General features: G+C 40.9%; 12 protein-coding genes across 23 annotated transcripts in view; 5 read left to right on the top strand and 7 right to left on the bottom strand.

Annotated features, from left to right (window-relative positions):
* Nucleotides 1-5,868: 5,868 nt before the first annotated feature.
* LOC122009714 (2-Cys peroxiredoxin BAS1, chloroplastic-like) lies at nt 5,869-9,127 on the bottom strand. The gene is made up of 7 exons (XM_042565982.1): nt 8,866-9,127; nt 8,634-8,708; nt 8,149-8,230; nt 7,968-8,047; nt 6,634-6,759; nt 6,422-6,535; nt 5,869-6,080 (listed from the first exon to the last, which is right to left on the bottom strand). The coding sequence occupies exons 1-7, from the start codon at nt 9,076-9,078 to the stop codon at nt 5,964-5,966; spliced, it is 807 nt and encodes a 268-aa protein (XP_042421916.1). The 5' UTR covers nt 9,079-9,127; the 3' UTR covers nt 5,869-5,963.
* Nucleotides 9,128-9,329: 202 nt separating this feature from the next.
* On the top strand, nt 9,330-14,117 carry LOC122009715 (transcription factor E2FB-like). The gene is made up of 14 exons (XM_042565983.1): nt 9,330-9,811; nt 11,081-11,270; nt 11,500-11,559; nt 11,654-11,739; nt 11,809-11,897; nt 12,012-12,066; nt 12,174-12,226; nt 12,299-12,349; nt 12,458-12,506; nt 12,609-12,674; nt 12,773-12,849; nt 12,969-13,197; nt 13,453-13,519; nt 13,617-14,117. Exons 1-14 carry the CDS (start codon nt 9,623-9,625, stop codon nt 13,754-13,756), a joined length of 1,401 nt encoding a protein of 466 aa, XP_042421917.1. The 5' UTR covers nt 9,330-9,622; the 3' UTR covers nt 13,757-14,117.
* Nucleotides 14,118-19,909: 5,792 nt separating this feature from the next.
* LOC122009716 (rho GTPase-activating protein 5-like) lies at nt 19,910-23,428 on the top strand. Its single transcript, XM_042565984.1, has 5 exons — nt 19,910-20,595; nt 21,408-21,528; nt 21,615-21,734; nt 22,290-22,520; nt 22,623-23,428. Exons 1-5 carry the CDS (start codon nt 20,204-20,206, stop codon nt 23,151-23,153), a joined length of 1,395 nt encoding a protein of 464 aa, XP_042421918.1. The 5' UTR covers nt 19,910-20,203; the 3' UTR covers nt 23,154-23,428.
* Nucleotides 23,429-23,507: 79 nt separating this feature from the next.
* LOC122009717 (40S ribosomal protein S25-like) lies at nt 23,508-25,126 on the top strand. Its single transcript, XM_042565985.1, has 4 exons — nt 23,508-23,645; nt 23,745-23,819; nt 23,907-24,041; nt 24,801-25,126. Exons 1-4 carry the CDS (start codon nt 23,643-23,645, stop codon nt 24,912-24,914), a joined length of 327 nt encoding a protein of 108 aa, XP_042421919.1. The 5' UTR covers nt 23,508-23,642; the 3' UTR covers nt 24,915-25,126.
* A 334-nt stretch (nt 25,127-25,460) lies between these two features.
* LOC122011009 (alpha carbonic anhydrase 1, chloroplastic-like) lies at nt 25,461-26,634 on the bottom strand. Its single transcript, XM_042567458.1, has 4 exons — nt 26,219-26,634; nt 26,025-26,127; nt 25,727-25,909; nt 25,461-25,646 (listed from the first exon to the last, which is right to left on the bottom strand). Exons 1-4 carry the CDS (start codon nt 26,632-26,634, stop codon nt 25,461-25,463), a joined length of 888 nt encoding a protein of 295 aa, XP_042423392.1.
* A 22,072-nt stretch (nt 26,635-48,706) lies between these two features.
* Nucleotides 48,707-58,164, bottom strand: LOC122009718. Of its 7 annotated transcripts, none has more exons than XM_042565992.1 (17): nt 57,912-58,164; nt 56,854-57,273; nt 56,227-56,464; nt 55,554-55,834; nt 54,980-55,162; nt 53,510-54,271; nt 53,328-53,416; nt 53,177-53,239; nt 52,997-53,085; nt 52,841-52,906; nt 51,964-52,602; nt 51,453-51,527; nt 51,037-51,107; nt 50,892-50,949; nt 49,949-50,186; nt 49,437-49,801; nt 48,707-49,367 (listed from the first exon to the last, which is right to left on the bottom strand). In XM_042565992.1, the coding sequence occupies exons 2-17, from the start codon at nt 57,261-57,263 to the stop codon at nt 48,927-48,929; spliced, it is 4,068 nt and encodes a 1,355-aa protein (XP_042421926.1). In that variant the 5' UTR covers nt 57,264-57,273; nt 57,912-58,164; the 3' UTR covers nt 48,707-48,926. The 7 variants fall into 7 exon arrangements, with proteins under 7 accessions (XP_042421926.1, XP_042421925.1, XP_042421922.1 ...); XM_042565991.1 differs by having other exon boundaries at nt 48,707-49,275; nt 49,345-49,801; XM_042565988.1 differs by adding an exon at nt 57,728-57,821 and having other exon boundaries at nt 48,707-49,801.
* Nucleotides 58,165-81,477: 23,313 nt separating this feature from the next.
* On the top strand, nt 81,478-88,993 carry LOC122009720 (probable aspartyl aminopeptidase). Of its 2 annotated transcripts, none has more exons than XR_006119641.1 (10): nt 81,478-81,705; nt 81,783-81,873; nt 81,967-82,102; nt 82,668-82,940; nt 83,166-83,313; nt 83,493-83,732; nt 84,047-84,179; nt 84,490-84,671; nt 87,405-87,769; nt 88,664-88,700. XR_006119641.1 is itself a non-coding variant. In XM_042565994.1 (10 exons), the coding sequence occupies exons 1-10, from the start codon at nt 81,523-81,525 to the stop codon at nt 88,770-88,772; spliced, it is 1,608 nt and encodes a 535-aa protein (XP_042421928.1). In that variant the 5' UTR covers nt 81,478-81,522; the 3' UTR covers nt 88,773-88,993. The 2 variants fall into 2 exon arrangements, 1 of the variants encoding a protein (XP_042421928.1); XM_042565994.1 differs by having other exon boundaries at nt 87,657-87,769; nt 88,664-88,993.
* Nucleotides 88,994-91,570: 2,577 nt separating this feature from the next.
* Nucleotides 91,571-93,772, top strand: LOC122011010 (zinc finger MYM-type protein 1-like). Its single transcript, XM_042567459.1, has 3 exons — nt 91,571-92,128; nt 92,246-92,584; nt 93,671-93,772. The coding sequence occupies exons 1-3, from the start codon at nt 91,571-91,573 to the stop codon at nt 93,770-93,772; spliced, it is 999 nt and encodes a 332-aa protein (XP_042423393.1).
* Nucleotides 93,773-94,881: 1,109 nt separating this feature from the next.
* On the bottom strand, nt 94,882-95,856 carry LOC122011011. The gene has a single exon (XM_042567460.1). It carries the CDS (start codon nt 95,854-95,856, stop codon nt 94,882-94,884), a length of 975 nt encoding a protein of 324 aa, XP_042423394.1.
* A 4,375-nt stretch (nt 95,857-100,231) lies between these two features.
* LOC122009721 (AT-hook motif nuclear-localized protein 1-like) lies at nt 100,232-102,014 on the bottom strand. Of its 3 annotated transcripts, XM_042565996.1 has the most exons (5): nt 101,479-102,008; nt 101,323-101,390; nt 101,118-101,249; nt 100,887-101,051; nt 100,232-100,789 (listed from the first exon to the last, which is right to left on the bottom strand). In XM_042565996.1, exons 1-5 carry the CDS (start codon nt 101,858-101,860, stop codon nt 100,496-100,498), a joined length of 1,041 nt encoding a protein of 346 aa, XP_042421930.1. In that variant the 5' UTR covers nt 101,861-102,008; the 3' UTR covers nt 100,232-100,495. The 3 variants fall into 3 exon arrangements, with proteins under 3 accessions (XP_042421930.1, XP_042421931.1, XP_042421929.1); XM_042565997.1 differs by lacking the exon at nt 100,887-101,051 and having other exon boundaries at nt 101,479-102,014; XM_042565995.1 differs by having other exon boundaries at nt 100,887-101,249; nt 101,479-102,011.
* A 25,002-nt stretch (nt 102,015-127,016) lies between these two features.
* LOC122009722 lies at nt 127,017-133,119 on the bottom strand. Of its 3 annotated transcripts, none has more exons than XM_042565999.1 (8): nt 132,128-133,119; nt 129,812-129,953; nt 129,680-129,733; nt 129,311-129,402; nt 127,933-128,165; nt 127,574-127,747; nt 127,374-127,492; nt 127,017-127,273 (listed from the first exon to the last, which is right to left on the bottom strand). In XM_042565999.1, the coding sequence occupies exons 1-7, from the start codon at nt 133,033-133,035 to the stop codon at nt 127,395-127,397; spliced, it is 1,701 nt and encodes a 566-aa protein (XP_042421933.1). In that variant the 5' UTR covers nt 133,036-133,119; the 3' UTR covers nt 127,017-127,273; nt 127,374-127,394. The 3 variants fall into 3 exon arrangements, with proteins under 3 accessions (XP_042421933.1, XP_042421934.1, XP_042421932.1); XM_042566000.1 differs by having other exon boundaries at nt 127,017-127,302; XM_042565998.1 differs by having other exon boundaries at nt 127,017-127,492.
* A 6,479-nt stretch (nt 133,120-139,598) lies between these two features.
* Nucleotides 139,599-141,403, bottom strand: part of LOC122009723 (WRKY transcription factor 6-like) — a 3,258-nt gene continuing 1,453 nt past the window's right edge. Inside the window, exons 2-6 of the mRNA XM_042566001.1 lie at nt 141,300-141,383; nt 141,077-141,211; nt 140,749-140,976; nt 140,547-140,660; nt 139,599-140,466 (exon numbers count right to left, since the gene is read on the bottom strand). Coding sequence (XP_042421935.1) covers nt 139,921-140,466; nt 140,547-140,660; nt 140,749-140,976; nt 141,077-141,211; nt 141,300-141,383 — 1,107 coding nt within the window. The 3' untranslated portion in view covers nt 139,599-139,920. The remainder of the gene's footprint in view (nt 140,467-140,546; nt 140,661-140,748; nt 140,977-141,076; nt 141,212-141,299; nt 141,384-141,403) is intronic.

Below are 141,403 nucleotides of genomic sequence, written 5' to 3' on the forward strand. Positions count from 1 at the left end.
TCTGAGATGTCAGGACTTCATGCTAAACGCCCGATCCCAACCCATCCAGTCTTCCACCTGGTATCTGTGACCCCCAAGATTTTCACCTAGTGTCCTCGACACTAGGATTTCGCCTAACATCCTCGACCCACCAAGAATTTGCCCAGTCCCCCGGACCAGGACTTTATTTCTTAACTGCAGCTAGGACTTTCCATAACCTAGGGTTATCTCTCCCTTGGGTTTTCCACCTGCATAGTATCCATTAGGATTTTTACCTAAGAACACTTAGGACTTTCCTACAAGCTCAATCACACTTGTTAAATAATAAGACATCTTAACTTTTGAATCCTTTGTCATAATCAAAACTCAAGTTCAATCGTCTGGTGCTCCTTGCACCAATAAAAGTTTTATCTACGTCCAAGTACCCGGAGCCCTTCCAAGCGTCCGGAGATTCCATGTTAGCAAAAAGTCAGATTTGACCAGCAGGCTATAAATAGAGTCCTGATCTCAGTAGTTTAGAACAACACTTGAAAATGATTTTCTTTCTGTTCTACTTTGTAATCTAGTGCTTAAACTGTTATAAGAGACTTCTCCGTCAGAAGGAAATTTGATAGCGAGTTTTCAACGTCTTGGACTAGCAATCCTCTGATTGTAAATCAAGTAAAAAGATCTGCCTCTTCTCTCTTTCTTGTCAATTATTTTATTGTTAAACAAGTGTTTTTTAATTTAGTTTGAAAAGCCAAGAAAACTTTAATTTTTATTCTTAGGGCAATTCACACCCCCCCCCCCTCTTGTGGCCCTCAAGGGAACCAACAATATGATAGTGCACACATAACATGGTAATTTTAACATAAATAAAATACCTAAATTCTCTATCTAAGTATCACTTAACTAATTTCTAAATTAAAAATAAGCCTAAGTTTACCCTTGCCTCCTTAAGAAATTGTCAAAATCTCAACTTAGTAATTCTTTGACTTTTGTACTAATTGTGCAAATTTAATTAAGTTCAAATCTTTAAATTTTTATTGGCACATTCTCACTCTTTCAAGAGTAAAAATCAACTTTCTATTTTCAAGGTGTAACAATGCCTTGAAAATGTCCCAACGTGCCAACTTCACCAGGGTTGGGTTACCTACCATTCCATTTAGAATTGATACACTCTAAAGCCACCTAGAGCGTAGAGAACGCACTCTTATGAACCCAAAATCTATTGATGTTTCTTGGGTGTTCTAGGTATTCACTAGAATAACTTCCCTTGATAGCTTCCTAATGATCTTTCTAGACTTCTTAGAAGTCTTGGTCACACTAGTCTCATCAAAGTCAACTCTAGATATAACTTCCCTTGTAACTTTGGCTTGACTCCTAGACCTAAGGTTAGTTTTATAACCATATGGAACTCTATAGTACAAGGGCACATTCTCTTTGGCTTTTAGTTTGTATCCCAAACCTCTCTTACTATTGAATAACTCTTATTTTTCTAAACCTAGGTTTTGCTTATTAGACCCTAAAACTCTATTTGTCATTTTCTTAAGGGTCTTCTCTAATCTATCAAGCTTTGACCTCAAGACTTGATTTTCTATCCTTAAAATCCTCAAATTTGGATTTTCTATTATTTCCTTGGGCATTTTTCTGTTTAGGTACATATTTAACTTATTGCAATTTCTTGCCTAAACTGTTATCTACCTTCCTAACCTTAAGTACGGTAGTCCTAATATGAAATGACTTGTAATTATTATTAGGTTTTTCATGCTTTCTATTTTCATAATAAATAACATTAAAATGATAAAAATTATTTCTAGCATATTTTTATTATTTTTTTAAATAAGTATCACTAACTAGTGGTATCTTAGTCTTGCCCTTTGAAGCCCCCCCCCCCCTTGACTTGAGTTTCCTCCTTTTTTCTTGATAGGATTTTTACCCTTTGGACATTGGTTATGATAATGTTCCTTTTGTTTGTACAAGAAGCACACATGTGCTCCTTGCCCTTTCGTACCACGGGGTCAACCTCCTTTGACTTCTCCTTGCCCTTGGGTGCCACTTGACCCTTCTTCTTAGCTAACTTTAGACACTTGCTCTTGAAGTGTCCATTCTCCCTGCACTCAAAGGAAATGATATACTTTTTATTTTTACAAATTAAAATTTCTATACCTTTGCTTGTAAAGGTGACACATTTTTCTTCATTTGATTCGGAGGTAGAAGATTCTTCTTATTCCTGTATTGATGAGCTTTGCTCTCCCTCAATCCTTGATGTGGATGACTCTTCAATTTCATCCTCGGATGTTGAGTATCTCTCAACCTCTAAAACGTCTTGTTCTTGATCCAAAGAGTTTTCTTTTTTGGATTTTGCTACACTTTACCCTGAGGTTAGATCTTCATGAAGTTTTGTCAACTTGCTCCATAGCTCCTTAGCATCTTGATATTCTCCAATTTTGCACAAGATGGTGCTTGACAATAAATTAACCAATAATTTGGTTACCTTTTCATTGGGCTTGTATCTCTTGATTTGTTCCTCATTCTATTTCTTCTTCTTGAGGAGCTTTCCCTTTAAATCTCTCGGAGCTACAAAACCCTCTATTAGAGCAAACGATCGCTCTATCTCCATCATAAAAAAAAAATTTTGACCTTTGATTTCCAAAGATTGAAGCTACGAATTCCGAATAATGGAGGTGCTCGGATATCATATCTGAATCCATCTTGACACTCCATATGAAGTTGAGCTCCTTGATGATGAGTCTTTTACCGTTGAAATTAGGGCTTTACTTCAAACTTCTTATGCTTCCTCTAGCTCGTTGCTCTCTCGGCGATTAGTCCAATGAAGAGCGACCTTGTTCTGATACCACTTGTTAAGACACTTCGGGAACTAGAGGGAGGTGATTAGCTCAAATCGCTTCATTGATGATGATTTAAAGAGGAAGACTTTAATCAATGCTAATTCCCTTGATTTTACTTGTTAGCCACCTCCTTGAGGTGACTAATCCAAGGATCCACTCTCTTCACTCATAGTACAATATGAAAACCTCATTCTAGGAGGCGGAGAAGCCTCATAGAAACAAATGCACAAGCAAATACGAGAAGTATAACAAGAAATACAATACTAACAAAGAAATGAATACAACAATAAACGACATTTGCTCTTGATCTCTTGTTGCTATGAATTGCCTCTTGATACTTGGAAAGTATAGAAACACTTGTTTCCAAGAAGCTTCAAGAACTAGCGGAGAGGGGTGGAGAAGAAGAGTTGTTGATTTGAATCTTTGAACGCCTTTATATCCCTTGGATTAGGGTTCTCAATCGATTGCCTTACCCCCAATCGATTTCCACGTTAGATCCAAGCAAATCCAGTCGTCCAAACCTCGCAACGACTTTTTTCTTCTTCTCTTAATCGATGAGTCAATCGATTACGAGGTTACTTAATCGATCACTCAAGCGATTCAGAAACTCTGTTCATTCGCAAACTTCTCCCAATCGATCATCTAATCGATTATGCTCTCGCAAGGAAGCTACTGTGCTTCGCGAAAAACTCCTCTTAATCAATCTGTTGATCAATCAAGAACTCACTATTTGTCGTGAACTTCTTCTCCAAATCAATTGCCTAATCGATTGGGATTGGCCTTGATTGATTGCCCAATCGATCCAAGCCCTTTCTGTTTCACAAAGAAGAACTCCCAATTCATCACATGATTGATTGGCGCAGCTCTTGATCGATTGCCCAATTGATCCAGATGTCTTCTGTTACACGAAGAAAGGCTCCAATCGATCACCTAATCGATTAGCTTTGGCCCAATTGATTGCCCAATCTTAACTTGCTTAACCCAAGTCTAGGGTTCATTTGCCCAACTTTCGATCAATCGTGACCTGTTGTGACTTCCCCACCTAATGTCTGGTCAACTTTTGAACCACTTGGACTTTGCCAACCTTTCGTTAGACTTTTGATCACTAAGTACGACCCTCCTTGACCCATTTGCATTTTCTTCTTGTTAACCGTAGTTAGGACTTCCCTTTTGCCAACGTGTGATCCTCCTTGACCAACTTGGACTTTCCTTTGCCTAACCACAGTTAGGACTTTCCTTTGTAAACATGTGGTACTCCTTAACCCACTTGGACTTTCCTTTACCTAATCGCAGTTAGGACTTCCCTTTGTCAATGTATGGTTCTCCTTAATCCACTTGGACTTCCTTTTGCCTAAACTAGAATTAAGACTTTTCTTTGCCAAAGTACGAACCTCCTTAACCCACTTGGATTTTATTTTGTCTAATCGCAGTTAGGACTTCCCTTTACGAATGTGTGATCCTCCTTGACTCACTTGGACTTCCTTTTATTTAACCGTAATGACTTTTCTTTGTCAAAATACGATCTTCTCCTTGACCCACCTAGACTTTACTTTACCTAATTGCTAGTTAGGACTTTACTAGCCTACTTGACTTTTTTCTTATATATTGTCAATTATCCGGTCAACCTTAACATACTTGACCTTTTTCAGATATTTTCTAAATATATTATCCAAAATTAAAACTCAAGCTCAAATCCACTCGAATTTAGTGAAACTGGTCAACTTTGATCCAGAGATAATTGCACAAATAATCTCCTAACACTTATTGTGATACTATTTTTTGTATATTTATTATAGGTATTGGAGATTTATAGTGAAATATATTTTTTGGAGTTTTTAAAAATGTTAACATTTCACCTTTGAAGACTTTAATACTTTTGATATAAATGAATATTAATTTTACATGTTTAATGTACATACAATTATCATGAACTAATAGATCATATTTTAATATATACTGTATTTTGATTTTTATTAGAATTCATTAATATATTTACAGAAAATATATATTGTCTCTTTAATTAATATTTTGACAAGTTGAAAAAGTGAATTATGTATAGGTACCCTCGTTGTTGCCATCAATGACAGTATGCAACATCACCGCTAAACAAAACGATATTAAATTACTATTGACGGTGCATATAACCCTCATTATTATTAACAATCGTACATATGACAACCACGATTATCATTAAAGATGATATATAAATCTGTCATTATTATCCTTTAATGACAGTAGTGTATAAGGTCGTTATGAGCTATTACTGACAACATTTTGTTTCTGTCGCTAATCTTTTCCCAACATGGCCTTTTAGTGACACCCTCCTACGGTATTTAGTATCATCGATAAAGCTCATCAATGACAAAAATTATCCCTTTAACATCGAGAAATCCCGTTATTAAAGGATTTTTTTTAAGTAATGCTAGTTACTACAATGTGTGGTAACTACTTGCTAACTTCTATAATACTATCATTATTTTATGTTGATGTTACTTATTGGCTTATAATAATATGATTAAAATAATATTTCAATAAGTAAAATAAATTAAGAGATTTTATTACACCTACTACCTTTTAAATGAAATTATCTAATGTCAATTGAGGGTATAGAAATTAACAAATATAACAAATAATATATTGATTTTGTTTATTAGAAAATGATAATCCAATTAAAATAAGATTTCAATGAATAAAACAAACTAAAAAAACTCTATGATACTCATCACATTTCAAAATAAATATTATATGATCACAATTGACTAGATAAAAGTTAACAAATAATTACTACGACATATAACAACTAATTATTAACTTCTATATGGTGTAACAGCGATTTGATGACTTTCACTCATTATAACAACTATCGGTAACTGTTACAATAAAACTGAATCAAAACTATTTCAGTAATATATATATATATATATATATATATATATAGTTTTTATGTTAAGAAAAAAAATATAGTTCAAGAAAGAAAATTATTAAAATATGATTTTTGGTAAAAAAAAAAAAAAAGCATACATAGTAAGTTACTATGGAAGTTATTGATCCAAGCATGGAACTCGACAAGTAAAAAATCACTAGTACTATAAGAAAAGGCTGGGCAACAAAACTCTGTCCACTCTTTAACACTTGATCGCAATCACATCGTTCCTAAATGGCTGCAAAATACTCTTTGCTGAGTTTAGGATCTGGCTTCATAGACTTCTCTCCGGGTTTCCATCCAGCAGGGCAAACTTCATCTGGGTTCTCCTGAACATACTTCAATGCCTGCAAAATATGGGGAATACGTATGATATTTCAGGTAAAACTGGTAGTAACTTGTATGTGGGATTGATAAAAGTAGTCTAGGTAGCCCTCTCCACACTTATTCTTCAATAGTCTCGATTTAAAATAAAATACATACCTGGTAGAATCATCTATTGAACATAATTAGGGTACAAATGAGGCCCTTCTTAATTGTTAATGGGGGGCATTATTTCACTTATGTTCCTTTTTTTTTTTTTTTGTCTTGAACAATACTGTGATAAACTTGTTATTAACGTAATCACAGCATGTTTACCAGACTACCGAGTACAAAGTAATTAAGGCTGTTTTCTTCTTATTATTACCTGAAGGGTCCTCAAGGTTTCATCTACACTCCTACCAATGGCAAGGTTGTTAATGGTTGAATGTTGAATGACTCCTTCCTTGTCAATGATGAAAAGTCCCCTCAATGCAATACCCTGTGAGAACATGAGCAATTAAGTGGGTTAAAAACAGTCCATAATGATTTAATGTGATTTATGTGGTTAATTTTAATTGGCTCATAATAAATGTTTACCTGATCCGGAATCAGAACCCCATAAGATTTTGAGATTGATTTAGTAACATCAGAAATCAATGGATACTTCAGGTCTCCCAGCCCCCCTGATTTTCTGTCTGTCTGGACCCATGCAAGATGGGAGAACTGCAGAGGAGAATCAACAGAGCTAAGAAACAACTCTAGTTTCCAGATTCCACATGGAGGACGACGTAGATACTGGTAAAATAAATGATGCAATAGTCGACTAGCAATTAAGATCCATGGATGGAAGTAAACATCTTTGTTCTACTGGCATCTCTACCAAAATCCACAATGAACTGCAGAGGAGAATCCAACTTTTATGTTTTAACCAATTTTTATTTTTTTTTAGAATCCCTAAAATTTGCCTGAAACAGTGAACAACAATAGAGGATGGCGAGTTCTTATTCCAGGTATGTTGTTAATAATATCAACATAAGAGTGTAATCAATTGCTTAGATAATCACACTAATACATATGAATAACATTGAAACTAATAAACCAATTGTACCCAGCAACTAGTAGATCACCACGTGATGTAGCTGATGCTTTGATACCATTTGATGTAGCATGAAATGCAATCTCACATGAGAAATTCATAAAGAGGAAATACCATAAAATCAAAGAATAAATTAGACGAGACCCGAACCTCTTTTACAAATCAAATATAAAGACTAGTTATTCTAAGATAAGGTCTAACTTACCCGAATAATATAACAAAAAAAAAAAAAGGAGGACAACACCATGCATGAAGCTCCCGCTAATGCGGCGTACGTAGTCTTGTCCTACTTTGCAAGATGTTGTTTCCGTGACTCAAATCCGTGATCTTAAGGTCACACGGCAGCAACCTTACTGTTACATAAAAGGTCCCTTTCTAAAAATGTAACAAACTTAAAAAAAACTTGGACCACTTTTAAAGAGTTAGCAAACTTGTAAAAATTTAAAATCCTAAAATTTTTAAAACTAATACTAAATTTAGCCCAAAATTTTGAATGACCAGAAGAGCTTTAAATAGTGATGATATAGGATACCAACTATAGCAATGATATTTGTTTCACAGGAACACACCCATGAATTTTCTAATCTTGCTTTTTGACATTTTTAAACTTGATTTACCAAACAATCTAAGTAAAATAAATAAGGATGTTCTGACACAGACAAGATACTGGAAGAAAACATAAATTAGTAGTACAAATGATTAAGATTACTCCACAAACCAAATTTTAAAAACTACTGTTAACTTCACAACAACAGACAAAACTGTATTGATATGAATAAAATAAGTAGCAAAAAGTAAACAAGATTTTCAAATATTAAAGAGAAAGCACTCTTACCACACTATCAATTGAAACACCTAAGATTTCTGTATTCAAGTTTTCAAATTCTGCGTAGCGATCACTGAAAGCAGTTATCTCTGTAAATGAAAACAACCATAACACAACATCATCAGTCTCAGGATCATTTCCTCTTAGAATGTGAAAATTATATGCAAATATTGAAGCAATTTTAACTTACCAGTTGGACACACGAATGTGAAGTCAAGTGGATAGAAAAACAGGATAACATATTTCTTCCCAAGGTAGTCAGAAAGTTTAACCTACCAGGACAATAAGTTGATCAAAGCTTCTCATAGTCAACTAGTACAAGTTTGGCAAACAACTTGACCAAATAACCATCTTCACAAGTTAGGCTAATGTATATGGTTAGTTTCTTCCGTCATCAATTTATATTAATCACAACCTTTTTTAGTGGTTTGGACAAGAGAAGGGATTATATACAAACTGAAGATATTCATTATTTATTTTAATTGAGATGTCAAAGCAGGAAACATCTGCCAACAGAAATAGCATCTTAATTGTATACTTTTATGAGGTTTTGAATTTTGAAAAGATAAAACTGTTGGATTTCTTAACCATGTTTAAAATAATTGGATCGAGCTCATGTAATTTTAAATAACAGAAAAGCACAGATAATGGATACACCGAACAACATTTGCTTACATTAATGAACTCCTGATCAAAAACAGCTTCCGCTTCAAAATCTGGAGACTTATTGCCAACCAATGGCAAATCACCCTGCGAGAAACATCAAACACGAATAAATCTTATACTGACGAAACATTAGGATTCCGATCCATGCCCATAATACAAATTAATATCAACCAAAAATTGTCTTGACTCAAAACTAATTGTGAGCGTGTCATCCAACAAACAACAGATCCCGAATCCACACCTCCAAATAAGCCTTGGCTGCGAATCTTCTTGATGAAGATCTCATAGAAGAGGCAAATCGGATGGAGCAAGGAGTGAAGCCCTTGGTCGGCGACCTCAGGAAGCTCTTCGGAAGGGATCGGGAATTCGAGGGACGAGAAGCAGCTGGGGAGAACGAAGCCATCGGGGTTGAAGACCTCGAGGAGACGATGGTTGAGAGGGAGCAATAAGCCATGGCGATATCGAGCCCTTCCGGTCGCTCGCGGATAGGAAGAGTGTGGACAAGGAAGGAGGGTTTTGAGTTGTTATCGGATGCATGACGGGTAGGCGGATAATAGAAGCTACAATCCGACCCGTAAACTTGGGGTTAGGAAAGTTAAACGGGCCGTAGCCCAATTGATTTTCTTTTAAAAAAATTAATGATAAAAATTGCAGGAAATAAATTTAGCAAATTCAACTAAATATTACTAGGGCTCACGCCTTCCCTCCACATATTTATCCGAAGTCTGAATGATTTCATTTCCCTCCCTCGCTGCCTCCTCTCGTCGTCTTCTTTTTTTCTGCTTTCTCTTTCCCCTTTCTCGTTGCCGCCTTCCCTCGACCCCACTCTCCGACTTCCATTTCCCCGTCAGAGCCCTCAGATCTCCGATTCCAACCTCTCGTCTTCGATCTGGTAACTCATCGGTTGGTTGCCATCTCGCCGCCGCCGCCTCTGAATACGAGGCAGAACTAGGGTTTTGAGCCCTCAGATCTCCTGCGGTCGGCGATTGTCTAGGTTGATGACCGGTGGGGAGGCGACTGGGAACCGATCGGGACTGGAGCTGGGGCTCATCTTCCAGCCGCCAACGCAGAAATTGGCGTTTGCCTCATCGAGGCCTCCGTTTTCCTCTCTGGAAGAGTACCACAGGTTCGATGGGCTGCGGGGGGCAGCGGATGAGATGGTCGATGCGCTGGTGATTAAGACTCCCGTGAGTTTCTGGTGGCGGTTTGTTAGTGTCCGTTTCATTCTTAAAATGAACTGGATGACGTCTCGGTTTGGTGATCTATTTGCGTCGTTAATTTTTTATTGAGGGTTTGGAGGGTTTATATTTTTCACTCGGGAAGCTTTATTCACCGTATTTTTTTCGCGTTTTCCAAACTATCTTTTTTTCTTTTTAAGATTCTATTTTCTTTTTTCGCGTTTCTTGGCATTATCATACTATAATCGAATTACAGTATAAAAGACTAACCTTTTATGACGGGTTACTAGACATAATTCTAACACTTGATAGATTTTTGTATTCTCCAAATTGTCTGTTTTTTTTCCCTCTCTTTTTAAGGTTTGCTGTTCAATTGAGCATCTGCATAGTTATCTAGGAACTATAGTTCCGCTAAAGAGACTAACAAGCATAGTTTGGGTATGATAAAAAAAAGTTATTTTTTCTTTTCTATGATAAAAGAATATTTTTGAGAATTTCTTCGCATTATTATACTGCAATCAAATTACAGTACAAAAGACAACTTTTATGATGGGTTACCTAACATAATTCTAACACTTAAATACTTCTCTCTCATTTGCAACCTTTAACTTGCCGCACTACTATTGTGTGAGTTGTGAATCCCCGTCAATGAAATGGAATTGTTTGGTTGCTCACTCTGTCCTTCCAAAGCATGTATCTATTTGCCTTTAGTAGTACTGAGATCGTAGATACTCTCTGTGATTCACCCTAAGTGATATAGGATAAAATTCATTTTGCACTCTTTAGTGATTTATCATTAACAATTATGAATTGTTGTCATATTTGACAATTGAGTTCTTTGTTTGTTTCTAGTTTCAAGCTAATTTTGTGCAGGGCTTCTAAGTCCATCAGATGAACTCCAGGACAAGGAGCTTTTATGGACATGTTTAGTTGTTACAAACTGCTACCATGTGTACATCTGTATTTGTTTCTGGATTCACGATAATCTCATCAGCTAAACTAAGTAAAATTGAGCTCATGCTCCCAGTGAAGTGACTACAAATAAAATCATAATCATCCTGTGTGCTTTTAAATGAACTAGATCAGTGACTGTTCACATGCTATAAAAATTCTATCTTCCCCCATGTGTTAGTTGGAACTCATTTTAAATCATGATAAATTTTTGAATCTTATACCCACAACATCTTCCCTTGTTGATTCTAAGGTATCTCTTTATCTTATAGATTTGTCCTAACTTTCATTCTTCAAATGTCAATTGTGTTCACTATCTATATGTAGTTGAAGCCAAAATTTGTACCCGAAGATAACGGAATGATAGAGGTAAGTGAATGGGCAACCAGCCCTAGATATGCTGGAGGTACTAGTTCTTTACTCACACCAGTATCTCAGAAAGCAAGGAAGGCATACAGTAAGTCTAAGGTTGTGAAGCACAACAAGACAGTCATGCTAACTCCTGCATCAAATGTTGGTGAGTATATATTTTCTTCAAATTATCTGCAAAATATGATTGTATGTAAATTTAATTGGTCAGAAGTACTAATCAATCATATAGTATGAATAGTTTGAGTACTACTTAATTGTATATTATGAATAGTTTGTTTCCTTTTTTATTTTCTTTGTCATATGACCAAGTTTTGTGATACTTGAGCAATGGCCTATATTTATTGGAATATTGACATTGTAATTTGGCATTTCAGGCTCACCGTCAAGTGATAGTCTTACTCCAATTAGTTCTTGTCGTTATGATAGCTCCCTAGGTGAATAAACTTATTGCTTTGAAGTTGGTCAAGGTTCATTTGGTATATAATGTAGATCTTAACTGCTTGTAACTTAATTCTTGGAGTTTTCTAGGTCTTTTGACGAAAAAGTTTATCAATTTGCTTAAACATGCACAAGATGGTGTCCTTGATTTGAACAAAGCTGCAGAAATATTGAAGGTGGCATAGTTATCTGTAATTTAAGCACTTATCTTTTAGCTTTGCTTGAACAAGACATCTGATATACAGGTACAAAAGAGGAGGATTTATGATATCACTAATGTTCTTGAAGGCATTGGGCTTATAGAAAAAAAAATTAAAAACAGAATTCGCTGGAAGTAATCTTCTTCCATCCTCTCCCTTGTATCTTTACTTATTCTTCTGTTTCTTCTACAAGATTGTTGATATGTGAATACTTCACCATGTACTAAATGAGTGACATCTCATGACAGAGGAGTGGATGACTTGGCTCCTGTTGTGGTTGATGGTGATGCTTCAATTTTACAGGTCTCCCACTTGCCACATGCTTTTTTTCTGTGTATTAACTATAGTCCTTTGAGCAATTTTCTCATTGTGTTGAAATAATGAGGAACCTTTTTCTAATATCATTTTAGGCTGAAATTGAGAAATTTACATTGGAGGAGTGCAAATTAGATGATCTTATCAGGTATCTTCTAGTGATGTTGGACAGTATAATAAAAAAAGTGTAGCAATATTATGGCACCTAAGTATTTTGCAGCCAAATGCGAGAAAGATTGAGGGAGCTTACTGAAGAAGAAAGTAATCAGAAGTATGTTTCCAGTTTCTCCATTCATTCATTTCCATTCAGACAATGGAAATTCTTTGCTCCAATAGTCACTCAGTGATTTTTTTTAAAATATTTTTTTTGTTCCTCTAGATGGCTTTTTGTCACAGAAGACGATATCAAAGGCCTTCCATGCTTTCAGGTTTCAATAATTTGCTTAGACATTTTAGTTGATCTGGAAGTAGATATGTGTTGCTATAATTAATTGGGGCCATTTTTGGACACTGTTGTGCCTTATATGCAGAATGAGACCTTAATAGCAATTAAAGCACCTCATGGCACTACCCTAGAAGTTCCAGACCCCGATGAGGCAAGTAGAAGCCAGAAAAATTATTCCAAATTCAATAATTTTCTAGTAGACCTTTTTGTTTGTACACATTCTGAGTGTTTTTCTGATTCCTAGTGCAGGCTGGAGAATATCTCCAGAGGAGATACAGAATTGTTCTAAGAAGCACAATGGGTCCCATAGATGTTTATCTTGTTAGGTATCTTGTTCTTTCCCTTTTCAGTCAGTAATCTATAACTTCAAATGGAAGAAACTCGAACGCACACTTTTCCTTATCAATACTTATTTCCTATTTCTTGCTTCCTTTTTTCCTGATAGTCAATTTGAAGAGAAGTTTGAGGAGATGGGTGGTGTGGAGACACCTCCAAAGCTTCCTCCATCAAATTCTTGTTCTGTTGACTGCTCTACTGCACCTTGTGTTCCACAAGAGAGCAGAGGAAATGGGATGGAATTTGATACTCAACAAAATGAGAGGATATGGTCTGACGTGAACTTTTCACATGATTTTAGTGGTGGTATGATGAAGATTGTTCCTTCAGAGATAGATGTAAGTGTTTTGTGGACGATGCAAAAATGTCACACTAGTCTTTTATTTGTTCCTCCCTTATGCCTAACCTCGAAACTTTCATCCACAGCTCAAGTTATATCTGATTTTTCCTGTTTACTTTTTTATTTGTGTTTTTGTCCATTGGTCTATTAATTATCTAGGTAAATAAATGTTATTAGATCATTTTCAATTGATGAGCAGGAAGATGGATTACCATAAGTATTTGCTAACTACTTTTAATTTATTTCTCTGCAGACTGAAGCTGATTATTGGCTCCTATCAGAGGCTGATGTTAGCATCACAGACATGTGGAAGACAGCACGTATCCTCCTCAAGATACCAATGCTATTTTATAAAAGAACTTTTATACTCGTCTAACACTCTTAAATGCCCATTTAGAACCTTGACTTGATTCACAGCAGAGGTTCAATGGGACAGCATGGGTAGATTTAACACAGACGACTTTATTACAGATGGTGACACCGCCCCTAGATCTCCAATTCCTTCCTCTGGAGTTGGAATCAAAATCCCTGCTGATGCAAATTCCTCACAGAGATGAGTGCAAGAACCAAGATTTTCATTTTGGTTTGAGCCTTTCAGATTCATTAAGCACATCCTACAGAATGCAGAATGCTTCTTGCGTGAGCAATCAAGTTCGTCAAGCACATAGTCCTCATAAATGCTAAAATGAAAATGGCCGTAGTTGCATTGGTTGGCATATCATACAGGTTGGTCTATGCATCCATCTGTTGGCTATCGAGCGACTTAGTAATGTAGTCTCCAACTGTCTAGCTGAATGAGTTGTGCCATGGAAATAGACTATGCTTCTAAGTTATGCATATTGTATCTGATACCTTTGTGTACTTGGGATTATGTATCTCTTCTCATGAACGATAAGGTTGGATAGAAAGCTTTTTGTATCTGACTGAATGATTGAAATCCTGATCCAAGTTGAGGCACTAGTGGTGGTGTCAAATGTGTGCAAAGGTTGTGGTGCTGACATCCATCTAGAGGAATTCAACATGAAGAAATAGAAAAAATCCTACTTCATCTTACTTTAAGCTCTGGTCTGGCCTCTACCTTGCAGTGGACTTGTCTGAACACGATATTATTTGATAAGAATTTCTTTATATTTATCTAACAATAAATAAAAATAAAAATAAATAAGTTTTTTTTACGCAATTTAATGACATGATGATTGCCCTTGATTCCACAGCCACTAAGACGGTGATTTATTAGTTTGGTCAAATTAATAGCAGTGTACTTGATTCTTTCAATCTGTTTAGTTCAGAATTAATTAATATTTTTTTAAGAGATTAGTTATTCGCAATTTATTGCCATTACTTTTTTTATCATCTACCGGAAATATTTATAAAAAATAGTTTTATTGATTTCTTTACAAATTTTTTCCTAGTATTAATATTTTTCACAGAATGATTATTTTCTATAAAAATGAATTTATAATATTCAATTTTTGTAAAATTGCTTTTCACTCGTTCTATCTTTGTTAGATTATTATATCGCAAACAATAACTTTTTAAAATACGTATCATTAATAAGCCAACAAAGTGGTTAACCTAACCACTAGCATAAATATGCTAAGTCAAGTTGGTTAAGTTAAATAAATTAAGCAAATTAAATGAGTTACGTAAGTATTTGAATTGATCAATTGAAGTAAAACCTTATATGTCTATCATAGTCTATTTTTAAATTATATGAAAAAAAGTAAATTATAAAATTAATTTATAGTCAACTAATAAATAGTTAGCGAGTGAGAGTAATTTTTTTTTAAAGATATATATCTATCAAAAATTAATCTATGCCCCATTGTAATAAATATGTCATCTTCTAATCCACCGAGGAGACAATTAAATTGATCAACCAAGATAGACAGACAAGTGAATAAACAACAAAAGAATTGAATGTGTTTAACAAATCGAGTAGAACATATAAAACAATTAAAAAACAAACTGAACTAACCCAACAGAAATAAGTGGAGTATCCCCACACAAAAAACTTATTGCAGTTGTTTTGAGTTCAAGCCGATTGAGATTGCTGAGCAAAAACAAAGATTCGATTAATCTCAAGTGCAAACAAAGATCTTTCAACTGTTTTTATTTTTAATTTGCCTCACATATCCTGTTTACGCCGATTAATCTTAGGGGTCAGCGATTTGGCTCAATAAAAATTTTTTAACGACCACTAGAATAAATCAGAGACGTTTAGTTGCCAAAATTAGGACTCAATTCTTATATGCTGGCTAATTCTAGGGTGACCGATCTAGTTTCATGGAAGTTTTCCATTGACCACCAAGGTAAATCGGAAAGCGTTGATAGACGGTCCATTAGTCTAGTATTTTTAGGTCAACTGACCATTAAGAATAATTCATCCATTAATTCAGTAAAATTGAGACTCGATCCTTAGATGCTTGAGAAATTGAGAAGGTGTCTTCTCTCTATACCATTGGCCAAGGCTCTTTCAACTATTTTTTTTTTTTTACTAGATATCCAACTTATACCTACTAATCCTAGGATGACCGACCCGATCCTATGAAAATTTTCCTTAAATGTCTGGGAAACTGAAAAGGCGTAATGCCGAGGGCTTGCTTTCAACTATTTTAGAGCAAAAAAGGTGATATCATTCCCCCTAAGTGGTATCTAATGACAAGATATATATAGATAAATCACAGGGTATTTTGTCCTAGCACAGCAATATATCCTTTACAAAAGGAAATTAGATATCTAATGAAATATATACTAGTTAAAAATTTATCCCAGAATATATTAGAACAAACATCTATCAACTATGATTACCCATAAGAACATTCATTAAATAATAATAATAATAATAATAATTATTATTATTATTATTTTAGTTGGAAAACTCAATTAAAAATATTTTTATTTAGTCTTTCGTTACTCTGCATAATTTAGATATCTAACCCTTCAAATCGATTAATCTAAGAGATGACTAATCTGATCTTATTAAAAAAATTTATTGATTATCAAAATAAATCAATAACACTCACGGAGGCCTATCCAAATAGTTAATGCTCTTAGAGATGTCATCTTATCAGAAAAAAATCTCTATAATGCACTATAGCTGACATTTTATTTTTGGATATCTACTTAACCGCTTCAAGAGCCTAACCATTACACCACTGTTATAGAAGTATAAACACAATAGAACAATGACTCAATTTATTTTATAATTTAGATATTCCACTTTTTCAAATCAATTAATTCCGAACATTATCGATTCATTCAATCTCATCCAAATTTCTTAGGGACTGTCAGACTAAATAAAATGGAAATCCATCAAAACAGTCCATATAAATTACGCACTGGTACCCCGCAGTGACTCAACTGTTTTGATTGGATGTATGCTGATCTAGCAAATATAATTACAGCAGCCGCAGGATTTTTCATCTTTGTTTTTGGGATGATTAATCATGACGCTCATCGACAGAACACAATAATATCTTGTAATGGCTAATTAATGTCTCTCTAAACATATCCATTAATATCATTAAATTGCAGTAATGTTCTAGCTTGCATTTGGACCAAAATGTGCAGCTCTGCGTGTCCAAGATCTTGAACTCGAAAAAACAAAAAAAAATATGAATCAGCTAACCGAACCTGTGAAGATCGGTTAGGCACTCTAAAAATTTTTCACCGGATGTCAGATAGATTGAAAAGGGTCCATGATTGTTCAAAAGTCCATCATTATATGATTGCACTTTCAATTTAATTAGGAAAATAAATACTATAAATACACCATAATCAAAAATCGAACTCTGAATACTAAGTGACAACTTTACATCTTTCTTAAATTGAATGAATAATTAACCAAGTCAGGTATTATTAAATTTGGGATGACTGATCTTATCCTACGAAAATTTTCAACCCCACTAGGTAAATCAGGAAGCGCTCGTGGGAGGCGGTCTAGAAGACCAACACCCTGAGTTTCGTGTCTTATTTGGAGAAAAAATTCTTACAAATACCTGTTACTAAGAATCGAACTCTAGATCAGGTGATGTCGAACCTGGGGCGATCGGTCTAGTCCTACGGAAGTTTCTTACTGACCAGGGCCGTCTCAACTATTCTTGAGGCCCTAGGCGGAAAAAAAAAATCGAGGTTTAAAATTTTGACCCGTGCAGAGATTTCGGTCCTGGACCGGAATGATACGGTTTCGGTACCGTATTGTACCGTACCGATATAGTTTCAATATTTTTTTAAATATAAAATATATTAATTAAAAATTAAAATATTTAACATAAATATTTAAAAAATAAACCAGATAAAAAATAATCTTTTAAAAAAGAAAAAAATATGAAAATAGATAAATAAATAAATAAATAAAAATTTTATTATAATTTTTAAATTAAAATAAATGAAATATAAAATTAATTAGATAATTTTATTAGGGTTGAATAAAATTTCTTTAGATTATCTCTATCATAATTAGGAGTTGATTAAAATAATTAACCTAAGTTTAATTTTAAAAAATCTGAAATATGACACCACTCGTGAGCCCGCACGACTTCGGCGCTGTCGCGGGGTTGCGCGACCAGCCATGGGCGCGGGGGATTGCGTGACTCCTTCAGCGCGACCACGTTGGCTATGCGACCCCTCTGTAGTGACCGCAGGGTCGCACGATGCCTCCGCGGCGCCAACGGAAGGGTTATGCGACCCCTCCGCTACTGTTGCAGGGTTGAGTGACCCCTCCGCTGTGACCACTAGGTCGCGCAACACGTCGCACCTGTCTTGGGTCTGGTGCCGGGGTCGTGCCAGTGCCGTTCGTCAAGCGGAACGAGACGTTTCGCCCGTTTCACCCGTTTCGACATGACACTTTAAACCATGAAAAAAAAAAAATATTTTTTTAAATAAATATTATTAGAAATATATAATTTTATTAGTTATAGTAAAAGGTGGAATTTGTCACCCTAACAACCCAACACGATCGACCCTACAAGCATTTGTAAGGAGATAAATCGGGAAGCTGCAGTTGGTCACTGCTGGGAGAGCATTTTTCTTGGTTTGCCGAGATTCGACACTTTGCCCATTGTAACAATATCTATTACGTATTAGTCAACTCAACTATATCCCTGGGACGACATTTATTTTTTTTAGTAAAATTTAAAAGGTCATTTCATATTTTGTCAATGATTATTTATACAATTGGAAGCAGTAGCCAACTAGGCCACGTAGCAATAATTTTATCTTATGTCAAACTTAAAAAATAAAAAATATTTTATATTAACTAATTTACAAACAAGTAATAAATTATTGAAATACTATTAATATATATTTTAATTACAATTTTTTTTTTAAAAATATCAATTATTTTTAACTCCGAGGAAGGAAAGTTTCGACATAGCGGTAAAATTATTGTGTAACTTAGAGGAAATAGGTTTGAGTACTAGATATAATCACTACTTATAATATACTCTCCCTCAAAATCCCTTATTGATGGAGCTTCTTGAACTAAACTGTCTTTTTTATCCATTTTAACTTTGATAAATTATTAATAAAATTTGTTTAATCAAAAATATTTAGCTAGAAAATATTGATGATGAATTATTAAAAAAAGTAAAAGAAAAATAAAATTTAAGGAAGAAATAACACTACAATATTAAATATGTGTGTTTTTATAAAAAAATATTAATTAAGTATAATCAATAAATATTTTTAATTTATTAACAAAATTTAATTTTAATTAATAAATTAAATTTTTAACAGGAAAAAATTTAAAATTACTAATTAAATGTTAATAAAAAAATAAAAATAAATTACCAACCAAATCTAATTTTAATAGTAAAAAAAAATTAAATTATTAATTAAATCTAACATGAATAAAAAAAATAAAAACGATCTAGATTTAATTTATAAAAAATTTAAAATTTTTGATCAAATATAGTTTAACTAGTAAAAAATTAAAATTATTGATGAAAATAAATCTCGACTAAAATTTATTTTAGCTATAATTTTAAATATTTAATATCTAAACTCATATGTTTTTAAATTAATATTCATATTTGATTTATATATATATATATATATATATATATATATAAAATTTGTGTGCCCCAATATAATAGGGGCCCTAGGCATAGCCTTAATGACCTATGCCTTGAGCCGGCCCTGTTACCGACCATTAGAATAAATTGAGAAGTGCTGAGCGGCCCAAAAATTCATCATCCCTTATTGAAGTATCGTTTAGAAGAAAAATTTCTATAAATATATCATAATTAAAAATCAAACTGTAAATATTTTAATAATAATTAAACACTCTTTCACTATACCATAATCTGAACTTCTTTAAATTCAATGAAAAAAAATGATAAATTCGATTATTCTTATTGATTAGTCCGCCACATAAAAATTTTCTATTGATCACTCTAATCAGAAAACGCGCGTGATGGAATAAGTCTAATATTCTTTAATTACATTACATGTTCTATTTATTTAAAAAAAAACTATAAATATATTATAAATATCGTATCGCCGAATGGACCTGAACTCTTAAAATCGAACGAAGAAACAGAAGGACAACGATAGTGCAAATAAATAATTTGTTAATCTATAAAATAGGATAAATACAATAGCTAGCAGATAAGGAATCTTCAACGTCCTTCGTTAAGTCAAACATCAATGCCTCCCCCCTCTCTCTCTCTCTCTCTCTCTCTCTCTCTCATATGAAGTTTCCTATATTCTGGACCGTTTTCTTTCTCTAGCTAAAGCGGTAGAGCCAGACGACGACGGCTACAAGGGGATTTATGGCCAAAAGCTTTGATTTTGACGTCCCAGAGCATCCAATCCTTCCTTTTTTTTGTCGAGGATGATGGAGGAGTAGAAGAGCTGCGACATAAAAATCGGATCTTTTACCAGCCGTCGTTGTGAATACCCGAGCTTTACCAGCGGCCATCAACGAACCTCGGTTTCTTGTTTTCTTAATTCCGGAATCCTTAGTTGGTTAGTCCTGCATAATCCGTTTCGCCCAAGACATGGCGGAGGTGCTCCGATTCCGCTCTCGCTTTTCTTCGTCGCCCCCAAGGCGGGAGCTTTATTGCGACCCGAGCGATGGCTCCTGCGGAGAGGATGAGGAGGAAGGGCGAGGGCGCAGCATCCGCGAAGCGGTAGAGAGGAAGGAGGAAAGGAAGAGTGGAGGAGGCGAGGAAGAGGAAGGGCAGCTGTCGGTGTTAGCGTTGCTGCTGACGGTGCTCCGGAAGTCGCTGTTAGGGTGCAAGGCGGTGGCTGTCGTCGACGAGGCCATGGAGATTAGCTGGCCAACGGACGTGCAGCACGTCGCCCACGTCACATTCGACCGGTTCCGCGGCTTCCTCGGCTTGCCCGTCGAGTTCGAGCCGGAGGTTCCCCGCCGAGCCCCCTGCGCAAGGTCTGATAAAACTCTCTTCCTTTCCCTGTAGAAACTGAGCTTTTTTTAGTAACTTTGATTGCTCTGAACTCGCACTGTGCTTGTCTTATCCTCTTCCTACTTTCGATCCTCTTCGAGCAGAGGCTCTTTGGATAATTCTGAGCTTGGTAATTAGGGAGATTGGACTTTTGTTAAGCTATCTTTGACAATGGTGATTTGTTGATCCCCATGAAGCAAGTAAATGATACATCTTCACAGTGATCTCTTTGTTTTTTGTTATATTTTGATGGCAAATGGGAACCCAACACTAAATCCCTCTTCGGTAGACATTGTTGGTAACTTGCTATTCTTGAATTTGTTTCTAGTTTGCTATTTTGTATTCCTACTTTTGTCGATGAATGACTATACAAGGACAGCCTTCATAAGCTATTCTTCTACATTTTTACCTTGGTGTAGCTTGTTACATGAATGGCGAGTGAGAAGGTTTTGTATATGGTGTAAGGAGGCAAGTTTTTTCGGAGTTTACTGCTTTTTCTTCTTCTTGGGTTTAAAAAGTGGATGTTGTTCGATAATCATAGACTAGAATAGATTATCAGCAAGTTAGCAAAGTATTTGGACATGTAGCCATGGAAAATTAACAATTCTAAAGGTGCTTCTTGTTGACTTCACCACACTCTTTGTAGTTCCATTTGATCAATGTTTGGACTTAAAAAGGATAATCATGCCAATACTGAGGTCGATGAACTTGCGAACATAGCTAGCGAAGTTATGTTATAGGTTACCATATACATCTATTTTGGGGGTTCATACTAACTCTTGGAATTCTGCTGCAGTGCAACCATCTTTGGCATTTCCGCCGAGTCTATGCAGTGTTCATATGATTCCAGAGGCAATAGTTTTCCGACGATTCTGTTGCTAATGCAATGTCGTCTTTATGAGCAAGGCGGCCTTTGGGTACATTCACTGATCTCAAATAAGTAAATAAGCTTTGTGATTACACATTCTGGTTCCTAGAATTCAACTTTGTTGATGCTGAACAGGCAGAAGGAATTTTTCGAATCAACGGTGAAAATGACCAAGAAGAGTATGTGAGGCACCAGCTGAATAACGGCATAGTGCCGGAGGGCATTGATGTTCACTGTTTAGCAGGCTTACTGAAGGTAAAGAGTATTTAGATACAATCTTTAACTAATGTTGTCATAGTGGTGGAACACATGCTCAATTTTCATCATCAGCTCACTATTTTGATCAAAGTTTCATCCAATTAGTTGTTATCCTAATTAGATGACATTACTTGGGGTTTTTTTGTTAGTTTTAAATCGAGTGATATTAACAAATAGGACGATCGTCTAATGGAAATGGTCAGGGTTTTTGATCTCCATGTTTGCTTGTCTCTGCTTTGATTCAACAATGAGTGATACCACCGAAATCGATCCTACTCTAGGTGTGTTTTTCACACCTTATGGCTTATTGCTCTTGGCTCCATATTTTCATCTGATTACTTCAGCCGCGAACTGGTTCAAAATCTAATAAAACAATGGACATGTATACCGAATTGCGAAAGCGAACTTCAAGAATTTGAGTTGAATCTGTAGGTTTGTTAGGCTTTAAACTTCTTGTTCGGTTTGGTTCGATGCAACAATTACGAACAAGCTGAAAAGATAATTCATCTCCTGATTGATTACTTATCGTCCTTTTCTTCAACGATTCTTCAGGCTTGGTTTAGAGAACTTCCATCGGGATTGTTGGATTCACTTTCATCCGATCAGATAATGCAATGCCGAACCGAGGAAGATTGTGCTCGACTAGCCACATTGCTGCCCCTGACTGAGGCTGCGTTGCTCGATTGGTCTATCAACTTGATGGCTGATGTTGCCCAACAAGAACATCTGAACAAGATGAATGCACACAACATTGCAACTGTGTTTGCCCCAAACATGACTCAGGTAATCAATCGAGGCAGAATATCGGTGCCTAGACATTGTATGGTTGTTTACTTCCCTATCAAAGTCTCAGTAACTGCATTTCTGTTTTCCATTCAATTTCAGATGGCAGATCCTTTGACAGCGTTGATGCATGCAGTGCAAGTGATGAACTTTTTGAAGGTGTTGATCTTGAAGACCCTCAAAGAGAGGCAAGGTTCTTCGTTCGACGATGTGTTCGTCTTCAGTGCTGATCCATCCGACGATAATGGTTGCGGCAGCCCTCCGTATAATCTCAAGATTTGCAATCATCAGGGAAGTCACCATGTCCATGTCATAAAGCATCAACAACCTCTTTTGCTAAATCCTTTTCGAGTTGCCGGAGAAAAGTCCAGCTCTTATGAGAATTCTGCATCCAAGGAGAATGCATTGCCCTTAACTGGATCATCGAATGCCCAGGAATTATCGGCAAATTGTTGTAATTTTCCAGTTCATTCAAACTCTCCGAGAAAGAAGGGGCGCAGGTTGAGCAGTCCAAATCACAGGAAAGGAAGAAGAACAAAAGGAGCTAAAGCTTCCATGAAAGATGAGAAATCACAAGAAACAAGTAACTTGAGTCGTATAAATTCGAAGGCCGAACGCGTAGAGGCTATTTGATTGTCGCCATTAATCAGTTCTTCTTCTTCTTTGTTTGTTCCTCTGTTAGAAGCATGTTGTTCGAGTGTTCATACATTCTCAGCTTCAAGATTGAATCTTGAATGGTCAAGGTTCCATCTCTGTTCTACTACTATACGGTTCAATCGTAACAAAAGATGATTACACTCCTCCTAGATACGGGTGGGATACTACTATATATTTAATGATTTGCTACACGTTTGTGATCAATGTAGATCATTTGTTTGTAAACTTAATGATAAAATATTTGTTTCTTATTTTCGGGTATCGAAATGTTCATCGAATTATTAATGGGCCATGATGCGTGTGTTAATTGGGCTTGGTAGGCTACGGCGCATGCAATCCATCAGTGACCTACTGACTTGGCTCGCAAAAACCCTAATAAAGCTGCCGCGATATCCCTTTCATCAGGCATCAGCGCCGCTGCGTTCCTCTTCTGTTCTTCTCAACGTTTTGATCTAGAATCAGCTGATGGTATGCTGATTGACGATCTCCGTTCGCTTTCTTCTTCCTTCGGTTCGGGATATCTTCGACGTTGGAATTTGCTAATGGGTTTTCTGATCCGTGTGGCAGGCGCCGAAGAAGGAAAAAGCCCCGCCTCCGTCCTCGAAGCCGGCCAAATCTGGCGGAGGAAAGCAGAAGAAGAAGGTAGGTGCATGGTTCCTAGGCCTTTTTCTGTTTTCTTCTTAATTTGTGTCGTGATGGTGGTCAAGTGAATTGGTGTTGGACTTGCAGAAGTGGAGCAAGGGAAAGCAGAAGGAGAAGGTGAACAACGCTGTTCTCTTTGATCAGGCAAACTATGACAAGATGCTCTCTGAGGTTCCCAAGTACAAGCAAATCACCCCTTCTGTGCTCTCTGAGAGATTGCGGGTAAAAGATCTCGACTTTATGGATCGACCGTTTAGTTCCTGAAATTATGCAGTGATTTGCATTGTTAGATGTTTGTTGAAATTGATTTAATATTATCACATTAGTAACCTCCAAAATTTAGTACTTAACATTGTCTTCATCAATCGCTACTTGGTGTTTAGCAATCGGTAGCATACCTCACATCTACCAAAATGAATCTTCTGGAGCACATCATGTAATTCAATTCCTATTAGCTGACTGATTGGAAACATTGATTGTTAGTCAGGTTTTATAAGTCAGCTAGTATAACTCATCGATTTAACCTTTTCATATGGCTAAATGCTTCACACTAGGAATTACATGTATATGAGTTAACATCTTTTTGTTGTATATAGATTTTTTTTTACTCCTGAAAGATTCATTGTTTTATTGTTATTTGTCTATGTAAAAGTGAAAAATTATATTTTTTTGCATTATTTTTAAATGTTTTGTGTTTGTTGGTGTACTTAGAAGGCAAAAACACGCTTCTTTTGACTGATCAGAATCCCTGACAATTATCATTGAAATTGACTTGTGATAATTATTGATAATTTCTGTTCTTTTGAGATGCTTCATGTTAATGGTTATCACATATCATCATTGCAATAATCTTTTATTTTGCTAATGGAAGCTGTAATTTGTCCTCCTAAAGCATAAACATTCTCAAGCTTTCTATTTTTTTTTTTTTGAATGTCCTATAATGACGACAAGCTCACACAGTTATCCCCTGTGCCTTTTCAGATCAATGGATCCCTAGCTAGGAGAGCAATAAAGGATCTGATGGCAAGGGGTGCTATAAGGATGGTCTCCGCCCATGCCAGCCAACAGATTTATACTAGAGCCACAAACACCTAGGAGGTTGTATTTCTTGGAAATTAGTATGTCATGCTTGGATGTTTTCTCTATGATATTTGAGTAATTTGTCAGGTTAACCTTTTATTGCTTCTTTTAGCAAAGTTCTTTGAGCTCATGCTTCACGCATCAACTAAGTTGTTTTTGATCATGTGTCAACTTACCAAGTTGGTTAACTTTTTTCATTCAATTAAATATTCTACTTGTTAAGATTATTTTTTAGACCTTTTCAACTCTTGTGCTGTTGATCCATTAGTTCCATGCAGTATTGCATGGATCCAAGCAGTCAAATTGTAGTTTTATTTAATGATAGACAAATTTTCCAAAATTCAGTTTTATTCTTGGTATATAAGCATTACCGGTATTGCTTTGCCAAAAAGGTTTCTGGAATTGCCTTCATTGTACCAATGTGGGTAACAATCTTGATCAAGGGGCATAATATGAACTTCTAGTGATACTGTCAAGTACAATATAAGCCTATGCATATTCAACTCATCCAGATGATTCTGGTGGAAATGCAAGGCACAGGTCAATCAAACTAGTCTAGGATCAACTGGACTTGGACTCACTATTCTTGTCGGACTTGTTGGAGTCAATATTCTTGACTTGATGCATTTCATCATAGAGTCGCACAGTTCGGCCATTTATTGGCTGGGTCGGTCTTGAATTGTTCTTATACTCTGCACTCAAGGGTGCTCTCAGCAAGTTAGCTTGTTCCTCTGTCATCTTTCTCACCTGGAACAGTGATAAAGAAATGTTAGCTTCCGATGCGGAAGCACAATAGAATTTAACTGTGCAATAGAATTGAAAGGTACCTTGCCAAGGATAATCCATATAACATCCTCAGTGCAAGGAGGGGTGGTGAGGGAGCCAACATATCTGAAGTATTTACGAGTATGGCGCACCAAGGTTCTCGTTTGAACAAGCCCAACTGGGATCCTTGCCTCTTCGTCTCCTGTGCACGTATCCTGTTGCAGTTGCTGCAGCTCGTCTTGTAACTGTGAATTTTAAGGTAGTATCCGTATCAATTCTTTAAAGAATTTTATGGACCTCTTCCCTGTTTAGTAGTATTAAAACTGCTTGGTAATAACTGAAGTCATGTTTTCAGTCTACCTGTAGAAGGAAAGCATCATTACTGCCATATTGATACAAGATCGCAACAACTGTGATATTGTTGTCGGCGCTCTTGTGGATTAGCTGAAGCTCCATAGGAAAACTGATGAACCAATGGTTAGCGAGTAAATAAAATAAAACGAAACACATACACAGGTTTCATGTGATTTTCTTAGATTGGTAGATGTTAATACCTTTCTCCATCTAATGTGTGCTCAGCTGGTAAATGCCAAACCATTTTTTCCAAGGTGTAGTTCTTCCCATCTACAGCCATAATCCCAGGACCTTTCTCATATACTAGCTGCCAGATTAAACCATTAGCAGTGAACAAGTTCTTTTTGTGAATGTCGTATCGGGTGAAGGATCGAACCTCAATGTTTAAGCCATTGTTGATGATTGTCGCTCGTGTCTTATTATAATTCCTGTCGGCTGGTTTCAAATCTGGGTCGTTGCTTGTAATGTTCTTAGCAATGTTTATTGGAGATTGCTTTTTCCCCTGAGAACACAGACTGAAATCTGAGCTTAAGCTTCCCCATTTGTCGGGTCCATTTACGCCACTGTATCCATATCTGACGAAGCCTTTTGGATCATCATCAGATAAAACTAGCATTAGCTTGAGTTCAGAGAATTATAGAGGGAAAAAGAGGGGGGACTATACCGGTTGCTCTCGGGCAAGCTAAAATAAGGGATGCAATCCCTAACAAAAAGATGGCCTTCAAGTGACTCATTGATCGAATTCACAAATGGATTTAGGTTTCTCTTCTACAGATTGTTCATCCATTTAAAGTGTTTAACAAGGCGGGGAATGAATGGAGGGTGTGACTTTTCGATTTCGAAGCTAAATTTAGATGTTGAGAATGTATGGTTATTATGTGTCGGGCAACCTTAACCACTGTCATGAATCCTAAACAAGTAGAAGTATAGTGACAGAAACTTGAATATCTATTTTGAGTTTAATAATGTGGAGGTTTGTATAATCGATTATTTAGTGCGATAAAGACTTATTATTGTTATAATACATGAGAAGAATACACGCTATTGTTTCTTTTTTTTTTTCACTTGACCTAAAAAATTGTCATTTCACAGAAAAAAAAAAGCAAGTGCATATATCACATATATGCTTTGTGTTGCTTTCCATGTAGCAATCTCATGCAATGCATTGTGTCAAAAAAAGGATGAGCAAGACTCCACACTTGAAATAAATAAGTGAATGTACACCTCGTTTACATCTAACATGTTAGCCCTCAGGGTAGTTAGGAAATAAATTCTCAATCTCTGCATTATATCCTATCCGTCATATATTTACTCGGATGTTGTGATTTATTTTTTTCGTGATGGCCTTAAGTCGGGTATGACGGGAGCGCTGGAGGTGAGCGTTTCGTCTTTTGTCACTGATACGGTTGGCAATGGAGGGGCCCCAGAGGAAAGGGTGAGAAGAGTCAAGGCCATATAGCGGTCAAAAGTCAAGAGGATGTGACGGTCAATAGTCAAGGTGACTCGGCAGTCAATAGTCAAGCTGACTAGGCAAGCAGAGGTAAGCATATGGGGTAGTCAAAGGTCAGACAGACTTATCGATCAAGGGGGCAAAGTAGTTGAAAGACAAAGGGAGACGGCCGGCGGAACACCGGGCACGGGTCGGGATCAGCAGAGCTGGGTAGAGGCAGCTCGATCTACAGGTCTGTGATTCGAAGACCCGGAAGTGCAAGTCACAAATCGCAGGTCGGAAGCGGCAGAGCTGTGTAAAGACAGCTCGATCTACAGGCTTACGGTCGAGGGCCAGCAAATACTTACGGGTCGGCATCGGCAGAGCTGGGTAGAGGCAGCTCGATCTACAGGTCTGCGATTCGAAGGCCCGGAAGTGCAAGTCACAAATCACAGGTCAGAAGCAGCAGAGCTGTGTAAAGACAGCCCGATCTACAGGCTTATGGCCGAGCGCCAGGAAATACAGGGTACAGGGTACAGACTGTGATCGACAGGGTTGTTCAGGGTGAGCCCGACTGACAAGTAACGCTTAGAGGTGAAATCTGGTCAAGGGGTGTGAGGTAGATGCAGGCCGCGATAAATAAGATGAGCTAAGCTGTGCAGGAGTCGGAGGATCACAATTGTCCGTCAAGGGTAATCATTACGTACCAGTGAGATGTGCGAATGCGGAGGTTCCTAAATGAAAAGATGTCCTCATAACCAATAATAGCTTGATAGATGTCCTTCACTACAAGACAAAACCCATGTGTAAAGGCGGAGGTTCCCAAACAAGAAGATGCCTTCCCGACCAATAGCAGCTCGACAGGTGTCCGGGATATACGACAAAGTCTAGCGTCTAACGTTTTCTGACAGGGTTGCAGGTTCTGGAAGCAAGGCGGGTGCATAAAAAGGAGGGGATTCCTCGTACGCGAGTACGCGCTCTCTCGTCACTTTTTTCCACAACTTCTCATTTTCAGTCTCTCTGCTTTTTCTGGGGAAAAAGGACCTGATTTGAGCGTCGGAGGGCCTGATTCGGGGACTTTTTCCCTGGGTTTTGGTCTCTAACGTGAGGGAGGGGAGATCGTCTGAGTGTGTGCAGGGTCCTGCAGCATCGTCAGCCGCCCGTGGGAGCCGAATCGCCCACGACTTTCCGTCAACAACTAAGCCGTCGCGATCAGCCTTCGTCCGACTCAGCTTTCGGACAGGATCAAATTTAGCGCCGTCTGTGGGAAACACAACAGCCTGATCCGAAGCGTGAAGATGGAGGACTCTGGTCGAAGCTCCAGTAGGAGGATTAATGTTACCATGACCGCGGGAGAGTACGAGCTCTTCAAGGAGGTCAGAAAGCGAGCCGCCTCTGAAAAACAAGGCACGGTTTCACGACCTCGCCTAGCACCTGAAGCATCCAAAGAACCAGCTCCTGTTTCTGACAGGAGCTCAAAGAGAAAGCAACCGGAAGAACTCCCTCGTACTTCATTCCGAGAGCCTCGCCGCAACTATCATCGAGCTGGACCTCGAGAGCATAGCTCGAAGAAAGAAGAGCCGTCGGCGTCGGTGGCGGAGAGCTCTTTACATCCACCCCGGGATTCAGGAAAGGGGAAGGCTATAATCTCTGCCAGAGATCTGCTTGAAGATCCGGATGATAAGGTACCATTCTCGGCTCAGATCTTGAGAGAAAGCCTGCCAAGGGGTTATCGAGCCCCAAACATCGGAGAATATGATGGGAGCAAGGACCCGGAGGAGCATCTGCGGAAGTTCAAGAATGCGGCTATGTTGTATCAATATAGCGATGTCGTCAAATGCCGAGTCTTCCTACATACCCTATCTGGGTCGGCGCAGAAGTGGTTCGATGGATTGCCCCCAGAGTCCATCAACCGCTTCATGGATTTCAAAATGGCCTTCTTGCGTCGTTTCGCCATTAGTCGTAAGTATCAAAAAATCGACCATTGCCTTTTTGCTCTTAAACAGGAGCCGACTGAGCCTCTGCGAAGCTACATCAACCGGTTCAGTCATGTGGCCAATGACGTCCCCTCCGCCACTTCAAAAATATTGATGAGCGTCTTCTCCCACGGATTGCGAGAAGGGGAATTCTTCAGGGACCTCATCAAAAACCCCGCCCGGAGTTTTGACGATATGGTGGAGAAAGCTTCTTGCTACATCAAGGTGGAGGAAGCTCAGACCGTTAGGAGGAAGGCTGAAAAGACGGTGGCTCCTGGCAACCGACCTGAAAGGAGAGCACCCCAACTAGCTCAGCCCTTTCAGCGCATTCAACCCAGGCCTGCCCCTCAGCCCGCTCAGGGAGTCAGACCAGCCCCACGAGTTGCTGCCATACACGCGCCCAGACTGGACCAAGGGGAGCACCATATTGCACATATCATCGGTCCAGGACGCATGATCTCAGCAACTGCTTCCAATTCGCTCGTGATTCTAGGCGAGCCGCCGAGCAGGGTCTGCCCCCCCCCCCCAGAGTTAGCGCTCCAAATACAGAGAATGGAGGAAGAACGGGCCGCGGCTGGGCGTGCTCGTCAGACCCGACCCGACCTAGCCGGTCCTTCTAACCAAGCCGGTCCCGGGGAAGATCGAAGAGATGTCGGAGAGCTGGAAAACCGGGGCAACGTTGTTGTGCGAGAAATCGGCATGATTTCAGGAGGGCCCACTGACGGGGACTCAGGTCGAGCCCGTAAGTTACATGGTCGGCGGTTATATGTGGGAGTCGTGGGATGCAGCCACGAGCAGGCGTCCGACCCTTTTATTAGCTTTGAGCCCCAAGACTTGGAGGGTCTGGAACTGCCCCACGACGACACTCTCATAATCAAGGCTGTTATTGCTAATAGCCGAGTGACTCGGGTCTTTGTGGATACCGGGAGCTCGGTCAATATTTTGTTTAGAGCTACGTTCAAGGAGATGCAGATTGATGCCGCTGAGCTCCAACCCGTAACCACTTCTTTGTACGGGTTCACAGGCAACGAAGTCAAGCCCATGGGTCAGATCAAGCTGGCCATCTCCATGGGCACTGAGCCACTGGTGCGCACTCGGAGGAGCACCTTTATAGTGGTGGATTTGCCTTCCTCCTACAATGTCATCCTGGGAATGCCAGCTCTGCATGAGTTCCGGGTTGCTGTCTCTACTTTTCACCAGAAGATCAAGTTCCCGGTCGACGAGCGGGTCGGGGAAGTCAAGGGAGAGCAGAAGGTGTCTCGCAGCTGCTACATTGATATGGTCCGGGTGGAGGCGCGCAAAAGCCAGAGGACGCAGGATGGTGGTGTACACGCTATCCAAGAGGAGCCTTTGCCTATTGCCGAGGAGCCTATCCCTTGGGAAGAGATCCAGTTGCACCCTGACAGAGCGGAGAGCATCACTCGTATTGCCAGCGACTTACTGCCGGAGCTTAGGTCGGAGTTGATACGGTGTCTGAGCCGTAATAAGGACGTTTTTGCTTGGTCACCGGAAGAGCTGCCCGGAGTCAAACCAGAGGTAGCCGAGCACAAGCTGCATTTAATGCCCGAAGCCAAGCCCGTCAAGCAGAGGAAGAGAAACTTCTCGGCCGACCAGAATAAAATTATCCGAGCTGAAGTGGATCAGCTCAGGAAGGCAGGACATGTTCGAGAGGTGCAATTCCCGTCCTGGCTCTCCAACGTTGTATTGGTAAAAAAAGCCTAACAACAAGTGGAGGGTGTGCATAGACTTTCGCGACCTCAACAAAGCCACCCCCAAAGACTGTTATCCTCTCCCGCGGATCGATCAGGTGGTGGATTCAACTGCTGGCTGTAAGAGGATATGCATGATGGACGCTTATCAAGGATATCATCAGATACCCTTGGTTAGGGAGGATCAGGAGAAGGTTAGCTTCATAACGGCTGACGGTACTTTCTGTTATACGGTCATGCCATTTGGACTCAAGAATGCTGGGGCTACCTACCAAAGGATGATGGACAAAGTCTTTCGAAGTCAGATTGGGCGGAACGTCGAAGTCTATGTTGATGACATCCTAATCAAGTCCCCCCTGGCGTCTAATCTCATAAGAGATTTAGAGGAAACCTGCGGGACTCTAAGGCAATATGGTATAAAGCTGAATCCTCTGAAATGCTTGTTCGGGGCCAAAGGTAGGAAGTTTTTGGGGTATCTGGTGACTGAACGAGGGATAGAAGCCAATCCTAAGAAGGTTCAAGCACTTCGGAACATGCAGATCCCTCAGAATCTGAAGGAAACGTAGAAGCTAGTCGGCAGGATAACAGCGTTGTCCCGATTCATCTCTAGATCTGCAGATCGAGCTGCGCCCTTCTTCAAAGTGCTCAGGAAAGCAGCCAAGTTTCAGTGGACGGAAGAATGCACACAGGCCTTTGAGGAGCTAAAGCAATACCTGGAGTCTTTGCCATCGCTGTTTAAGCTTGTTGTGGGAGAGCCCTTTTGGGTCTACTTGTCAGCCACCCCCGAGGTCGTGGGGGCCGTGCTGGTTAAAGAGCAGGACAATGTACAACGGCCAGTGTATTTTTTCAGCCATCTATTGAAGGGGGTTGAGTCTCGGTACACGACCCTGGAAAAGTTGGTTTACGGACTTGTTCTCATGGCTCGACGCCTCCGACCGTATTTCTTGGCGCATCCCATCACCGTCCTGACAAACAGTACAATGGGTCGAGCTCTCACCAAGGTGGAGGTAGCAGGTCGGCTTATCAAATGGGCAACCGAGCTAGGGGAGTATGATATACAGTATCAGCCCCGAACCGCGATCAAAGCACAGGCTCTGGCGGATTTCATGACAGAGGCTTATCAAGCAGACTCGGAGGAGGTCTGGAAATTTTATGTAGACGGGTCGGCTACCCATCATGGAAGTGGTGTAGGTGCGCTTCTAATATCTCCGAAGGGAGACATTATGCAGCTGGCTGTATGGCTAAATTTCAGAGCTACCAACAATGAGGCGGAATATGAAGCCTTATTAACAGGTCTGCAAGCGGCTCGGCATGTAGGGGTCAGCCGAGTCATAATATATTCAGATTCCCAGCTAGTAACTCAGCAGGTGATCGGGCAGTTTGAGGTAAACAACGAAAAGATGTAAGTTTATAAGGAAGCCTATGAAAAGATGAAGGAAGAGTTTAAAGAAGTCACAGTCACTAAGATTCCCAGGACTGAAAATGAAAGAACGGATGAACTAGCTAAAATGGCCAGCTCCCTGACCACTTGGACGTTTGACAGATCTATGGCACAGACCTTCCTTATAGCTCAGCTAGATCTACAAAATAACCTGGGAGAAGTAATTGATTGGAGGGCGCTCATAACAAGCTTCCTCCAACAAGGAATTGTACCCACCAACTTAGAAGAGGCGCGTATGCTCAGGAGACAGATCCATTCTTATGTTATGATCGGAGATCAATTATACAAAAAGTCTTGCTCCAGACCTCTGCTCAAGTACTTGAATATGGAAGAAGCGGATCAGGCCTTGCGGGAGATACATTTGGGATTCTGTGGCAACCACGCAGGTGGAAGAATGCTGGCCCGGAAAGTACTATTGGCCGGGTATTTCTGGCCTACCCTGCAGAAGGACGCACAGAAGCTGGTGAATACTTGTTTGTCATGCCAGAGGTATCAGAACCTGATGCATCGACCCACAGAGCTGCTGAGAACTTCTATAGTGTCTTGCCCATTTGACCAATGGGGTATGGATATCGTAGGACCTTTCCCGATGGCTACGGGGCAAAGACGTTTCTTGCTGGTAGCAGTAGATTACTTCTCCAAGTGGGTGGAAGCGGAAGCCCTGGCCAAAATCATTGAAGATGCGGTGATCCAGTTCTTGTGGAAGAATATCTTTTGCAGATTTGGCTTATCTCATAAGTTAGTGTCGGACAACGGCAGACAATTTCAATGACGCAAGATACAGAATTGGTGCAAGGGGTTCGGCATAACTCATGCTTTTACTTCGGTGGCGCATCCTCAGAGCAATGGTCAGACAGAGGTGGTCAATCGAGAAATAGTGCGAGGGCTCAAGGTCAAGCTGGATCACACGGGAGGCAGTTGGGTGGACGAGTTGCCGAGCATTTTATGGGCCTATCGTACGACACCCCGAGAAAGTACAGGTCTGACGCCCTTCCATTTAATGTATGGTAATGAAGCAGTAGTACCTCTGGAGGTCGGGATACCGTCCGTGAGAAGAATGATGTACGACCAAGAGAACACAGAGCGACGGCTGACCGAACTGGATTTCATCAGCGAAATTCGCGAGCAAACAGCTGCTAGGCTGGAAGCCTATAGACAGAGGATGAGATAGAACTATAACAGAAGGGTGATCCCTCGTTTCTTCGGAGAATGAGACCTTGTCTGGAAGCAGGTGAAACCCTTAGGGGAGGTGACAAAGCTGGCGCCACAATGGGACGGACCATACAAAGTCATCAAAAAACTGGCATCAGGGGCCTATTATTTGCAGGATGCTCAAGGAAGGAAGCTAGACCGACCTTGGAGTGCTAACTACCTACGACCCTATCGAGTTTGAAGGGGGCCAACTCTATGGGTATAAGCCAGGTCGGCCGAGGGTTCCGGAGACGGTAGGATAGTCAAGTAAAAATTCGAAGATACTCATGTACATGTAAAAATCTCATCAGTATTAAGCAGTTGGAACAAATCATTTGAAAGGAGCAAAGATCTCATCCGGAAAATCTTGGATGATCTTGTCCTAATCCAAGAAGTCTGCGGGAGGGATGGAGTTCAAGAAATTCTGCGCGTGAATCTGTCGGATAACTCCAGCCGCCGTGTAGGGTACGGTTGCAGAAAAATGTGCCCCGGCTTGTGATAAAAACTCAGGAGAGCTCGGATATGACATTCGACTTTGAAGGCAACGATCACTCTCTCCTTCCCGATAGACCGCTAAGGCAGTGGACACTCCCGTCAGAGCCGCTCGAGACTGGGATAGTTCTTCTTTCAGAGCCCTCAGTTTAGCTGCTTGAGTTTCCAGTTGAGCTGCCTGAACCTCCAATTTCTTGTTCCTCTCCTGCAGAAGGGTATCCTTGGACTGTATTTCCTGAGCCTGATGGGCCAGTTATTGCTGATACCCCGCCTCAGAGACAGCTCTCTCCTCCTTCAAAGCTTGGAGCTCATTTTTGACCTGCACCAGGGACCTTTTTTGCCGATCGGTCTGGTTGGTAAAGGCTTGGACTTCTGCTCGCAATGTGTAACTAGCTTGGGCGGGGTCATTCAGTTGCAGCTCTAATTCGGAGACTCTCTCGGAGTTCTTTGCTTTCGTGATGGAGGGCGTGGAAGGATTGGTTCAGCACCAAAGATTCTGCATGAGTCTGGATGGAAGATATAACCCCCAGTTAAGGCAAACTAATACCAAGTGCAAGGTGAAGCGTACTTACTTTAGCCCAGGACTTCGAGAACCTATCCATCTGAGCTAATGGCGACGCGTTGTCCATCTGACTCATGCTTTCCGCCCACAAACTGTCGAGGCAGCCTCTCATCATCAGAATGCTCGTGGGGGCGCTGTGTCGATAAGCTAGAGCAGCTTCCGAGGGGATGGTGGTCGTGTAATGATGGCGGGAGGAGGAGGAAGGTTGAGAAGGGCCGGCGTCAGAACCAGGAGGAGCAGGAGGTGGCTCGGGAACGGGCTCAGTTGGCACGGGGTCTTGACAATCGCCTGGGCTGTCTTCCTCTGCAGGAGCGGGGGCAGAGCGGAATGCAGCTGGTCTTCCCCTGTAAGGGTTGGGAGAGGCTACCAGATAAACGAAACAAAAATTCAGAAGGGAGTGGGGTCAGAGTCAGCCACGATGGCCGCAGGGGGCAATATGGCAGTAAAAGGAACATGATTAAGCGTTTTATAAAGTCGGACCTGGTCTTCGGTGCCGCCTGTGAAGCAGGGGCTGGTTATCAGAGTCAAAGTCATCAGAGCGAGGCCGACCCTGTGAAGAGGCTGCAGCACCCCTGTCTGTGGCGCCCCGACCGGATGAGCTTCGACCTGCGTGATGAAGGGTTGCGCGACCACGTCTGGAGGCCCGGGGGGCTCCTCGGAAGACGCGTCTGGCCAAACAGCCGGATGGATCACAACCCCGACCTCGGCTCGGGTCGGCAGGTGAAGGAGAAGCGTTGTGTGAGGCGGGGTTGGAAGTAAGCTGAGGCGCTGCTCCAAATGAGGTGGATCCAGAATGAGGGAGTAGCCTCCTCTCCAAGATCACCCGACCGCGCCGCAGTATTTCCAGATCACTGAGGAGCAAAGGCAGAACCTCTGATGCACGATGCAAAACCTCAGCTGTAGGCACCAACGCGAAGGGTCAGTCTAACGGAAAATGAGCGAAAGGGGGAGCTCAGCACAAACTTACCTAAGGAGTACGGTGTTTCAGGAGAGAGAGGGCTCAGCCTGAAATAAGAAAGTAGGTCGCCAGATAGCAGTCTTGTTAGATTCAGGCGCCAATCCTCCATTTGGGTTGCAGCCATGTTAAAGTGGAGGTCCATATGGAACTCTTCCAGCGTCGGAGTTAGAGGGAGCTCAGACTGCCAGTGCATAGGCCAGCCTGTTTCTTCGGGAAATCGGAGAAAAAAGAATTTTTTTTTTTTCCTCCAGTTAGCACTGGGAGGAGGGAGAGGAGAGAAGAAAGCAGTATGACTGGGAGCTTGGAAGTAAAAAAGACCATCGGCGTGCCGAGCAAGAGCAAAGAAGCAGTGAAAGAGGGGAGCGGACCAGGAAATCTCGCAAACTTCGCAGAGTATTACAAAGTCACATAAAATCTTTATGGAGTTGGGAGTTAGCTGACCTAAGGGGATCTTAAAGTAGCGGCACACTCCAGACAGAAAAGGATGCGGGGGTAGACGAAGGCCAGATACAAATTGCTCAGTGAAGAAAGTACAAGAACCAGGCGGAGGATCGAAGTACAAGTTCACACCAGTAGGGATGATGGGGCGAAAGCTAGTAGGGATTTCGTAAGTGTACCGTAGGTCATCCCAATCCAACTCCGCGAAAGTCGAAGCGCCTGGGAAGTGCTCCGCCAACAAGGAGATCCAAGAAGGAGAAGCCATTGCAGAAGAGATTATCTCATAAGATAGGAAGAGCAAACGAAAAGAAGAGGTTTGGAGAAAAGGGAGGGTCGCGGCAAAGTCCCCGAGAAAGTCGGTCGGTGGCGGCGACGTTTGAGTATTCCGCGGTGATGGCGAATCACAGCAAAAGGGAAAGATTGCGAAGATACTTATAGGTATGGCGGATGAAGGACACTTTCATAAATTGGCAACGGATGGTTGATGCAGGGGCAGAGATAGACAAGGAACGCCCTGTGATGGTCCTCGAGAGTATAACCAGGGGGCATTATAGGAAAGTCAGGGGCTCAAGATACGAAGCGTCTCCTAAGGTGATTGCTCCAAGCAGGACAAGAGTGTACGGAGGGGCCACCAGGATGGTGGATAGATCAAATCAGCGGGCTTCAGGGACGTGCGAGGTAAAGTCTAGCCTTGGCTGGGCTAGGTATAAAGCAACTATCGGAGGAACAGCGACGTAGCCGAGCAAAATAAGCAAGGGCGAGCGAATTAGCAGAGATCAACTAAAGCCACGGATGACCTACTAAGAAAAGAAGCAAGCTAAGGACACATGAAGGGGAAGCCATACGATTATCCAGACATAAAGGCAGATAAGTATAAGCATCCAAAGTTCAATAGAACCACGCGAATAAGTACAATCACGGAAGATTCAGCGTTAGCACATGAAAGTTAACATTATAACATGTCGCCAATCACACAACATCCGAGGAAGAAGGAGTAGGGTCACTGGAAGCCAACGGAAGGGGCCCGAGGTTGGCTGGCACTATAGCGGAAGACGCAGGATCAGCGAACGCTTCAGGAGCAGCAACAGGAAGGGTCTGGGCAGAAATATCCACGGGAGCCGGATCGGCCGCAGGGTGAAGAGCCTCCAGGAAGAAGAGTCCATCATCTGCTTCGAAGGAAGGGAAAGTCTCCTGCGGCAATTCCCTGGATAGGCGAGCTGTGTCCAGAAAGGTAGCAGGAGGTGCCGAGCATAGAAAGCCTTGCTCGAAGGCCTGTTTGACCCCGCCCGCGTCCCCATGGCACAGCAACAAGACCATCCAGCACCCCAGCTTTTGGAGGAAAAAGGAAGAGCGGATATAGGCCAGTCTGTAGGCTTTCAGCCGCCCTGGTTCACCGGCCTGGTACACTTCCAGGCTGTTCTTGTTCTTGGCAGCCTCAGCGCGAGCCACAGATAAATCGCTCTGGCTCTGGGACACTGCTTCCTGGGCCTGCGAGAGCTCCGCTCGCAAAGATAGAAGGGTGTTTTGGCAAGCTTCCCACTGAGTCCGCACGGTCGCCTCCCGGCTAGCGGCAGCACTAGCCAGGGCCTGGGCATCGGCCAACCCCATTTGCAGGAGCTCCCGACTTTGCTGTAGCAGTCTCAACTCCGTTGATTGGGAGAGCAGCTCTGCCTCTTTGTCTTTCAGCTCAGAAACTGCCGATTGATGACGCTCCACTTCAGAAGCCAAGGAAGACTCACTTGTCTTTAAAGCCGCCTCCAACTTTTGAAGTTTATCGAAGGCGGCATGGGAAATAGCTCGAGCAAAGGCCGCAGATTCCCCGGCGGCACGCAGATAAGCATCCAAGCTTCCAAGAGAAGGCTCAGGAGGAGCTGAGGAAGCCGCAGGGGGCTCTAGTTCCTGAAGACGTGCCTTGAGCACCGCGTTCTCTCGCTGAAGCTCGGTCGCTCGCTGAACGACACTCAAGACTCGCGGAACAGGTCTGCAGGTGGCCATAGGAAGGGAAAGAGGGTTATAGAAGCCTATGAATACCCAGTAGAGGAAGAAGAGGAGCTTACCGCTACCAAGGAACGAGCAATCTGATCAAACCCCTCCAAGGGGGAACTGCTCTCCCAGAATTGGCGGTTAGCTGATTGCCAGGCGGTGGCCAAGTCCCCATAGACATTGACCCTACCAAAGATAGAAGACATGTCGGCAGCAGGCGCGTAAGACGGGTCGATCTCTGAAGGAAGTCTCCGGGAAGTCTTGAAAGCTAGGTCTGCGGGAGGCAGGTTCAGAGTCGGCATGGCTGAGCTCATAGGCACAAGAAGAGGAGAGGCTGGGGGAGTCAGCAACCCCAGAGGACGAAGGCGGGGGAAGTGATATACCCTGGATTGGTACCAGAGCTGTCAGGTCCAATGACGGGTCTGCCATCTCCAGATCAGAGGCCTTCTCCCGGGCCAAACTTGTCTCCTGGGTCGAGCTCGTATCCGAGGACCTGGAGCGGGAAGAGATACTCACTACACGTTGACGGCGAGGAGGTGGAGGAGAAGTTGCGGTGACTGGGGTCGTTCTCTTGCCCTTGCGCGTAAGGCGCAGCTTCATAGTAGGAGGGAACGAAGGCACTTGCCCTGCTGGCGACGGCTCAAACGCAGGTTGATCAGAGATGCGGGGTAGGGCTGAGTCTGCAGGGCTGGGGGCAGGTGGCTCAATAAACGCCGAGGCGACTACCGTCTCTGAGGGTTGGGGTCCCGAAGGCTGCGGACCGGCGGAAGCAGCGGGGTCAGAAGATAGGCCTTGTGTTAGCTCCTCGTTCAGAGCTTGCAGAACGGCCACCGAGGGTGTCTCCTGACTGGCAAAAGAGCGGAGGATGGTAGCCACTACAAAAATAAGAGAAAAAAGCACCTCAGTTAGCGAAGAGCGGCATATAAAAAGTAACAACTTACTAAAAGGAGCATCGATTTCTGTGGAAACAGGACTAAGACCAAAAGCGTACAGAATGCCTTCTAGCATCAGTACAGACAAGTGAACAACAACACTGCTCAGCTTGTTCGCAGCTGCGGAGCAGGCAGGTTCATGAACATGCGAAGGGAAGTCTGAAGCAAGGATGGGACGCCATTGGGAAGGCCCGGCTAAGGGAACGGGGGGCTTGAGGAAGAAAAAGCGAGATCTCCAACCTTTATTGGAAGAAGGTAAATCATTAAAAAACTTATAGCCCGGCCTGGCCTGAACGTTGAATACCCCCGCCTCGGCCCGCCGGAAGGAATAGAAATGATGGAATAAGCGAGCGGTCAAGGGAATGTGGTAAATGCGGCACAAGATGATGGTTCCGCAGATGGCTCGGAATACGTTAGGGGCAAACTAAGAAATACTGAGGCCGCAGTACTGGCACAACTCGGAGAAGAAAGGGTGTAAAGGAAAGCGAAGGCCGTCTAAGACTTGATCCCTAAAGACGGTGATAAAACCTTCGGGAGGAGAAGAGGGGTGTTCAGTGGACGAAGGAAGACGAAGTTCATACGAGAAACCTAACTTCAAATGGGATTGCAGTAAAGACAAGTCGTAATGGTCCAGATCAGAGATGTAGCATGAATACCAGAAGATTTCCTTACCGTCCATGATTGTGAGGAGTAAGCAAAGGAGGAGGTCAAAGACAAGAGGGGTCACAGGTCGGGCGCGAGCAGGAAGACGAGAAGTTGCACTATCAGAAGCGGCCACGAACAAGAGAAAGAGGATAGCGAAGCGTCGAAGTGAAGATGGCGGACTGCCTTTAGGGTTTATAAAGCCCATTCATTCCTAGGAAACATCGATAGTCGAGCCAAGTATCTTTTTGGGTAATACGCCGCAGCGCCGTCAGATGGGAAGTAAGCGCCGGAGGGTGCGAAAAAGGGTCGAAAGTTGGCATCAGGAGGCGTGAGCAATAAAGGCGCCGGACAAGTGGCATCGCGAGAGGAAGTGCATTAAAGATTGACATGGCGAGGTAATCATGAAGGGGCATGGCCACAAAAAAAGGGCATTCTTCAGGAAAGGCCCGAGGCTAGGCGGGAAGTTTCATAAAGCTACAGAAGCCAGACAATTCAAAAGGGTCGCGAATGAGACAAGGCAGGTCAGCAAAAGTGAATGTCAGATCAGAGGAGTATCAAGCGGGCCTGTGGGGGTGTTTCTTGCTCGGACCATCCGGGCAAGTAGCTCTGCGTAGGCAGCCCCTGATCCGATCAGCTAACCAAGCGCATCGCAAGAACTGCGGGGTCATCATAAACTGCAAGGGCACTATGGCCCAAGGGTTGAGGAGAAACGCGACGCGAATGAGTAAGCCCAAAGCTAGCAATAACGACCAGATCAACCAAAGCAATGAAGTCGGCATAGGCGAGACGGATGAAGGCGGAGAAGAGCAATGCATCTATGCCTTCGCCGTTTGGGGCCCAGCTGGTCTCAGACCAGTACCATCGCCACCGGTCTCGGACCGGAGTATCATTACTGGTCTCGGACCAGCGCCATCGCCACCGGTCTCGGACCGGAGTATCATTACTGGTCTCGGACCAGCGCCATCGCCACCGGTCTCGGACCGGAGTATTATTACTGGTCTCGGACCAGCGTCATCGCCACCGGTCTCGAACCGGATTATCCCAGACTCTCGCCTCAGTACGAGTTATAAGTGAGCCTTGTGCTCACGCCCAACGACCTTTTAGGTCGGTATCTCCAGACTCTCGCCCCAGTACGAGTTATAAGTGAGCTCTGTTCTCACGCCCAACGACCTTTCAGGTCGGTTCCCATGTAAGAATTAAAAGTGAGCCTTGTGCTCACGCCCAACGACCTTTTAGGTCGGTAGTCCCAGACTCTCGCCCCAGCGCGAGTTATAAGTGAGCTCTGTTCTCACGCCCAATGACCTTTCAGGTCGGCTCCCATGCGAGAATTAAAAGTGAGTCTTGTGCTCACGTCCAATGACCTTTTAGGTCGGTAGTCCCAGACTCTCGCCCCAGCGCGAGTTATAAGTGAGCTTTGTTCTCACGCCCAACGACCTTTCAGGTCGGCTCCCATGCGAGAATTAAAAGTGAGCCTTGTGCTCACGCCCAACGACCTTTTAGGTCGGTAGTCCCAGATTCTCGCCCCAGCGCGAGTTATAAGTGAGCTTTGTTCTCACGCCCAACGACCTTTCAGGTCGGCTCCCATGCGAGAATTAAAAGTGAGCCTTGTGCTCACGCCCAACGACCTTTTAGGTCGGTAGTCCCAGATTCTCGCCCCAGCGCGAGTTATAAGTGAGCTATGTTCTCACGCCCAACGACCTTTCAGGTCGGTTCTCATGCGAGAATTAAAAGTGAGCCTTGTGCTCACGCCCAACGACCTTTTAGGTCGGTAGTCCCAGACTCTCTCCCCAGCGCGAGTTATAAGTGAGCTCTGTTCTCACGCCCAACGACCTTTCAGGTCGGCTCCCATGCGAGAATTAAAAGTGAGCCTTGTGCTCACGCCCAACGACCTTTTAGGTCGGTATCTCCAGACTCTCGCCCCAGGCGAGTTATAAGTGAGCTTTGTTCTCACGCCCAACGACCTTTCAGGTCGGCTCCCATGCGAGAATTAAAAGTGAGCCTTGTGCTCACACCCAAAGACCTTTTAGGTCGGTAGTCCCAGACTCTCGCCCCAGTGCGAGTTATAAGTGAGCTCTGTTCTCACGCCCAACAACCTTTCAGGTCGGCTCCCATGCGAGAATTAAAAATGAGCCTTGTGCTCACGCCCAACGACTTTTTAGGTCGGTAGTCCCAGACTCTCGCCCCAGTGCGAGTTATAAGTGAGCTCTGTTCTCACGCCCAATGACCTTTCAGGTCGGCTCCCATGCGAGAATTATAAGTGAGCTCTGTTCTCACGCTCAACGACCTTTCAGGTCAGCCCCATGCGGGAATCAAAAATCATCTCCCCTGCGAAAAATCATAAGCGAGCTCGTCGCTCACGCCTAACTACCTTTCAGATGGATATGCCTCACGATGAGCGGAACGTCTCCCAATAATCAAGGTTAACTGCATCTGTTCTTGTTGTAGTTCCTTTATGCAAATTGTAAATATGCAGCAAACAAGCAAGGTACGGAGTACGGGAGGCTATCCACCCTACCCCTAAAGCATCGATATTAACTGCGGAATCAGGTTTTGCACGTTCATTGCAGTTTTAATTTTCAAGTACTATGTTGGTTTTATTATCCAAAATTTATACATAAAAAGGAGTCATGATGTAACTCTTAGCTCTTACATACGGGTCAGTTTCTAAAAATTCTTGCTAGATGAAAATTGAGCAGGAAATACTATGCCGGAAAAGGACATATATACAAGTACAGCAGCACAGTTCAATAAGCAGGCGATACAGCTAAGGCTACAAGAGGGAACGCTTTGCGGCAAAGGAGCCACTGAGACAACTATGACCTGAACTAGTTTTAACTCGGGGAAAGGATTGGTCATGGAGAATGAGCACTGTCGTGTGAAGAAATGTCTGGGGACTCAGGAGCCTCTGGGGGCGTTCAAGGCTCGAGCCAGCTGCGCGTGTAGGGAGTTGATGACTGTTTGTTGCCGGGCGATCGTGTCTTGCTTGTCGTCGAGATACGCACGGAGGAGAGATAGCTCCGTTTCATGCTCTTGTTTCAAGCGTTCCTGAAGGCTGAGTTGGTGCTGCAGGCTAGCCTGGCATTCCTCTTTCCTCGCCTTCTCAGCATGCATGCAAGACTTCGCGACACGATACTGGGCTTCCATGGAGCGCAGGGCAGCTAGCTGACGAGCTCGATCCTGGGATACGCGCTCCAGTTCACGTTCTTTCTCGGCAAGTTGTAAGGTGAGCTGATCTATCCGCATCTGGGAAGGTGGTTGATCAACCTCCTCAGAAAAAGGAGAATGCATCACGTGGGGAAGAGGCTGGTGTAATGTGGGTTAGCAAAAGAAAGTGGTAAGGCGTGACAGGAGAAGGATAGAATAAAGAAATGACCGTAAGGCTCTTTATAAAGAGGATGGGTAGCCAAGTCAAAGCAACTACGTGGACACGGTACCCCAAGCAACTGCCGAAGCAATTAAGGAGGCATGATATCCCAGGCGACGCGACACAAAGGTTGATGCGTGAGGCAGGAAGCAGAACGCGCAGAGATATGCTAAGGTAGAGACACAGAGATAGGCTGAGGTCACAGAGATATGCTGAGGTAGAGACATAGAGATAGGCTGAGGTCACAGAGATATGCTGAGATCTTAGAGATGTGCTGAGGTCTAGTCAGTCAAACTTTCGTCCTCCTTCGACTAGACTTGTGAGGGAGGCTTGTGATACGGTTGGCAATGGAGGGGCCCCAGAGGAAAGGGTGAGAAGAGTCAAGGCCATATAACGGTCAAAAGTCAAGAGGACGTGGCGGTCAATAGTCAAGGTGACCTGGCAGTCAATAGTCAAGGTGACTCGGCAGTCAATAGTCAAGCTGACTAGGCAGGCAGAGGCAAGCATATGGGGTAGTCAGAGGCCAGGCAGACTTGTCGATCAAGGGGGCAAAGTAGTTGAAAGACAAAGGGAGACGGCCGGCGGAACACCGGGCACGGGTCGGGATCGGCAGAGCTGGGTAGAGGCAGCTCGATCTACAGGTCTGTGATTCGAAGGCCCGGAAGTGCAAGTCACAAATCGTAGGTCGGAAGCGCCAGAGCTGTGTAAAGACAACCCGATCTACAGGCTTACGGTCGAGGGCTAGCAAATACTCACGGGTCGGCATCGGCAGAGCTAGGTAGAGGCAACTCGATCTACAGGTCTGTGATTCGAAGGCCCGGAAGTGCAAGTCACAAATCGCAGGTCGGAAGCGGCAGAGCTGTGTAAAGACAGCCCGATCTACAGGCTTACGGTCGAGGGCTAGTAAATACTCACGGGTCGACATCGGCAGAGCTAGGTAGAGGCAGCTCGATCTACAGGTCTGTGATTCGAAGGCCCGGAAGTGCAAGTCACAAATCACAGGTCGGAAGCGGCAGAGCTGTGTAAAGACAGCCCGATCCACAGGCTTATGGCCGAGCGCCAGGAAATACAGGGTACAGGGTACAGACTGTGATCGACAGGGCTGTTCAGGGTGAGCCCGACTGACAAGTAACGCTTAGAGGCGGAATCTGGTCAAGGGGTGTGAGGTAGATGCAGGCCGCGATAAATAAGATGAGCTAAGCTGTGCAGGAGTCGGAGGATCACAATTGTCCGTCAAGGGTAATCATTACGTACCAGTGAGATGTGCGAATGCGGAGGTTCCTAAATGAAAAGATGCCCTCATAACCAATAGAAGCCTGACAGATGTCCTTCACTACAAGACAAAACCCATGTGTAAAGGCGGAGGTTCCCAAACAAGAAAATGCCTTCCCGACCAATAGCAGCATGACAGGTGTCTGGGATATACGACAAAGCTCAGCGTCTAACGTTTTCTGACAGGGTTGCAGGTTCTGGAAGCAAGGCGGGTGCATAAAAAGGAGGGGATTCCTCGTACGCGGGTACGCGCTCTCTCGTCACTTTTTTCCACAACTTCTCATTTTCAGTCTCTCTCCTTTTTCTGGGGAAAAAGGACCTGACTTGAGCGTCGGAGGGCCTGATCCGGGGACTTTTTCCCTGGGTTCTGGTCTCTAACGTGAAGGAGGGGAGATCGTCTGAGTGTGTGCAGGGTCCTGTAGCATCGTCAGCCGCCCGTGGGAGTCGAATCGCCTACGACTTTCCGTCAACAACCATGCTGTCGTGACCAGCTTTCGTCCGACTCAACTTTCAGACAGGATCAGTCACAATGTTAGCTCTTGAGCTTCCAATAATAATTGAATTCTTATAATGCATTTAGGGACGAATCTAGGAGTTAGAATTGGGAAAAGTTTGAGCTATATTCTTCAAGATAGAATAAATAGTGATCAAGTGGTTCTTGTTTTCTAAACTACAGAGTTTATATCTACAAAGTTGTATTTAACACTTAATTCTAATGGCATTATGAAATGCTTCTCATTTATTACTTAGCTAAATTAAATCTTACCTTCAAATCGTGTTTTGCATGGCTATTACCTAAAGGAAAAAAAGTAAAAATAGGATGGAAGTGGTAGTCAACGTCACGTTGACCGGGGTTAAAAACTAGTGCTCGGTTTGGTCAAATCACTAGACCAGCACGAACTAGTGGGACTTTAGTGCTTAGTCAACGTCGCATTTAGCGTTGTAAGAGTGTTTAAATGCGCAAGAAACCAACCGTGGTTTGGTTCCATTGGCAGAGGCTTTTTTGTAGCTCAAATAACTTGTCGGGGGAGAAAATAAATAAATAAATTTGCGAGGTGATGAAAGTAAATGAATATGATTTAATCGTGCCGCGTGATCAGCTTTATCCAGTACATTGTATTTACTTTATAATATTCAATGAAGGTCACTGCCATTACTATGCATTGTTTCATAGTCCAATATAGTTTTTAAAAATATTTTAAAAAATATTTATTTTTAAATAAAACTTTCTTTTAAGCATGATTACTTATGAAATATATCTAAAAATTAAACCATCTAATATTGAAAATATTTAACAAAACTACGTGCGAATGCGTAAAGGAAACTTTAAAATATCACTACAAAAACTTTAAATCACAATTTCTTTGCCTAATAGAATTAATCATTATTTTATTAATACTATTATAACATATATCTAAATTAAATCATCTAATAGTGAAAATATTTGACAAAACTCCATGTAAATACATAAAGGTAATTTACTTTGAAGAAGACCACAATTTCTTTGCTCAAGTGCCCTCTCTCACCTTCCTTTAAAATATTTGACTGATTCATAACATTTGATGCCCTACCCACTTTCCCCACCAGACCGCATGAAACAAACAAGACTTCATCTAGTTAATAATAAGACTCGGAATTAATGGTGACAAAAGTAATATGAAAGGTTTTTTTTTTTTTGAATATTTTATTACTATTATTTTCACAATCATCACTAGATAGGATTCAAATGGATTTTGGATGATTTTTTTTTTTTTTAAAGAACCATTGACTGAGTTGATAGAAATATTTTTTAATTTATCCTAATGATAAAGAAAAAATTTTATGAGATCGTATTATTGGGGTTGTAAATATAATCTTATGTTGAAAATATATGGAAAAAATTATAGATTTATAAGAGAAAAGATATCTTTATTGTCACGAGACTTTTTGAGTAGAGTTCAAGAGTAAAAACATAAGAACTTAGATTAAAATGGACAATATCATACTATTATGAAGATATCTAAATTCTTTTCGATCCTACAATTGGTATTAGAATTCGGACTGTTAGAAGATTTAACCACCGACTGTGCATAAGAATTATGATCTGATTGAGTCATGTGAGTACAATATTGATCTCGAACAAAGAAAATGGGGCTCTTATGTTCGGATCAAGAGGACCAGACACTAGGCAGAAAATCCTAATTGTGACTAGGTAAAGAAGTCTTAATAGGTCGGATGGACCGAGAGACAGGAAAATCTGGTGGGTCGAAGATCGGACGTGAGAAGTCTGTGGTTCTTTGTTTGAGGGGGGATTGTTAGAGTTGTAAGTTTACAAACATAATCTCACATTGAAAATACATAGAAAAGATTATGAATTTATAAGAGAAAAGATATAGAGGACTTAAACTTAAAATGAATACTATGCTATATGAATTAATTCGGCGTAACTTTGATGCACGATCCAAACCTTAAAAAAAAAAGAAAAGGTCTCCTTCTCCCCCCATGGCATTCTGTAAAATATTTGCAATGCGAGGGCCATGGTGGAAACCTCCCTCTTTTAAATAGAGACCCACCACCTTCCTCCTCTCCACCCCCACACACAGTCCGCATCATAAATCCAACCTTTTGCTGGTTTTGAAGTGTCAAGTAGGATGGGGAACTGCTTAGCTCTCCAGCAGAGTCATTCTAAAGCAGAAGTAGAGCAAGTCGGCGGTCCGGGAAGCCGAGAGGAGCAGCAGGAAGAAGAAGATGTCATCAGAATCAAGTTGGTCTTGAGCAGGCAAGAGGTGGAGGAGATTCTGAAACAAGGAGGCATCTCCCATGGTGACATGATGTCTCTGCTACAGAGAGAAGTGAGCAAGAATTGCTCGACCGAGAAGAGGAGGAGCTCCGACTGGAAGCCAACTTTGGAGAGAATACCAGAAGTACAAAATTTGTGCTAGCTCTTAAAGTAAATAAATAAATAGCCCCAAGCTTGAGACATATGGTAAATGTATGATAATTTGTTTGGGCAAAGCTAGATTCTCAAGGGATGCATCGTCTTATTTCACTATGTACTTAATGGCCATGCTCAATGGCGTAATCAGGATTTTAAATTAGGAGGAGTTATTTCAAAAAATTTTAAATATTAGTACGGATTAATTTTCACAATCTAAAATCTAATTTTAAATTAAGAGTCAAAAATTGATCTTAAACTTAAATTTTTCGACCTTAACTCTAAGTCTTAATTGAAACAACGATCCGTCTATCTATAAAGTTTATCTATGTCTTAAAATCGATATCACTTTTTCATAATATTTAGCATTATAGTATATAACACGGCGGAGGTTGTAGTGTGTATAGAGAAAAAAATGTAAGATAAAATTTTCTCAAAGTTATCATAATTCATTTTAAATCGATTGAACTCGTTTAAATCTTAAATTTGTTTCGGTCATAACTTGATCAAATCAATCCCAATTTAAATCAACGTAATCATTATCTCTATGTCTATCTGTTGGATTTAGTTCAAATCTAATCTAATTTTAATTTAGCGTTCTCACTTTATGTTCTACATTTAATTTATCTATTTATTATTGTATATGTTATTTTTAAAATTTAATATTTAATATTCCTAGTCACGATATATATTTTTTTTAAGTAGCACCAATGAATAACTTAGGCCAAGAGTTTTTCAAATATGTGATCAATTTCAATCTTATGATGGCCAACAATGATGAATCGATCCATCAAAATAACGGTGAGGATTTTTCAAAAATATGGCTATGCCCCTACCATTTCACTTTTTTTTTTCTTTAAGCGAATAAATAGACAGAATCTTTTTTTTTACTTAGTTTTTCTTTTTTGGGAAAAAAAAAAAAGAAAAATATAAGAATAAAATAGACAGAAAGATATAGTCAATTACAAGTTTTCATGTATTATATTTGTACTGTTTATTTGGACAGGAAATTTGAAAGTTAAGAGGATAAAAAAAATTGAATAATATTTTAAGTTCTTGGAATCATGTTATGCTAATTTTCACCCTATAAATTAATTCATAAACAAGTTAAAAATTCTAAATTTGTACAAAATTAAGCCAAATTGAAAGACTTCTAAAAGTAAAAGTTTATTTTTTAAAAAATGAAAGATATTCTAGAATAAATTATGACTGACTTGTGATTTAATGAAAAATGCAGCAGCAGGATGTGATTCAGAGAAAAAAATATCAATTCTGTTTCTGTACAAGAAAATTCATCTAGTATTATATATTTACATAAAACAGATTTTCTAATACTGAGATATATTTAACCTACTCAAATTCCACAGAGTGACTCCAAAACATATTCTATTTAGCATCACGAAATGTTAATGGCTTGAACAATATGGATCTATATAAATGCTTTTGGTCCTCTTTTCACATTTTTCAGGTGACAAAACAATTGGAACTACCACAAACTTCACAAATTAACAACAAAGACTAGCCGAGCTGAGCTACAGATTCTACTCTCATTGACAATTAACAATAGTTAGTAATTAACTAGAAGCCGCCATTACTCTCAACTCAATTCCTTACTATTGAAGGAGGTCTGTGGGTTTCACTCAAGAAGTTCATATTAATTTCTGAGAGGTCGTCCATTGGAATTTGAAGACCCATTAAATCATTGTCTTGGAGTTCCTCATCTTCAACGTTCAACCAAGACGCGATGTCCTGAGGACCTTGTCTGCCTAAACCTACATCTAGTTCATCGATGGAGTCCATTCCGGGTAACTGTAAGTTTGTGAACACACCATCATCCATCGCTTTAGAAGGATCACACCCCCTATCGCTTAAGCTTTGTAATTCCACTTTGTGATCATTTCTAGGTGTGAAATTGTTTGCGGTGTCAAAGGACTCCTGCGATACAGGTGACCTGAACTCGGCTGCCTCAGCCACCCTGCCAAAGTCATTTGTTGGAGATAACTGTTGCGATACAGGTGACCTGAACTCGGCTGCCTCAGCCACCCTGCCAAAGTCATTTGTTGGAGATAACTGTTGCGATACAGGTGACCTGAACTCGGCTGCCTCAGCCACCCTGCCAAAGTCATTTGCTGAAGATATCTGTTGGCTTATTTTTTGCTTTGGTTTTGCCTTTGTCCTGCGTTCGCCCCTGCCTAGGGATGGACGACTAACTTTAGCCATAGAGCCTCTTCCCATTGCATCTTTGTTCGGGTCCTTCACACTTTCAGCTCTTTTCCATTTTACACTTGTGGCGGTATGGGTCGGATTTGATGTGGTTCTTGAGCCAGCACCTATAGTGACGTCATCCAGAAGCACCTCCTTCTGGTTGGTTCTAGTACTTGATTTCTCATCCCATTGAGGAATACTTTGGTGAGGATCTGATGGCGTTGGACCAATATTATTAGGACAATCATGCCTCTCTGAAACAGAAGTTACCTCTGAAATCCAATTAGCAGATGTTACGAAAATAATAGGCGAAAAGTGAAACTTGTCACTCAGAAATGCAGACACGGGTTTTACATATAGACATTGCAAGTAGACATGAATTCTGCTGAAATCGGGAAAATATGAGAGAAACCAAATACCTGACATTCCATAGCCAAGATGACTGTTCCTCAACTCTTTATGAATAACAGCAACAGAATGCTTAGTGTTAATTTGGCATAAAGGCGCTGACATGAGCACATTCTGCAGTGTCAGTTCACTGAAGCAACTTCGACCTGCTTCAAAGTCGTGGCATCTGGCTATTGCTCGCTTAGCAAAGGACAATGCAAGTTGTTTTGACACCTTAGTGATGCTACTCTTGTGACTACCTCGACCATCCTGTAAAGAGACGATAGGCCAACAGACAGACATATCTAAACACACCCATTAAGATCAAGAAATGCTTGCAAACTACTGTGTGTGTGTGTGTATATATATATATATATATATCATGAGCTGCAAAAAAGAATGGAGATTAAAGTTAAGCATGGACATCTAATAATAACAACATCATCACCAGTCATGTAATGAAGAACATAAAATATAAAATTCAAAATCTGCATACAAAAAAAATAGCTGGATTTTTACCCAGGTCACCACAGTCAAACCAGTCAGGTCAAACAGAGTTTTAGCCTTTTAACTCCAAAAAGGCAAGCCAAATTGGCTGAGGTTCCAATTCTTGCACTTTCCAGAAGAACTGGCTAATCCAGTCTGGGGTATATAATTATGCAAGACAGGTTCTTATTCATGGCGACACCTAACAAGAAGAAATTCAGAATGCAGAAAGAAACGTGGCATAGTCTCAATGTCCCTGGGAGCGGATCAGCCATTGGGATTGCCTCATATGAATAGCTAAGCCTTCTTTATATAAAATTAATTTGGATTTATAATAATACTAGGCTCTCGTATGAATAGCCAAGCCTTCTCTATGCAAAATCACTTTGGGTTTATGATAATACAAGGTTACAAATAAACTTGCAGCATAATTCTTAAGAAAGTTCTGTAACAAAAAGCACTACCAAACCACATAGAGTTTTGCATTACCATTAGCTTTAGGTGTGCCATTTCGACAAGCTTATTCATTGCTAACTGTTCAAGTTTCCTGTCATTCAAATGGTAAAATGAATGTTTAGTAGATCAGGATTACTGGTATGAAAATGAAACGAATGCAGAATACAGCAGCCCACACCTTTCGTCAATCTTCTTTGCATCTTGAACTGCTAGTTCCAATTTATCAAGTTGATTTATCTTTTTCCTTGCCTATCAAATAAAATTAGCATAGTGCAAATGTCAGTAAATAATACCTCATAATTTTTGTAATTAGACAGAAAAACCAGAAATTCCTCCATAGGTTTATTCTAAAATAGAAAAATGTAAATTGTGTCAGTTACTGACTTCATTATCTTTCCATAGAAGTTTTTCAAGAACGAATGAAGTTTCATATCATTTTGAAGTGACCATACTTCAATGGAAACTATCTGTAGTTTCGAAACTACAACGTTCAGACATATTATCTTCAAGCATTACAAGCTTGTGAGTGACCCACTGACCCTCTGTACCTAACTAACAAATAGAGTATCAGAAGAAACATTTAATAGAAATTACCTGCTGGTGGAGTCCAAACTTAAGTTCTGAAATAGCTTTGTCAATTTCACTCTCTTCACAGTCAGCAAAATCAGGCTGCAGAATGTTGCAAAAAAATGTAACAAGGAGATGAAAGACCAAACCTTTTGGTAAACTTTGACTGCTACAAATTTAAATAACAAAATTGCATATGAAATAAAAAGCTGGACACGTATTTCAGTTTGTTGTTTTATTTTTTCATCAAGGCAGGACTGAGAATTACTATATTGGGGAAAAATCAAGAGAGTTGATATCATTTACAAGATCAGTGAAATTTGTGACTAGAGGTGTTAATTATACACAATTTAGAAAACTCCAATAAAATTTCAATTTGATTCAATCTTGGTAAGTTGAAAAGACTGCCATCAAAACAGACAAGGGAGATTTTAGTTGAAAAGACTACTACACGAAATACACATTGAATATCATAAATCAGATAAACTTCATCAATGAGTTATAGCATAAGAATATCAACAAATTGAATAATACATACCATTGTATCCAGATATATGCCTATACTGTTCAACTCCATCAAAATCCTATCATCAAGAGACATGTTCCCATATTGGCATTCATATGGAGAGTTGCCCTTCATTGTCTGCAGAAGATTACAATCATTTTTCTGGTAGTCAGCAAGCGACCCATTGCATGAATTCCAAAAGGCATGATTTTCAACAACTGGATCATCACAAGGCATAAAATTCTGAAGATTTGAGTGCCTAAAGTTGTTGGTGGTCAAAAATCCATCATAAGCTATCCCATTTCTCTGATTGGTGCAATCAAGCTCTGAAGGACAATCCATTTTTGATAAATCTTTAGCATGAACATGACTGTTTGGACCATAGTGAGCATTATCATTTGAAAATTGTAAATTGAACTCCTCTTGAGTGTCATTTTCAAAATTGGCAATCTCATCTACTATAATAAAGGCTGAGAGAAGCCTATGTGAGAGCGGAGCTGGTTTCTCATACAATCTCTTGATCTCTAATCTCCCCATTGATGTTTTGACAAGCTGTCTCTGGTCAGCTGAATAAAGGTCCTCAAAAGATTTGTCCGTTGGTGCAACTGAGTTTATTTGCTCTCTAGCATAAGAAAAGTGAGGTGATGCTGCCAGATCATTCAAAACTTCACTCTGAAAGGGAAATAAATTCAGATGAGAACAAACAAAGGTGCCCCAAAAAAATGAAGCTTATTCAGTTCAGTCTATGAAACTGAATCACAGAGAAGAAGATACAACATCATTCTGGTAAATAGCAAGCTGTAAAGCTCCTCAAGTCAAAACATTGAAGCGCGATAAGTGGGAAATCATAGTTTTTGAGTGAAAAAAATGTAAATGATCATGGATGCAGAAAACTCGAAATGACTATTACCATCATATCATTGCAAGCTTCGTTACTAGAGGGAAAACTTGAATCTAGCTCTTTAGTAAAATGTATCTGAAAAAAGTTCAGATTGACAAAAAGCAAATTTATCAGTATCATTAATTTGATAATAACATATGTGATCATAGAAGAATAAACACTAGCCTGATTCTTCAAAAAAGCTAAATCATCCAATGTAGCAGAAGCAAAACAGGATTCCATGTTCTTCCAAAAGTCGCTAGAGCAGGCATGATCTGCTCGAATAAAAATGATAAATAAAACAAAATAACCAAAATATGAATCAATTTGATCTGTAGAAGCAGCTATGTTAAAGATGGAACTCACAGCTAGCATTGCGAGCAGCATTAGCAGCTGCTAGTAATTCTTCCTGATCATCCTCTGATTCTCCTGCAATAAGTGAAAATATTAGATTACCCACTATAAAGAATATGAAAGATCAAAAATCAAATCATTAAATGAATATGAAATCACAAGCCTGTTCGTTCCAGTGAACTGACATCTGTATTTTGTGTCTGGGCAAAAACCTTCCGATCTGACATATTTTTTGGAGGCCGACCAATCCTACTATACCAAGTAATAGATCATTTTAGTACATGTAAACAAATTCAGAATCATGAAATAAGAGCAATTTTCATAATTGTAAACAAGTTCTGTAACCTTTCACTCCTTTCAGAACTATGCTTTCCATTTTTGAGTGGCTTGGTAGAATCTATATTTTCCAGTTTTTCCTTTGGTAAAGGTAAACATGATTTTGAATGAACTGATCCTCTTCTGCTCCTACCTTGCCTGCGAATTTCAATTCCAATTTCTTCTTTTGAAGGTTTGTTCTTTATTGGCAAAACAAGAGTTGTAGCCTTCAGTGGTGCTTGAACACCATCCTCTAGCGCAAATTTATTACTTGTTTTCCCCTTAAACTTGGTTTTGATTGCAGTAGACTCCTCACTTTCTGATAACAGAGGAGGGAGGACATTATCATGTTTCAGTTTTGATTGATGAGAGCTACTGGTTATTCCCCTTGAAACTAGATGACCACTGGTATCTGTGGTCATCATACGAGTTCCAACATCAGAAGCAGAAAAAACTTCATGCAAAAACTGAGTTCCATCCGAGTTTGAAACTGGAGAAACTACATTGACTCTTCGTGTTCTCGATATTTTGTGAGGCCTTTGACCCACCCATTGAGTTACAGGGGGTGACACAGAATCATTATTTATAACCCTTCTACGGTTGCTCACCAGATTTGAAGTCTGAATTTTGCTCATAGGAATTTGCTCTGGACAATCATTGCTTCCAAACGAGTGAAGGAAATTAGAGGGTGCATTTGTAACAAGGTTTGAACTAGTTCGTGGTATCCTAGTTGTTTTTCCTTTTACCAAAGGAATTTGATTTCCCACCTGAGTATCTTCCTGAATATTTAACCTGGATATAAAGACAAATCAATGTTCTAACTGCTGAATGTTCAAAGAAAAGTACATGAAGAGAAAGTTCGACATGATTTCTTCAGGAGATTGAAAAGACAAAATTGATAAGCAAAGACAAAAGACCAAATATATAGTTAAATTTAGAGAACAAACAAATAGTTATAGAATTACATGATAATATGTGCACCTTTTAAGTAATAAGAGTTTGATCTGTGTAAATAAATGAGAACAATGTCATTGTACTAGAGAATAGGCCGAAGGATTATAGGATCCTACATCTCGAAACACAAGAAAAGTGATAAGAAATGGCCCAGTTCAATGTGGAATTGCAGCTCAAATAGTGGGGTAACTAACTTGTTATAACATGAATAAACCATGATAGGGAGAATGAGGATGGCATGGCCTGCCTGTCTCATTTTTTTAGCTATCAATAATGCTTGAACTAATATTTGAGTTTGGGTATGAATCTGTGAGGTAATTTTTACAATAAATGTTTGACTATGGTAATTTTAATTATATTTGTAAAGAATTATTAAAGTTTAATACATCATAACTCTTATGATTGCACAACCAGATTTTACAATTGAAGTTTAGACCAATCCCCTGTAGGACGGAGTGCATTGCTTTAGAGCATATTACTTTAATACATATTACTATAATATATTTAGACCCTCTAAGTCAAATATATTTATATATATATACATACCTGTTGCTTCCTCTAGATACACTCTGTTCATTATCTAGTCCAACAGAGTGGTCTTGCCTTTCATTTGGAACGGAGCTGCTATCAAGTTCGTTCTTAGGTGTACCGCAGGAGGAGTTAGCACCACTGAGTTCGGGATTGCTATCCGTTGTGTTGCTTAATATGGTTCCACAAGATAATCCTGGTCTGCAAATTGAGAACCTCAAGAAAAAATTAGTAGAATGTTTTTACAACAGAGAATTAGAGAAAGAATGGAAAAAAGAGAATGCAAATGAGGGACTAGAAAGAAACAATAGAGAATGCAAATGAGGAACTAGAAAGCAACAACAGCTAATCAGCACGAAGATATTGTTTTTATTTTAAAGAAAGAAGGTATTTTATTTACATAATTTAGCAATTAATATACAGAATACAGGCAGAAAGAGATTTTGATAATTTCCCTTAAATCAACCAATGTTAATAACACAAAAACTACTAACTTAAGGCAGTTTGACAGTTTTAAAGGAAATCCAAACAAGTATCTGTTCTATAGCATCTAGGATGAGAAGTATAAGTTATAATCTAATAGAATAACTACCTGAATACAATGCCATTTGAGGAACGTAAACGGGGTTCATTCTTAGGCCTTTGCTGAATTGACTGTTTAAGCTCTCGATCTCCATCACTTATTCTGCTAAGGCCAACAGAACGTTTTCTTTTATTTTTCTCCCAGCCATCACCCCCCGGAGGGAGTCTGCACATTTTGTCATCTGAAATTACTAGTCCTACATTACAACCTTTAAGCACACCTCTATCTTTGTCAAACATTACAGTTTTATCTTTTTCTACACCTGCAGCTTGCCTAGGCAGAACCGTACCCTGAGGAAGAGGGGAAAAAAATCAGTTCAACTAACATCAATTAAGACTTTCTCATTCACATTGTGACAAACACTAAAGATAAAATCATAATCATAATCACTATGATTATTCCTATCAAGTAAAGCAGTTAGCCATATTATTCAAGTGATATCAAATTCCTAAAGTGAACTGAAAAAGAAAATTGAATTTGAAATTTATAAGCATGGACAGAATTTTAAGGAAAAAGAGCATGAAAATTGCTAGTGAAAGGTTGAAGGTAAATGATTACTAGTTACTGCATCGTCAATGTACTCAGATTCAGAATCATCTAGAAAATGTGCAAGGACCACCACAGTGAATCAGGGAGTCAAAAGCCCTATTTATAAATATAGCATATAGAGAACAATACAAACCCGTACTTCCGCCATAGAGGATCGCATACGCTTTTTAGGAATTAGATTCTTTGTTCTATCTTCTAGTCTCGGGCTTGCATTTTCTGCAGAATCTGCATGACTTTGACCTCCCATCTTTAATGAATTCAAATTACCTGACTTCTCGTTTGATCGATCAGTTGTTTGCCGTTTCTTTGAGATCAAGTTGCGATATCTATCTAATCTGAAAATTGAGTTCTGTAACAACTTCGTTAAGTTCCTGGTAAAAATAAAACAATATCCTCAGCCGACAATAAATAACATTATATTGAATTCCTAACCTAAATACAATTGTAAAAACTATATTTTCATGAAGAACTCCACAAACATATACCCCATGCAAAGCAATGAAAGTGAAAATCCTATAGACAGTTTTAGGAGATGAGATGTTGATTCATTCTGAGTGTTACCTGAAACAGTATAAAATATACAAAATATAGTAAAAGACCTTCCTTTTTTTTTTTTTTGATAAAGGTAAATAGCATTGATGTCATCTATCAAGTTACATTAAGTGGAATACATGCGTTTGGACCTTTTTAAACACTAGAAGACCTTCCTTAAAAATAGAGAAAAGGAAAGGACCAAAAAGTAGAAACACAAAGATCATACCTTGCTTTGGTCGACGTCTTGGATATGTTGGTTTTGGAACGCTTAAGGTCCTCTAATGCATTAGGTGGGAGTGACTTAGATTGTACAGATCCAAAAGTGTTCTCCTCGACTGCTACACTTAGAATTCTTTGAAATTCTGAACTGCGAGAATACTTTCTCTCGCTCATTGAGAAAGACTCTATAGATGGATAGTGGAATAAAAATGGAATTTCCCCAGGAGGTGTGTTTCGTAATGTGCTGGAACCAGTAGCCAGAATACGGTTCTCCAAGCTATCATGGATATTTCTAGACCTATCCAAGGCAGAACCGGAGTAGGTTACACGTTGCCCATTGTTATAGGAAGCTACAAAATTTGATCCATCCAAACCACTTGAAGCCAAAGCTGGTCTCATATTTTCTGACAATTTCATGCTCGAACCCCTGAACAAGTTCAATCCAAGACCCAATTTCAGTAAATGAGCATGCTGTAAAAGCAAATTAGGGTATCGACAAAATGGAGGGAAGATTTTGGAGGAGCTTCTTGGTCAAACAGAAGAACAAAAGGAGACAGCAGAGAGACTCTACAGTGAATGCGGAGATAGCTACAATCGCCAGAAACACGCAAAAAGGAAATAGCTCTGAAAGCCCATCTATACACGACACACTACTCAACTAAACCAATGAAACCGTCCAGTAACCAGGATCAACCCTAGAAGGAAACAAATAATGGGCAAAAGAAGACACTCCAACAACAGGAGACAGCAAAGAGACTCTACAGTGAACGCGGAGTTAGCTACAACAACCGAACCCAAAGAATTGAAAGCTTCACTCGTCGGAAACATCGCAAGATGGAAATAACTTCGAAAGCTAACATATACACAGCAAACTACTCAACCGAACCAATGAGACCGTCCAGCAACCAGGATCAACCCTAACAGGAAGTAATCCAGCGGCTCGAGCAGAACCTCAACATTCTAAACGAAGCAAATCTACAAATCAACCAAGTCATCCGAAGATCAACCTCCAACGCGTAAACAACGATAAAAACAGTAAATAAGCGATTCCAAGAGAACCAGAACCTCCGAGCAGCCAAATCCCAAGCCTGGAGGTGAAACCCTAATTCGGCGCAGGGGACCAAGTAAAGTCCCTAGTTCGTGCAACGAATGCCGCTTGCTTCGAACCGCCAGCGCGGCGGAGCCAGCGATCGGAGGAGATCGAGAAGGGGCGCCGGTGACGAGTACGTCACGCCATCGATCGAGGGCGGACGCTTCCAAATTTTTTTTTTAAAAAACAGTTCCTTTTTCGCAACGGCTGATGATCTCAGCACGTTGTCGAAATAAATAAAAGACAGGAGGGGGTCGGAGCATATATAGCGACCCGAGGCTCCCGAGGTTGCTTTTGTTCTATCACGACGCGGGTGTTTCATAGTGAAGTCTGCGCCCGTTTCACCGACCGTATGGAGTTTAGGTAACAACATAAAATATAGATAAAAATTGCTAATATAACTAGAACGGTCTGAACGGACGTCCAGATATAAATCAGAAAATTGAAGATGATATTTCTCTCAGCCCCATCAGGAATCGACCATCTTGATTCTATAATTCTATTATATGAAATCAAATTAAATTAAATATTTAATATTTTAAATATAAAAAATATGATGAATGTTGGAATGCTGTTTTAATAATATTAAAAATAAAAAATCTTTTTCAAACTTTTATTTAAAAAAATAAAATCATTGTCTTATTATCTTTCTATTTTACAGTATCTTGTTACTAAAATTCTCAAATATCATCATTACATTGTATTATTATATGGGTCAAATATATCCTTATCAAATTTGATTTATGGGTATGAAATACTAATTTACACATATTTATATATTATATTACACATATAACACGTATAATGACTAATAATAGAAGAAAAATAGATGGTCACATTCTTCCTTTAAATCTAGAAGAGAATTCAGTTATTTTTCCATCTGAGCTTTTTCAAATCTAAAGGTGAAGATGAGGATAAATGTTGTAGTCGAGAACGGAGCCATCTTTTTCATATATCCGAACTATAGTTGGGGTCCCATGATTTTTTAAAAGATGAGAAATGGGAAATAGAGTTGTAAATGAATTAAATGTTCATGAACAAGTCGAGTGTTTAGTTTGGTAAGAGCTTGTTTATATTCGTTCAATATATAAAAAATTAATTAAATAAACAAACTTGAATAGTTCGTTAGACTAAACAAACAAATTTAAATACATATATGTTCAGCTAATTAATATTCTTGAACAATGTTCATGAATCATCTTAATAAAATCTCTTAATAATAAGCTACATAAATAAAATAAAATCAATAAATAAGTTTGAACTATCAAGCTCAAGTAAAAGTTTCAAATAATTAAATAAGCTTGAATTGAGAGCTTGATAACCTAAACAAACTAAGCTCGAACTAAGCTCAAGCCAAACTTGAATTGAGAGCCCAATAACATCTAAACAAACCAAGCTCAAATTAAGTTTCAAACAAGTTCAAGCTCATAAAAAATAAAACAAACCAAGTTTGAAAAATTATTTCAAAAGTTTAATTCATTTTAAAGTCGACTCGACTTCGTTGGTGCAACCTTAGGTCAAGGTTGACCTGGGTGACCCGACTCGAGTTGACCTGACTCGAGGTATATTTTGATGTTTGACAAGAATGGAGAAGTTATATTTTGATGTTTGACAAGAATAGGAACTTGGGGGGATTGTGGGTGCAACCTTTGGTCAAGGTTGACCTGGTTGACCCGACTTGAGTTGACCTGATTCGGGAAAAGTCCAAGTATGGAGACTTGGCACGGAAAGGTCCAAGCAGGGAGCTTGCCACGGGAAAAATACAAGTATGGAGACTTGGCATAGGAAAAGTCCAAGCAGGGAGCTTGGCACGGGAAAAGTCCAAGTATGAAGACTTGGCACGGAAAAGTCCAAGTATGGAGACTTGGTACGGAAAAGTCCAAGCAGGAAGCGTGGCACGGGAAAAGTCCAAGCAGGGAACTGGGCACGGGGAAAAGTCCAAGTATGGAAGCTTGGCATGGGAGGTCGGAGAGGGCTCGGTAGCTCGTTCTCTGGACTGGATGGAGTCGGAGAGGGCTCGGTAGCTCGTTCTCCGGACTAGGTCAGAGAGGGCTCGGTAGCTCGTTCTCTGGACCGGACGTGGAAGTCGGAGAGGGCTCGGTAGCTCGTTCTCTGGACTGGATGGAGTCGGAGAGGGCTCGGTAGCTCGTTCTCCGGACTAGGTCAGAGAGGGCTCGGTAGCTCGTTCTCCGGACTAGGTCAGAGAGGGCTCGGTAGCTCGTTCTCCGGACTAGGTCAGAGAGGGCTCGGTAGCTCGTTCTCTGGACCGGACGAAGTTGGAGAGGGCTCGGTAGCTCGTTCTCTGGACTAGGTCAGAGAGGGCTCGGTAGCTCGTTCTCTGGACTAGACGTGGAAGTCGGAGAGGGCTCGGTAGCTCGTTCTCCGGACTAGGTCAGAGAGGGCTCGGTAGCTCGTTCTCTGGATCAGGAAGGCTTTAGGGTTTAAGGCTGGGAAATTGGATCGGTCTGTTGACCGATCCAGTGATACTATGGGTATCTGGATCGGTCTGCTGACCGATCCAGTGATACACTGATTCTCACTGTGGGTCATCTGATCGGTCTGGTGACCGATCAGTAACCAAACAGATTGGGAGAAGGAATAGGAGGGATCGGTCTGTGGACCGATCCACCTATGGCCTGATCGGTCCACAGACCGATCAGGGCTTGGCAACAACTCTCTGTGAGAGTTGGGATCGGTCTAGGGACCGATCAGCCTAGGGCCTGATCGGTCCCCTGACCGATCAGATCCATCTTGGACCGATCAGGGTGGAGCCTGATCGGTCCAGGCCTAGCCGTTGAGACACAACGGCTAGATTTCTGTCTTCTTCGCAGGTTCAAGTTATATAATGAGGTGGAGGGCCTCTACAGGAATTCTTCTAACTTCTTATTCCTTGCGATCTGAGCTTTGCTGAGCTCTCCATTACTGAAGCTTCGTGTGAGCTTCCCTCGACTGGGTTTCCGACTGATCAGTTGCTGCTGTGGTTGGCGTCCGTGAAGTTACTACTTCATCAATAGTCGACGAGAAGGCAAGCAAACCATTGTTTTTACATTCATATTGTTCTTGGCTTCTTGCTGTATTTCTTGTACTCTGATCTTGCTGTTGCAAGAGAGATTGTGGTAAGGTTTCTCCACCCAGAAGGAGTTTTTATTAGCCGATTTTTCGGGGTCTCATCCACCGACGGATTGATAGGATTCGTCCACCTTACGGACACGCCGAGGAGTAGGAGTATCATCTCCGAACCTTGTTATATTGTCGCGTTTGAGGTTTGATCTTCTCCAATTTCGTTTCTACTTTTTATTTCCGCTGCGCTAACTCAAATTGTAGGAAGAAACGAGAATTTGAGGTCGGCTATTCACACCCCCCTCTCTAGCCGCATCCGAAGGTCCCAACAAGTGGTATCAGAGCGAGGCCGCTCTTCGTCGGATTAACACCTGGGGGAGCACAAGCTAGAGAATGGATCAACTTGGAGAAGATGTCACGATTCCACCCTTCTACGATCGCGACAACTTCTCGTATTGGAAGGTAAGAATGAAGTATTTTCTTATGACTAACCTAGTAAATTGGAATTGTGTACAAGTAGGTTTTATTCCTCCGGTGGATAAAGAAGGAGAACCTCTCGAGAAGAAGAAGTGGACGAAGGAACAAATCCACCAATCCATAATCAACGACGAGGTAACAAAAATCTTTGAATTTTCATTACCTAATGATATCTTGTGTAAGATAGGTGGATACAACAGTGCCAAGGAGTTGTGGAACAACTTGGCTAAGTTCCATGAGGAGAGCTCCAATTCAAGTCATGAAGAGGAGTCAAGTGAGCCAAGTAGCTCACATCATGGAGGTATGAAATTAGAAGTTGAGGGCTACTCAACATCTAAGGAAGAAGAGGAGGAGAGTTCTTCTTCAAGACTGGAGCAAGAAGAAGAAGCCTCTACCTCCGGAAGGGATGAAGGAGAGAGCTTATATCCATCCTCAACCCTAGGTAACTCAAGCAACTTAATTTCAAGTAAATTACATATAATGTGCTTTGAGTGTAGGGAATATGAGCATTACAAAAGTAAATGTCCAAAGAGGATTAGGAAGACTCCACCGGCACCAAAAGTCAAGGAAGCCGGATTCCCGATACGCAAGGGTAAGGAGCACGTGGTGTGCTTCCAATGCAAGCAAAGGGGACATTATAGGAGTCAATGTCCAAGGGGGAGGCAACCTCACAAGGACAAGAGACCAAGCACATCTATGGGGGGAGCTAAGGCAAACCCTAAGGTATCCTTTAAGGCACATTCTTACAATTCTAATAAGACACATGCTAGTAGTTTTATTGCAATTGTCAATAATGATAATCATGATAACCATAGAAACCGATACATGTGCTTAGGTGCCAAACATGTTAGTCTAGATAAGGACAATGCTAGAAATGTCAACCCTAAAGTTAACTCATCTAAGGTTAAGGAAAACCTAGATATGAATCTCAAAACAACTAGACATATGCCTAGGAATACCTCAAAGAAAAATGACAAATTAAAGCTTGAGGTATTAAAGAAAGAAAATCAAGTCTTGAGGTCAAGACTTGACACTTTAGAAAAGGCTCTTAAGAATTTGGAGAAGTCAACTCTAGGGTCTAAGGGTCAAAAATCAAAGCCCAAGGACATGAGAGGTTTGAGTCACAAACCTATGTCTCAAGTGGTCAAGCCCACTTATCATAATGTTCCATTCGATTATGGAACAAGACCTAGGGCTAAGAAGACCATCACCAAGGTCACAAGGGGAGTCAACCCTAGAGTTGATCTTGATGAGTCCCAAATGACCAAGGCTTTAAAGCCCAGGAGGATCATTAGGAGGGTTGCTAGGGAAGTCATCCCTATTGAATATTTAGTGAACCCAATGAGCTCAAATAGGTATTGGGTTCCTAGGAGCGTGATTCCTTCACGCTAGATGGTTTAGGGTGTGCCAACCTTAATTGGATAGGTAGTTAACCTACTCATGGCAAAAGGTGGCATTTTAGGAATTTTCAAGGTGTAATCAAGCCTTGAAAATGAAATTTAAAATTATTCCTAAGGTGATTAAGATGTGCCAACCACATTTGAGGAGTTTTTTAGGGTCAATCTAATTGGCACATAGTGATCTAAAAATCTTTAGTATATGATTTTAGGTCTATTACACTTAGGAATATAGAATTTATAGTAAAATGATCAAAATTATCAAAAATGGCAACTAAGGCTAGAATTAGGTATTTTCTATAACTTTATATGTTAGTTGCCATATATTGTTTGCCATATGCCATGTCATGACATCATATTTAATTTATTATCATTTGAAATGTCATGATAATGCTTATGTTAGTTATATGTCATGCCTTATTTAAGTTTCGTACTTTATGCCATGACATCATTCACTTATGATATTGTTGTATGTCATGTCATCATCTCTTACATTTATGATCAATTAATTTGATTTAAGGATAGAAACACAATTTGATATGGAGATCAAATTATTGTTTAGAAAATGCATGAGAACTTAGCTTAAGATGACCTAAACCCATATCTCACATCAAAATTGACTTGGATGTATTTGATACACCTTAGATGTGTGTGAGATATTAGGATTATGAGTTAGGATCAAGGTGCATAATTCTTGTACCTAGATGAGCCTAATTCGAATTTGAGGATCATAGGAAAAACTTGTGTACAAGTCATGTACATTTAGCCCTAAGATTGTGGTCCTAAATTGAATGGTTTAAGATCATTTCAAAATTGATTTGAAAAACCTTGATGAAGCTTTTCTAGTGATAACATTCATCATTGAGCAAGTTGATACAAAGATGGATTAACCTTGAGCTATTTCAAAGTCTTTCGAACTTTGTATCAAGATTAACAAATGGGAGTTATTTTCATAGAAAACTATTTTTCCATGATAATATATGTTATGAGGAATGTATCATCAAAGTTTTACAATTTTTGGAATTTTCTGTAATTTTTTTTTTAGGGGTTTCTGAATTTCAGGAGAAAAATCAGAAATTCTTATCAGAGAATTGTGGACCGATCAGAGAAGATTCTGATTGGTCCAGGGAAGTCTGGATCGGTCACTGGACCGATCCAGGACAGTGTGGATCGGTCTGGTGACTGATCCAGTGGAGTCCTAATCGGTCTGGTGACCGATCAGAGCGTGCCAAAATGCTAATTTTGACTGTTGTCTGAAATTTCAGCTATGGAAGTTGGTGCTTTAGATTTCTAAAGGGTTGAAACTCTCCAAGACATTGTTGGTGCAATGGTCAAGGAGGAGTTGACCTTTAGGGGGAGTTTTACCTATTGGTCAAGGAGGAGTTAACTTTTAGGGGGAGTTTTTACTCGTCAAGATTTCTGAGGATGAGTGATATGGGATTATCACTAAGTTGATTGTTGACTTTAGTATCAAGGGGGAAATTAAGGGTTTCAATGAAAGGTATGAGACTTTCATTAGGAAGAAACTCTTGATCTTGATTCACTCTTTTTGATGTGTGTCAAAAAGGGGGAGAATGTCCAAAGAATGTTCAAGGAAGAACATTGGAGTTTGGGGAGAATGTTCAGAGAATGTTCAAGAGAGAACATTGGAGAACTATTGGAAAACCTAAGTTAGGTTATCGGGTTAACCTAACTTGATTATGGTTTTTGTCAAACATCAAAAAGGGGGAGATTGTTGGTGCAACCTTAGGTCAAGGTTGACCTGGGTGACCCGACTCGAGTTGACCTGACTCGAGGTATATTTTGATGTTTGACAAGAATAGGAACTTGGGGGGATTGTGGGTGCAACCTTTGGTCAAGGTTGACCTGGTTGACCCGACTTGAGTTGACCTGATTCGGGAAAAGTCCAAGTATGGAGACTTGGCACGGAAAGGTCCAAGCAGGGAGCTTGCCACGGGAAAAATCCAAGTATGGAGACTTGGCACGGGAAAAGTCCAAGCAGGGAGCTTGACACGGGAAAAGTCCAAGTATGAAGACTTGACACGGAAAAGTCCAAGTATGGAGACTTGGTACGGAAAAGTCCAAGCAGGAAGCGTGGCACGGGAAAAGTCCAAGCAGGGAACTGGGCACGGGGAAAAGTCCAAGTATGGAAGCTTGGCATGGGAGGTCGGAGAGGGCTCGATAGCTCGTTCTCTGGACTGGATGGAGTCGGAGAGGGCTCGGTAGCTCGTTCTCCGGACTAGGTCAGAGAGGGCTCGGTAGCTCGTTCTCTGGACCGGACGTGGAAGTCGGAGAGGGCTCGGTAGCTCGTTCTCTGGACTGGATGGAGTCGGAGAGGGCTCGGTAGCTCGTTCTCCTGACTAGGTCAGAGAGGGCTCGGTAGCTCGTTCTCTGGACTGGATGGAGTTGGAGAGGGCTCAGTAGCTCGTTCTCCGGACTAGGTCAGAGAGGGCTCGGTAGCTCGTTCTCTGGACCGGACGAAGTTGGAGAGGGCTCGGTAGCTCGTTCTCTGGACTAGGTCAGAGAGGGCTCGGTAGCTCGTTCTCTGGACCAGACGTGGAAGTCGGAGAGGGCTCGGTAGCTCGTTCTTCGGACTAGGTCAGAGAGGGCTCGGTAGCTCGTTCTCTAGATCAAGAAGGCTTTAGGGTTTAAGGCTGGGAAATTGGATCGGTCTACTGACCGATCCAGTGATACTATAGGTATCTGGATCGGTCTGCTAACTGATCCAGTGATGCACTGATTCTCATTGTGGGTCATCTGATCGGTCTGGTGACCGATCAGTAACCAAACAGATTGGGAGAAGGAATAGGAGGGATCGGTCTGTGGACCGATCCACCTATGGCCTGATCGGTCCACAGACCGATCAGGGCTCGGCAACAACTCTCTGTGAGAGTTGGGATCGGTCTGGGGACCGATCAGCCTAGGGCCTGATCGGTCCCCTGACCGATCAGATCCATCCTGGACCGATCAGGGTGGAGCCTGATCGGTCCAGGCCTAGCCGTTAAGATACAACGGCTAGATTTCTGTCTTCTTCGCAGGTTCAAGTTATATAACGAGGTGGAGGGCCTCTACAGGAATTCTTCTAACTTCTTGTTCCTTGCGATCTGAGCTTTGCTGAGCTCTCCATTACTGAAGCTTCGTGTGAGCTTCCCTCGACTGGGTTTCCAACTGATCAGTTGCTGCTGTGGTTGGCGTCCGTGAAGTTGCTGCTTCATCAACAGTCGACGAGAAGGCAAGCAAACCATTGTTTTTACATTCATATTATTCTTGGCTTCTTGCTGTATTTCTTGTACTCTGATCTTGCTGTTGCAAGAGAGATTGTGGTGAGGTTTCTCCACCCAGAAGGAGTTTTTATTAGCCGATTTTCCGGGGTCTCATCCACCGACGGATTGATAGGATTCGTCCACCTTACGGACACGCCGAGGAGTAGGAGTATCATCTCCGAACCTCGTTATATCGTCACGTTTGAGGTTTGATCTTCTCCATTTTCGTTTCTACTTTTTATTTCCGCTGCGCTAACTCAAATTGTAGGAAGAAACGAGAATTTGGGGTCGGCTATTCACACCCCCCCTCTCTAGCCGCATCCGAAGGTCCTAACAGACTTAACTCAATTCCTTATTAAATAAGCTTGAACACCTCAAAACTCAGCTCGGCTCAGTATATTTACTGCCCTAATGGAAAATATGAGGAATAAGAGTAAAAAAAATTAATCAAGTAGATAATCGTCCGAAGTTATTGATGTCAATCAGAGGGCTATTAGCCTATATAGATTAGCCTGGGTAAATCGACAGATCTCCAAGTCCCCAAAAAAAAGTGGACCAGGGAATGAACAACTCACAATTGCAACCAAATCGTGGGCATGATTTGGTCGCAATTGGTTACAATCTCTTCCTGGGTTTACCGTCCCTCCAGGTTATAGTTTGGGTCGAGGCGGGCGACCGAAGGTTGTCCGAAGGCCGCCAGAAGTGGATAAGTTGTAAGGGATCGGTGGTCAGCTTGAAGGGGGTTTGGATAGACGACACCCCCAAATTGATTGCTTCCTACACTCGTTAGTATGCGCAACGGAAATACAAACTAACTACAAATATGAAAGCTAAACACTAAAGGAAAGAAAAACAAGCAAACCGCTAACACGTTCGTTTAACGTAGTTCAGAATTTAGGGCTCATATTCCACGGCGTGTCCTTGAGGTGGACGATCCTGATCCGTCAGTAGATTAGCCCCCGGCAAACTCCGGCTATCTCAAGTAGCTCATTGTGGGTGGAGAAACATCACCACAATACTCACAAACACTTGAGAACAAATAGACTACTAATTAGGGTTTACCACCACTAATTTAGTTAACTATAACCAAGCTCCCAAGACTTGGTTATATAGGTCACGGGTTGGAAACTTCGCCTACCAGTCGACTACTAAAACTAGCAGTCGACTGTCCTATGTGGAAATTCGACCATTACATCCAACGGCTCGATACCAGTCGACTGTCAAAACTAGCAGTTGACTGCTCCACACAAACCGAGCGAACAGAAACATTCTGTTCGCTGCCAGTCGACTGCTGAAAACAGTAGTCAACTGCTACAATACTGCTACATTAATTGCTACAGTAATTGCTATAGCAAATCCTAAACTTAGGATTTTACCTCGAATACAATCTCTCAGCACTCGAACTCTCACCCTTATGACTCACTTGACGCTTCTTTGCAGTCTTGACCTCTTGCCTTTAAGCATACTTCCTTTCGCTTTCGTCCCTCGGATGCATCCAAGTCCGCGGCTCATCCCCAATGTTATTCTTCGCGTATGCCTCGAAGTCGCTTCCCTTGGCCCTTGTCCTTGTTGTCTTGTCCACAGTCTCTCGGATGCATACAAGCCCGCGGCTCGTCTCCAATGTCATCCTTCATCGGACCCGAAGCCAGCAACCTGGGCCACATGTGTATCCTGTAGTCCTGCACAACTCAAGTATACATATCAAATATAAGGGTGAACCTAACTTAAACTCTTTACCCAAACACTAAAACATATGGTCGCACAGACCATTGGGATTGCTCCAATATAAGTGGCCAGGTTGCTGGGGCATTAAGCGGGGGAAGGGGTCCTCCGGGCAGCCCAAGGAAGGATCATAACTAATTATAATTGAATTATGATTATGATTCGATGATCTAGTCCACTTTTTTATAAATCAAGAGATATGTTCTAAGGTAAATATGTTATTTAGCTCCGCTGTTGGTGGCAGTGGTGGCGTTAAATTCCAAATGGTAAAACGTGAGATACATACAATAAAATAGAAGTAAAGTATCATAATATATAGGAAATAGGCAGAAGTATTTGAAAATTTCTTATATATTTTTTAATAAAACGTAATGAAGGGAGGCTTTTACACTTAATTTGTAGGAGCAAAGTCTACTTTGACTTGCATTTTGACTTGCATATGCAACTATTATTTCCCTCTTCTTATAAAATCATACGGAGACTCATTTATCACAGTAGAATAGTAGCAGTTTAATTGAATTAATTAACGGATGAATTTATTTTAATTGATGATTGAATTAAAAATATTGATTGGTCATATATTTTTTTATTTATTTTAATAATCTCGAAAACTCCTTAAGGGTAGAACTTATCACTCTTAAAATTAATCAGCATTAATAGAATATGTGATACCAAGCATAAACAAAATATGTGATACCAAGTATAAAATAATAACGGTTCACCTTTTTATCTTTAGGACAATGATGAAATATTAAGGGTGCGTTTGGGTTTACATGTTTTCCATTTTTATTTTATAAAAAATACATGTTTTCTAGAAAATAAAAAATAATTTTTTGTCATTCTCTATTTTTCTAGAAAACATTATCTAATTTTTTAAAAAATAGACATAAAAAATGTAAACCAAACATCATTTTTCAAAAACATATATTTTTCAAAAAATAAAAATAAAAAATACACAAACCAAACGCACCCTAAATATTTATTATTTCAATCTTCTTTATTCGAATTAAAGTGTTGCACTTAGTAATCCTATCCATAAAAATTGATATTTTTTTTAAATTCATTTATCATATTTTGTTTAGATCGATTAATTCAATTGAATCAGTTGCATTATCTCATAAAATGACGACATGACTTACAAGGCTTGTTGTGCCAAAATTTTTATCGAACCACTCATATCTATATTACACTGATTAATCTAAAAATGATGAATTTGATCCTATAAAAATATTTTACCGATTATTTAAATAATCAGGAAATAGTCACAGGGCCCTTACTTTTCATCTTTGTTGAGTTAGTAGTCCACCTAAAATATTAATTATGGATTGCTTTTTTTTTTTTTTCCTATTTTACCATTATTATTATTTGGATAAAAATTAAAAGGGCATTCCTTATATCTTTAATTAGATGAGGTCTCATTTTGATTTTTTTATTAAAAATGCTCTTACCTCATGTGTAATTACACAACTACCTTTCACTATATTATTTTCATTATTATGTCTCACCTATATTTTCCCTTAAATCTTGAACTAGGAGTCTATTGTACCAATTATAAACTCGTAGTTGTTACATAGTTGTAGTAGTTACAGTTTCTTAACTACTACAACTGAGCTACGAAATCATAGCTACTACAACATGAATGTTAAGTAAGTTTTGAAAGACTAAATATAACTATTGACTCAAGTTAAATTATGAGACGTATAATATATCAAATCTAAGATCATTCAGAAATCTACATTTGTTATTTGATGTAACCCATAATAGCCCAATCTTATACCCAAAAAATATTATTTAAAGTCTTTTCGAAAGCTTCGAAGAAATTTAGTTCTCTTTATGAAAATTATTTTCTATGTTATAGCAACTATGAAACCATAGTTACTATAACTATAAGTTACAACTGTTGTAGTTGTAGTAGCTATGAAATCGTAGTTGCTACAACATATATAGTAGTTATGGTTTCGTAACTACTTTTTCATATCTGAAATCGATGAAAATGCATAGCTGATGAAGTGGCTTGCATGCTGACTGCAACAAGACATTGAATTAGAAAACTCTAAAGCTTCGAGCTAACCTGCACGGCAAAGAAGGTAAAGAGAGGAAAAAACATCAGTAAACATATCAGGGAGGGGTCCCCGACGCAGTCATTCCGATGCTTAAGTCAATTGAAGGCTAAGTTTGAGTAATGGTAAAAATGGTGAATAGTGAAAACGTTGGAGAGCTTACTTGTGCTTGGAGAAGGAACCCCTTATATAACATCTTTACCAAATTATGATATTAATTTGGGTCCCTCCAAGACCAAAAGGAGGTCAAGTGCTAGGGTGACACATGACATTGGTAAGGGAGGAGTGACAAGGACAAGAGAGTATTATCCAAAGCCAATAAAAAAAATATGATAGGGTTGCATATGTTTATGGCAATGATGAGGTGTCCAAGGTGTTGGGGTTGCAAGGTTGCAAACATAGTCCCACATTGAAAATACATGGGAAAGATCATGGGTTTATAAGAGAAAAGATATCTCCATTGGCATGAGACCTTTTCATCCTTCTCGGCTGATCGATTGGGTTTCTGATTTCTCTGAAATTCAATTTCAGCAGATTTCATAAACTCCCCAAAAATTCTATAAAGCTCTAAAAATCATGAAAACTCATGTAGACATTATTTAGGATATATTCTATCAAGAAAAAATAGTTTTCTATAAAAATACTTCCTATTTTCAAAGAGTGACACAAATTTGAAAACTTCAATGTTTTCTCCTAGTTTGTGTATAATTTTTCAATGATGATTACTATCAAAAGATAGTCTTCACCAAGGTTTTCCAAAAGCCTTTTAAAAATAATTTAAAAACCAATATCCAACCATGTTCTTTGGGCTCAATGCACATGACTTGTACATTAGCTTTCCCAATAATTGAAAAACACATAACTATGTGTTTTGATGAACTTAAAACTCAACAAGATGCACTAAATCAACATCTTGAGTTTTGTTCACCATCCTAACATCGCACTTGTATCTAATGTGTACTAAAACACATACAAGTCACCTTATGATTCTTTGTGAGATGTATATTTGGTTTTGCCCTAAACTAAAGGATCATGCATATCTACCTAGGCATTTTGATGGTGATGAACATCCGCCAAGGATGTCACTTGTTAGTGAATGTCATTGGTCCTTAATTGCAAGGAATTAACTATGATGCATGATATGTTATGACATACATCAAAAATAAATAATTTTCAAAAGAAAACTTCCTATAACTACATGATGTATGTATGACATGACATGGTATTTTTGTATTTTTCATAATAATCATGAATGCAAAAATAAATATGATGTCATGACATATGATGGGCAAACAAAGCATGACAAATTAGCATAAATAAAATACCTAGATTACCTATCTAAGTGTCCTTAAACCTTAGCTAATCTTAAAATTAAATCCTAGATTGCCCCAATTTCATCAAGAAAGTGTCAAACCCCAATTTGACATTTCTTTAATCTCTTGATTTATTTATGCCAATTAAAATTAAGCACATTCCTCAAATTTTGGCATATTTATCCTTTCAAAGGAGTAATCACCTTATATTTTAAGCCCGGATTTGCCCTTGACTCCCTAAGAACATACCAAAATCCTAACTTGGTAGTTCATATGATTCTCCAAATTGTGCCAATTTAATTCAAACATAATTTCTTAAGATTTGGCACATGCTACTCTTTCCAAGAGTGACAATTTGGATTAAGGTTTACATTTCCCTTAATTTCATAAGAAAATGTCGAATTCTAAATTTGGCATTACTTTTGCTTCTCTCAAGTGTGTCAATTTAAATTAGATTCAACTCCTCAAATTTTGACACATTTTACTCTTTCAAAGAGTAACACTAATAATCCTTTTCATTTTCAAACATTAGTGAAACCTTGAAAATGCTCTCTAAGTGCCAACTTCATCAAGATTGGGTTCATCACCCTTTCAAACAGAGTTGACACTCTCTAGACCCATCTAGAGTGTAGAGAATATGCTCCTAGGAACTCAAAACCTATTGGTGCTCCTTGGATGCTTTAGGTACTCACTAGGGATGACTTCCCTAGATACCTTCCTAAGGACCTTTCTAGGCTTCTTAGAAGCCTTGGTCACCTCTACTAGGTCACTCCTAGAGATAACTTCTCTTGTAACCTTCTTTGTGACTTTATTAGGCCTTTTTGGAGCCTTATTCACCTTTACTAGATCAACTTTAGGGATGACCTCCCGTGCGACCTTTTTTGTGACTTTGTTAGACTTCTTAGCAGTCTTAGTCACATTGGTATTGTCAAAAGTACTCTTAGGGATGACTTCCCTAGTATTTTTGGCTTGACCTCTACACTTAGGGTTGACCCCATAGCTATATGGACTCTATGAAAGGAAGTCACATCCTTCTTGGCTTTAGGTTTGTATCCCAAACCCCTATAGTCATTAGATGCCTCTTATCTAGCTTTTCCTAGGTTATGCTCATTTTGACTCATAAGCATGTTTTTCATTCTTGCTAGAGTCTTTTCTAAATTATCAAGTCTTGTCCTCAAGATTTAGTTTTCACTCTATAAATCCCTATATTTTGATTTTTCATTAAATTCTTGAGCATTTCTATTCTTAGGCATATATCTAAAGTCCTTGGTATTATTGCCTAAGTTGTTATTTGTTGGACCTCGTGGATGTTTTAATGTGATCAACCAAGTTGGTTAGGTCATGCTTTTGTATTTGATCCCTGTGTCTGAGTGTGCAGGAGCTTAGAAGCGTAGGAAGTTGAGCGGAAGACGCAGCTAGCGAGAAGGACGACACGGGAAGGGAGCCGATGGGCTCGGTGCGCCCGAAGGACGAGAGAGTTGCGGAAGAGTACACCGGTGGGCGAGAAGGACGTGCACGGCGTTCGAGGGACGTTAAGCCGAGGAGGAAGGCTGCTCGAGGAGAAGGCCGGAAATTGGGTTCGGGTGAGCCCTATTTCGGTTGGCCGAATCGCCCAAACTATCAGAGCATCGGAAGCCAACGCAATGGAGCTGGAAAAGAAGCACAAGCTGGAAAACCAGCATGAAGGCACCCTCAACATGGAGGCGCCTTAAAGCTTGATGAAGGCGCCTTCAACAGGTCAGTTTTGACCGTTTGTGCTGCGGATAAAACTTTATCCGCTGATCGAGCTAGAGGCGCCTTGAACCTTGTTGAAGGCGTCTTGGACCCTCAGGATAGACTTTCCAGGAGTTATATAAAGGCCCCTGGAGCTAGGAATTATTCATTCAACTCAGTATTAGATTTCCTAGCAACTGTTGAGCTTTTTAAGTGTGTAAAAGACTTCTCCGCCTTCAGAGAAGGAGTTTTCTTACTGCGCTTTTCATTGCCTTGGATTAATAACCGTCTTGGTTGTAACCAAGTTAATTCCGGGTCTTCTCTATTTCTTTCTGCTTAATTGTTTTATTTTATTGTTTCTATTTTTGAGTTGAAAATCCGAGGAGGGTATAATCTTTATTTGCAGGCAATTCACCCCCCTCTTGTCGGCCTCCGCTGCACCTACAATTAGTATCAGAGCCAGACCGCTTCAGAAGGACTAACCGTCGACTGAAGCACAACGATTAAGACGATGACCGGAGCAAATATTCATCCTCCAAAGTTCGACGGAGATTTCCCCACATGGAAGCGAAAAATGGAGGTATTTTTTAGAACTGAATTTGATATACTTTTAATAATGAAATATGGATATGCAGCGCCGAAAGATAAAGAAGAAAACACGTGGAGCAAGAAGGAGCAAGTTGATTTTGTCGCCAATGGAAAGGCTGAGTTCCACCTGCTCAGCGTTCTGCCACCTCAGGAGGTAAATCGGATCGGAAGTTACAACTCTGCAAAAGATCTCTGGGAAAAATTTCTAGAGCTTCACGAAGGTACCTCCGAAGCGAAGCTAGCGAGGCGCGACATCCTCCGGACCCAGTTGACGAACCTCCGGATGAACCAAGGTGAGAAGGTAGCGCAACTCCAAGTGAGAATTAAAGAGCTGATCACGCAATTAAGCAACCTTAGAGAAGAAGTAAAGAACTAGGACTCGATCCGGTACGTGCTCAATGCCTTCCCCAGAACTCCAGAGTGGGCCTCCTTAGTAGATGCGTACTACATCTCTAAGGACTTCGAGATAAGTACTCTAGAACAATTATTTTCTACTTTTGAACTTCACGAATCTCGAGTTACAGAACCCAATGAAGTAGATAAGAATAGTCAGAACATTGCCTTAAAGGCAAGAATAAACGGTTTTGACTCCAAAGCCTCAGTTGACGAATACGAAACGACACTACTGGTAAGATGCTTCAATAAGTTTTTTAAATCTAATAAATTTAGATCGCAGACAAAGAGGCATCAACAAAGAAAAAGGACGGTTCGCTGCTACAACTTCAACGAAGAAGGGCACATCAAAGATGACTGCCCAGACTTGAAGAAAAAGGGGAAGGAGAAAGAAAAGACAAAGTACAAGAAACCAGAATCTTCCAAGTACAAGAACCTGAAGGCCACTTGGTCAGATTTGTCTTCTTCCGAATCAGACGTCGAAGCCTTCTTCGGGTTAGCAATGTTGGCTAACCATCTTCCCGAAGATGACTCAAGCTCCGAGATGAGCATAGATGAAGGGGGAGGAACATCAAAAGAAGAAAGCTGCAGTGAAAGGGGAGCATCACCAAGTCAGGTAAGTAAGGTGCGTAATCTAACCTTTACTCAGTCATTTCTATTTATCAAGTCTCTTTCTAAAGAGTTAGATCAATTAGAAAAAGAAAATGAACATTTGAAATTAGAGAATGCAAAATTGAAAAATTGAAATCTGCTGCATGTTCAAATGTTTTTCAAAAATCTAAATTAAATTTTTTTGGTAAATTAAACTGGTATATTAGAAAGCATCAAGGTCAACTTAGGAAAATTCCTAAAACTTATGTACCCTCTAGATTTTTAATTAACCCAGTAGGAAGGAATCTACACTGGATTCCAAAGTCTTTGATAAATTAGAATTATTAAAGTTAGAGCTTACAGCGAGTAAATTAAACAATGAATTTCTTTATGAAACTTTGTCTAAGGAAGTGGTTGTTGCTCCAATAACCAAGACGGCCTAGTGCCTCGCCACGACCTGGAAGCCGAAATATCGAAATAAGATGTTTAATCCACTTTCTGGTAAAAGCATTAAAAGTTAAAAATTAAATAATGCTTTGAAAGTTTTTCAAACTTTCTCTTGAAATTCAAAAAAAAAAATTATTTTTACTTAGAAATTCCTTCTGAAAATTCTAAGAATTCATTTTTAACTTAGAAAATTTTTCTGAAAAAATTCAGTTTACTTGAAATCTTTAAAAAATTCAGTTTACCCCGTTTTTGCTGTGATCAAAGGGGGAGAAATAGGTACAAGTTTAGGGGGAGTTAGGAATATTTAATAATTTCAAAATTATTTTAGGATTGCAAATTTTTATTGCAATTTTTATGTTTAAAATGTTAGTTAATAATTTCTTTAAATTACTATTTGTTGTTATACCCTAACTTGAACTTGGGTTGATGCACATCAAAAAGGGGGAGATTGTTGAACCCCGTGGATGTTTTGATGTGATCAACCAAATTGGTTAGGTTTTGCTTTTGTATTTGATCCCTGTGTCTGAGTGTGTAGGAGCTTAGGAGCGCAGGAAGTCGAGTGGAAGACGCAGCTAGCGAGAAGGACGACACGGGAAGGGAGCAGACGGGCTCGATGCGTCCGAAGGACGAGAGAGCTGCGGAAGAGTACACCGGTGGGCGAGAAGGACGTGCGCAGCGTTCGAGGGACGTTAAGTCGAGGAGGAAGGCTGCTCGAGGAAAAGGCCGAAAATTGGGTTCGGGTGAGCCCTATTTCGGTTGGCCGAATCACCCAAACTATCGGAGCATCGGAAGCCAACACAATGGAGCTGGAAAAGAAGCACAAGATGGAAAACCAGCTTGAAGGCGCCTTCATGAAGCATGAAGGCACCCTCAACATGGAGGCACCTTAAAGCTTGATGAATGCGCCTTCAACATGTCAGTTTTGACCGTTTGCCCTGCGGATAAAACTTTATCCGCTGACCGAGCTAGAGGCACCTTGAACCTTGTTAGAGGCACATTGGACCCTCATGATAGACTTTCTAGGAGCTATATAAAGGCCCCTGGAGTTAGGAATTATTCATTCAACTCAGTATTAGATTTCCTAGCAACTGTTGAGCTTTCTAAGTGTGTAAAAGACTTCTCCGCCTTCAGAGAAGGAGTTTTCTTACTGCGCTTTTCATTGCCTTGGATTAATAACCGTCTTGGTTGTAACCAAGTTAATTCCGGGTCTTCTCTATTTCTTTCTGCTTAATTGTTTTATTTTATTGTTTCTATTTTTGAGTTGAAAATCCGAGGAGGTATAATCTTTATTTGCAGGCAATTCACCCCCCTCTTGCTGGCCTTCGCTGCACCTACATTATTTATCTTCTTAACCTTAGGTGTGACAAATCTAACATGAGAAGGAATATATTTATCCTTAAGGATATCATGCCTCCTATTCTCATGATAAATAGCACTAAGATGATAAGAATTATTTCTAGCATGCTTTTTATCATGTGTCAAAAGAATGGATTCATTAACTGATACCTTGGTTTTTACCTTGGAAGCTCCCCCTAGACTTGTCCATCCTCCTTTGACTTTGGTTGTTTTCTTCCCCTTTGGACATTGGCTTCGATAATGCCCATTTTTGTTGCACAAGAAACACACAATGTGTTCCTTGCTCTTCTTTGTTGTGGGGATTGTCTCCTTGGGCTTCTCCTTGCCCTTGGGTACTACTTGGCCCTTCTTCTTGGCCAATTTTGGACACTTGCTCTTATAGTGTCCATGTTCGCTACACTCAAAGCAAATAATATGATTTTTATTTTTTTACAATTGAAGTTTCTATACCTTTGCTTGTAGGGATGATGCTTTCTTCTCCATTTGATGTAGCTTGAATTGTGGAGGTTGCATCATCTTCTTCTTCTTCTCCTCTTGAGGATGTGGATACTTTCACCTCTTCCTCTCTTGAAGATGTAGAAGATCTCTCATCTTCTTCCTTCTCCTCCTCTTCCTTCTTCTCCTCGAATGTTGACCTTATGTCAACATCGGATTGATCCTTCTCTTCTTGAACCAATGAACCTTTCTCCTTAGGCTCATCAACTCCTTAAAATTGAGTGGGGTTCTCATGATAGACAATGACCTTTTTCCAAAGATCATTTGCACTCATGCATTCATCTACACTCAAAATTATGTTAGAGGGTAATAGATTTAACAAAACTTTTGTTACCTCCTTATCCGCCTCTGCTTGCTCCTTTTGTTCCTCGATCCAATGTCGAGGTTGGAAGCGCTTACCCTTCTTGTCCGTTAGAGCTTCAAATGGGTCCTCCAAAACAACCCATTGATTCCAATCCATTTGGAATCATGTCCCCAATCGAGTTCTCCCAAAATTCAAGTCCTCTTTGTCATACGGTGGTGGAATTCGGATATCCCATTCGAGCAGTCCTTCGGACTCCATCTTCTTCCTCTAGCTTCTTGCTCTCTTGGCGGTTAGTCCGTAGAAGAGTGACCTCGCTCTGATACCAATTGTTGGGACCGATGTGCCCGCTAGAGGGGGGTGAATAGCGTCCCGTTGCACGCTCATTGGTTGAGTCGTCTTGATGATATGCAGCGGAAAGAAAGACACAACAAACCAACACACTAACATCTAGGGTTTACTTGGTATCCACCTTAAGAAAAGGTGACTAATCCAATGATCCACACACGACACACTATCTCCACTATGAACAACTCCTTCTCGGTCGCAACCGGAGGCGGAGAAGCCTCGTACAAACTCACACACAACACAAACACAAATACAAGAAGAAACTCTAAGAATACAAGTGAATACACCTTTTTTCTTGCTACTTGTTGTTGCCTCTTGAACCTTGAAGATGCTGCTCAAGTGCCTTCAAGAACTGGTGTGAGTGTTGGAGAAATCGCTGTGAAGATCGCAGAAAAATCGTAGGAAGAAATTGCAAAGATCTGGCGAAGAAAATGCTCCGCCCAAGCTTTAAACAATGCTCCCAATCGATCGAATTCATCCCCAATCGATTGCCACATCAGCACCGCTCCATTGCAGCCGCCCATCACCTGCATCCTGCGCAACGATCACTTCCCAATTGATCAATTGCGACTTCCTGAATTGATCGCCCGATCGATTCAAAACCTTTCTGTGCTCTCGCATCCGCATGAGAGCTTCTGCTGCCCAATCGATCGACCAATCGATTGGGAAAGCCTCTGTGCTCGGGATTTCACATCCCAATCTATCGACCGATCGATTGGGCCATCCCATAATCGCAGTACACTCTAATCGATCAGTCGATTGATTGGACCATGGTTCAATCGATCGCCCGATCGAATGACCAACCTGGACTTGACTCAAACTCAAGTCCAAAGTCCCAAACCCAACTTTTGGTCAACCGTTACTTGTTGGGTCTCCATGCCTAACATTTGGCCACACCCGACCAACCTCGAAATAGCCTTCTAGCCTCCTCCATCAGCCTTGCGTCCCTCGGATATCTCCCTATCATTCACGCCTTGCCTACAGGAGTTTCTTTCGGCCTCATCCTAGTTGTCGGGTCTTTCTTGCCAAGTCATACCAGGACTTACATTGCCAAGACCACATGCTTGGACTTACACCCTTTGCCAAGATCACACTTGGACTTTCCAATTGCTTGGCTCCTCACCAGGACTTTCTCCTTTGCCAGGATCACACTTGGACTTTCCAACTGTCTGCCTCATCACCAGGACTTTCCACTTGCCTGGCTCCTCACCAGGACTTTCCCGTTGCTTGGCTCCTCACCAGGACTTTCCCTTGTCTGGCTCCTCACCAGGACTTTCCCATTGCCTAGCTCCTCACCAGGACTTTCTCCTGCCTAGCTCCTCACTAGGACTTTCCAAATGTCTAACATCCAGTTAGGACTTTCCCAGTCAAGTCTCCTATCAACATTGACCTACTTGACTTATATTCTCATCAACCTGGTCAATCCTTTGACCATCTCCATAACCGGATGATTGCTCCAGCAATCTCCTTATATTGGCAAACATCAAAACTTAAATCCTGACTCAAGTTTGACTCAACTCAAGCTTAGTCAAACTGGTCAACCTTGACCTAGGGAAATTGCCTCAATAGTATTTTCCTCATGAGATCTATTTAATAGAGCTCAGAGTGCTTGGGCATGGTTGATGAAATTAGTGGTGGTTAACCATAATTAGTGTTTACAAGTGCTCAAGTGATCTAGTGTGGTCTTGTGCGAGTTGTAGTGAGGTTTCTTCACCCACAAGGAGCTACGTGAGCTAGCCGGAAGTTCTCCGGGGAATCATCCACCGACGGATCAAGATCGTCCACCTTACGGATAGTCGTCGAGTAGGAACTTTATCTCCGAACCATATTAAATCAATGTGTTAGGTTTACTTCTCATATTAGTATTGGTTTTTGTATTCTGCTATACGTACTAACAATTGCAGAAAGCGATCCTCACTCTTCATCTTTGTTGAATTAGTAGTAAAATATTAATTACGGATTGTATTTTTTTCCCTATTTTACCATTATTATTATTTGGGTAAAAATTAAAAGGACACTCCTTATGTTTTTAATTAGATGATGTCTCATTTTGATTTTTTTTATTAAAAAACGCTCTTACCCCATGTGTAATCATACAACTACCTTTTACTATATTATTTTCATTAGTATATCTCACCTATATTTTCCACTTAAATCTTGAACTATGAGTGTGTTGTAGTAGTTACAAACTCGTAGTTGTTACATAGTTGTAGCAACTATGGTTTCTTAACTGCTACAACTGAGCTATCACATAGTTGTAATAGCTACAAAGTCGTAGCCGCTACAACATGAATGTTAAGTAAGTTTTGAGAGACTATATATAACTTTTGACTCAGGTTGAATTATGAGACGTACAATATATCAAATCTAAGTGCATTCAGAAATCTATATTTGTTATTGGGTGTAACCCCTAATGGCCCAATCTTATACCCAAAAAATATTGTTTAAAGTATTTTCGGAGGCTCCGAAGAATTTTAATTCTCTTTATGAAAATTATTTTCTATGTTATAGCAGCTATGAAACCATAGCTACTATAACTATAAGCTACAATTGTTGTAATTGTAGTAGCTATAAAATCGTAGTTGCTATAACATATATAGTAGTTATGGTTTCGTAATTATTTTTTCATATATGAAATCGATGAAGATGCATAGCTAATGAGGTGACTTGCACGTTGATTGCAAGAAGACATCAAACTAGAAAACTCTAAAGCTTCGAGCTAACATGTGCGACAAAGAAGGTAAAGAGAGGAGAAAACGTCAGTAGACAGGTCAGAGAGGAGTCTCCGGCGCAATCACTCCGACGCTTAAGTCAATTGAAGGCTAAGTTTGAGCAACGATAAAAATGATGAATAGTGATAATGTTGGAGAGCTTACTTGTGCTTGGAGAAGGGACCCCTTATATAGCACCTTTACCTTTGGCCTGAGGCGCCTCATTATGATAGTGTAACCCCTATTGTACTTTCTCTTTTCCCCACGCCCAATTGGTACTTGTCTCTTTGTAGGTTTGGTAGAGATGTCTAAGTATGGGCTGCAACAATGCATTTTAGAAATTTTCTAAGAAACTTCTACGTGACATTAAATGAAATAATGGATCGAGAGGCCAAACAACTTATGGACCTTTAGTTGATATCCTCTAATAATGAGCATGTGTCGCTTAAGAAAAACCTTCTGAATCCGTAAATGTAAATGATGAATTTGGACCTAAATGAGCCTCCAAAGAGTTTTATGCTTTAATAGGCCTCCAGTAATATTCCTTAAGCGGAATCGACCTTATTGAAGTCCGCTTGGACCTAGTGTACTATCAAATCCGACTAGAATTGGAGGTTGAGCGTTCATGAGGTCATCATTGTGGGGAGGAAGGACTCTTAGCAAACTTAGAGCGGTGTGGGACGAATTAACCTTATGATAGATACAAGCTACTTAGGTACTAAGAGGATCTAGCCTACGTAACATCCGATCGACTATGAGGAGTTGTGTCCTCTTGAAACATTTGATTCAATCAGCCAGAGATATACAAAGAAACCTCTGGTGTGTTCATTGGAAGAATAGGGAATGCTCGATCGCATACGTTGGGGTTTCGTGATCTTTGTTAATGTCTACTGAGCTATATTTGATTGGACCTCAGGGCATCACGCTGATCGACTTTTAGGAACTAGCTAAGACCAGAAGACTTAAGTTGACCCTTCTAAACTTTGACCCTCCTGTTATTTAGCTCGCTTGACTTTGGAATCTGTTTGGGGGTCTTATTTTACTCGCTATATTATTACTATAACGCATCTAACCTGTTCAAGGTTTATACAAGATAAATAATAATGTAATAATATTAAATAGTATATCAAAAGGGTTATATCATTTTAGAAGCGGTGAGACGTTCTTATAAAAAATAAAAATAAATGGGGCGTTACGATTTGAAAAAAAAAAAGTTTTTTTTTTTACATTTGTCCTTGTTATTTTTTATTTTAGAAAAAGTTCACTTTTGTTGAAAAAATCTGTTTACAATTGCCTTTCTGTAACGAAATTGCCTTTATCGGCCTTTCTGTGTTTCAGTGCGGAGCGAGCGATGGCTTCGATCCGCCTCCATTTCCTCCTCAGCAAGCCGCCTCCAGCCGCCGTCCTCCCCTCCTGTTTCTTCTCATCCCTCTTCCCTTCCGCTTTTAACGCCTCCCTCCGCCGGCATCGCCTCGCGCGTAGCTTCTCTGCTGCTCGTCGTCTCTTCTGCTCCAAATCCGACCCTCCGCTTCAGGTAAGAAGAGCCTCTCCTGGTCAACTCTGTCCTCTCTAGCCGCCTCTTTATCTGTAATCCTTCTCCTGTCGATTTAGAGCGATTCAAGGGTTGGAGAGGCTGCCCCTTCGATAGTCGGCGATCTGTTGGATTACCTGAACGAATCTTGGACGCAGTTTCACGCCACTGGTGAATCCTCCAATTCTTCGATTTTATTGGCCATTATTTGTTCGTATGTTCTAATTCCACTGATATCTTTCTCCATCGCGTTTTCCCCGTTAGCTGAAGCGAAGCGGCAGCTCATTGCAGCTGGGTTCCGTTTGCTTAACGAGAATGACGAATGGGATCTCCAGCCGGGTGGTCGGTACTTTTTCACTCGCAACATGTCTTGCTTGGTGGCTTTCGCTGTCGGAGAGGAGTGAGTTCCATATTAGACGATCAAATGCTTATAATCAGAGTTTGAAGGTTAATTTGATTACTGAGATGGACTAGTACTTGTCTACTCGCATCTTTTAATGCATTCATATGGATGTGTATTAGTTGCGATAGAGAGCAGGGTGTGTTTCCATTTATTTGTTTATAATTTTAAGGATCACGCACTAAGCTATCGAGTTTGTTATGAGGAATGGTATAATATTACAGCGGAGCTAGTGAACTGCCTGGAGAGAACAAATTACTAGATCACAGAATAACAAATAAACTATTGGATGACTTGGGTGTTTGGAAACTTTGCAATTTGCCATCTGGATTCACATTGTTGTTCCCATAGGTAACTACTAGCACTTCATTCAGTAAAAGATTAAATATCACCATTTTCATATGCTTCCCTGAAAAGAATTGACTAATTTTTCTTAGTTTACCGAGATCTAATTGGTTTTAGTTTTTTTATTTCAGCGCTATATGATAGATTGTATATATTGCTTATCATTGATCTTCAACATACCATTCACCTCCCAATCTTATAGATTGCTTTACTTTTGCAGTTATAAAGTAGGCAGTGGTTTTCATGTTATTGCTGCTCATACTGATAGCCCATGTTTAAAACTCAAGCCTCGGTCTGCATCAAGCAAGTCTGGTTACCTCATGGTAAATGTTCAGACTTATGGTAGTGGCCTATGGCATACATGGTTTGATAGAGACCTAAGTGTTGCTGGAAGAGTTATCCTGAAACACAACAGTGGTTCTTTTATCCATAAGCTTGTTAAAGTGAGGAAACCTCTGCTACGTGTACCAACCTTGGCCATTCATCTAGACAGGTTGCTTATTTGCTTCTTCATCTTTCATTTCTAGTTTATATAAAGGAGTTTTATGTACTTATTTTTAGGACGCTTGATTAATTTAATGTTACTCTTTCCCGTGATTATTTTATGTAACTGTGTTGGAAGTCTTCTCAATATCATTTCTTTTTCCTAAATAGACATAAATTGATGTTTGTGGGATTATTTCTTTGGATATTTCAAAACTAACTTTTCTTCATATAGAACAGTGAATACTGAAGGTTTTAAACCTAACTTAGAAACTCAGCTTGTCCCACTTCTTTCAACAAAAGTTGATGAGGCTGAAACAAAGTCCGAGGACAAGACTAAAGCATCTTCTTCAAAAAATATCCATCATCCACTATTGTTGCAGGTACAAAGCTCACCTGTCAATGGCTTGATATGACAATGAAGATGACCTGTCGATGTCATTAATTTCATATGGATCATGGGCTATGTGATGGATGTGTATTCAATATTGCTCATTTACTTTCTACAGGGAAGTGGTACTTGCAGCCACTTATCTGGATTGTGTTACTTGTATTTTTCCAGGTTTTATCTGAAGAACTTGCTTGTGATGTTAGTGAGATAATGGGTATGGAGTTGAATGTTTGTGATACCCAGCCTAGTTGTCTTGGAGGTGGAAATAATGAGTTTATCTTCTCTGGAAGACTTGATAACCTTGCTTCAAGTTATTGTGCACTGAGATCTCTGATAGATTCATGTCAATCACCTATTGACTTAGCAGATGAGCAGGCCATCCGAATGATTGCTTTGTTTGACAATGAAGAGGTATTATTATTTATTGCATATTCAAAATAAATTCATAATAATATGCACTTAGTTGTCTTAAACCGTAACAATGCAGTAAGTGTTGAGAATACCATTTTCAAATGTCAACTAAAATGAACATTGTGGTTTTAACGTCATTGCCTATCTAAATGTTATGTAGGGTGCTTTTAAGCTTATGCATGGCTAATAAATTCATCGCTTACCTAGCATTGATGCTGATGTCTAAATACACACAATGCTTTCTATCTTCTTTAGCCAAATAGTTGAATGCCCGCTTGTGTTTGTCTTAATTTGTATTTGTTTGGAATTGATAGGTTGGATCTAATTCTTTGCAAGGGGCAGGTGCACCAACGATGTTTCAAGCCATGAGACGAATTGTTGATTGTTTATCTCAAGAACGAATGACGGAGGATTCTTTTGAACGGACATTACGTTCATCTTTTCTTGGTATTCCACTTGCTGTTTTGTTTTATGTGAAGGCACCTGCATTTTTGTCCAAAGCAAACTTGATATTACATCAAAGATTGTTTATTTTGTTTCAATGATCATTATTTGTTTTTATTTACTTGCATTTATATTCTATCTGTGGAAACATTCTTTGTCCTTAGGTTTTTGAAAAGAAATAAATAAACTGATGCTGAAGGTGTCATTTTGATTAGCAATTGAGATAGATAATATCATGAGATTTAGCTGATTACTTGTACAAGGTTCAGTAATCTATCACTGTCTGACTTTTAATTTTTTTCTCTCTTCTCAGTATCTGCAGACATGGCACATGGCCTGCACCCAAATTTTCCTGACAAATATGAAGAGCACCACCGACCACAGCTACAGAAAGGAGTTGTAATAAAACATAATGCGAATCAGCGCTATGCAACCAGTGGTTTAACTGCATTTCTTTTTACAGAAGTAGCAAATCTCCATGACCTTCCAGTTCAGGTATTTTCCGAGACTGTTCATTGGTTTTCTGAGTCAGATGCTCAACTGCAGCATTTATGATTTATCTTTGTTTATTTTTATTCATTGTGTGTTGGATTGGCTTGATGGCCAAGTGAATGCTTTAAAATTTAGATTAGAGAGACTGTAGTGCTTGCTATTTTCTGCAACAATCTGCAAATTGGATACTTTGTGTTCGTTATAACAGGGATACTAGACATCTATGTTTGGCTGTGGTGGGAAAGAACAAGAATGGCTTTGTGGAACTCTGATCATAGTCTGGCATTAGTGGTGGGTAAATCAATGTTAGGTAGTGGTCCTAGTGGAGGGTAGAAGCGTGAAATCATATTTCTGTTTCATTAGCAGTTGTTGACTGGGTTGCAAATGCTACTATGTTTCTCTCCTGCAAGGATCTTCTAGTCTTTTCTTATTTTTGTAGAGAAACAAATGACACTAACTTTTGATAAGTGTTGGTATATTATATAAAAGTGTTGGAGTGTTAAGAAACAACACATACAAAACATTCATATAGCAATCATGAAAAATGCTAAAGATGGATGTGATGAATTATTTGAAGGGAAAAAAATACTGATGTCCAAGAACAATTAAGTGTAGCTTCCATGGATATAAAATGAGAAAACATAGGTTGAGAATTTGAGATCCTAATGACATATTTAATGGCATCAATAGATTATATAGTTAGAAGAATTGAATGTATTCAAATATTCTCAGTGATGTTGCCTTGCATATAGCTCTATGGAGGGATACCCCAATTACTTGGGACAAACATGGGCAAGTAAAACTTCTAAAGATGATTGGAACCAAATTACTTGCCAGTTGGCCTGTAATGGTGTGAGGAACCTTTGCTCTTTTTTTTTTTTTTTTTTTGTCAAGTTCACTGTTGGTATGGAAAACGAAAAGAAAAGAATGCCTGATCAATAGAGGATAAGTACTCTAGTTCCCTTATATAAGAACAAGGACGACATACAAAATTGTGCAAACTATAGGGGTATTAAACTAATGAGTCATACTATGAAACTTTGGGAAAAAATAATAGAAAAAAGATTAAGGAAGGAGACCACAGTGACAGAAAATCAATTTGGGTTCATGTCTGGAAGGTCGACAATAGAAGCTATACATCTCCTTAGACAATTAATTGAAAAATATCGGGAGCAAAAACAAGATCTATACAAGGTATTCATTGACTTAGAAAAAGCTTATGATAGAGTCCCAAGAGAAATTATATGGAGAATTTTAGAAAAGAGAGGTGTTAGCGTAACATATATTGAACTAATTAAGGATATGTATGAGGATGTAACGACCAGAGTAAAGACTTCAGGCGGAGTAACTGAAGCATTTCCAATAAAGATAGGGTTACATCAATGATCAACCCTAAGTCCCTATCTTTTTACACTAATTATGGACGAACTCACTGCGCACATTCAAGACACAGTACCGTGGTGCATGTTGTTTGCAGATGATATTATTTTGGTAGATGAGACACGTGAAGGAGTAAATGCTAAGCTAGAATCTTGGAGGGAAACACTAGAAGGGAAAGGTTTTAAGCTTAGTAGATTAAAGACAGAATATATGGAATTTAAGTTTAGCAATATTAAAGTAATAAAACAATTGTTAAGATAGGAGAGGACGAGTTGCTCGGAACCGAGAGATTTAAATATTTAGGATCATTTTTACAAAATGATGGAGGGATTGAGAGAGATGTCTTACATAGAATACAAGCAGGATGGGTGAAATGGAGGGTAGCGTCGGATGTTTTATGTGACCGTAAAGTACCTCTTAAACTTAAAGGTAAATTCTATAAAACCGCAGTTAGACCTGCTATGTTATATGGAGCTGAATGTTGGGCTATGAATCGAGCACATGAGCATAAGATGAGAGTTGCAGAGATGAGGATGTTAAGGTGGATGTGTGGGCATACGAAGATGGACAAAATAAGGAATGAGAGCATTAGAGAGAAAGTCGGAGTTGCATCTATTGAGGACAAACTCCGAGAGACACGTTTAAGATGGTACGGACATGTACTTAGACGACCAATAAATGCTCCAGTTAGGCGATGTGAAACTATGATAAACATGCATATCAAACGAGGAAAAGGACGATCAAAAAAGACTTGGTTAGCAACAATAAAACAAGATAAAATTTATTTAAATATAGATGATGATATAATAGGAGATAGGGCTCAATGGCGTAAAAGGATTCATACAGCCAACCCCACCTAGTGGGAAAATGCTTGGTTGTTGTTGTTGTTCACTGTTGGTATGGAATCTTTAACATGTTTATGTCATGGGTTTTTGCTCATTGCCACATTACACATGATATTTGTGTTTGGAGAATACCTATATTATTTATACTTAGAGCCTAGAGGTATCTGCATTGCAGCTAAAACAAGATGCTTGAGAGTACCATAAAGGCTTTTAGATTAAAGCAAGATGCATAAGATTGACGGAAAGGCTTCTATATTACATGATATTATTTTATTTTATATCAAATATATAGAGTCTTCTTTCAATTTACAGTTTGTGCAAGCCTATAGGAGTATACACTGACGTTGCTGCCACCATTTTATGTTTGTCTGTACTGAGTTTTCTCTCATGAGCAATGAGACGCCTTTTCCAAATACATGGAAGTCCAAATTTCTATATTATTCAGGTTTGGATGGCAAAACAAATATCGGTTTAATTCTGTTGCTCTAATTTTCTTTTTCTTTCACTGTAGGTATACTACCAACATACTTTTTGGCGACAAAGGATTTTCCTTCAATGAAGTAATTATAAGCTATAGGAACACATTGCTGACAGAATCTATCTTTTCTGCTTTTGGTTCAATTAAAATATTGTAGTGCTTAATGAAAAAGCTAGATGTCTTTTATACTTGTTGCAATGCTTATTAATACTAATCCTTGAGTTTTTACATGGAATCAAAGAAGACAGATATCTTGCAAAGAAAACTTACCTATGTTCTGTCTAGGAATTTGCTGTAAGAAACGATATGGGATGTGGATCTACAATTGGCCCTATATTGGCATCAGGAGTTGGTATCCGAACTGTTGACTGTGGTATTCCTCAGCTCTCAATGCACAGGTGTGCCATTCTTGCCATCATGCTTTTACTTGGTCTCTTGTTTTTCTTGTCAATGTGAACAATGAATATAAAATATGCATTTCTCAAGCATGTCAATTTACTGGATTCTGTGACTTTGTTTATTTATTCAACGGTATTAGTAATGTTTTTATCAACCAATTCATTTCTCCAACACTTGATCTTGTTCTAGTATTACTTGTCTCAAAAATATACCAGTGGAATTTTGCAACCACTTGAAATATTATTGTGTTATAGCAAAGCATTAGTAAAATATATATATATATAGTGGAAAAGCAGGGTAAGGCTTGGCGCAACAATAAAATTGTTGTCGTGTGACCTAGTAGTCATGGGTTTGAGTCACAGAAATAGTCTCTTGCAATGCAGGATAAGACTGCGTGTAATAGATCTTTAGATCTCACATTGACGGGAGCTTCGTACACTAGGAGTTATCAAGTATAGTGGGCAAGCGCTATCTCGCATCATTTAGATTATAGTTTTGTTGTTTCTTCTTTTACACTTGAACTACTTTGTTTAATGAGTTATATTTGTTGTACCATTAACATAAGTTATCAATGTTATGTTTAGTCTAGGAACACCGTTAATCATTTGTGAGAAAAAAAGGCTTAAATATTAAAAAAAAAATACACTGCTACAATATTTTGAAGATCTAATTATGTGAGTAATGTATTAATTAATAGGCCGATGTCATCATTGTTATTAGATTTGCTAATCATACTCGGACAAAGCTAGAAAAAGGAAACCATACATGTCTAAATCTAAAATTGACACTAAACATATGAATGGCTACTCGTAATTAAATTGTTAATAATCACTCTTTAATTATCTTGTTTATTGATTCCAGCTTCACGATCTTATTTTTGGATTGTGGTGCAGTGTTAGGGAGATATGTGGCAAAGAAGATGTGGATATTGCATATAAGCTTTTCACTGCCTTCTTCAGATCGTTTTCAGACATCGACAAGAAGCTAATTGTGGACTTTTAGGTTTAGACTTCTTTGCTTCCTCAAGTCCTCTTTACGACTTTACCTTATTATTATACGGTCCAATTGATAACTCATGATCTTCAATTTTACTATTTAACATAAACCTCGAATTTAGCCATAGGAACAACTCACTATGAATCCCAAGAATTTTACATTGAATTAGATCAGTTTACATTGGTTCGTTTCAAAACACATCGAGTTCAGCAAATAATGTCGTATAATTGTTGGAATTGTTGCGTTTTGGATTTATCACTTGTCCTGTGCATATTAGAAAGCATAATATTTAATATCACTGGCAAAAGATAATTCGCTTGCTTTAACGTCTCCATTACCTTGTCCGGTCAACACGGATTAGATAAATATAATAGTTAATATCTTGCCCCTTCGTAAAGCTGTTATTTTATCGGACCACACTAATCCCATTTGCATGCTGGCGATGTTGTGTGAGGGTGGGATTAATCTCAGTCGTGCAGATGAAGACGGCTAAGATTAATGTTGGTTTGTAGGAGTTGATAATTTTATCAAGTCAAGTCAAGTTGTGCATAAAAAAACAAGGAAATAAAAGTAAAATAAAGAAGTTCCGGTCAAAAGATTAATTGATGAATCATCCAAATTCTGGCAAAGTTGTTCACAAGTAAGAACAGTCCAGGCGGCCAGAGAAACACAAAAAATTATTCAAATTGGTAATTTTTGTTCATTTCATATCCATCTATTTCTTTATTGTGGCCTCTATTGGCACTTAGGCGATTAGCTAGAAGTTAGACTTTATAATTTATCTTCATTTATATAATTGAGAACGGATTCTGAGGAATATTTAAGGTGAGCATAACTATCTTTTACTTATAACATTCTTATTTTATTTTTCTAATATGTCTTTATCCCACCTATAGGAATTAATATAAAAAGGTAAATTTCTATGATACTCCAGATTTAATGACCAAGTGAATAGATCTCTCTTTTGATTTGCGTTTGTCATAGAATAGGTGAAATACATTTAAAAATGGATTGTTTTTTAATATTAAATAGGATGAATTGAGACAGCGTTTGTAAATAAGTTGTGTCAACTAGCTTGCTAAAAGGCAAAGAACCTAAGTTCATTTTGAAATTTGTGTTCACCCAAATGTTCTTCTTTCAATCCTTGTCTATGGAGAAATTACTCCCATTGTCTTGGTGAATCTCTACATCTCGATGAACTCTAAATTTTCTCACTAGTTGACCTGTTAATCCATCTCAAGTCAACATAAGGAGGTAAATCTCTTAAAATAATGACTGATGCATGAGTATGGTATTATTTTTGTTATATCGAGATTTAAATTGTATACCTTAAATTGATAGTATCTTATGTGCTAGTTATTAGATCGTTCGAGAGATTAAATTTTTAACTAATGTGACAAAATGTGATTCATTTGTTCACGGTATTCCTATCAATTCGTCTCTAGTTCAACACAGAGAAAGTAAATTATAGATGGTTATTAATCATTATTACAGATGGTCAAAATACGAAAGAGACAGTGGCGGAGCTTACACGGGCCCAGTGTGGGCAGTTGCCCACACTGGGCCTGGACAAAAAAAAATATTATTAGTCTTTTTTTGCCCTAAGTCAACTCTAATTAAACTAATTGCTCTCTAACCTTGCGACGAACGACTTCTCCAGTCTCCACGCCGAACCTGCAGAGGCCATAGCAAGAGGCCCAGAGGAACACCGAACACGAGTTGGGAGAAAAGTATCGTTTGCGACCACGCCGTCGGCTACACGCCTGCAAGTTGCAGCAATCTCACAAACGCCTCCCGAAATACCCATCTTCATTCTTCAGTAGTCAGTCTTTCCTTGTTGGCCGGCGGCCGTCGCCTCCTTTTCGACTTCATCTTCCTCCTTTGCTGCCGCACTCCATAGCAATCTAAGAAGCCCAAGGACCCCAAGGTAACCCTTAAGGCCTTAACCCTAAATGCTTTTTTCCTGTTCGGAAAAAAAAATGGCGAACTGGCAAAGCACTTTTAAGTTCGAACTTCTGTTTCCACAACTCATATTAAATAATTTTCAATAAAAAGTTATCTATATATTATTTTGTTTTCTACTATATGCTGATAATGCTTACAAAATTAAGAACTACAGCCACTGCCCACTAATGTGATAGTTAACTATGAGAGAATTTTTTTTTTCTTTTGCAATAATTATTCATATACAAGGCTATGCACGGTAGCATGGGTAAAAAAGTATAGATAAATATTAAATCTATGCTATGTTAATTAAATATATAATTTGATAATTTTAAAATTTTGTTTAAGTTTGGATTGTTAATTCATTTTTTATTTATTTATATTAGGAAATCACTATGTCTATAATGCATAGATTTTTTAAAAGAAAAGCTCCAGAACCAGAAGAATAAAATACTGGAAATGTTACAGTTGGAGAATTTGATTTTTCACAACTACCAGCAGATCCTGGACTAAGAATTCCCATTTGTTCTTATAATGCTAACATTAGGGATCAAGTTCGAAGGATATATTTGTAAAAAGGCCCACGTCAACCTTCAGGTTATGAATTCCCAAAACGAAAATTTGGAGTAAGCCAATTTAGACGGTTCAATCCTTCATGGTTTAAGGAATTTGGCGATTGGTTGGAATATAGTATAGAAAAAGATGCAGCGTATTGTTTGTATTGTTATCTTTTCAAGACAACTAAGGGAAAATAAGCAGGAGGAGAGACTTTTGTTAGTGAAGGATTTACAAATTGGAAGGGTAAAGATAGATTAAATATTCATATTGCCCAACATGATAGTGAACATTATAAAGTTCGAATGAATTGTGAAGCTTTGATGAATCAAGATGAGCACATCCAATCAATTTTGCACAAACAATCAAAGCAAATGCGAAGTGATTATCATATTCGTCTCACTGCTTCGATTGATTGTATTAGAGTTCTGTTGCGACAAGGGAATTCATTTCGGGGTCATGATGAGACTGAAGGTTCTCTTAATCCGGGTAACTTTCTTATTCAATTGGAGTTTTTAGGTGCTCATAACAAAGAGATTAATGATGTGATATCGAAAAATGCTCCTAAAAATTGCAAGTTAACATCACCGGATATTCAGAAGGATATAGTAAGGGCTTGTGCAACTGAAATAATTAATGTTATTATCAAAGATATTGGTAATTCATTATTCTCTATTTTAGTTGATGAATCTCGTGATGTGTCAATGAAGGAGCAAATGTCAGTTGTTTTGTACTATGTTGATAGTAGTGGGCATATAAATGAGCTTTTGATTGGAATTGAACATGTTACTAGTACTACAACACTCTCACTTAAAGCTGCTATTGATAAGATGTTCGCTAAATATAATTTGAGCATATCTAATGTGAGAGGATAAGATTTTGATGGAGCAAGCAATATGCAAGGTAAATTTAATGGTCTAAAAGTACTCATTTTAAAGGAGAACCCATGTGCATTTTACATACATTGTTTTGCCCATCAGCTTCAACTAGCTCTTATAGCTGTGGCCAAGAAAAATCTTCCAATTTCTAATTTCTTTCGTATTGTTGGTGATGTGGTAAATGTTGTTGGATCATCCTGTAAACGTTCTGATCTTCTTAAGGAGAAACATTCAGATTTTATTGTTGAGGCACTAGAGAGGGGTAAAATTTCAAGTGGTCGAGGGCTTAATCAAGAAACTACCCTTCAACGTGCTGGGGATACACGTTGGGGGTCACATTACAATTCTTTGAACAGTTTGATTTCTATGTTCGCTGCTGTCAGTGATGTGCTTGAAATGATTTCAGAAGATGATTCCAGTTCTCCTGATCAAAAAACTGAGGCATTTAATTTATTGGAGTCAATACTTTCATTTGATTTTGCATTCAATCTACACTTGATGAAACATGTCTTAAGGATTTCGAGTGAATTGTCGACGGCATTATAAAAGAAAGATCAGGATATTGTAAATGCAATGGATTTGGTACAAGTATGCAAACACCGACTCTAAAATATGAGAGAAAATGGTTGGGATTCATTTTTAGAAAAGGTTCACTATTTTTGTCAACAACATTACATTGATTGTCTCAAAATGAATGATATGTTCATACGTTGGGCACCACATGGTTGTCTCCATCGTAATCCACCAGAAGTGACAAATTTACACCACTATCGAGTTGATTTATTTTATGGTGTTATTGATATGCAACTTCAAGAATTAAATGATAGTTTCTCAGAGGCAAGTACAGAGTTACTTCTCTGTGTAGCTTGTTTGTGTCCACAAAACTCTTTTATAGCTTTTGACAAGAAAAAATTATTGCAACTGGCTGAGTTTTATCCACAAGATTTCTCAAGATTTGATCTTCTCGTACTTGATGATCAACTTGAAACTTATATATGTGATATGCGTTCTAACAAAACATTTCAAGGATTGAAAGACCTCGATGATCTTTCAGAGAAATAAGTTATGTCAAAGAAAAGTATGATATATCCATTGGTTTTTAAGCTTTTGACATTAGCATTAATTTTACTAATTGCGACTGCGTCTATAAAGAGAGTATTTTCTGCCATGAGAATTGTGAAAGATAGGTTGCGCAATCGAATGAGTGACGATTGGATGAATGATAGTCTTATTGTCTATGTAGAGAAAGATATATTTCTAACGGTTGATAATGAAACTATTATACAAAAGTTTCAAAATATGAAGACTCGAAAAGAATAATTATAAGGTAATTATGTTGTGATGTTTGATTTAATATTGTATGCCTTGTTAACAAAAGAATTAACTTCTTGACTTAAACTCTTTACAACTCTCCTTTGAAATGAATTTATTCTTTAAAAAATCATGTAGTTTTACTAATGCTGTTAAGTTTTAGTTTTCCATTTTGAATTTTCATGGCTAGTACTAATTTGTCTTATTCATTTGTAGCTATATTTCTGTACAGATTTCATCAATGTGGATGATATTGGCTTGATGCTTGAAAATTATGAACAACTTTTGAGTGTATCTTATAATCAAGAATCTTTCTGAAGATGGTGGAATAGATAATTTTTTTGATATTAGGGAGGATAATCCGGTTGGACAAGCTCAACGGATTAGTTTTCATTTTGCCATTTGTGGTTTAATTATTATGTCAACTTTTATACATCATGTTCTGTTGTATTATATATTGCTTAGTCTTTGTTGATCTTTAATTTTATACCATACATAATTTTACAATTATAAAATTTTAATTTTATTTTACTTTATTAAATATATTATATTATTACCTACCCTCTTAATATCCTAGTTCCGCCCATGGAAAGAGATATGCTTTGTTAAATTTTAATCTCAACATTTTATATTATAATATCTTATTTCTACGTGCGGTAAATAGAATCTATTTCTATTTAAAAAAACGTGTGAAAATTTAATTACATTTCAAAGATATAATTAATCATTTGTCGATCTTGTACTTTTCTGGCCATTGTCTTATTGTTTTGACATTCATCGCATATATATTAATGCAAAATTTGATTTTTTTTTTATACTTTAATATTCTGAACTATCCTAAATTATCGTAATTGAAAGAATAATTTTTTTTTTCTTTTGGCTAACATATTTCATATTCCTTCATATTTACTGTGCCAAATAGCAATTAGATTTATTTTTTTGCTTTCTTATCGAACTTGTACCATGTTTTAAACTTTTTATTAATCACAGCACCAAAAATTCCTGAAAAGTCTACCAAAAATATAAAATTTATCTTATCTATTCATTGATGATAAAAGATGAATACGTTCGTTCTCAGTGTTCCTGTCAATTCGTCTCAAGATCAATACGGAGAAGGTAAATCACGGATGATTATTAACTTTTGGAATAATGATTAACACATAAGAAAGATATTTATTTCAATTTTATCAAGATTCAAATTCCAGATTTCATTGATGGTAATACATCATCCGTTAATTACTAGACAGTCCAAACCTCTTATCTACTCATGCTCACCCACAAGTGTTTGCCCTAATCACTTGTCATGTCACATCGATAAGAAACATCAGATTGAAGAAAAACATCACACAATTTTGAATCTTCAAAGAGGAAAAAAAAGAGATTGTTTTGTTTAGAAAAATAAAAATGGGAAAAGAAATTGCGAACCATTACGTTGCCTTGAACGCTTGGATGAGGAGGGAGAAGCCGGCGGCGCCTCCCTCCTGTTGCAGCGTCTCCTCCTCCAGCCACAGCCGGCTCTCGAACGTGCTACGAGCACGGAACATGAACACGGCCGCTGACCCGCCGCCGAACCACCAGTCGTGCACGTCCCACATCATGTCCACCGGTGACCCCTCGATGAAGATCGTCTGGTTCCCCCTGAAGTTCCACCGCAGGCTCCGCGCGTGCACCACTCGCTTCTTGTCCACCGTCACCGCCAGCTCCGATTCCCTCGCGTTCCACCCCTCTCCCTTGCACCGGATCGTGATCTCGTGCTCCTCCCCGCCCTCACGGAACCGAGCCCGCGTCGTATGCGTCGCCGAGTCGCCCACCACTTGCTCTCTCCTGGAAAACATCGAGCACTCTGCTGCCGCTGGGAGCGTCGCCTCATCGAATCTCTTCGCGAATTCCTCGCTCAGATCTCCGAGCAACAGCGCGAACTCTGAATCGACGACGACCGCGACGTAGAAGCCGTATCTGGGCTCTGGACCCGCCTCGAAGTTGGCTGACGAAATGTCCCAGTGAAGTCCGACTTCACAATTCCCCTCGGAGATGTAAGTTCTGCTCCCGTTCTTCTTCCTCAGTAGATGGCAATTCGCCTCCCATGGACTGGTTGATGAGCCGTCAACGATGGCGACTGATAGAAGGGGGTTGAGCTGCGCCTTGGACCAGGTGACCCTGATGAGCAGCTCCCTCTGCGTGGAAAGCCTCGTCCTGTAGAGGCAGGTGACCGAGCTAACCACAGAGCTGGAGGCGGTGTGGTCGATCACCGACGAGTTGCCACTGCTGCTGCTTCCGGAACAGGAGGTGTCGGACACCTTCACGGCGTGCTCACTGAAGCACGAGGCGAAGTCCTTTATGACCGGTGGAAGGAAGAGATGATTGGAGGAGAGGTGGCGGTTCTTCTTTGCTTGGCTCACCATTGTTATTCCTCAAACGAGCTTGGACACAGTCAAGTTGAAATCGTTAGTCGGGAAAGCATGCCATAAAAAAGAAGAACGGAAAGGGAAGGGACTAATAAGGTATGTCTTGCTAACTAGTATCCTCATCGCTGATGGCTCCTTCAGCTGGGATGGAAAGCTAAGAATTTTTTTAAAATTGACCTAGGACTGGCTCTGTTTTAATCTTCTTTTCTTGCACAGTAACCTCATGTCTTTGAAAAATCAGAGGGGAGAATTATACTTCACTCACATTTAGAAATAGAAGGAAGAATGATTTAGGCTAATTAAGTGCAACACATGTCCTTGATGCTCTGCCTAAAGGCTCATAGGGAGGAATCACCAGCTGGTGTAGAAAGATATCAAATAAAAATCAGTAGTCAGTAGAGGTACCAACCCTAACTGCCTCACCTCACCTCACCTCACAACCCACAAGCTAGCAGCAAATAGGATTGACCACTGTACCTATCCCGCTGGTATTAGGAAAATTGTCATCTTCTGCTAGGAATCTGATTTGCGACTTTGCAGTGGGTTGGCAATGGCATGCTGCAACTGCAGCTCAACGACTAAAAGGTCTATCTGACACAGCCCGGTGCACAGTGGCCATCATTGAGGTCCACTGTTAGTCTTCATTAGTCTGTTTGCATCCCATATTGAACTTAATATCTCTCACATAACTATGCTTGCTTGTGTGAGCTAAAGAAACTATACAGTGGCAGTTTCAGTAGTGTTTCTCTTTGCTAGAATTTTCAATTAACAATTTATTTGTTTATTTATTTTGGCCATGCTGATCCTTTTTGTTCATATTGTACAACAGCTTGTCTCTTTCCCGCACGAGAGATGTCTCATATGGGCCAAACAAACGCTATAATAAGTGAAGACAAAATTATGATGACAGCAAACAAACTTAAGTTTGATGATTCTTATGTCTATAAACGAAAGGGACCACAGGTGCACACATACTCTCAATCAATTGAGTTGAGAAACAGTTGCTACGAGCCTCATCATCAACCTTTTTGGTTCAAATCTTTGGATTACCGAACATTATGGAATTTGATACGAGCCTGTTACTTTCGTCTTTTCTTTTCTTTTCTTTTCCTTTCCTTATTGATGTGAGAATTTGCTAGTGATTTGACTCAATGTTTTTGGGTTGCTATTATTTCAGCTTAAATACAATTGTGGCTTGTAAACCCTTGAAGATGTCTATAATGACTAATATAACCAAAAGGTGAGGTTGCGACTGAAGGTAGAGTACAATTTGTCTGCTGCTGCCTTTCTCATAAAGTTTGTATTATGTTTCCATGGTGGTCAAATGCTTTATGATATCAGAGCTCGCAGATAAACTGGAATCCCTACTTTAGAAAGGGGGAAACATTTTATACTTCCAAGTAATCGAATCATTATTTTGATGGATTTTATGCATGTAATCCAAGTAAGTTATTTTGATTGGTACCTTCGTCAGCATTGAAATGATTTTAGTAGGCTCTTGCACTTCATTTTCCTCAAAAATAGAATATTTCACTAAGTTTAGTTTCTCATTCGCACTAATTTTATTTATTATTGCAGGAGTTGGGAGGTCGAAGAACATCCTTATCACCACGTTATCATTGTCCTGTTCTTCAGTAAGCAAAGTAGGCAAGCTCTATATTCTAATGTTTATTACTTGCTTGCTCATGTTCATCTTCTACCTTCCATTGTCTCATTGCTTCCATCATACACATGTGCCAAACCAGTATAGTACTATCATTATAATTATGCGCTGCAAATTTAAAAAAAAAATCCATGCTATGTCTTCATCTTACTATTCCTCTTAATATAACTCTTCACCAGATTCTAGCCATTTTGGCCTGTTATGTACCTGTCATGCTCACCGAGAAATAGAAGTTAATTACCACTAAGTCTTCCCTGCACTATTCAAAAATTAACAATACTGGTCAACCTTACTAATCAATCTCAAACTAAGCCAGCTTGCCTCAATATGGTTTTATTTAAGAGGACTAGTTGATAAGCATATACGATTATGAATATCGGCTTTAGCACAAGTTGGTACGGCAAGTTTCTAGTAATCAATTGCAAATTTCTCAGTCATGTTCTCTTAAACAGGCAAATGAATAAAACTTAAATCAGTTGAGTTTTCACGTCTGATTTGAATATAATTTATATTGTATGGGATGTCATTTTATGCATTTAGTGCATTCAGTGGATATTTTTTTTTGGGCCAGTCTACACAGTTTGTTACCACTTAATCATTGGCAGTGTAGCCGTCTTTGTTTTTTTTTTCTTCCTATGTTCTACTCAAAAATGAATTCCACCTGCCAATCCGAGTCGATATAAAAAAATCAGATTTGAGTTGGAGGTTTTTAGTTCGGGTTTGGATTGAGGTTTTTTGGGTTGCGTTAGATTTGGGTTGATCCGGATTGATTCAAGTTGACTTGAATTTAGGATTTTTCAGAGGTTAAATTAAATTTTATTTTAAAAATTAAAATATTTTATGTATATAAATAGTAGAATGTTCATATAACAATGATAAATATTGAGATAAAAGTAAAAAATTTATAGGTAAATAATAATAAAAAAAAAAAATCGGGTCGAGCGAGTATTCGGGTTGGTCGTGTTATTCAGGTTTGAGTTTAGGATTTTCAAATTAAGTTTGGATCGTGTTAAATTCGAGTTAAATCTTTTTAGTAATTGATCTTCAACTTTATCTGAATTCATTCAATCTATCCGAATTGACATCTATGTTCTTGAAATGAGTAAGGATGAGCAATTGATTCAAAATCAAACCAACCTAATATAATAAATTAAAATTGATTAAATTGATTTTTTTTTAGGCAACCCGGATTGATTGAACCTTATCATCAAAACCAAACAATCCAAACTAATATAAAATCTATTGTTGAGTTAATCGAATTTTTTATGTCAGTCGACATCATTAATTGATTGATATTAGGCAATTGAAATAGTTTGATTTATCTATCGAGTTGTTCAATTTTAATATGTCAATTGATCGCTTACACTGTAACAATTGATTTAAGATGTTTCGATTTAATTAATTTGTAAAGTTTAAAATTAAAATATAACGGAATAAATAAAAAAAATTGGTTAATTCAATGTTTAATGTATATAAATAGTAAAATATTAGTATAATAATGTTGAAATATTGAAATAAAAGTAAAAAATTTATAGGTAAATAATAAAAAAAAGCTTTTTTCCCTAGTCAGGCGAGTTATTCCAGTTGGTCGGATTATCCGGATTTGGGTTTAAAATTTTTAGATTGAATTCAAGTTCGGATTGAATTTCTTTTATAACTGATTTACGACTTGTACCCATTCAATCCATCTAAATTTATATCCCTAACACACTCTATGCTCTCTACGTTGAAATGAGTAAGAATGAGAAATCAATTCAAAATCAAATAAACCGAATATAATAAATTAAAATCGATTACATTAATTTTTGTTGGACAAACCAAATTGATCGAACCTTACCATCAAAACCAAGCAATCTAAATTAATATAATATCTATTGTCGAGTTAATCGAATTTTTTATATCAGTACATCATTAGTTGATTGATATTATGTAATCGAACCGTCTGATTTATCTATAGAGTTGTCCAATTTTGGTATATCAATTAGATGCTTAGAATATAACAATTGACTAAAGATGTTTCAGTTTAATTGATTTCGTAGAATTTAAAATTGAAATCAAATTGAATAAATTAAAAAAAAATGATTGTTTAATTCAATCTAATCTATCTTTTCCTACCTACCAATAATAACGGTTACTGGAGGTCGTTCCCGGCACGGTGCAGCGGCAAGACATTTGGTGGATTTACATAGAACCACGGTTCAACATTCAGTTGGGACATGAATATACTTTATAGTGAATTTTCGATTTTAAAGTCATTTGTTGGGTGGATTGGTACGAGTACTTTTTAGATTTATCCAATTGATAAATTAGGTCGGAAGATCGTTCACATCTAGGATTAATTGAATCCATACCTGGATGTATTAATAAAAAACAAATGAATGGAGGTCGATTTTTAATTTTTTTCCTTCTAAAATTAAAAATTAAAAATTAAAAATTGTGGTCTGCTTCTGAAAGGATGCTCGGATTGGGCCAGGGCAACCTATTTGGGCCTAATCAACAGGACATGGGGCCGGATCACTAATGATCTAATTCATTTCCCACTAGTCTGGAGTCAACCGCCACAACATATCCATTCAAGTTTATCTCCTTCTCGGGTTTGTCTGATTCCTCTAATTTAATGCAACTGCACATCGAGCTGTCACGCAAAGTCCCAGCTCGAGCAACAATCTTTTTTATTATTATTTTCACGCAAAGGTAAACTGGATTGCATTGATAATAAAGCTGCTGCTGCCTGCATTAATATTCTTTGCAAGAAATAGGTGAGTAGACAGAGATACACATGACTAACTGCCTGTGAATTGAATTGAAGTTATTACTTTCTCTTCTCCTTTATCTTTTTCTCCAAATCATCCGCCGTCGTAAATTCCTTTCATCACGAACGACATTGTCGTCTCGGTTGGATGCTTATCATAAAACATGATCCCATTGTTAACCTAATGCATTTTCTAGCAGAATCATCAGACTTTGTGTCAGTCAGTACTCTCCATGCAAACATACGTTGATATCCGGCGAGGGATCGTGCTCCGACGACTGCAGGCCGTGCCAACTGGCGGCGCGAAGAGCAGGGTCTGGAGTACTGGGGTTCGCCGTGCTTCCGTCCGGTGGCTCGACGGGCAACGCCGCCGATGAGGTGGACATCTCGCAGTCGTCTTGGGGGCTGGCCTGCGAAATCGGCCTCGCGGGCATTGCTGGAGGAGTTTGCAGCGGCGCGGGTTTCGGCTTTTGATCCTTGGAGAAAGTGTTGGGCGTGAAGCTTCCGACCACCACCTGGCGATGGAAAAGACGACGAAGGAGGTAAGGTTTCATGGCGGATGAAGGTTTCTTAAAAGAGGCAAGGAAGGAAGGAAGGAGAAATGTTCAGCACTTGAATTGGACTCGCTGCGAGCAGCGACCCAGCGACGCCTCCGCCGATGACACGGCCATCGGGGCCGGCGAGCGACACGCTAATCCCGCCGGTTCTACTGCGGACGCCGCCGCCGTTCGCAGTGAGCGTGAAGGATCCAGAGAGCGACAGGATCTCAAACCGGCCCTGTTCGTGTGCACGAGCAAGATTAAGATTCAAATGGAAGATAAAAGAGGTTTTGGGCTCAATTACCTCGTAAGTCAGGGTGCCGCCGGAAGAACCAGGTTGCCTTAAGGTGACATTGGAGATGGCTCCGTTGGCAGAGAGAATGCAGATGGATCTTGGTCCCTTTTGCGAGAAGGAAAGTATCCTTGCGGCAGCATCCTTCATCATCGACATGATCCGTCAAGAGGAAAGAAAAAAAAAACAGAAGGAAGAAGAAGAAGAAATGTTTCACCTCGCCGGCGGAAATAGTGACGACATGGGGTGTAAAATTTCCTCCTGCTGAGCACGCAAACCACTCTCCTGTAACCAGATCGTCGCATTTCTTCGTTATTCGAACAGCGAGTCGAAAGGAAAAAAGGAAGAAGAGAATGAGGCTTAGAGATCGTACCGAGAGCGGCGAGGAGCTGGTGCTTGCCGGAACCCGGCGGCCGACCTTTGCTCCGTTTGCCGTCCGAGGAGAAAGGGGAGGCGGAGGCGGGTAACGTCAGTGCCGGAGCCGTGCCGTCGGACCCGTACTTCTTCGGCCTGCCTCTCTTCTTTCCCCGGAAAAGGTCTCCGGGGTCAGCTCCGACCACCCCGCACATCATTCCCGTGGCCATGCCGGGCGCCTCCGTCGCCGCCTCCATCCCGTGAGCTCCTGCATGGTAAAATGCCGCCGTCGGCAGCGGCGGCGAGGGGGTTGGCGAGGGAGTAGAAGACGTAGAGGAGTGCTTCGCTTCCGCGCCTCCGGATATATCTCCGGCAATCCCGCCGGCTGCAACGCCTTCCATTATAGCAAGAAATCAATCAATCAATCAAGAAACGAACAAAAAAGGTTGTTTTTTTGTGAAGGCGAGAGCGTTCCTGCTCGCTTCCCTCCGAAGCTTTCAAATATGGGACGGAGTGACTTCCTCTGCTCTCTAAATATTAACTCTGGTTACTTTCCTATCTGTCTATTCTCTGTTTTTAATTAATGTGGCGAAAAAACGTAAACAAGTGAGAAGGAAGGAAAGATTGATGGATGGCAACTGGCAAAAGGTTGGGATGCTCGTCGCCTCTTTAATTAATTAAGCAGAGCAGGAAAACGATAAAAAGGAAATAAAAAACAAAAGGCAATTTCAAAATTATATATATATATATATAAAATCTTATTCTGAATTTCAGTAGACGGACCGTCGGATGAGATGAATAGAATATTGATTAAATCGTGATGTTATCCTGGTTCTTGTTATCCTGAGGTTCGAAGTAAATTCAACGAATATATAAATAACAGATTAAGACGTATAATAATAAAATACGTATAGGACACGAATGGAGAGCGTACCTTGGCCCAAAGGGGCACCCTCGGATGGATCGGTGGGCTAGTTGGGATGTTACTCGAGTTGTCGAGTATGACTTGGATCCGGAAGAGCAGGTGACTATGAGCCAGATGAAGAGCTGGATCTGACGCCGCCTAACCGAGTATAACTTGGATCCGACTGGAAGACGACACGCAGACTGAGACCTAACAGCGACACACAGGTCAGGATATAACATCGACACGTGGACCGAGATATGACTTCAGTACACAGGCCGAGATATGACACTGACACACAGATCGGGATAGGACATCGGCGCACAACCCGGAATATGATCACGACATGCAGACCGGGATATAAGAACAACAAGAAGGCTAGACACAAAGCACACAGCCCGAAATACAACCGCGGCTCACACATAGATCGGGATTCAACTACAGCTCGATGGCCGAAACATAATAGCGGTGCGAAGGTTAGAGCATGACACACGGACCAGATGGGCGCGAAGGTCGGAACATAGCTGTGGCTCGAAGGCCGGAACACAACAATGGCGCAATGGCCGAAATAGAATAGTGACTAAGAACTCCGAGAGACGAGAGTGTTGAGTGGTCGGATCTAACGGCGAGGGCGCTGGCAGTGATGCACGGGATGTCAGCGTGCCAAGAGAAGAGAGGTGACATGTGGACTGCCAACGTGTTCATAAGAGGACGACAAATAGTGTCGGAGGTCGCAAGGAAGCTGCGGAGTGGTGCAGCCAGAGTTAGCTGGGATGCTACGGGTTGTCGACGGTGGGGGTCTATCGGAGGCAGCGCATGGGTTGCTGGATGCATGACGGGGTGGCAGCGCTTGGCCATTGAAGCAGAGGTGACCGACGGGGGAGGCGGCTGGTGTTAGAGATCGACGAGAGGGGAGGTGGCTGCGTGATGAAAGTTGTGTCGAGTCTGTCCGATGGCAACGACAACGTGAGGAGGAGAAGGGGAGTGAAAGTCGGCGTCCTGGCCAAGGTGGCATCGGCATGCCTGACAGAGCCGACGACTGGAGGCGTTTGCCGGCGAGAGGAGGAGAGAGGAGAGGAGGGTGTTAGGACCAAAAGTAGCTAGAGGGGGGGGGGGGGGGGGGGAATAGCTCGTCGCGTTCGCTCGTTGCTCGGCGTTGCTTGTTCCTTCAAAGATGTGCAGCGGAAAATACAGAAACAAACACACAACGCTAACACGGTTGGTTTTACTTGGTATCCACCTCACAAGAGGTGACTAATCCAAGGATCCACACCAACACACACACCCTCCACTAAATAAAACTCTCCTTTATGGTAACTACCAAGGGCGGAGAAGCCCTACAAGACTCAATACAAGAAGAGAGGGAAAGGATACAAGAAATACAAGCTTACAAGCTTACAATGAGTATAAACCCTAACCCTAGCTTCTCTTCTTGGCTTTGATCCGCCTCTTGACTTGGAAAACTTCCAAGATCCTTCAAGAACTGGCGATCTGAGCTTTGTGAGTGCTGTGGAGGAGCTGGCGAGAAATCTGGAGTGAATCGGAGAAGTGATGCCGCAGCCATCACACGCCTGCAGCTATAAACGACGCCAACGGTCGGATCCCCATCGATTCGAATATTCCCAATCGATCGGGGAGGCTTTGGATCGATCCACGGATCGATCCAGAGCGCCTCTGTGCTCTGGGAAAACGCCTGGATCGATCCACGGATCGATCCAGCGCTTATTGCGCGAAGCAGCCGCGTCCTAATCGATCCACTGATCGATTGGGACCTCTGGATGGATCCACGGATCGATCCAGAGGCTCTCTGTTCGCTGGGACAGGTCTGGATCGATCCACTGATCGATCCAGCACTTGATTTTTGTCCAAAACCAAGTCCCAAACCTCCCAAACCAACATCCGGTCAACCTTGACCTGTTGGTATGTCATGCCTAGCATCTAGTCGCTCCCTTGACCTGCTAGGACTCCCTTACCAAGTGTCCGGTCAATCCCTTTGACCCACTTGGACTTTTCTCTGTGCCAAGTATCCGGTCAATCCCTTTGACCTACTTGGACTTTTCTCTGTGCCAAGTATCCAGTCAATCCTTTGACCTACTTGGACTTCCCAACACCAGATGTCCAATCATCCTTGATCCATCTGGATTTTCCCTTGCCTGACTTCACTCACCAGGACTTTCACCTAGCTTCACTCACTAGGGTTTTCCATCTGCCTAGCTTCACTCACTAGGACTTTCACCTGGCTTCACTCACCAGGATTTCCATCTGCCTAGCTTCACTCACTAGGACTTTCACCTGGCTTCACTCACCAGGATTTCCATCTGCCTAGCTTCACTCACTAGGACTTTCACCTGACTTCACTCACCAGGGTTTTCCATCTGCCTAGCTTCACTCACTAGGACTTTCACCTGGCTTCACTCACCAGGATTTCCATCTGCCTAGCTTCACTCACTAGGACTTTCACCTGGCTTCACTCACCAGGGTTTTCCATCTGCCTGACTTCACTCACCAGGACTTTTCTTCTGCCTGACTTCACTTACCAGGACTTTCCTTCTGCCTGGCTTCACTCACCAAGACTTTCATACTGCCTAGCTTCACTCACTAGGTCTTTCATTTTGCCTAACATCCCAGTTAGGACTTCCCAGTCAAGTATCCAGTCAACCTTGACCTACTTGACTCTTCTTCAATCAATATCTTATTGTCAAACATCTAAACCCAAACCAAGATTCAGCTTGGTTACCCAGGTCAACCTTGACCTGAGGGATATTGCACCAACAATCTCCCCCTTTTTGATGTTTGACAATACCACAATAACACTTACAATCCCATATGTAAGTTAGGCTAATCCCATAGCCTTCTTCTTCATGCCACTAGGTAATGAAAGCATAAATTAAGCTCTTCATTCTCCCCCTAAGAGGGCAAACTCCCTCTAGGTAATGAAAGCCTAACTTACTCCCTTTCATGAGTCCTTTCATTCTCCCCCTATGACCTTCCCATAGGTAATGAAGGCCTAAGCTTAACCATACATTCTCCCCTTATTGGCACACATCAACCCATCGTTGGACACACATCAACCTATGCTCCAATTCTGGGCACACTTCAACAAATCCATTTGTTGAAGACTCTCCCCCTGAAGAGTTGCTCATCGTTGTTCACAACATCACTCGTTGTGATCAACACGACAATGAAGGTCCCATACCCTTCATTTATCCTTAACTTCTCCCTCAATGTAGATAAATACCCAACTTTGAGCATTTTCAACCACTTGAGTTTCCACTTGAAATAATGAGGATATCCACTCCCTATTTCTCCCAATTTCAAGTTTAAATGCTCAACCTTGAGCAAGTCCACAACAGAAGGTTAACCACCTTCCAAGGTTCATGAAAAATAATTTTCATGTCTTTAAAGAGTCCCTCCCCCTAAAGACATGGTGGTAACTTCTGTCATTGCACCAACAATGACTTGGAATCCCTAAAACATTAGGAATCCCAAATTTACAAGTTTTGAGGTTCAAATATTCAAAATTTGAAACAACCTCAACCTAAACTTCTACTTAGTCTTCGTTAACCAATCCATCCTTGTTTTCAAGATGAAAACACCCTTTGTATGTATACAAATGTATTTAAGGGGTTTGGAATGGTTACCTAGACTCAAAGAGGTTCAAAGATGCTGAAATCAAGCCTTCCCAGCCAAAATCAGCAACTTGGATCGATTGGAGTTGGGTTCCAATCGATTGAACCTTTCTGAATCGATCCACTGATCGATTCAGACTACCTGGATCGATCGGCTGATCGATCCAGCGAGCTTCTGCTCGCGGGAGACTTGCCTTCTGAATCGATCCACGGATCGATTCGGGCACTCCAATCGATCCATGGATCGATCGGAGCTCTGATAGTTGCTGAAATTCCATTTCAGTCAACTTCAGAAACCCCTAGAAAATTCTACAAAAATCCAAAAATCATGAAATTTCGTGTAGACATTATTTAGGGCATATACTATCAAAGAAAAATAGTTTTCTATGAAAATACATCATATTTTCAAAGATTGACACAAACTTGAAAACTTGCAAAAACTTTAGTGTTTCTCTTCAAGTTTGTGTCTAACTATTCAATGGTGATTACTATCAAAAGATAGCCTTCACCAAGGTTTTCCAAAAACATTTTAAAACATTTTCAAAACCAATATCCCATCACATTCCTTGGGCTTAATGCACATGACTTGTACATTAGCTTTCCCAATGATGGGAAAACACATAACTATGTGTTTTGATGAACCTAAAACTCAAAAGAATGCACTAAATCAACATCTTGAGTTTTGTTCATCTTCCTAACATCTCACTTGTATCTATTGTGGACAAAACACATACAAGTCATCTTAGAGGTCTTTGTGAGATGTAAAATTTGGTTTTGCCCTATTCTAGGGATCATGCATATCTATCTAGGCATTTTAGAGATATTAGACATCCACCCAGGATGTCACTTGTCAATAAGTGTCGTTAAATGCCATTCGTCCTTAATTACAAGGAATTAAACTTAATGCATGATTATGTTATGGCATACATCAAAAGAAAATAATTTTCAAAAGAAAATAATTTTCAAAAGAAAATATCTTATTACTACATGATGTATGAATGTCATGACATGGTATTTTTGGATTTTTCATAATAAAACATGAATGCAAAACTAGACATGATGTCATGGCATATTATGGGCAAACAATAATGGCAAGATTTAGCATAAATAAAATATATCTAGATTAACTATCTAAGTATCCTTAAAGTCTTAGCTAAACTTACAACTTAAACCTAGATTGCCCTAAAGTGCTACAAGAGATTGCCAAAGCCTAAATTTGGCATTTCTAATTTCCTTGATTTAATGTATGCCAATTGAAAATAAACATGTCCTCAAATGTTGGCATATTCCATTTTTCCTCAAGAGTAGCACTTTTAAATTTAAGGCCCGGATTGCCTTAAATTGCCTAAGAACATACCAAAATCCCAACTTGATAGTTCTTATGAATTTCCCAATATGTGCCATTTAAGATTAAAATCAATTCTTCCACCATTAGGCACATTTTACTCTTTCAAGGAGTAATCAATAGGTCCATTTCATTTTCAAAGGTTAACTAAAACCTTGAAAATGCTCCTTGAGTGTCAATTTCCTCAAAGTTGGGTTAAATACCCTTCTAATCGGAGTTGACACTCTCTAACCCATCTATGGGGTAGAGAAGATGCTCCTAGGAACCCAACACCTATTGGTGCTCCTTGGATGCTCTAGGTACTCACTAGGGATAACTTCCCTAGATACCTTCCTAGTGACCTTGTTGGGCTTCTTAGAAGCCTTGGTCACATTTTCTAGGTCAACTCTAGGGATAACCTCCCTTGTGACCTTGTTTGTGACTTTCTTAGACTTCTTAGAAGTCTTAGTCACATTTATTGCAAAAATACTCTTAGGGATGACTTCCCTAGTATTTTTGGCTTGACCACTAGACCTAGGATTTGTTCCATAACTATATGGAACTCTATGGTAAGAGGGCACATCCTTCTTAGCCTTTGGTTTGTATCCCAAACCTCTATGGCCATTGGATGGCTTTTGTACCCCTAAACCTAGGTTATGCTCATTTTGCCCTAATAGGATATTTTCCATCCTTTTTAGGGTCTTTTCCATTTTATCAAGTCTTGACCTCAAGACTTGATTTTCTATCACTAAGTCCTTAGTTTTAGATTTTTCATTTGATTCATGAGCATATTTGTTCTTGGGCTTGTATCTAAAATCTTTAGAGTTATTGCCCAGACTTTTACCTACATTCCTAGCCTTAGGTGTAGTGGTTTTAGCATGAAAAGTTATATGTTTTTCTTTAACGCTATCATGCTTTCTATTTTCATGGTAAATAGCATTAAAATGATATAAGTTAGAACTATCATGCTTTTTACCATAATGTAAAGGGGTAGGCTCAATAAATGTTACCTTCTTCTTTACCTTGGAGGCTCCCCCTTGACTAGTGCCTCCTCGAGCATTGACCACCTTCTTCCCCTTGGGGCATTGACTTCGGTAATGCCCCTTTTGATTGCAAGAGAAGCATATAATATGCTCCTTGCTCTTCTTTGTGTTGGGAATGATCTCCTTGGGCTTCGCCTTGCCCTTTTGTGCCACTTGGCCCTTCTTCTTGGCCAATTTAGGGCACTTGCTCTTGTAGTGCCCATGTTCCCTACACTCAAAGCATATAATATGATTTTTATTTTTAATTGAAATATTTATACCTTTGCTTGTAGGGGTGGCATCTTTCCCTTTGGATCCGGAGGTAGAAGCTTCCTCTTGATCCGATCTTGATTCTCCTCCATTTGATTTTTCTTGACTCGTGGAGGTAGAAGCTTCTTCAATCTCTTCATCTCTTGACCCGGATGTAGAAGCTTCTCCTTCTTCTTGATCCGGTGTCACCAAGGATTGCTCCCCCTCAATCCTAGAGGTGGAGGCTTCATCATCTTGAATATGAAACAAGGAGTATGCTCCCTCCTTGTTCCCTTCGTTGCATTCCCTTGAGGATGAAGCTTCTTGGATTTCCTCTTCTTCGGAGGTTGAGCATCTCTCAACCTCGGAGTCCTCCTCTTGGTCTTGCTCCAAAGAGTCACCCTCTCTGGATTCTTCATGATCTTGTACAGTGGAGGGGATCTCTTCATGAAGCTTAGCCAATTTGCTCCAAAGTTCCTTGGCATCTTCAAACTCTTCAATTTGTTCCAAGATGTTGCTTGGCAATAAATTGACCAAAAGCTTGGTCACTTTGTCATTGGCCTCACATCTTTGAATTTGGTCTTTGCTCCACTTGCTCCTTTTGAGTACTTTGCCCTTGGAATTTGTGGGAGCTTCAAAACCTTCCATGAGAGCAAACCATTGCTCTATCTCCATCATAAGAAAATTTTTGATTCTTGATTTCCAAGAATCGAAGCTTGTAGATGAATATGGTGGAGCCACCCTTGTGTCAAATCCAAGTCCATCTTGGAATTGCATCTTGAAGTTGAGCTTGATAAAGTCTTGAACTTGAAGAATTTGCTTCAACTTCTTCACCCTCTAGCTTTTCTTGTTATGCTTGACCCTTCTGGCGATGATTCCGGTGAAGAGCGGTCTTGCTCTGATACCACTTGTTAGGACCAAAAGTAGCTAGAGGGGGGGGTGAATAGCTCGTCGCGTTCGCTCGTTGCTCGGCGTTGCTTGTTCCTTCAAAGATGTGCAGCGGAAAATACAGAAGCAAACACACAACGCTAACACGGTTGGTTTTACTTGGTATCCACCTCACAAGAGGTGACTAATCCAAGGATCCACACCAACACACACACCCTCCACTAAATAAAACTCTCCTTTATGGTAACTACCAAGGGCGGAGAAGCCCTACAAGACTCAATACAAGAAGAGAGGGAAAGGATACAAGAAATACAAGCTTACAAGCTTACAATGAGTATAAACCCTAACCCTAGCTTCTCTTCTTGGCTTTGATCCGCCTCTTGACTTGGAAAACTTCCAAGATCCTTCAAGAACTGGCGATCTGAGCTTTGTGAGTGTTGTGGAGGAGCTGGCGAGAAATCTGGAGTGAATCGGAGAAGTGATGCCGCAGCCATCACACGCCTGCAGCTATAAACGACGCCAACGGTCAGATCCCGATCGATTTGAATATTCCCAATCGATCGGGGAGGCTTTGGATCGATCCACGGATCGATCCAGAGCCTATCGGCGCTCGGATCGATCCACGGATCGATCCAGCACTTATCGCGCGAAGCGGGCCCCCAATCGATCCATCGATCGATTGGGACCTCTCGATCGATCCACGGATCGATCCGAGGCTCGTCATTGACAGTCTGGATCGATCCATCGACGATTCAGAGCCCGGATCGATCCATCGACGATCCAAGACTTGATTTTGTCCAAAACCAAGTCTCAAACCTCCCAAACCAACATCCGGTCAACCTTGACCTGTTGGTATGTCATGCCTAGCATCTAGTCGCTCCCTTGACCTGCTAGGACTCCTTACCAAGTGTCCGGTCAATCCCTTTGACCCACTTGGACTTTTCTCTCGTGCCAAGTATCCGGTCAATCCCTTTGACCTACTTGGACTTCTCACCAGATGTCTGGTCAATCCCTTTGACCTACTTGGATTTTTCTCGTGCCAAGTATCCAGTCAATCCTTTGACCTACTTGGACTTCCCAACACCAGATGTCCGATCATCCTTGATCCATCTGGATTTTCCCTTGCCTGGCTTCACTCACCAGGACTTTCACCTAGCTTCACTCACTAGGGTTTTCCATCTGCCTAGCTTCACTCACTAGGACTTTCACCTGGCTTCACTCACCAGGATTTCCATCTGCCTAGCTTCACTCACTAGGACTTTCACCTGGCTTCACTCACCAGGATTTCCATCTGCCTAGCTTCACTCACTAGGACTTTCACCTGGCTTCACTCACTAGGGTTTTCCATCTGCCTAGCTTCACTCACTAGGACTTTCACCTGGCTTCACTCACCAGGATTTCCATCTGCCTAGCTTCACTCACTAGGACTTTCACCTGGCTTCACTCACCAGGGTTTTCCATCTGCCTGGCTTCACTCACCAGGACTTTTCTTCTGTCTGGCTTCACTTACCAGGACTTTCCTTCTGCCTGGCTTCACTCACCAGGACTTTCATACTGTCTAGCTTCACTCACTAGGTCTTTCATTTTGCCTAACATCCCAGTTAGGACTTCCCAGTCAAGTATCCAGTCAACCTTGACCTACTTGACTCTTCTTCAATCAATATCTTATTGTCAAACATCTAAACCCAAACCAAGACTCAGCTTGGTTACCCAGGTCAACCTTGACCTGAGGGATATTGCACCAACAGAGGGGAGCGGGGGTTTGCTGACGACAAAGGAGAAGGCGCGACAGCGGCGTGAAGGGGAGCGAATGCCGGTGGAGCTCACGTTCCACCTGTGGCGGCGTCCAAAACGCAGTCGAGAGAGGAGGTGACAACGTGATGAAAGTTGTGTTGAGACCATTTGATATCAGCGTCAACATCCTTGCGAAGGTGGTGTGGGCATGCCTGTCAGAGGCGACGGACGCCGCCCAGAGGAGAAGGAAGTTAGCGAAGGCGGTGTTGAGATGTGTCTGCGGGCATAGGGCAACCCCCGAGGGGTGGCGGCCCTGTGAGCGGCGGAGACGACGTCTTTGTGCGTCCTCTTCCCTGCGTCTTCCTCTTGGTGACAGTGGAAACCAACCACAAAAACAACCTCCTTTTTTTCCATAAACAGTAATCTAAAAAAAAAGTGCTATAGTCAAATGATCAAAATGTCATCTCTCGTTTTTTTCTTAATTCCTTTGTCCTCATTCTTTTTTCCTAATTCCTCCAAGGTATATATATATATATATATATATATATATATATATATATATATATATATATATATATATATATATATATATATATATATATATATATATATATGTGAGTATTCAATATTAGTTTTTTTTAAAGAAAATAGTGTTTAGGACATAGCGTATAATATATGTTAAAATAAGTGAAAATTAAAAAAAAAAACTAAATGCTCAGTGGGTGTTCACATATTTGTGTAGGATAACAAAAATTTTATATATATATATATATATATATATATATATATATATATATATATATATATATATATGTGATTATTCTATATTTGTTTTTTTTAATAGTGTTTTAGTATAATATATGTTAAAATAAGTGAAAATTTAAAAAAAAAAAAAAAACTAAATGCTCAGTGGGTGTTCACATATTTGTGTAGGATAACAAAAATCGAGAGAAATCTGATAGCTTACGCATCTCATTATGCACAAAACATTGTGAATATCATATGTAATTTTTTTAATTTCTTTAGATTAAAGTCAGCCCTAAAAAAGAAATACCCTTGGTATTTGCAAATATGGACCCTAAGATGTGTAGGTTAGTTAGTATATATTATAGGATTTAAAATTTAGAATATATATATATATATATATATATATATATATATATATATATATTCTAAGCAGGTCCTTCGCTCGGGAGGAAGAGAATCGAAATAATGCCGCCTAGGGAGAAATAAACATCATCGCCGGTGGATCAACCAGTGGTGATTCCAATAGAGACCGGAAGTCGTACGCACAACGACGGTAGATACATACGGTGGGATGCAGCCAGGAGAAGGCGAGCGAGCCCGAGATCACCTTCGGACCCCGAGACTTGGAAGGGGTCGAGATCCCTCACGATGACGCCTTAATCATACGCGCGGTGATCGCTAATTATACCATTCAACGTATCTTTGTTGACACAGGGAGCTCGGTGAACATCATTTTCAATAAGTCGTTTGATCAATTGCAGATCGATCGGGCCGAGCTGTTGTTTATGACAACCCCGCTGTACGGGTTCACCGGCAATGAAGTATTGCCGATCGACGAAACAAGATTGGCCATTTCACTCAGCGAAGAACCGCTCAGGAGGACCCGAACCACGAACTTCATCGTGTTGGACGCCCCCTCACCTTATAACGTCATCCTAGGGCGACCAACCCTCAATGAGTTCCGGGCAGTAATCTCTACCTACTGCCAAAAGATCAACTTCTCGGTAGACGACTGGGTAGGAGAGGCCAAGGGCGATCAATTAGTTGCTCGACGCTGCTACATCGAGATGGCCAAAATTGAAGCTAGGTCCGTTCAGAAGACTCCATGGCTAGAGGTAAATACTGTTACTGAAAAACCTCCTGCCCTAGTCTATGAAGAGAAAGAGGAAGTCCAAATCCATACTTGTCAAGCGGAGGCATCTACTTTCATAGCTGCGGATCTGGGAGCCGAGCAGAAGGCGGAGTTGATCGCCTGTCTCTAACAAAACCATGATGTGTTTGCATGGTCAACACAAGAGCTGCCCGACATCTCTCCAAGCATAGCTCAGCATGAGCTACATGTTCGACCGGACGCTCGTCTGGTAAAGCAGCGAAAAAGGGACTTCAGCGTCGAACATAACTTGATCATTCGGGCAGAGGTAGAAAAGCTATTGCAAGCCAGACACGTGAGGGAAGTTCAATTTCCTAGCTGGCTCGCCAACGTTGTCCTCGTCTCCAAACCGACAACAAGTGGTGAGTCTGCATTGACTTTCGTGACCCGAACAAAGCATGCCCGAAGGACTTCTACCCGTTGCCTCAGATCGACCAGATGGTGGACTCCACCCTGGGATGCAAGCTGATTTGCATGCTGGATGCCTACCAAGGTTATCATCAAGTGTCGCTCGCCCCCAAAGACCTAAAAAAGGTCAACTTCATTATGACCAACAGTACGTACTGCTACAATGTCATGTCGTTCAGACTCAAGAATGTCGGGGCCACTTATCAAAGGTTGATGAATAAATGTTCCGACGGCAGATCGACCATAAGATGGAGGTATACGTAGATGATATCCTGATAAATCTCTCCGAGCGCCTGACCTATGTGCAGATATTGAGGATACCTGTCGGACACTCAAGACTTATGGGATAAAGCTGAACTCGTGTAAGTGTCTGTTCGGTGCAAAGAGTGGGTGCTTCCTCAGCTACATAGTAACCGAGCGGGGCATCAAGGCGAACCCAATCAAAGTAAAAGCATTGCAAGATATGTCCTTGCCCCGCAACCTAAAGGAGGCCTAGCGATTGACCGGTCGGATCACAGTGCTATCCAGATTCATCTCTAAGACAACCGATCGGAGCTTGTCATTCTTCAAAATACTACATCGGGCGATAAAATTTCAATGGGATGAGGAATGCGACAAGGCTTTCGAAGAGCTCAAAGAATACCTCAATTCCCTGCCTGTCTTAGCCAAACCATGTGTTGGCGAGCCGCTCCGGATCTACCTATTGTCTAAAGAGCATGCGGTCGACTCGGTATTAGTTAGGTAGAGCGGCGAGAAACAACCGATGTACTTTTTAAGCCACATTTTAAAAGATGTTGAGTCTCGCTACACTGGTCTTGAGAAGTTGACTTATGATTTAGTACTCGCCGCTCGAAGGCTTCGAGTCCTTAAAGCACAGTCCTTGGTAGATTTAGTCACCGAGGTACAGAGCCCGGACCTAGAACCCGTGTAGAGGATATATGTGGATGGTTCGTCCACTCGACAGGGGAGCGACATTGGCATACTACTCATCTCCCTGCAAGAAGATCGAATGCAGTTGGTCGTTCAGCTAGACTATAGGGCCACCAACAACGAGGCCAAGTACGAGACGCTAATAGTCAGTTTACAAGTCGCTCGGCACGTTGGGGCAGTCAAAGTCTTGATCCGTTCAGATTCTCAATTGGCCGCTCAGCAACTGTCCAGAGCGTTCGAGATAAGCAACACCCTACTCAGGCTCTATGCAGAGGCCTTTGAAAAATTGAAGTCCAACTTTCAAGAGGTTGTCATACAAAAGATTCCCCGATTGGCAAACCTGGCTGCATATGAGTTGGCCAAATTAGCTAGCTTGCTAACACCGATTGTCATAGGTCAGCCGATCGAGCAAGTCTCTTTGGTGGCACACATTGATCGAATGGAAGGACTCGCTTTCCCGAACGACTGGAGGACAACACTGATAGAATTCTTGTGGTCAGGAACGCCACCGATTGATTGGGAGGAAGCTCGGTTATTGAGAAAAAGGTCCAGATGATTCTCGCTAATTGGAGACTAGTTATACAAGAAAGCCTTCGCCCGACCCCTACTCAAATGCGTCGGGTCAGAAGACATCGATTACATCCTGAAGGAGATACACCAAGGTGCTTGCGGGGGTCACTCGGGCCGCCGCACGTTGGCCTAGAAAATATTACTGGCTGGATACTTCTGGTCGATCCTCCAGGAAGATGTCGCTCGGACAATGACCACGTGCTTATCTTGCCAGAAGTACCACAACCTCTCGCATAGGCCTACATAGGAAATGAGGGTTTCCATTGTATCTTATCCGTTCGACTAATGGGGCATGGACATCGTAGAGTCATTCCCTATGGCAACCGGTTAGTAGAAGTTTATGCTCGTTACGGTGGACTACTTCTCCAAATGGGTCAAAGTCGAGCTCTTGGCTAGGATAACTGAGCAAATGGTCATCAAGTTCGTATGACAAAGCATCCTCTGCCGGTTCAACATCCCTTGCTGGCTCGTCTCAGACAATGGAAGATAATTCGCCGGTTAGAGGCTCAGGGTGTCACGCCCCAGAGGAGTCCCTGTCCGAAGAAATTTCGGCAGCACCTCCCCTGTACGGGTGACAATCTGAAATATTTCTACAAGCATAATATACCTCAGCCACATGCGGCTGGAATCATAACAATAAAAGAAAACAAACACCACGCAGTTAATATCAAATTCAGCGTCTGGCTGACACAACCACGCAGTTAAAAGTAAAACAGTCCACTCGGCTGTACCAAAACCAAAACACAACAAAAACTGACAGAAACCAAATACAACCAAACACAAAACTGCTAGCCGGCTAGGCTTACACAACCAACAACATAACACCTGAAAACAAAATCAGAACACCAATCGAAATACAGAAATTTCATATACCAAGATAAAGCAACAGAAAGGCAACGAAATGTCTTCTGATGTGACGCGGGGACCAGCAGACAGGATGCTCCAAGCGACACCATAAATAACCTGGTACCTGAAAAGATAGTGTCCACGGGGGTGAGTTCAACAACTCAGCGAATACCAATAGACATGCCTAGTAAGATATATCTAACAGCAATAAACATGGAATACAGCTTCCGAATAATATATAGGAAATATACAAAACTGATAAGTAACCAAGGAAGCTGTACTCACCAGGAACTCCTATCCTGATCTAAAGGGTCATCAAACCGATACGCAGTATGTCTCCTGTATGCATGTCAAACAAATGCATCCACCAAAATGCAGCATATAAGTGCAGCAACCACAAACAAATAAAGGCAATCAATGCATGTGATGACCGTGCACTCTAACATCACTGCTCCTGAACAGTGACCGAGTGGACGGAATGCTGTCGGAGTACTCCTGTCCTGTGACCCCAAATCATAAATGGGGGAGCTCAATGCTCTCATCTCCCGGTACAGGATGACGGGGAGGAAATCTCTGCCGGCTACCACGCTGAGTCACCTGACCAACGGAACCAAACAGAGTCCACCATCTGCCGGCTACCACGCTGCTACACTAAATGCCAGCGGAGCCAAACAGAGCGGAATTGACTGCCGGCTACCACGCTGAGTCATATGACCAACGGATCCAAACAGCAGAACCGCCACACACCTGCCTGATATACCACTAAACCATGAGTGGGGGTGTGTGTAGTACATGTAACTGGCGATGGGCTCAACCATAGTGGAGCCGACAATCACACAGCATGAAATCATGATGCATGTCACTATGCATAGCAAAAACTGATCCACATAACCATATCCATATATACAAAATGGGTACTGTAAAAGCGATGGTCACATACCAAAATCTAGAGTACACAGGTCAGATAGAATATCAAAACATATGTCCCGAACATAACAAGTATGGTATATCCTGATCAGCATAGAAAAATCCATATATACACAGTATCAGTAGGTCAATCCACGGATCTAGAGTATACAGGTCCTCTAGGGTATAACAACCTAGATCCTAAACATATCCCCCTTCCATAGCATATGTACCAACAATATGCACAGATCAAAGCCACAAGGTTTAGGTACACGAATCATATATGATATACCAATAAAAATACACAATCCAGGCATGGCATAAAAACCTAAGTATCAGATAATTTGGATACACATGCCAGAAACAAAAATCCAGAATCTAATCCTAACCTCAGTAAAGCATGGTATGTCACTCTAGAAACTAAGATACTCATGGCAATAAGATACTCATGGCAACAAATCACGAGATATAAGCACGGACACATCACAGGCGACAAACCTAACATGCTATGGATATCAAACAGTGACATACCAAAGGCAAACATGTTCATTGCTTGTAGTTATAAAATACTATGCATATCCAATGACAATATCATAAAAAGATAAGTCAAGAGGTACCCGCCTTCATACGCAGGTCGTATCAACCGTCCTCAACAAGTCCAAGAGATCGCCTCCAACTCAAATCCTACAAATACAGGGTATTCAACAAAACTAAGGATCTATGATCAACATATCAACTATTAATTCCCTCTAATCTAATCCAACCCTTTCCTTCACATCAATTTAATCCAAGAACACATAAACTAATGATCCACTTATCCAATCAAGTTCACTACCATCAACTACTAAACATCATGAATCAACCTCAAAACTTACCCGAATTCAAGTGGGTTGCTGATAGCTCACCATCAAAGGATGACTTAAGATCGGAAGGTTGGCCGAAGCCAAGGATCGTCCACGAACAGCACAGCTAGAGCTGCAATGGCTAACAACACCTACAAACATTCCAAAACAAGTCACTCATTGAAATCCTCATTCCACATCAACTGAAATCAAAGCTGAATACCAACAATCCCAAACTAAATATTGATCAGTTATGGTTAGCTCCATTAACTCTAATCGTTCCACCATTCGGACCAATCCCAACTATCTTTTGATTCAATTTGCAGCAGTATGATAAAACAATGAATTGACCTCCAACAACTCATTAATATCTAGAAGATTACCTGCTTCATCAGTGTTAGAGCGTGTTCACTGCGATAATGGTGTCCGAACTAATGCAATATCACTGTCCAACAAGAGTAGATGCCTGAACTTAGAAATCTATCCATTAACCTTGTAATCTAATCAAGCTCAATCCAACAACCTTACCCCAGACTTCTCTCCTGCAGATGTGCACTGCCCAGGCAGCAGCTCTCGGCGTCGAGCGTCCAAATCGAAAGAAGAGTAGAGAAGATGGCGGTGGTTATGGCACAGATCCGTGGTGGTGGCTACCGGCGAGATCGACGACGGCAATCTAGTAGCGGTGGCGCAGCGTGAGGGAGAGGTGCGAGGAATCTCAGTGGCTGGCACAGAGGAGATCGGAGAGGCCGGCGAATCCAATCTAGGGCTCGGCGGTGTCGGCAGAAGGGAGGAAGAGGGAAAACAAAAATCCCAGAGCACCGGGTAGGAAAGGAGAAGAATGGGAGGAATCGCTGGAGGCTTCCTTCGGCCGGCGGTTGTATGCAGGAGGGAAGAAAAGGAACCGACGCCGTCGATTTTGGGAAGAAGAAGGGACAAAAATGGCGTGAGGCGCAGGCACGAGTCGAGGAAAGGGAACGACACAGTAGCAACGAAGGAAATAAAAGGAAAAGGAAAAAAGAAATAAAATAAATAAACTTTTCCTCATTAAAATGGGGTAGCCTAAACAGGCTTTCCCGGGCCCCGTTTTCATCCCCGTAAACTCGTCCTTACGAACTCCGAAAATTTCCCAAAAAATTTCTAAAAATTCCAGAAAATTCACTTATCCTTATTCGACATTTTTCCGGTATTTTACACAGGGAGTGGTGCGAAGGATATGGTATCCAGCAGGTCTTCACTTCCGTGGCCTATCCGCAGAGCAACGGGCAAGCAAAAGTCACCAATCGAGAAATCCTCCAAGTTTTGCGTGCTCAACTCGACCATATGGGAGGCAGCTGGGTCAATGAGCTCTCGAGCGTGCTATGGGCCCTTCGCACGATCGGGTACGGAGGAGAAGCGGTCGTCCCCATGGAGATCGGATTAGAGTCTGATCGGGTGTGTCATTATGATGAAAGCAACGCCAAGCGGAGGTTTTTTATAGCTGGACTTGGTGGACGAAGCGCGCGCCAAAGCGGTCGTTCAGCTTATAGCGTACCGACAGCGGATGAAGCAAACTTACAACCGAAGGGTGATCCCGAGGTCCTTCCAGGTCTGCGACCTTATTTGGAAGAAAGTCAAGTCAGTCGGGGGCGTTACCAAGCTAGAAGCTCCATAGGCAGGTCCTTTTTAAGGTCGTGGAAAAACTCCTCTCGAGTGCTTATTATCTCGAGGATGAGACAAAGAGGCGGCTCAAACGACTATGGAGCGCAAACCATCTCCAACCCTATCAGGCCGGATGAGAGGTGCACAAGCGTAGATGTGTATTCATACATTTTTGTATGTCGTCTCTGAATGCAAGGGCAAAATAAAAAATTTCTAAGTTACATGTCGAACAACACACCAGATCGTCGAGCGACGACGTTAAACGCGAGTCTCCACCAAATCGTTGATCGACGACGTTAAACGCTAGTCTCCACCAGACCGTCGAGTGGTGACGTTAAACGTGAGTCTCCACCAGATCGTCGAGCGGCGATGTTAAACGCGAGTCTCCACCAAATCGTCGAGCGGCGACGTTAAACTTTAGTCTTCACCAAATCGTCGAGCGGCGACGTTAAACTCTAGTCTTTACCAAATTATCGAGCGGCGACGTTAAACTCTAGTTTTCACTAAATCATCGAGCGGCGACCCTAAACCCAAGTCCTCACTAGATCGTCGAGCGACGACGTTAAACTCGTGTCTTCACCAACGGTCGAGCGGCGACCTTAAACCCTAGTCTCCACCAATGGTCGAACGGCGACCTTAAATCCTAGCCTCTACCAACGGTCAAGCGGTGACCTTAAACCCAAGTCCTCACCAAATCGTCGAGCGACGACGTTAAACCCTAGTCTTCATCAAATCGTCGAGCGGTGACGTTAAGCGCGTGCCTACATCCAACCGTCGAGCGGCGACGTTAAACGTGTGTCTTCATCGAACCGTCGAGCGATGACGTTAAACACATGTCTACATGAAATCGTCGAGTGGCGATGTTAAACCCCAATCTTCAACAAATCATCGAGCAGCGACGTTAAACCCCGGTTTTCAACAAATCGTCGAGCGGCGACTTTAAAACACACTTCCTCACTCACGGTCGAGCGACGACCTTAAATCCAAGCCTGCCCCTATGGTCAAGTAGTTAGTCGCAGATACAAGATCAAGGGCATTTACAGGCAAAGAGAAGAAAAGCTGTGAGAGGAAATGCTTCGCCAAACGGACGCACATATATTAAAACCAAAATTCTCAAGATTACATTTCAAGATCACAGTTGTAGGATAAAAACAAAAGCATGGCCGAACGGGCGAGCTTACATTAGGACTTTAGAAATATACAGTGATAACCTCACTTAAGATAATCAAGAGAGTCGTCGGGCAGTGACTCAATCATTTTATCCTGACTGATGACGCTATCCTTCAAGGTCTCGGGAAGGTGGCCACCCGCCTTGAGCTGGTTGATTGTCTCATCTATTGTCAGGTTGTAGAGCCAAACATACCGAGCGATGACTTTATCATTAAACACATCCGAGCAGATGTAGTTCTGTCGCAATGTTGAAAATTAGCTCAGCTCAGCGTCCTGATAGATCTTCATCACTTCTCGGGATCCCTCTAACTCAGTCTTCACCTTCTCTAGTTCATCCCAGGTCAGCTTCAGTGCTGCGTCCTTAGTGGAGAGCTGGCCCTGGAGCTCGGTTTCCCTCGTCATCCGGCTCGCCCGCTCAGTCACCATAAAATCTTCAGCGCCCTTGAGCTTACTGGCGAGATCGCGGGGCTCCTTGTTCTTTAGTTCCAAGTCCTCGATGGCCCCGTTCTTCCTAGCGGTGGCCAACTCAATCTTCTTGTCAAACGTGCTGACTTGCTTCTTGAGTCGGCCCAACATCTCCTCGTGGCCGGAAGATTTAGCCCGTTAGGCCTAGAGAAGCTTGGTTATCTTCTCCAGGTCGGCCTTCAGCATGACCATCTCCCTCGAATCGCCAGCAAGTTGGCTGCTGGAAACTTGGAGCTTCCGGAATTCATCCTCCAGATGAGCTAGCCTGTGGTACATGGCCAGGCTCTCCACCCAATACTACAAACAGGTAAGAGGATTAGATTTGATCGGAAAAAAGATAATTACAAGGAGCTTACCCCAGTTGTCATCTGGGTATGATTGTTGGCGAGCGCGCCCAGGGGCATCACCATCGCTCGGGCTCGAGCTTCTTCCCAGACTTGGGCAAGCGGATCCCGTATGATGACTTAATGCTCAGGAGTGCTCGACCGGGCGCTTGGCTCACGTATTCCTCCGTTGGTAGGTGAAGGATCGCCATAATGGATCGTCGACTACTCAGAGCCGAGTGGGGCGAGGTTGTTGGGCCGGTCGGCCAGGACGCAGATGCCGGGAGAATGGCCGATCGCCAAACCCTCGATGGTCGCGATGGTGGCATAGAGGCTAGGGGCTCCGCGGCGATAGGCTCCTGTGATAGCTCGACCACCGATTGAGTCCGGTCGGAGGATACCTCGGGCGTAGTCACAGGAATCGCGGAGGGATTCGAGGTGCCGACCTCGACCCTTTCAGCAGATCCTACCGCAGTGACAGCAGAGCACGAAGACTCTGTGCGACGCCTTTTACGCCTTAGCAACGACTCGCTAGAGGAAGCCGAACTCTCTGAGCGGACGATGGGCACTTGCTCGAATGGTTGCTTCGTGCCACTGACAACCTCGACATCGGGGGCTAGGCTAGTTGCCCCCCCTCCCTTGCTAGGGCGAGAGTCGCGACGCTGTCATCTTGAGAGCCGACCGACTGTAGGTTGCGGTTCGCCAATTCCTCAACCGCGAACGACTTGATCTCGACGTTCTGAAGCTTCACAAGGCCGAACATCTGAGCGAGCAGCATGACTTCGGCGACAAAAGAAGCAGAAGAATTAGTTAGAATCAATGGAGAAATGTACATGGAATCTCTTATCTAAGCCGGTCGGGAGCCTGGTACGGATCGGACTCAAGCCAAAAATGTACAGCACGCCCTCAAGCAGTAGCTTGTGGGTGTCGTACTTCTGGCCGACTAGCATAGAGGCGACATGAAGGTAGTCCGAGCGGCTCTTGTACTTCTTCAGATCGGGTTGAGGAGGTAAGCCGACCTGCTAGCGAGTCCGGAAGCTCGGCCATTCGGGGAGGCGTACAAAAAAGAGATATTTCTTCCAATGTTTATTGGAAGTCGACATTTTGTAGAAGAAAACCAACTCGATCCGAGACTTAAACAGGAAGGTACCTAGTTCGGACTGTTTAGGGTAATAGAAGTAGTGGAAGGCTCGAGGGGTCAAAGGGATGTCGTGCAGCCGGAGCAACATAATGACGTCACACAAAAGGCAAAACGAATTCGGTGCAGGTTGTGGAAGGGGAACATAGAAATAATTATAGATTTCGATGATGAAGGGATGGATAGGGAAGCAGAGACCGGTCACAAATTATTCCGGAAACAGACAGATGGTGATGGTCGGCGGTTCATTTGACCGATCGGACAAGGAAGCTAAAATGATCTCATGATCAAGGGGAATCTCAAAAGCATTCTTAAGGTTCTCAGCATCACCTTCATCGAACCGGGTCTCCATGGTGGTGTACCAGAGCTCGGGAGGGGGCCCGACAACTAAGAAGAGCTTGCCATTGCGATAGAAAGCAAAAACGGCGGAAGAAAATCGACTAAAAGAGCAAAAAGACCATGGGGAGGTCACAGGAAGAAACCGGAGATCGAAGGCGAGTAAGGAAGGAAGGGAGCTTACAAAGACGAAGATCGTTGGAAAAGAAATGGTCGAAGAAGACACGCAGAAGGTCGCTGTAGGTAGACAAGAGATCACCGGAGAACGCGCACAGGATCGCTGGAAAACGCAAGCGCGGGAGCACAAGGGTGACGAAGGCGGTGCGGCGGCGAGCTCATTTACCCAGGGCTCGGCCGACCGGAGCCGTTCGATCTAGGTCACGAAAACCTATGCGAAGATCCGATCGTTGAATTTAAACCCCAAACGTCGCCATCAATGTCTGTCACGTCAGGCGTGCGGCGGCTGCGGGCATGACACGTGGTGTGCTTTCACTGGTCGGCATGGGAACCCACTTTGCCTTAATGAAAAAGGATTTGCATGAATTCCAAGATATTCGGGTAACGTCAGCCGAGCCCCCGCTCGCCTAAGACAACCAACCAGAGGAAATATTCTACAAGGGTAAACCCTTGTTCTTCCGATCGGACAAAGAAGCATGATGCTCGCCCGCGCAACTCCCGCGCAACTACTTTTAGAAGGCCGATCGGTGAGGATCAGGTACAACCTAATCGGAGTCTATGCAATGATGAAGGCCGATCGGGAAGAAATCGGTGCACACTGGTCCAGTCAGTTGAACTGTAGCCTCATTCGACTATACTTAAAGGGGAGGCTTGTGATGCGGAGATAAGGGGAGGAAGGCCCCACCCCGTTGCCATGGTGGGGACAATCAAGGCGGTCAAATGCCCCTAGACCACTAGCCGATCGGGAGTACGCTCGTCGATCGGGATAAGGAAGACCCGATCCGACATCATAACAACTCGGCGATGTTCCGAGCTTCCGACGCTCAAAAAGACTAAGTATCTGCAAGAGCACGCCGAGCGGTTTCCCCGCTCGGCCTTATACAGAGCTATGAGAACAGAGCGGATTTACGACCGAGCTATGCAGAAACAGAAGAACGACCGAACGACTTTCTCAGGATAGTTGAAGCACAGGTCGAGCAGGCTCCCCGCTCGGCCAGAGAACATACTCATCCGAGCCGAGCGACTATCTTGCTCGGCCTAGTAAAAGACACTGCTAGTTGGATGTTATCTTTTTGGGAATATGTGCCGCTGACAAGCGGCATGGTCGGCGGCTGGTTCGGACAGAAGATCGTACGACAGAAATTTTCACTGTGACTTCAGAAATATGCTCGGCTCGTTAAAGTATTGTGTCAGAGACATTTTACTGATACATCTTTTCAGAGAAATTTCGAGAGGCGTGCACGCCTCGGGAAGCGTGCATGTGTGATACAGGAGCCCTATATAAAGGGGGTCCAAGGTTCAGCGGAGGTATGCGACAGTCAGCGAAAAGAGGCTTCTTCACCTAGAAAGGAAATTGTTTACTTTTATTATGACTAAGTAGGGTTGGTGTAATTAACCCTAAAGCCAATAAGAGTGATATTGTTTATATGTTTAACCAATTGTGACAAAAAGTGAATATGTTTGTCCTCAGTGTCTCCATCAATCCGTCCCAAGATCAACACGGAGGAGGTAAATCACGGGCGACTACCTTTTACCAAGATTCGAATTCCAGATCTTATTATGACAACATCTCATGTGCTGATCATTAAATTAATCCGAGAGGATCCGTTTATATATTTAACCAATAAACAAGGTTGAAAAGAGAGATTACCATCATTGAGTTCTATGAGCTCTTATCGATATCTGTGTGCTCTCATTGAGTTTTAATTTGTATAGATTATATTGGGGAAAAAAATGGGCATCATAAATGAAGAAAAATATTGAATGGATGTTTTTAAAAAAAATCAAATGCATCTCATCAATAATCTTTTTCTAAAAATATCAATTACCTCTGTATTATTAAAGTAGCTACTGAAAGATGTCGGATAAAAGATATTACCATCCATCGAGGTCAATCGAGTCATAAGATTAAATTATATATGTTTGAATGAAAATTTGAATATTTTATTGATTTAAATTGGGTTCACATCCCTAGTTACCCTATTTAAATAATCTAGAGATATTTATTGATGATTTACCCGCTATAGGGTAAATCGGGTCATAGCTAGGTTATATGCGATTTTTTCTAAATAGAGCCTTCTTTTTTATGATTTATAGAGACGCTTTTGACTTTTGCTCAATTATGTTTTAAATTTATTTGACAGGTAAAAAAGACGATAATTTATCAGCCAAATAATTTGGAATTAAATAATAATAATAATAATAAATACCTTTAAATTTAAAAAAAAAAACAAAGAGAGAGAGAGAAAGAGAAGGAGAGGATGAACCAAGCAGAGACGTCAACTACACTGCTTTGATGTGAACGCCTGAATAATTAACAAGCATTATTATAGAGAGGAATCAGTCAGTCCCTGTCTCACACTAACAGGAGGGGTTCACATCCCATCACACACACACACACCTAGTTGAAGGACTGAATTAAGTATTCCAGGCACGCGGCGTAAGAGAAAGAGTTAAGTACAGTTGCATGGCACAAATGAATTTCTTTGGGTGGGTGATTGAAGGGAAGTAAAATTATGGGAGTTTTGTTTTGTCCGGAACACATCAGAATCGATTCTAAATTTAAATTGACAGTAACGTCTTTACACACGAATCAACTATGCCGATTCGAAAGGGCGATGGCACAAATTCACATTCAAAGAGACTGCAGGGCTATTACCGATTTATAATACTTTATTATTATGGATAAGGAATCCTTCATATATTTTAAAAAAATCGTGGAGAATAGATTTATAATCTTCTCCAGCAACAATGTCATTGGAAGAGAAACCAGAGTACGTCTCTTTTTTCAATTTTTTTTTGAATGTCCGAGTGGTCAATTACTAGTTGATTTCATAATTTATTTTCTTTATATACAATTTGGAGATGGATGATAAAGGAATTATAAATTTGGAGATGGATTATAAAGGACTTTTGAGATGAATGTAATCACCTTATAATTTCCTATAAAAAAAACCTCTGATGCGATTACACATTAATCGAACAAAAGGGAGAGAAGGGTGTTCAAACATCATTTTATATCGGCAGCACACTCAAAAGGGGAAAAACACAGAAACCTGAAGCAAAGCTGCAGGCAGGCAATAATGAAAGTGTATATAGAACACAGCATCCGATGCTTAAAATATGTATGGCGATTTTCAAAACTTAGAATGAAAGTTATCGAGTAGGAGTAGGTTTAGGAGGAAGCTCGGAGATAGAGTCGTACCTCATCCACCACTTTCACCGAGGCTATGTGCTCCTGCAGAAGAATAAAGCTTCAATGCAAACAAACCTACTGGCAAAATAAGGACTTCACTTCTTTCTCAAACTATATTTACTGTCACAGAACTGGAAAAACACAACAAAAAAAAAAAAAGTGAAACAAGCAGCTTGTCTTCGTCTTCACAAAGAGGAGATTTATGGACCTGAATGAGCCCCACAGTAGAGGGGCAACGAAATTTTTGCTTCAACAATATTGTCCTTTTGTAGGAGGAGATGAGAGAGGATCCTGGTAAGTATTGGGCTCGCGTGGTCGCTCTCCTTTGACGACTGAGTTTTATAGTGAGTCAGTGACAAAAATGAATAATTGCAACATCCAAACTCTTCAGTGTGGCTGATGCATATCCTGTGCTGTGTTCATGCTATTGCTCTAAGATTAAGATGGGGAAGAGTTTAATAGATAGAATTATCAACCTCGACGGCGTTCAAAGCTGGTCTCCTGACTGCTACCTCCTGGTGCTCGTGGAGATGGCAGACACATTCAATGCCTTCGCTCGGGGCATCGGAATGGCCTCAGCCGCCGGTGATGGGCGGTTTGAAAGTCCCAACCTTAAAATTGGACATCTTTTTACCGTTGCAGCTGTCAGATCTCCTCTACAACACTGACGTACTTACAAATTCAAAGATCTCTTCAACTTGCTAAGTTGCCATTTCAACTCAGGTATTTCTGCATGATTCTATTTTACATGAAACTTGGAACAGCATAAGATAATTAAGGTTATGAAATCCAACTGAACTTTGAATAAAGAAAAGATTGAGATGCCAACAAAGCATGGGTTACAAAATCGAAGCAAGAAACGGAATGATTGAATGCACTACGCTGATACAAATACATTCTGCTGTGTTGAAAAGATCCCAACAGGATTGATTGACAAAAGGTTTATCTAGATTGCAACCGCAGCAAATCACTTCAAAATCATACATGCAGTAACTCATGTAGTCATGTTTTATTGACAAATCTTACAGGCTTATAATTCTATAGTCTCTCTTGATATTATTTATACAATGCATTGAGATAATTTACAACCTGATAAATAACAACTGGGGCAGAACAATAAAGATACCAGCTAGATGAATCTCTTTAGAGGTGGTTGTGGTCTTGTATGGTGACACACCACCAATGATTTCAAGAAAGAGCATCAAATAGATGTAGGTGATATCTGCAGGAGCAGCCTTTCAGAAACAAAGGCTTATATGCACACATGGGTTCTAAGTTCCCTGAATAAATGTGATTACTTACGAAAATGCTGTGTTCAATACCTTGGGCAGGTAGACATTGTGTCAGTTAATCCTCCCCGATTGGTCGATCATAATGCCTACTTGGTCTCCACAAAGTGCCTTTGTGAGATTGCCAGGCTCTAATAAACTAAAAAGAACAACTGCAAATGTATGCAAAAGCAAAGCTCAGAGATATAATTATATCTAAATAAATGGCAAAAACAGCAACACAATCAACTGACTGGGAATGTGGCTCTCTTCGCAAATATTAAGTGCTGCTATGTCGACTGCGGTAAAACCTCTTGAAACAAACTCTCTGAATGAAATGTGCTCGAATGCACCGCCATTGTTGTTTCTTGAATGGCAATTGTAGAAGTCATCTGAGGTAGTGCCTTTAAGAACAGCGTTTGCATGAACTGCATTAAGATAACATGGGTTAGAGTTCTCATAAAAACCTTATAATTAGGAATTGTGCCACAATCCAAACCCAAAGGGCAACAGGTACTCTGGAGCGACCAGATATTCCACTTTAGGCATGGATTGTGACCTATATCCAGTTTCTGACAATATAATGGAACCACAAATGAATCTCCAAACATACTCTCAGAGGCCCTCAAGGCAGCTGCAGTATCAGTGCTAAGAATTGAATTTCCAGCTTCAGCACCAGCTCCAAAAATAACAACTTTTCCTTTTTCAAGATGGCGGATAGCTCGCCGCCTTATGTATGGTTCAGCAATCTCTTGCAACATTAAGGTAGAATGTATACGTGCCTCAATGCCAATCTTCTCCAGTGACGCTTGGAGCATTATAGAGTTCATCAATGATGCCATCATTCTGCCATAATGAAGAAGGCTATCTTAGCCAAAATGGATAATAAAGGAATAGATAACTAAACACTCCTATAAGGAGAAAAAATAGCAAAGAAAAAAAATCTATTAAACTACAGTTGCATTCAAACGGAGCTCCCTAGTCTACTGCAAGTTCTAAGTTGTACTATTCTTAACAAGCAGAAAAGGTTGATATTTAGAGAAATGAGATAGTCAAAAATTAATCCCAAAAGTTGTTCAAGATAAATTTCCTACGTATAATGTCTTGAGCATCAAAATGAATCCCAAGTCAAAATGAATGAAGACAAATATATCTTCTCAGATAAAAACTTAGTTGATAGTTGAGATAGCTTAAAGCAGTAAAGAGAGCTTCTGCAAGAGACATTGTCCAAATGGACCTCATAATTGTGGCAATAATTTTTCAAAGAACTTGAAACTGAAATCTCCCTTTGGAGCAATAGACACAAGTATCAGATTTTTCCAGGACATAAAATCAGAATAATTCCAGTCAATAAAGAAAGTTAGATCAAACAAAAGGTGCTTTCTAGAAATTTTCTCTGGCACTTAGGAAGATAGACAATTTCATAAATTGATTAACACCATTAGAAGAGCAAGAAAGACAACATGGTAGTTGGAAATAATAGTAGATCCTTCACACGAAATTGTAAAACTATAACAAAACTCATATAACTTTACAGCCAGCCCAGCCCAATCTTTGACCTGTCTTCCAAGGTTTTGATTAAAAAAGAAAAAATCAAATAAGATTAAGAACAGCCTAAATTTGAATCAGGCCCATAGAAAATGTCTCTACACATGCTAAGATGGTGCAAGTATTAAGAACTCAGAGCTCAGGTGAGCGTATACATATACACATACTTTTGTCAAACAAAATATAACTTCATAACAATTAGTAGGCCTACAATATTTCAGTTAAGCCTTCCAAAGTGTGAACTGTGCAATAAAAATACAGAAAACCAGTTCAAACTTGCTCAAGCTGATAATAACATAATGGAACTAAACAATAAAAAGCAAAACCTTTGTAATTACAGAAAATTTTGATTTCAATTGCCTCCAATTCAAACCTTATTGACTACTGCAATTCTATTGAAAAATGAGAAAGTCGAACAAGCTTTTTCACCAAAAGAAACATACCCTATCTGAAAAGTTGAAGACTTGTCAATTCCAATTGTGGTCATCCAAGTGTCACCACAAAAGTAATTTCGACCACCAACAACAACTGCCACCTGAAAAAACACATGCGAAGACTTGATAATGGAAATATTAAAAAGGGCAGCCCGGTGCACAAAGCTCCCGTTATGCGGGGTCTCGGGGAAGGATCCATTGTATGCAGTCTTATCTGCTTTTTTTTGCAAGAGGTTGTTTTCAGGATTCGAACCCATGACCTTTTTGGTCACAAAGCAATAACTTACCGTTGCGCCAAGGCTCCCCTTCTTGATAATGGAAATATTAATGATAAAAAAAACTCAGTTTCCAATCAGAGAAAATGGCATTCATTAATACCTCCAAGCCTGCACCACTAGCAATTGCAATTTCCTTAGCAATTAGCATAACTACCTGAAAAATCCATAAACAGTATCTATTCAACAAATAGGTAAGCTTTTATCCTTAGAGAATTACATCAAACAGGTTTACCTTAGGGTCGACATTTTGGGTACCTCCAGATAACGCCATACCATTAATTCTCAAGACCACTCTCTTCCACCGTGGAGTTGGCAATGACTTTATCTTTGAGTTATTATTCAAGCTAACTGGTCCGGGTCCAGTAACCGGATATCTGCAAACGAGAATATCCCCTAAATGAGCATTGCATTTAAACAGGATAAAAAGTCACCACCAAAATCTCATGCTCAATAGATCATTAACAGTTAGATTCAAGAAACTTAAATCAGAAGGTTCACATGTTCTTTGCATGTTTTCTGTTAATACTCTAGATTCAACATAAACAAAGATCTCAGTCATGGGCTGTGGTCTTATCAAAATGTAATTTTTGTAATAAAATATGAAGGTAATGAGGAAATGTGTATAAAAATTACTAAATTTGCTTTGCATTTTTTTTTTAATTCTCAAGATTTGACCTAACAAACAAAGGTCTCCATAATGGGATGTGGTCTTATCGAAAGTGGATGTGTAATACAATCAAAGAGAAAATCACAGAACAAATGTGTATAAAAAGATTACTAAATAATAAGTATAAAACCGTAATCAATTAGCAGAAAAGAACATAATAATCAATTTGTAAATAAGAAAAATATAAGCATCAATTAGTAGCAACAATGGATCTAGAGGTGGTCAAGTACTCATTACCAAAACAAGAAAAATGTTGGAACCAATAAAGCAACTGATGAAGTTGAAAATCCCACATTCCCACTCCCACTATAGATAATGTGGATCTTCCCCTTTGAAACAATGTATTTATCCTAGCGACACGATAAAATCATAAGAATTCATCCACTGCTCGTTAAATTTGCAATGCTAAAAGAATATTGAGATAGGCAGTTCATCATCGATTTTTTTCTCCCTTCATAGTTATCACATCATAGACAGAGTATTGATCATCGGGAAGAAATTCTTGCTTCATAGAATGCTTATAGGAAGCAGCAATGTAAAACCACTGCTTGTTAAATTTGCAATGCTAAAAGAATATTGAGATAAGCAGTTCATCATCGATTTTTTTCTCCCTTCGTAGTTATCACATCATAGACAGAGTATTGATCATCGGGAAGAAATTCTTGCTTCATAGAATGCTTATAGGAAGCAGCAATGTAAAACCAACACAAGATATTAAGTAATCGAAGAATGTGATGCCACTACATTAGCAAGAGAATGCACGTCAACTATACTGATAGTCACCTAGGTTAAGTGTTTTGAAGTCAAGTTACTTGGTCAATGAATGACCTATCAAGACAAGTGAGATGCAACTTAAAACTTGACTTCAAAACAATTGCTAAAAAGCAAGTGAAAACTTAATATAGCCACTGAAGATGGGCTATGAACATGTAGGCAACAGAACATCCAAGTAGATATTCCTGCAAGATAAACTATATCTTAAGTTTGGTACTGGGTAAGGCGTTTCTAAAAGTGTTGAGATCATAAATTTAACATTTGCTTACATTAAGTAGATATCAGCATATTCCATACATCTTCAAACTTATATGCCATCATAAACCATCACAAAGTAGCCAATTTTTCATGTTTCTCAGTCTGCTCCCCATTCACCAATTTCTCAAAGATTTAGCAGAATTTCCACAGACATATCAGAAATCCTAATAGTACAAACATATAGGATGAAAGTAGTTGAACTCTTTTCCACCTACTAGTTTTTATATTTTTACCAAAAGGTTACATGGTCTATAATGACGAAATAGAAAACAAATTTAGAGGGTCAACATTTGTGCAGTTGCTGGTAACCGAATCTTGCAGTCTTCCAGTTTCTTACTGTTGAATTTCAGATATAGGCTGAAAGGATAAAGTTCACAGCATTGACAAATCTACAATAATATGTTTGCCTAGCTTATGTTTATCTTCTTGGACTGCAAGGCATTTATAGGTCAACCCTCTCTGCAGTTATTTTACTCCAAAGGTTCATTAGAACCTTAACGGATTACTATAGTGAGAAGGTATGGCAAAAGAACACTGTAAATAAATACTAGATCATAAAACCTACAATCCATTCAACCTTTGTTGTGGAATACAGGAACCACACCAAAGTGTTCCCCTTGAGCATCATGCAAAATTCCCAAAATAATCCTTTGCCATCTAATCTAGGAACTACAATAAAGAATTTTGTACTGCAACTGCATAAAGTACTGGAAAATCATGATCTATATAAACCACAAGGAAGTTCAAATAATGATAGATGGTTCAGTCGAGTACAAGGCTTCTAGCAAAATAAATAACGACAAGCTCTGTAGCAAATGCAGGATCATGTAGGCGAGAAAAAGAAATGACCTTTTCATCTGTCTCGCTGCTGTAGCAGGACTGCCGAGATTGACAGATTTGTCATCGTCCAGATTGGCCTTTGAAGAGGAGGAGGAACCAATCAACTGCTCCATCTTTTTAAACCATGTCCAGTGGCTACCAGGGAGGCCACTGCTGCTGAGCCGCTGGCATTCGACTTTGTAACGCTTTTTGAGATTGTCAATCTTATTCTTGCATTGCTCCACGCTCTTTGCTGACTTCTGCCTGTTACAGCGCTCGCTAACAATAGTGGCCACGTCTTCCCAATCTCGTCCCCGCAGGTTACCTCGGCTGAGCTGCACGAACTTCTCCGTGTAAGCGTCGAGAAGAGAGCCGATGGCCGTGTCGCTCCACTCTTCCCGGTCTTTCCGGTAGTCCCCGGAGGACGACATTGCCTTCGGCTTCTTATTCGCGGCCCCGCTGCTATTGTAGCAGTAAGGCGATTCGCCATCGCTCAGATCATCACGCTTGGACGGGAGATGATGGGCCAACTGCTGGTGATGGAGATTGTGATGAGAAACAGAGATCGACGCCCCTTTTAGCTCGAGGTTATTATCGTTTCCTCCTTCATCGTCGGCGTCGTCTTCCTCTACGGCAGGATGCTGGGGCGCGAACGGAATAGCGGTGTCCACGAAGCAGTGGTGGTCATGGAAGGCCGGGGCGGAGGGACACTTGGAGACGTCCGTCTGACCGAAGGCCTCTCCGTACCCCTCGTGTTCCTCAACTCCACCGTCGTCGGCGACCGCTCCCTTCTTAGCAGGGCTTGAGATGGAGGCGAGGTGGTGATGGACGATCGTCGACGACTTGGAAGTCACGTAGCGGTGGGTTGCGAACGGCGGCTGGGGATGTGACTGGGCGTCGTCGCCGAGGATGGCGAAATCGTCGTCGCAGTAGGCCATGGCGGCGTTAGGGTTAGGGTTAGGATCTCCAGATCCGAACGGGGCGGAGGCCTCACGAGACGGGACGGGAGGTAGACGACGTTAAGGAGTGAGAGACGGAGCGGCACTTAAGGCACTAACGTTGGTAGCGCCCCGTCACATCCTTCTAACGGAACAGTGACGGTTCGGCACGGTGCCGTGAACAGCCGCTACGTCTCACTGTTGCATTCAGAAAATGGCAGTGGGGTCGGATGGCTGATTTGGCTTATTAATTATCTCGATTTAAAAATAAATATTTTTTAAAAAATTATAATTATATTTTTTTATAATAGTTAAATTTGATTATATTTAAATACAATGTAAGTTAAAAACATTAAAAATAGTTATACAAAGTTAAAAATTAATTTTGTTATCGTCAAAAGAATACTTTATATTTATAAATTTTAATTAGCATTAAAGCAATTTTAACTAAAAATAATATTTAAGACTGTTTAACTAATAGTTAGTAAAGCAGATTAGGTCAAAATCGATATATCACTTATAAAATGAATTGTCTTTTTAAATATATTTTTAACATAAATAATTAAAAATTAAAGGCACTTTTTAATTTTTTTATCAATAAAATAAATTTTTATTTTAATTAAATAATAAAAAAATATAAAAGTGAATTTGTGGTCGGGGAGACGTTGACGATGCTCACACAAGATGATTGATTAATAGGTTATAATTTCACTAAATGTACATGAACTAATTTGATATTTAATATTGATCATGTTCGAGAGTCGAGACGATGGATGCTAGGGATGTGGCGCTTCTGTTGATTGATCATGGACTCCTCGTCAATGAAGTCTGCAACCACAGCAACGTAAGTGCCGAGCCGGAGAGGGGTTCCCTGGCGATGACCCTCCGATGCTCAAGTCAAACACCGGGGATGTAGAAGAAATGAGGAAATAAAAGGGCAGGGTAACTATAACTACAGTAGAGATTATGCATATCTCCGTCGAAGCTTTGGGGATTTTATATAGGACCCTCGGGGAGCGCGTGCACACTTCTTGAGGCGCGCACGTTCCTCAAAGCATACCTTGAAAAGACGTGTCAGAAAAGTGTCTCTGACACCATACATTAACGACCCGAGTTTCCATCGTACGATCTTCTGCCTGACCATGCCGCCAGGCATGCCGTCTGTCGGTGGCATAAGTTCCTAAAAGGATATCCTCTTATCCTCCTTTTGTCTGTTACAGGACGAGCGGAAGAGCTGCTCGGCCAGCATCCGCTGTCTAGGCTCCGCTGCTATGCAGGACGGAGCTGTGTCTGAACGTTTGCTCAGTCGTCACTATTTTGTCGATGTGTGTCCGAGCGGACTGGCCGCTTGGCACCTACTTCGTCTGTTCTAAGCGTCGGAAGCTCAGTATGGAGCCGAGCTATACTGATATCCGACTGAGCCCTCTTCCTCTCGAGTGGGGCCCCCGACCGGACGATGATACCTGAGCGTTGATCAGCTTGACTTTGACCTTCAACATGTCGTTGACCATCTTGCTGACTGGGGCCCTTCTTCATCACCGGATCACATGCCTCCCCCTCAAGTTTAGTCGAAAGAGACTGCAGGTCCGACTGACTAGACAAGCTAGTCTGGAGATCAGTTGGTCGATTGGCCATGATACTTGTTGGACCCCGATCGGTCTACCCGAAGGTGTCGGACAACTCTGAGATTGCTCCTTGAGGCCGATTGGTGCTTTGAATGCTCGCACTTGGAGAAACTTACAATTCCTGTCCTTGGTTTAGAGCGGTCAATGCTGACATCATCCGAATCCCTTTGGAATTCATGCAAATCATCTCCATTAAAGCCGAACACGCGACCCACACTTGTTAACGACGTTCATTAAATGTTGCCCTATAGGCGTGTGCCACGTGTCATTGTCGTTGTCACCGCACGCCCAAAGCGACAGGCGTTGATGTGACGTTTGGCGGTTTGAATTCAACGGCTGGATCTGCGCTTCGGCTTCCGTGACCTGAATCGGACTGCTCCGGTCGGCCAAGCCCCAACCTTATAAAGTCGCGATGTCATCTTCTTTCTCCTGCATTTTTTGCGAAGGCTGTCGGCGTTCCTCTATGTGACCAGTGCTCCAGTGACGCTCCGCTCCTGTTTCCGACGACCTTTTCTTTCTTGTAAGCTCTCTCGTTCCTTTATGTTCTTCAATCCTTTTGTCACTTAGTTGTTTTCCATTATCCGCTGTGTTCTGTGTCTACCTTTCTTCTCGTCGAACATGTTTTTTTGTTTTCCGACAATGACCAGTTCTTCACAGCCGTCGAACCCCTCGCCTGGGCTCTGGTATTCTACCATGGAGATCAGGTTCGATGCGGGCGATGCTGAAAGCCTTAGAAACGCCTTTGGAATCCCTTATGACCATGCGATCATTCTAGCTTCTTCGTCCGATCGGCCACATTACCCGCCGACCGACACCTTCTGCTTGTTCCAAGACCAGTTTGTGGCTGACCTGCGATTTTCCATTCATCCCTTTATCCTCGAAGTTTGTAATTATTTCCGCGTTCCTCTTCCACAACTCGTCCCAAATTCCTTTCGTCTGCTGTACGGTGTTGTTGTTGTTATTCTTTTCCAGCTGCACGACATCCCTTTGACTCCTTAAGTCTTTTATTATTTCTACTACTCCAAGCAATCCGAGCTGGGGACCTATCTCTTTTAGTCTCGGATCGATCTAGTATTCTTCGATAAGATGCCCACTTCCAACAAACACTGGAAGGAGTATTTCTTCTTCATGTGACTTCCCGAACGGCCAAGCTTCCGGACCCAATGGAAGGTTGGACTACCACCTCGGCTTGACCTAAAAAAGTACAAGAGCCGACCTGATCACCTTCACGCCGCGAGCATGTTGGCCGGTCAGAAATACAATATCTACAAGCTGCTACTAGAGGTCGTCATGTATATCTTCGGGCTGAGTTCAATTCGCACGAGGCTCCCGAGCGACTTAGGTATGAAATTTCTTGGCTCCTTTCTCTTGAGTCTAACTGATTTGATTTTTTTCTTTTGCAGCCAAAGTCATGATGCGAGCACACGCGACCGGCTTGACGAAGCTAAAAGATGTTGAGATCGAACCGACTGCAGCCAAAGAAATGGTGAGCCTTGTCCTGGTGCTGGTCGGCTCCAACAAAGACACGCAAGTCGAGAGCGGGGAGACCCCCACCGTCGTTCAGACGGCCAGCCTCGATACCACTCAACTTCATCGTCATGTCGAACTAAGTCCACCTGCAGGGTTTAACATGACAATCCTTATGAGCTCCTCTTGGAGACATTCTCAACCTAGATGACTAGGACACAGTTTCTTCTATAATCAACAACACACACTATAAGTAATATCATTTTCCAACTTATCGGGCCTATTGATTTATCGAGCTAAATCTCCCCCTTTGATAAGTCAAAAAAATAAATACTAAATATATGTGCTTGTTATTATATTAGGATTAAGAACACACACTTTTATAATAACTAAGGTCTAGTTCTTTTATTAAGTCAGTATAAAAAGAACTTACTTTAAATAGTTCTACTCAATACACTAAGAGTGTACTGGTGTAATTTATTAGTCAAGATAAACTAATACCTAATTATACTACGATTATTCCAACGGTTTATTCTTTTCCATCTTAGTCGTGAGCAACTGTTTATAATTTATAAAGAACTGATAACATGATATTCTGTGTGTGACACCACACACTATGTTATCTACAATATAAATTAATTGAACAACTACACTTAGCAAATAAATGTAGACATTTGACCAATGTGATTCTTTTATTTCAAAAATAAATGTTTACAAAATTAAAGCTAGGCTTTTAGTATACACTCTAACATGTTTGAGCTTAGCTTGAGCTTGGTTCGTTTAGATGTTATCAAGCTCTAAATTTAAGCTTGTTTGATTGTTTGAAACTTTTAATTGTTTGATGAGCTAGATAATTTAAATTTATTTATTTATTTTATTTTATTTTATTATTTATTTAGCATATTGAAAAGTGTTGTATTAATGAATATGGTTCATGAACATTGTTCACGAACATTGTTCATGAACGTTAACAAGCTGAACACATATATGTTCAAGCTTGTTTGTTTAGCTTAACGAGCTATTCAACTTTTGCCTGAACAATGTTAATCCAAAGTTAATCTGATATCAATTGCCTGAAATAGAAAACGTATCATTCTCAAAGTTTTTGACTTTAGCTAATAAACACTTGTTATTAAAGCATAATTAAATTGCATAAAATTGAAAGAGGCTATCGGATTTTACTTGGTTATAACCGGAGAGGTTGTTAATCCAAGGCATTGAAAGCACTAACAAAATTCTCCTTTCGTCGTAGATGGAGAAGCCTCTTACAAGCGTTGGAAGTACCTATAATGTAAAGTGAATAAAGAATTTAAAGTATAGAAGTATTGTTTCAATTCTCGAGTACCAGGGCTCCTTTTATAGGCTCAATGGTCGAAGTGGCCGTTTGATGATGTGGCGTGATTCGAGCGTCTGGACATGATCTGGGCGACCCTAGCTAGTTGTCTAGCTGGTCATCTCAATATGCTTCGTAACGGTAAAGGGATAAGCATTTATCCACTCCCGGGCGTCCAGACCGCTGCTGATGTGGACCCGTAGTTGATCCACTGCGATGAGCACTCGTTGGGCACCAAAGTGGACTGGGCGCCAAGACGGTCCGAGGGCACAAACTAGTCGTTGGTCCAGACACCCAGATCAGTCAGCTACATGTTGACTGTTCAACACCTTCTCCAATCTCTGACTTCTTCACCGATCGCTTGGGTGATCCTCCGGCCTTCCATAGTTGAGTTCACTCGAACCCAACTCCGACCTTCCCCTTAAGTAGTCTTCCACTCCGGCTTTTCGTCATTCAGAAGTGTCGCATGCGTCCTTCTTGCTCCACCGGTGTACTCTTTTACATCTTCTCGTCGCTTAGATGCACTGAGCCCGTCGACTCAATTCTCAAGCCATCATTCTCATCTACTGCGTCTTCCACTCGATTTCTCGTGTTCTTAAGTTCCTGTACACTTAGACACAAGGATCAAAAATACCACATGACCTTAATTAAGTCAGTTGATCACATCAAAACTTACTCGAGGTACTTACAGTCCCGGGGAATGATTGCACAAATAATCTCTCAATAAAATAAATAAAAAAATTTCAAATGAAATAACAAATTTATATTATCAACTTCAATAACCAATCAAAAATATAAAAATTTCAAATAATCAAACAAATTTGAATTGAGAACTCGATAACATCTCAATTGATGCGATGGATATAAGTGGTTCCCACATATGATCAGAAACTCAATTTTCCAGTTAACATGACAGTCAAAGTCTAAGGTAGGTCAACTCGAGCAAATTGTCTATTAGGACACTAGAGACTACCATATGATCGGACAACCCCAATCCCACGGGCCATGTTCCCGCTGTACCTCACTCTGTTGGCTTATAGCCGACCATTCAATCAGATAACCCCGATCCCATGGGTAGGGTTGGATCCAAAATTTTTATCAAGAGGGCAAAGAGTCAGATAACATAAATATATATATAAAAATATCATTATATAACAAAAATTTAAATATAATAATAAAATTTAAATAAACTTTTTTAATTGATGAAGACTACCCACAAAGAGCATTTCTAAAAAAAATTTTTTTGTTTCGAGCATTCGACTGCAAATTAATGGAGAGGTGTTTGAAGGATATTTTATTAATTATAATTTATATGTAATTTTTTTAAAACATAAGGGTACTATAGTAATTTCATATCAAAATATTAAGGGGGGAGTGGCCTCCTCTTGCCCCTCAATGGAGCTGCCCCTGCCACGAGTCATTCTTCCTCCGTACTTTACTCTGCTAGCTTAGAGACTATCATTCGATCGGATCATCCCGACTCTCATCCGATTGGCATCCCGACTCTCATCCGATTGGATCCCTCACTCTCATCATTCATCAAAACAGATCCCCTGACTCTAGAGACTTAGCACCCTTCAATTTCTCATAAGATGGACAAACATATAAGTAAACTTATCAGCTATATATTGTCTCACTATTTGGGTCTTTCGACTCATGAGCTCATTCATAATTAATGTTGCGTGTGGAGTTGTCAAAAACATGTGGGATACTATCTTTGTACAAAATTGGAATACGAGTAGTGTATGCCCATACATCAAAAATACACCAATGGAACATTTTCCTTATTCATACATGACATTTCATTAATGTAGGAATTATAAGAGTATTATAAAGAGTTTCACCCCCCATAGGTACACTTTTTGTTTCGCACACATCCCATTTTTCTCTATTGTCCATCTTCTACATTATTTCCACTTTATTAATTTGAGCGCCAGAGACCCCTTGACGCTCCTTCCTCTTCTACTCCTTGATTGCACATGTTTTTTCTCCTATGTGGTCTTCTTATGGGCAACTTTGGAGTCATCTCACTAGTAGTCTAGCTTTAACCGATTTCAAATGGGATCATACGCGAATCAAACTGAAGCTAAATTTAAACCCAGTTTAAACTTATAAAAAATAAACAAGTCAAACTTTAACTTAATTATCGTATCAACATTTTGGTCTCCATCCATCCAATGAAAATCCATCCACCAACCGCCATTTTTCAAACTGTTGGAGAAGGCAAACCGTCAAAGGATCGACAATTAAGATCGAGATGTCCATCAATTCATGCAGCAGTTGCGTCTTTATTCCATCGCCGACGCACAGTAACAACAAATCTATCATAATTTACACGGTTACGGTTTGCGTTTGGTATTCCGTCCTTTTCTCTCCACGAAATTAAACAAAAGAAATTAAACCGAGAAAGAAACAAACAAAGAAAGAAAGAAATTTGCCGGTGGCTTGATCTGTACGTTGCTATTTCTGACCGCCACTGACGTCGTTGCCGCCGCTGTCACCGCGGTCGGCGGTGCCAGCTGCTGCCTCTTGACCGCCGCCGATGATGGACTTGATTGCGGCTGTCAGCGCAGCGGTGAATTTAGGGTCCCTAGTTATCGCAGCGGTGGCCGCCGTCACCGTCTCCGGCGACACCTGCAGCCCCGAGAACGTCGACTGGTTGCTGTGGTATTGCGCGCGGGAGGCGCCGCCGAAGAGCGACGCGAAGGTGGCCGGCGGCCGTAACTGGTACTGCAGCAGGGGATTAGCACTCGGCGGCTGAGTGAGGTCCAGCGTGACGCTGGGGAACGGCGCGGAGGCCGATAAGGCGGCCATGCTCGACGAAGAGGGGAGGAGGTAATTGGCCAGCATCATTCCGTCGGCGCTCGACGTCGATCCGGAGAGGAGCATGGTGGCGGCGGCGGAGGTCGTCGACGCCATGGCCATCGCCGGCGGCGGCAGGGGATGGTTGTGCGTGCCTTCGTAGGTCGTTACCAACACCGATCGATCCTCCGCGCACCTTTGCACCTAATCATTAACGACAATTACGCATCGATCGATCGATCATCAACACGAACAAGAACAGCTCAACCAACAATTAATTATACTTGTTTGCGAACAGGGCAGCCGGCGGCCATGGTGCACCGGTAGTAAGCTCGAGGGCACGGGTTTCCCTTCGCTATCTTCTGCCCGTACTTCCTCCATTGGCATCCATCAGCGATCTAGACGCATAAAATTATTGCAAATAATTGAGCATTCAAAAAGCTTAATCGATCCATTAAGATGATGATCACGAATCTAGCTAGTTACCATCGGAGCTTCCGATCGAGCTCGAACAGAAACACGAGTCTTCCTGAATGTGGCTTCTTGCGATGCTTGCTGATCACTAGACGTCGAAGCTTTGCCGGGATCCAGACCTACAGATCCTACTTCCGGCGGCGAGACAGAGCGTCCGGGGCTCGCCGTCGATGAGTTCGACGGCGAATTAACTGGAGCCAGATCCATGAACTGCCTGGGGAGCATCTTGTCTTTTGCAAACTGAATACAAATCCATCAATCGATCGATTGATCAGTTAGATCAAGTTATTGATCGAGCTAATTGATTAACTTGATAGTTCCTCCTCGATCGATCATTCACCTGTTGCGGCTGCTGCATGAGTGCGGCGAGATGCATCTGAAGGGCTTTGTAGTCGTTGCTCACTTTGCTCAGGATTTCTCGCAGCTTCTCGTTCTCTTCTTTCATGCGTGCGAGCTCAGCTCGGATGGCCGCCAACTGATGGACAAGATCATGCACACATGTAGAATCATCAAAATTAAGTTCTTGAGTATCAGTTATTACTATATGAATATTGCATGACTACCTCGTTATGATCTTCTTTGGGCATTCCATCGTCGACGGTATTGGACGCATCACTTGATCTCGCGTTGCCAAGTTGCAGAGCAGTCTAAATTAATTTAGAACAAT

The sequence above is a fragment of the Zingiber officinale genome, chromosome 8A (assembly GCF_018446385.1).
Source record: "Zingiber officinale cultivar Zhangliang chromosome 8A, Zo_v1.1, whole genome shotgun sequence".
Classification (NCBI taxonomy): Eukaryota; Viridiplantae; Streptophyta; class Magnoliopsida; order Zingiberales; family Zingiberaceae; genus Zingiber; species Zingiber officinale.

Bases quoted from the DNA above. Each gene is read 5' to 3' on its own strand.
- LOC122009714 (XM_042565982.1), bottom strand. From the start codon at position 9,078: ATGGCTTATTGCTCCCTCTCAACCATCGTCTCCTCGAGGTCTTCAACC. The intron at 6,760-7,967 runs GTAAGAGTGCTT...TCTCCTCTGCAG, and splicing joins GTGTTTCAATTGATAGTGTG to TTCTCCCATCTTGCATGGGT. The intron at 6,536-6,633 runs GTAAACATTTAT...ATGTTCTCACAG, and splicing joins GGGTTCTGATTCCGGATCAG to GGTATTGCATTGAGGGGACT.
- LOC122009715 (XM_042565983.1), top strand. From the start codon at position 9,623: ATGACCGGTGGGGAGGCGACTGGGAACCGATCGGGACTGGAGCTGGGG. The intron at 12,507-12,608 runs GTTTCAATAATT...CCTTATATGCAG, and splicing joins AAGGCCTTCCATGCTTTCAG to AATGAGACCTTAATAGCAAT. The intron at 12,850-12,968 runs GTATCTTGTTCT...TTTTCCTGATAG, and splicing joins ATAGATGTTTATCTTGTTAG to TCAATTTGAAGAGAAGTTTG.
- LOC122009716 (XM_042565984.1), top strand. From the start codon at position 20,204: ATGGCGGAGGTGCTCCGATTCCGCTCTCGCTTTTCTTCGTCGCCCCCA. The intron at 21,529-21,614 runs GTACATTCACTG...GATGCTGAACAG, and splicing joins ATGAGCAAGGCGGCCTTTGG to GCAGAAGGAATTTTTCGAAT. The intron at 21,735-22,289 runs GTAAAGAGTATT...ACGATTCTTCAG, and splicing joins GTTTAGCAGGCTTACTGAAG to GCTTGGTTTAGAGAACTTCC.
- LOC122009717 (XM_042565985.1), top strand. The intron at 23,820-23,906 runs GTAGGTGCATGG...TTGGACTTGCAG, and splicing joins GAGGAAAGCAGAAGAAGAAG to AAGTGGAGCAAGGGAAAGCA. The intron at 24,042-24,800 runs GTAAAAGATCTC...GTGCCTTTTCAG, and splicing joins TGCTCTCTGAGAGATTGCGG to ATCAATGGATCCCTAGCTAG.
- LOC122011009 (XM_042567458.1), bottom strand. From the start codon at position 26,634: ATGCTAGTTTTATCTGATGATGATCCAAAAGGCTTCGTCAGATATGGA. The intron at 26,128-26,218 runs GTATTAACATCT...TTGGTTCATCAG, and splicing joins CACACATTAGATGGAGAAAG to TTTTCCTATGGAGCTTCAGC. The intron at 25,647-25,726 runs GTACCTTTCAAT...TCACTGTTCCAG, and splicing joins TATGGATTATCCTTGGCAAG to GTGAGAAAGATGACAGAGGA.
- LOC122009718 (XM_042565986.1), bottom strand. From the start codon at position 57,263: ATGAAATTGTCAGAAAATATGAGACCAGCTTTGGCTTCAAGTGGTTTG. The intron at 55,163-55,553 runs GTAGTTATTCTA...CTCAATTTGCAG, and splicing joins TCAAATGGCATTGTATTCAG to ACCAGGATTATCTTGTGGAA. The intron at 51,108-51,452 runs GTAATTTCTATT...TTTATTTGATAG, and splicing joins AGTTTGGACTCCACCAGCAG to GCAAGGAAAAAGATAAATCA.
- LOC122009720 (XM_042565994.1), top strand. From the start codon at position 81,523: ATGGCTTCGATCCGCCTCCATTTCCTCCTCAGCAAGCCGCCTCCAGCC. The intron at 81,706-81,782 runs GTAAGAAGAGCC...CTGTCGATTTAG, and splicing joins AATCCGACCCTCCGCTTCAG to AGCGATTCAAGGGTTGGAGA. The intron at 83,314-83,492 runs GTACAAAGCTCA...GTATTTTTCCAG, and splicing joins ATCATCCACTATTGTTGCAG to GTTTTATCTGAAGAACTTGC.
- LOC122011010 (XM_042567459.1), top strand. From the start codon at position 91,571: ATGAATTGTGAAGCTTTGATGAATCAAGATGAGCACATCCAATCAATT. The intron at 92,129-92,245 runs GTGAGAGGATAA...TTTGCCCATCAG, and splicing joins ATAATTTGAGCATATCTAAT to CTTCAACTAGCTCTTATAGC. The intron at 92,585-93,670 runs GCATTTAATTTA...ATTCATTTGTAG, and splicing joins CTCCTGATCAAAAAACTGAG to CTATATTTCTGTACAGATTT.
- LOC122011011 (XM_042567460.1), bottom strand. From the start codon at position 95,856: ATGGTGAGCCAAGCAAAGAAGAACCGCCACCTCTCCTCCAATCATCTC.
- LOC122009721 (XM_042565995.1), bottom strand. From the start codon at position 101,860: ATGGAAGGCGTTGCAGCCGGCGGGATTGCCGGAGATATATCCGGAGGC. The intron at 101,250-101,322 runs GTGAAACATTTC...TCGATGATGAAG, and splicing joins TCACTATTTCCGCCGGCGAG to GATGCTGCCGCAAGGATACT. The intron at 100,790-100,886 runs GTGCTGAACATT...TTCCATCGCCAG, and splicing joins TCGCAGCGAGTCCAATTCAA to GTGGTGGTCGGAAGCTTCAC.
- LOC122009722 (XM_042565999.1), bottom strand. From the start codon at position 133,035: ATGGCCTACTGCGACGACGATTTCGCCATCCTCGGCGACGACGCCCAG. The intron at 127,748-127,932 runs GTATGTTTGGAG...ATCTTAATGCAG, and splicing joins TGCCTTGAGGGCCTCTGAGA to TTCATGCAAACGCTGTTCTT. The intron at 127,493-127,573 runs GTCAGTTGATTG...ATACATTTGCAG, and splicing joins CGAAGAGAGCCACATTCCCA to TTGTTCTTTTTAGTTTATTA.